This window comes from Hetaerina americana, unplaced genomic scaffold (genome assembly GCF_022747635.1).
Source record: "Hetaerina americana unplaced genomic scaffold, ioHetAmer1.1.p SCAF_95, whole genome shotgun sequence".
Lineage (NCBI taxonomy): Eukaryota > Metazoa > Arthropoda > Insecta > Odonata > Calopterygidae > Hetaerina > Hetaerina americana.
Window position 1 is genome coordinate 1,076,782 of NW_027287594.1, and position 144,179 is coordinate 1,220,960.

The 144,179-nt window shown below is 38.3% G+C and overlaps 1 protein-coding gene across 2 annotated transcripts; it reads right to left on the reverse strand.

The window, feature by feature from the left end:
* Positions 1–35,701: 35,701 nt before the first annotated feature.
* Positions 35,702–73,669, reverse strand: LOC139699863 (uncharacterized). Of its 2 annotated transcripts, XM_071598288.1 has the most exons (8): positions 73,298–73,669; positions 53,428–53,865; positions 47,540–47,642; positions 44,613–44,861; positions 43,589–43,931; positions 40,847–41,064; positions 38,927–39,113; positions 35,702–36,355 (listed from the first exon to the last, which is right to left on the reverse strand). In XM_071598288.1, exons 2-7 carry the CDS (start codon positions 53,825–53,827, stop codon positions 38,930–38,932), a joined length of 1,497 nt encoding a protein of 498 aa, XP_071454389.1. In that variant the 5' UTR covers positions 53,828–53,865; positions 73,298–73,669; the 3' UTR covers positions 35,702–36,355; positions 38,927–38,929. The 2 variants fall into 2 exon arrangements, with proteins under 2 accessions (XP_071454389.1, XP_071454390.1); XM_071598289.1 differs by lacking the exon at positions 38,927–39,113.
* Between the last annotated feature and the right edge of the window lie 70,510 nt (positions 73,670–144,179).

Genomic DNA, 144,179 nt, shown 5'->3' on the forward strand with positions numbered 1-144,179 from the left:
ACCGTAAACCCCGCTTATTCCTAGCCAACATGACACGCGCAGTAAAATCGATAACTTCTTCGCGCACGATAGGCGCGAAGTTTCACTCAAGTGAGGAGAGGGAATAATGGGAATTTTAGCGTTCGTTTGTAAGAAAAATCCCGATTTAAGTTCCTGAAATATTTAAGACGAAAGTATTAACTTGAATTTTTTACATGGTCTTGGAGTTTATCCCAAATGCTCTAGAAATAAGCACGACACCTAGTGATAGATATTCATATAATATCTAGTTTATGCGTTGTTTTGTGGTATGTTACAGAAGGAGCATAACGATTTTAAGAAAGACTAATAACATTTTATCTGAATGCATACTTTTATATACGAAAAATATGGAACAGGTATATAATAAATAAATTAAACGTTTTATTTATCAATATTAAAAAATAAATTCCGCTGTATAGCAATATTTTCTTCTATGAAAAGAGTACATATTTCGGAAAAATGCGGAATGATAAACATAAATACTTCTAAAACATCTTCATATTTGTTTTTCAAACTCCATCATCTCCCCAAATATCTCGGAAGCATATAATCAGGGTTTTGGTACATTTTTCCTAGCCATTTTAAATGTTAACGGCGCCCAAATAAAATTTTAGGATCGGTTGTGTACTTGAACTCGTCTCTGTATCGACGAAATACTGCAAGTACCTACTACCTAAATCTACATACATGGCATCCCAGCAAACAACCGCTAGGGTGTGTGGCAGGTGATGATTCAATACCAAGCATGCAACATGAAAAGTTGCTGTTCTAACTGTTAGTTAATGTAAACTAATTTAAATAATGTAGATCATTATAACTAATTCATAACTGATTCATGCAGTATGGTGCTTAAGTTTGATAAGCCTACTCTGCGCAGAAGAGAGTAGTAGCTTGTGAATAATAATTGCGTTAGGCAAAGAGGCTTTCACCTGGAGGAGAGAATTGATAACAGGGACGTTGACTAATGATGTTAAGAAAAGGATCGTTAAAACTTTGATATGGAGCGCGAGCTAGAATATGGAGACTTTTGAAATACGTGGGTGTAGTGAATGATGGAGAAGATTCCAAAGAAACTGCGGGAGATGCCGCAACAGTAACTTTTAACAGAGTCATCCACTAATGTGCAATTCAATGCAACAATTTCAGAATGTAAAAATCATTCGCCTTGACCGAGATTCAAACCCGGATCCCTCAATGTATCCTAGTTCCGGGTATAATACATTGAGGAATCCGGGTTCGAATCCCGGTCAAGGTGAATGATTTTTACTCTCTGAAATTGTTGCATTGCGATGGAGAAGATGACGTTAAGAGAACGGGAAACAAATGAGTAATTGCTGGGTAGGGTGGGGAAGGAGAGGAGATTGTTGGAAGAAGTCATAAGGAGACAGAAAAAATGGATGCAAAGTATATTGATTGGCTGTGGGATGTTGAAGACTCTTATAGAGAGGGGAGAATGTTAGGAAAACGAGGGAGGGGTAGTAATTGTATAGGCATTATGGACGGAATGAAGGGAAGAAGGAAGTGAGTATGAGGAATTGATGAAGAGTTTAATGTAGTGTCAAATTTCAAGTTGTGTCTTGTTGGGCGAGGTTGAGAAGTGTCGTGGTCTTAAGTCTGTGCCCATCTAAAATCTACCTCAGTTGGTGGAATAACTATGGTAATAATAATAATTGTTGCGTTACTGAGCTGATAATCATATGCCAAATTGACAATTTAGTGACTTCGATCAACTCACTCTATCGGCAGTTATACACTGCATACCCAAACCCTATACACTGAACGGTGCATAAAATATTTTACCAAAACTTTTATATCTACCTCTTAATCAAAATATAATAATTTTGCGACCTTCGAACTTCAACCAAATTAGCGATGGTGGATGTTGCACATGGCTTCTATGCCATCAATATGTTTATCTGTTTTTTAATCTTCGAGGGTTATTAATCCGAGCATTGGTTTGTAGCAGTTTCTCAATCTATTACCCTGTTCATTTTGCCAATCTCTTCATTACCTCACTCCTCCTTCACATTTTCCATAGCCTCTTTCTCGAAGTTAATCCTTCGACCTTTCTCTATGCCTCTTTCCTTTCATGTTTCCTTCAATTATTGCCTTCAGTTAAAATATCATGCCTTAGGATGTGTATACAATCTCCCTGTTCTCCTCTTAATTCAACTTCATACGATTCTCCCCTCACCAACTTTACTCTTTCATTTAACACTCTTGTCTATCGATTTTATTTTCGATATTCTTATTGGTAGAACCACATATCCACCATCTTACAGCATTTTATACTCTCCACTGTTCATTATCTTCCAGTCTCACATTAGTAGATATCTTTTTTTGAATTCATTGAAATGAAAAAAATGGAGAATCAGCTTTAAGAAATGGCTACCCCAAACTAGGGTAAAATCCACGAAAAAACGTGCGTAGAGCGATTTTTCTTATTTCTTTTGACTTTGGACAAAGAAAAAGGACTCTTTCTCTGGGACTTATTGAGAAAACCTTGAGTAGAATAATTTTGAGATTTCACCCAATATACAATGGACATGCGAGATAGAAATAATATTACGAAAGCATTTTCGCATTCGTGGCGGCAATGATCCCAAACGTTTTATTATTCCAGCAGATATAAAAAAGCATATTGGGATGCCGACTCTCAGAGGATTAATTTTTGAAAAGACTAAGAAAATCGGAAATTCTTCAAAATCTTCTTACACACGCAAATCTGCCCATTTAGTGAAAAATAATCGTTATTCCGTCGTGTCGTAATAAAGGCACCTGATCGCAGCTTAACTTTAACAGCTCACAATTGACTCTGGATGAACCGATACCTTTTGAGTTCTGGTGGAATTAAGGACCGCAAACAACTATGAAGGCGATGGACCAAATAATTTATAGAATATAATGTGAGATCTTCAACAAAGAGGAAACTATAATCCTTGTTTATGTGGAAGAGAGGAACTGATGGCGGATACCACAATTCGAGGGATGAAACTAGACCAAGTGGAATGAATACTTCATCTAGCTGGGTAGCAGCGTATATATAGCATGTGATGGAAGAAGTTCGACCGAGATCAAGAGAAGAATAGCTAGTGATAAAAAGGTGTCCATGAAGAAGAGGGAAATACTACGTTCAAAAAACACCTGAAGTAACAAACAGGGAAGTGGTTCGTCAAAAGGTCCTAAAGCTGAAAATCTATGGATCAGATACATGGAACATTGGAAAAACGGACCAGTGAAGAAGAGTGGAAGCCTCTGAAACGTGGTGCTGGCGAGTAGAATGCCTAAGATTAAATGGACAGACAAACTGGAAAAAAGAGAAATTACATAGAGGAGAAAGAAGAAGAAAGAGATCTGTGAAGAGAGAACTCTACAGCAAAGGAGAAGAACTAGAAATCGATTGGACCAACCTTGAGGGACAATGGATTAGTTAGAAGCTTAATAATAGTAGGAAATTAAATTGACGTGAAGATCCCGAAAATGATAGACGAAAGTACATGGAAGTAATCATGAAGGAGGCTATCTAAGGGATGAGAGGGCATTAAAACTTATTAGAGAAGATTGAATAAGAGCTGCAGTAAAACAAACATATATTTAAGGAGTCTATTATTTTTATATTTTCGTTCTAAATTACGCTTGTAATTAGATTAAGCTTGGCAAAACCGCGGCGTAAGCAAACAGAGTAATGTAACAGCACTATGGTATTCTGAAAATTACTACAATTTTTTCAAGTCCTCAACTTTTATTTTTTTAGTAATCTAATTTAACAGTACAATATAATTTCAGTCATTCTATTCGCTCTAATTCCAGTAAATTCTCCCTCTTGGTTGCGTAAATCTTGCAATAGAACCTAGGCATTAGATACCTAGCATAGTACCTATGTACCTAGGTCATGTAAAATATCTCATATTTAAACGCACGCCCTCAGATTTGGTCACAATGTCTGTCTGTAACTAATAAAATCAATAAAATCACTCGTGAAATAAAAATAACAAGTTCTATCTGAAGCTTTAGTGATCGAATAGTTTGCGATCGGTTTTGTTGAATAAACTGAAAGCTAACTCAGCCTGCTCACAACTCGTCTGGAGTGTAGTTATAATGTATTACTATTAAAAAATAATTTTTCGACGCAAAATGCTAAATGTCTTCATAAAAATGTTCTAAAGACATTACAGCATAAACTGATAGTGTCAAAAACTTAATCTATGTTGCCATCACTTTTAATTGGAGCTTCGAAAAAATGCCTTTTTGTAATAAAGTATACAAAAAATAAGGTCCTTAAAATAATTGTTGGTATTCTTGGTATTCTTTTAAAGTGCATTTAATGGTAAGAAAATGGTAATCTTTTTCCGTTCGTCATCAACTTATCATTCACTTCATTGATTTATAATTGGAAAAAATAAAACCATTAGCTACACCTCTCAACTATTATCTTAATCTATGACTAAGAATAGTTATACAAAATGATCAATCAGAATAGAACTTGCCAAAAAAAGTAGTAAGTAAATAACGAATTAAAGCAGCTGTACTTGAGAGGAGAGCCTTAGCAGCCAAGAGTTCTTAAAGGAGAAATTCATCGCGGAACTAAGAAGTATTCTCGAAACAATTGTAAATATTCTAAACTTTATCACAAATATTACTGACACCATTATCAATGATTTATTTTTCACTAAAATTTATGGAATATATGCAGCTGTAAGAAAAACTGTATCGAGAGAGTAACCTTTCAAAATGCTTCCTAATACTACAGAGCCTCATAAAACATACCACTTTTAAAGAGTACCCCTCGGTTTTAGAATTAACGCATTTCATTTAGTGTTCGCCCAACCGCTTCGATTTTATATATTAAATATATATATATGTAAATATATGTGCGTGTGTATATGGCGTCAGCCCAAATATATATATATACATATATTATATATATATATATATATACATATATATTCTGAAGATTCTGAAGACGACGGCCGAGCCGTCGAAACGTCAAAACAATATATGTGAGTGTCCTTTCCTTGTGTTTCTATGGTTTAAAAATCTACATCTGTGTTTATATATATATATATATATATATACACACACACATATATATATATATATATATATATATATATATATATATATATATACATATATACATATATATATACACACACACACATATATATATATATATATATATATATATATATATATATATATATATATATATATATATATAATATCTATATATAAAGGTTCTACTTATCAGGTGACAGCCGCAAAATTTTATAATTCCTTTCCCTGCACTTTAAAATCAACAACTTGCCTTAAAAATATATTTTTGCGTTTATTTTGTACGTACTAGCCGGTACATTCGGCTGCTCGTGTAAACACGATACCATATTTCCAACCGCTTTTAATCCAATAAGATGTCCCAAGATCCCAGATTAGGGCTCCACAATTCGCGACCTCACAAAGATTTTACAAAACCCTCAACTTCGTGGTCCAGACGTGCCCCGCAAACCTAGTGACTCCATCTGCACGTAGTTTTTGATCTCTGGCGTTGGGTCGTTAGGGTAATTAAAGAATCGACTCCTCAAGGATGCCTTGAGTAGTCGATTCCTTCCTTCTCCCCTCTCCCCCTGACCACCCCTCCCCTTCTTTGAATAAAACGACGACAAAAAATGTAGGGTGGTGTGGGAGGGGCGATAACAACGCCCCCGCCCGCCGCTGAAGTGGCTACAGTCGCCAGAAGACGCGCGCCGTTCGTCACGTTGTCATGACGAAATGACGGCCGCGTTTTTGTTGTCGGTCGCGGGTAGATTCTTTTTTGTTAAGTGACCCCAAACCCCCCCCCCCCCCCTTGCCCTCGGGTTATCTTGATTCCCTTAAGAAGCGATGAAGCGGAACTTAAAGAGGTCCTCTTCGTTGTTCTAAGACCCAAGTCATTTAAGAATGGAGGCAGGAAGGATGTGATACTGAAGTATTGTATACTGCAATGTGTGGTTTTAACAATATTTAGGGTCGAGTTAGACTAATCGCGGAAGCATAGCCGTGTTTTAAAATTCTGGGTCCATAATCCTACCTTGGCCTTTATCAACTTTGTATAAAACTGCGATATATCTAATTACATCTTTTACAAGATCTCTTTGTCTTTAAAAAAAGATCTTACACAATCAAATTCGTTTACTAAAAAGAAGGAATTTGACTGGAATTTTGAGGCCTATGTTAATATATAATTTGGAATTATCAAAAGTTAAGTAAAATATAGGGCTTCTCAGGGAAATTTCAATGAAACCCCCTCCAAACATAAATAAAAAATCTGAACTGAAAAGAACGCACTAGACTAGATCGACATTTTTAAAGACAGCATGCATAATACATGCGTTTACTTCGGAAGACCACATTACTAAATTCTGAGATGATAAAAATCTATGGCGTTTGCTTGTTTGCTCGTAAGCATAGATTGTTATGTATATTTGTATGTCGCCATGGACACAACCGTTTCAATTTAAAAAAAAGGCAATCTTTCGCGTGCTTATTCTTTCGTATGTTTATTGACTTTTTTCACCTGCACTCTGTTTTGAGTTTCTATGCTTTATGGTTACTTGATGATATTATTTCAGGATATTTTCTATGATTTTTTTTAAAGTGAAAGTAATTAAAAAATAAAATCGAGGTAGAAAATGAATCGAAATTTGCAAAACGTTGAACATTACGAGACAGTGCCGCTTATGACGAAGTAGGAATTAAGAAAACGGAGAAAAAAATTACAATTTATCGTTTGAGAGATGCTGAAGGACTGATGAAATTGCACTTGAGTCATAATAACCGAAGCAGAATACAAAATATGTATCGAGATCTATAAATTTTGGGATATGAGTGCGGACAAATGACTTTGCAATGCCTCGCATTTTTCCAAATGTATATCAGTTGATGGACAGTATTGTAGATATTTTCATATAAGGTAGGTGACCATAGAATACCACATTTCTTTCAGTACCTTACAAGCAAGGGTGTGTGGCAGGGACTGAATAAACACCAAACTAATTTTTACCCTAATATTATCGCGGTCGGACAATGTTATTCTCACCCGTTATCATTTGCGGGGAAAAATGACATCTTAAATCTGTCTGTTCTATACTTAATCTCTCTAATTTAATTGACATGATCTCTCCTACCGTAGATTGATGGGGGTAATAATGTATTTTCAACATCATCGCCTAAGAGACTCCCTTCCAATTAATGCAAGAGATTTATCTATAAATTAACCTTCGCTCAATTTAGTGATTCCAGGCCTAGATGGTCTAATATTTTGGATACGCTACTAAGCTTATCATAACAGCGTTTTACTAATCTAGCTCCTCTACGCTGCACGCGATCCGATTCGGCAATTAATCCAACTTCATGAGGATCCCATCCATAATAGCGGCATAGTCTAAATAAGACCTAACCAGCGAAAGATAACATTTCTCTTTGACCTTTTCGTCACAATCACCCAGAACTCTTCTGATAAATCTTAATTTTTTGTTACTTTTCCACATATTCCCCGTATGTGTTTCACCCAGGAGAGATCGTGACTTAGGGTAGCGCCTGCAGATATTTAATTGAGCCAACACATTCCATTTCGGTGTTCCCAATGCAGTAAGCGTTCGGGGGGGAATTACTCTTACGAGAAGAAAGTAAACTTCACGGGTATTCCAGAGGATATATGTAAAATTGGGAGCCTCTCGGATCAAGAAAAGAGACCAGACTTCTACTTAAAAGACATTTAGAAAGGTACTGGGAACATGAGTTTTCTTACGACGCAGAGTTTATCGTTAGGGCACCAAATTATGTTAGTATCGTGTTGGTTTTCGACCTCTTTGAATAAAATAGACTCCATCACTGACAGATTCAAGTACTCATTCTCCCCTCACACGATACGTATTCATGAATAAATCGAACCCATGCGCCCGAATCCATTAACTTAAAAGACTATCATTTAATTATTTAGTCAGACACATCAATTATTGCATGATGTATGTATGCGTTCAGTTGCTTTGGTAAAAGAGTAGATACATACACTTACTCACATAAACGCATGACTTACTTCTGCTTATAATTCTGATGCCCTAACACCCCCCGCCGCACGCCCTTGTGACAGCTAGCGGGGTAGTAGGTAGATTCATACATTTTAGAAATATTTCTTCCATATATGTAGAGTGTCTGGGTAATGGATAGGCGTTTTCAATGCATTTAAGATGACTTGAGGTTTTATTAAGTCTTATTGGAACCCAGCCAATCTACTTACTGGATTACTGTGGTGGTAAGTAAATGTGAAAATGCTCGCGAATGCAGACCATAATTGGAATTACAATGGAACAGCGGTAATGAAGATTCTCTCAATTTACGGCGCGTCGGCGTTTTTCATTTGTTTCCCGATAGAGCAACCGCGCAGCCCTACTGTCAATAAACAATCGCTTCGCTCAGAGCAGCTCCAAGAAACTTTTGTCGAACCGTTTCCCCAACGGAAGTGAGTTCTTATTCGCTCGAGAGAGTTTTCCTCAAAGATATATCGCCGCTACGCTTCCTGGAAAGGAAAGTTTCAGTTAATTTCGACGGAGAAGACACAAAGTTTGAGAAAAATGGAGAGTGATCCAACCATACATCAATGGTGACCTAATTTAGGTTCGTAAGTCCATTCCGGCGTTCAAGCCACGTCTGTGATACCAGCCATCTCCTTTAAATTCTGCACATTTTTTCATTAGTGAACAGAATTGAATATCTTGATTGAAAAAATAAGTTGACAATGATTATTATATTTAGTAGGATAGACCTACGCTAAGATAGGTTCATTGAGATGTTCATAACCTATTTATGCATAGAATTAAAACTAATGCAGGTAATAGAAAATGTAGGAGCAGTATATATATATAAAATATATATATATATATATATATATATATATATATATATATATATATATATATATATATATATATATATAATAGGACGACACAATAATAGAACACAAATAGAATAGCAAAATTTAAAAGGACGCTCACACGGTAAATTGTTCGAGCTTTCGGCCCTCTCAGAGGCCTTCTTCAAGTGAGTGAGACATATATATATATATATATATACACATACATATATACATACATATATATATATATATATACACATACATATATACATATATATATATATATATATATTTATATATATATATATATATATATATATATATATATATATTTATATTTATACATACAAAAAAAACATTTATTTGATCACTTATTGTCGTAATACTTCCATTTCCGTGGTATAATTTATGAAATAGGATTATACTGATGGCTTGCCGTGTAAGTTTATTCATCGTTGCTAAGGAAGTTGAGTTTGGGAAGAAAATAATAATTATAATTAATTGTAAGAATCGATCTTCAAATTATATTCTATATGCAGAAATTTAGTCCTGCAATATGTAACTTATTTGATTTAAAAATGAAAAATGATAATTTTGGGAATAAATGTGAACAAATCGCCTCAACTTTAAATTGACAAACACATCAACAATGGACAGACATATTCGAATCAAGGCGCCATTTTCACCTTCATGACAAAAAATTCGAAAATACTGAGACCAATGACAGATATCTTCAAAGGTAGCGAGCGTGGTTTGGCTAAATCTTTTGCATACGTTTTCCTGAATGCAGAAATATAACGTGAATATTAAATTATTGCAACAAATTAAAATTTCGCAGAATTTTTATTAATAATCAGTGCACTTGCTTAAATTTTTAAGCGTTATCATTAAGTGTCGTCATTGAGCAGTTTAATAAAATTCACTACAGCATCCGACAGATATAAGAATGTAAAAATTTCCCCCTCCCACATTGAAGAGATCACATCAGTCGGAGACATAACGTACGGAATATCACTCAATAAATACTTTAATTTTTGCTGACCAAAGACTCACTGCCACACGCCCACGTGGGAACTTTTAAGGGACAGACGCGAACGCAGATCATTATCAAACGTTAACCATCATAAAAATCATACCATAATCATAAACGTCATCATTCGCTTAAGATATATGTAGAGTCAATTTAAGGTGAAGTATCGAAAGACGTGTCGTGCTAATAATTAAATTGAAAATACAAAGTATTGAGAAATTAATTTTTTTATCATATTTAAAAAAATACTTATGATGTAATTTCACCAAGACAAACCTTCCACGGTGTACTTTTTTGAAACGCTAGCTCTCTTAACCTGGTATATATCCTCCCATTTTCAGTAATGTTTTTGAAAAATATTTTTCTTTAAGAACCCATGCTTGACACAACCCCCACTTAAGGAGAAGCTAAGGAGCGTAGAAACTAAAATTTAGAATGAATGGAGATGGCTGCGGTTATTCGACTTGACTGGAGAAAAACTTAAGTTATGCAGGTAATATGATAACTATTTGAATTAAAACACGGCAAGAGAAAGAGAGTATGTTATTTCGTAATGAGAAACAAATGTCTAGACTCTGTTCAAACTCTCCTTTCTCGGACAGCGTGATTGTAAGATAAAATTTCGCTCGGAGAAAATTAAATGGGCAATCAGCCAGCGGTCGGACGCATCGGCATTTCTCTTTTGCAGCCGTGATGCGTACAGAGCATTTTGAAGTGAAAAGAAGGTAGGGTCATTGTGCATGCCTTTTAAACAAATTAATATATAATGTCCATGCCAATCGATAATTAAAACGGAGATGGGTGCTAATTGGTATTTAGATAGATGAAGATAAAGAAGTAATTGGAAGTGTGGACGAAGGACGATACCAAGAAGGAGGGGGCAATTGATTGGACATATCCTGAGGCACGGTAGTTTACAGAGGGACGTAATTGAAGGCAGCAGAGGGAAGGATTGCAGGGGAAGGCCCAAGGATGAATTATGAACCAAAGCAGGAGATAGAATACGGCAGCTATAGGGTCTGTGAAGGAAAGGGGTAATTGACAGCTAACAGGATGTATGCAACTGGTTGTTTGGGGCGTGAATTTATGGAATTGATTCATTTTGTATTAAAAAACTATAACTTTATGATTCCAAAAAATTTCATGTCGACATAATGATGACGTTGAAAATCGAAATCCGGGTCGTGTCTACATTGAATACTGCGGAATAACAAATTTCTAGTTTTCCATCATAACAGGATGTAGATCGGACTGCTGACGTACGATTTTATTCAAATTGGGAGCACTTGAAGGTATTGAGGTATTTTTTTTTAAACAGGGATACACATTTTCACATTAGTGAGAGGGGAGCATTCATAGGATTGATACGAAGAGATGAAGTAGAAAAACTGATTACGAATTGAAGTAGTGTGCTCAATATAACAGTCATGAAATCTGTTGAAATAGAAAGAACCGCTGGGGCAACAAAAAAATAAAAATAAGCACGCAACCGAGGTGAATATTAAACATTGAAATGCATTATTATTTTGAAAATCTAAGGTAGGGTTAGATTTAAGGTCGATATTGGATGCACATAAACTTAACACCCCAACATTTCTCAACCTCGCCCAAGAAGACAAAACTTTAAATCCGATACTACATTAAACCCCTCTTCATCTCCTAATGCTTCCATCCTCACTTCATCCCATCCAACATCCCTATCCTATTCCTGCCCCTTCCTCAATTTCTTAATATTCTCCCCTCTATCACAGTCTTCAACACCTCACCGCCATTGAAAATGCTCTCTGAATCTATCTTTCCAGTCTCCTTTGGATTTCTCCCAACAATCGTCTTTCCTTCCTTCTTTCTGTGCCTAGTATTTCTTCGTTTGCTTTCCTTTCCCTACTTCACCTTTTCTATCCTTATCCACTCCCACCTTTCAAAAAACTTCAACCTACGCCTACCATCCTGCTCCAATGACCATGTTTCCGCGCCATACATAACTACGCTCCATATGAAAGCTTTCTCTGGTATTTTCTTAATATCCTTACTCAACATCCCTGTCATAAATCCCTTTCTCCTTGTGAAATTTTCTTCGTCTATCTCCTGATCAATTTTTTTGCCATCCTCTTTTAAATGTCAAATTAGGTTTTCTCTTCCTCGAAAACCTCCCAACTTTCGTTTCCCTTAAATTGATTCTCATCATCCCAAACCAATCAGAGTCAAGGAGCCCCAGTATTTATACGCGTAACTTCGAGCGCCATCTCTAAGAATTCCTCCGAGACTTGTGTCTAACTCACGCGAGAGGTTACCACACGCGATCCATCGCCATTCCTCGTAACGTTTCTCTCGCTAATTGGTTGAGAATAAGACGAAGGAAATATGCGTTGTCGGACCATTCCGGAATGATGGAAATGTCCCTCCGTTCCACTTTCCTTTTGACTTCGGCTCCAACAAGATATCATTTTTCTGTTAAAAAATCTCATCGAAACTATTGCTTTAAACTATTCACAAATATTGATGCTACTCCTGCATTCGGCTGAATAATATATAATCGTGGAATATTTAATCACTTCGGGGTAAATAAAAAACCATACTCATCGAAACTATTGCTTTAAACTATTCACAAATATTGATGCTACTTCTGCATTTGGCTGAATAATATAATATCGTGGAATATTTAATCACTTCGGGGGTAAATAAAAAACCATACCACCAAACAAAGATCGTCCTCAGCACTGAAGGACTCGTAATCAATGAATAATTAGGTCCAAGAATGTAATTAATGAAAAATTCAAAACAATTTTCATTACATGAGGGTTCTAAAGTATTTAATGCAACAAAGTACTAATGAAAATTTTCAATTCAATTTGCATCGTTTTCCAATAGAATTACTGTTGTAAGCTTTGGTGAATAATGACAGATAACAGGGAGAGTAAATAGACCTATAAAAAAATCGAAAGGCTATATTACACAGAAAATATGTTCAAAATTTACGGGTATTTAAATCAAAAAAGGAGAAAATTCTCCTGCCGGGCATTTTCACGTTATAGCAAAATTTCTGAATTTCTCATATTGGGTGCTGACGAATCACACATTGCAATCTCAATCCACATATTTTTAATAAACTATAGGTTTAGTGTAGGAAACCTGTCGCAATAAACTGAGAAATCATAACTGTATCGAAACACAATATCTCTTTACCCCAAATTGATTTACATATTACCCTGCCAAACACCGCTAGGGTGCGTGGCAGGGGGATGATTACAGACCACACTACTTTTCCCTCCTACCGCGGCCGGACAACTTTATTCTGATCCCATATCGTTCGTGGGAAAAATGATACCTTATATTTATCTCTTCTACACTTAATTTATCTAATTTAACTGACATAATATCTCATACTTTAGTACAATGAAGGTAATAATATCTTTTCAACATCACCGCTAAATAAACATTCTTATTTCCAATTTATGCAAGATATTTAATATGTAATTAAACCTTTGCTCAATTAAGTAATTACCAGCCTAGCTAGTCTAATATTTTGGATATGCTACGAAGTTTATCATAACAACGTTTTACAAATCCAGCTCCTCTACCCTGCACGCGATCCAATTCGGTAATTAATCCAACTTCGTGAGGATCCCATATACTTGCAGCACATTCTAAATGAGGCTTAACCAATAACATTTCTCTTTGACCTTTTCATCACAGTTACCCGGTGCTCTTTTAATATATCTTAGTTTTTAGTACTTCCTCATTTGTTTTCCTTTCCGTCCATTTCACCTTCTCCATTCTTCTCCGCACCCACATCTCGAAAGCCTCCAATCTACGTCTATCCTCCTGTTTCAATGACCACGTTTACTCGCCGTACAAAGCTACATGCATATATATATATATATATATATATATATATATATATATATATATATATATATGTACACACACATACATTTTTGTACTACCCTGCAAGCCACCGCTAGGGTGTGCGGCAGGGGGTGAATACATACCAGACTAATTTTGACCCCGATATTTTTATCCCTACCGCGGTCGGACTACGTTGTTCTGTTCCCTTATCGCTCGTGGAAAACATGACATCTTAAATCTCTCTGTTCTAAGCTAAATATCTATAATTTTATTAAAATGATCTCCCTTACCGTGGTACGATGGGGTAATAATGAAATGTCTGCATTATTAATATAGAGACATCCTTCCAACTTAAGCAAGAGATTTAATCTTTAATTTAATATCTTAGTCTTCAAAATTCTATCGCCAATAAAAATACTATGCATCCATCTTTCCTGCTTCCTTTGAATTTATCCCAACAGTCCCCGCTCCTTTCCTTTCACCAGGCCTCGCACTTCCTCGTGTTAGCTTTCCTTTCTGTCCACTTCTTCATCTTTTCCATCATCCCGCGCTCTCAGGAGCCTCCAAGTCTACTCCTATCGTCTAGCTTCATCGACCAAGTTTCCGAGCCTTATAAAATCACGCTCCACATCAAATTTTTCTAAGAATATAAACATTGACCAAGAATTTAAGAAAATCAATTTTTCTGCAATATCCTCAAATTTTTTTCAGCGATTAAGGTCGACCATATTCTATCCTCCCCGCTGTGGATCCTCCGTTGGCATCGACGGTTGTTTTGTCGGCGAAGTTGCCTATTGTGAGAGCGATAAAAAAATAAGGTCGACACGAATTATGGGCGCCCGCCTGTTTTTTTAAAGCCATCCCTCCAATCCCAGATCGTCGATTTTCCCTCCATTAACAGGACATCCAAGCTCCCATTAAATCAAATCAACCGAGGTCAGGAAGTCTCACAGCCGCAGTCCATGAGCAATACGTGCGTGTTTTCATCCACGGGAAAGCTAATCCATGTGCGTGCGTGTGCGCACCGTAGCGTAACAGCCGAAATGGAAAATAATCGAGTCTACGTCAATGCTTCATTCAAGGTAATCTGCCCGTAGTAAGGGATATTTCGGAGGGTAACTAACGACTATTATGATCTGTGTACATCGTGGACGTCCATTTTTAAAATTTTCGTTTTAACTTTTTTTAAATTTAAGTAAAAGTTGGCTTTAACCAAAATCCGACTGTAACTTTCAATATTTTCGCCATCTTTTACGTTCTATAACGTCTTCGGATTTTCCTCAGAGCAATTTCCTCGGACTCCAATCCGTAGAGGCTACAGCTAACCAGTACCGATACTTATTGTACGGACCCTGTATACTTCTAGCTTTTTGAGTTGTTTATTATGAGGTACTTTGTCGAAGGCTTTCTTAAAATCTAGAAAACCTCATTTTTCATGTATATCTAATTCGTGCTACCTCTGCTTTGCAGAAAAATCGCCCTCTTCCTAGATTTCTATTCGTTCCGTCAAAATTCTCACCCCATGACACCGCAGCTACGACGAACCAAAAGAAGGGGGAAAGATGCGGCTCGGCGCACATATATTACAGAGACACTGGTGACGTTTTTAGTGCCCCTCGTCGTCAGACCGGAACGCGTGACCTTGATGCTCTGAACGTGACCAGGACTCGGCGCTCGGAATGCTCGAATCTCGTCCGCAAGAGCTCGCGTGTCGCTGAGAATTCATCTCACTGCTCGATCGAGGGCACGATGAAGCACGTCGTTCATCGAAAGGGAGCAAGTATTAAACAATGACGCCGTCGCAAATCCGTTATTTATACGCCATTGTCCGGTTCGTGATATTGTTTGTTCGTGACCGTTGCCATGTTATGTTTTCGTTATTGTTGATGCCGCTATTGTCTTCCGTTTCATATGTCTCATTTAAAATATGCTGCTAGTATATGTGATCCTCATGAAGTTGGATTGATTGCCGAATTGGATCACTTACAGCGTAGAAGAGCTATATTTGTAAAGAAATTGTTATGAGAAACTGATTATTGTATCAAAATTATTCAATAAACTAGGATGGGAGTCATTCACGGAGTGACGGTTAAATTATAAATTAAATATATTGCATAAATTAAAAACGTCTCTTTAGCAATGATGTAGAAAATTTTTTATTAGGTCTACCGCGCTATGGTAGACGAGATCATGTAAATAAAAATTGGAAGATTAAGAGTAGAACAGATAGATTTAAGATTTCATTTTCCCACAAACGATAAGGCGTCAGAATAATGCTGTCCGAACACGCTAGGTGGGATAAAGTAATTCATGTCAAAATTAATGTGGTGAGTAATCACCTCCTGCCACACACCTTAGCGGTGGCTTGCAAAGTTCTATGTAATGTAATGGATCGTTAGGTGTTGTCGGAAGAATGTTTCAAATGTCTAGATGGAGTTCGCGACAATCCATGGAAGAGTCCATCGCACGTAAAACTTGCTCCTGGAGGAGAAGAGGAGAAATGAATGCTATTCCGAAGGATGCGACCGTTATCCGTCCTCCGTCGGTGCATTCGCCGGGCCAAGGCCGTTTCTCAGCGCGAAATACGACGCAGACTCGGGCGTAGACGGGAAATCAATTAGGTGGCCTCACCCGAAATTCCCATCTCCCTAGCCACTCCCTCACCCGACCTGTGCCAACTGCAATCTCCCAGACTCCTCATGCAAATTGCAAATGTTACTTACTCTCTCTACATCTCAAAAACCTTCACTATTCTCTCACTCTCAAAAACCACGTTTCTCATCGATATCCATGTGAAAACTGTCAAATTTTTCTTTTTACAGCGTTCAATGATCTTCTTTAAGCACATTTTCATTTGCCCACCCTATTATCCTCCCGATTTTTTAAATACTGCGCCCATTTTCCACCAATATACTGCCGAAATACTTGAATTTCTCCGCCTACCTGCTCTGGTTTTATTCGCTCCCATAATTTAAAAAGTGTTTTTAATGTTTTGAAAGAGACCATTCCTTTATAACCAAACTCTCTTAATTTCATATCACCGCCTCTCTGCCTCTGGATAGTTCCTATGCCCGCTTTGCCTTATTCGGATTTTCCCCCGGGAAACTTCCTCCCACCACATCAGGAGCTTAATTGTCCTCTCTATCCAACCTGTTTCATTCAATTCTTATCCAATGAACCACATCTCAAGAGACTCCAATCTACGCTCGTCCCTCGAAGACCAGCACCGCTAATCTCAATATTATTACAGTCCTTACTCAGCTTTTCGTTACGTCTTTACCTTCGGCTTATCTTTCATCCATTCCTTCCACTTTCCAAATGTCTCATTCGCCATTGTACGACCGAAATAGACGGGAGTAATTAATCGAAGCTCGTTTCCGTTTATGTGGAATGCGAACCGGAATGCAGATGGCAACTTTCTTACGGAAGAACGATGCACTCATTCTTTTTTTTTGGCAGGAATGACGGTCGCCATATCTCGGCAGAGGTCCAACCTCCGAAAGAGCGTTGGCGTGGAAACGTAAACTTACTCGGAGGGGAAGGATTCTGAGGACCACAAGGGCAATTTTATGAGTGATCGGGCGCCATGGGAACCTCAGGAATGAACGCCAAGCGAAAGACATTTTTGAAAGAAAAAAAGATTGAAAAAATGATTGCGGTTTATTGGCACCTCCGTGAAAGCAAGAATAAAAAGCGGCAACAGCATTTTTTGATAAATAACATAATAAGATGAAGGTCGAAAACAACATTAATGAACGACTTCATTCCAAGTTCCACTCATAATCCCACGAAAAATAAATCCATAATATCTCATCAAAAAATGAGAAGAAATACACCAATTCATATCTCAATGAGTTTATTGGAATTTGTTATTTCATTTTCACGCATTTATTTCGGTGTGACGTACAGAATAAATAAACTTATTGGTTATAATTTCCAAGGGTATTTGTTTTTGAGGAATAAGATAAATTTGTTAAATTCACAAAACATTCATCAACACGGTACCTCCAGTTTCATGAAATACGTGACATCTTCAAGTACCAATTAAGCCGAAAGGGGTACCAGAATTGCCACTTATTTGATGAAACTGGTAGTACCGTGTTAATAATTTTTTGTGTAGTTTAAAAAATTTATCTTATTCCCTTATCATCTTGCCACCAATAAAGCCACCCTCGGCACCAACATATGCGCATCAACAGTAGAAAAAACAGGGACATTTATTTTACTATCAATTTTTCATAATAATACTTTTTAGTCCTCTCTTATTCGGTATCAAATGTGCTTTTTTTTCAATGGCACTGCTATTTTTAGCCTCTCAGAGCTGTAATGAAGAGTAAAGTCCAAATATACATTTTAATTATAAAAGTCATGCGCGCGATTTATTTATTTCTCTGGGAAAAATAAATTTATTCATTGTATTTGTACAAATGCTAAAAATTCTTCAAAATACTCTGCCCCTGCATCAATACACTTGTGGAGACGCGTTTGCCACGGCTGGAAGGCACCCTGAAACTCCTCGACGTGAATCTCTCTCAGAAACGATGTAAAATGCTTTTGGTTGCTTTCCACGGTCTCACAATGCTTTCCCTTCAGCACTCTCTTCAATCGGGAAAACAAAAAGAAGTCGCGCGGAATCAAGTCGGGACTTTAAGTGGCCCGGGGACCACCGGGTCAGAAAGTTGGTAACGATGAAGAACATGTGGCAAGACTTTAAGCACAAGCTTCGCGCAAACCTTGCATATTTTCAGATCCTTGGTCACTATCCCATGTACCACAAATGTGGACGAGTTTAGGGTGTCACCAATTTGCTGGATGCTCAATTGACGATTGGAACGCAAAACTTTGCGCACACGGCTCACATTTTCGTCTTGCATATGTTTTTATGGACCGTTTTCTAATTTTAAGTACTACAATGTGATACGGGTGATGTAATGGGAGATATTCACTTCGAAGCGTAAATATCTTTTCACTTTTTAAAATAAATTCAGTTCAAAACAAGTTTCGGCTCCTCTGATCCATCATCAGGTTTATCGAACTTTCCTGGGCGTTCTTTGTCCAATATATTCCCTCGGAATGGGGTTGGGAGGGGGGGGGGGGGCGGAGGAAGGGGGGTGAAGTGCGAGGAGAAAGAAAAAAAGGAAGGAAAGTTAAAAATAAGAATTGGGGATGGAAGTGTTCCGGTGGTCTAGGTCGTCTGTAATGGAAGGAATAAACGAGAAAGAGTTGTTAATTTGGTAATATGTACCACATTTTTGGCCTCGTCGGTCCATCCCCAATGTTTTCCAAGCGTGTGGTCTTTCCCGTTTAATGGTTCGCACTCATCATGTCAGAATTTTTAAATTGTTGTTGTACTCTCAAACAAGGTGTTTTTTGTAATAGTTATGACGTCGGCGCCCTGTAAGCAGACGTCACAAATTTGAAAAACGTCCGCAATCGAGCCATCAAGTTCAAACCAAATATGCCCGATGTAACGCTGCCGTCACGCCTGATTTCAGGCCCTCCTGTTTGGTGGAAGGGAGGAGCCCTGTCTTTTACTTCGTTTTACACGCGCACTCTGAACTAATAAGAGAAGATGCGAAGAAAATATTTGTGAATATTTCACTGCGGAGTGTAAAGCTTCATGGATGTGAGACCACGTCTTTGACTCTAAGAGGAAGAGGATGAATGCGAAATTAGAGGCTCTGGCAATATTGGTGTAAAATAGAGAAATTATTGAACAGAGAGAGAGAGAGGCACACGCCGAGGTTTTAAAGCAGAGTGGAAGTTGTTGGCGAAAATCCAAAAAGGATATTGAAAGTTGATGATGGAGGGCGCCTTTAGAGATACAAGGTGTGATAAAAAAACCGGACTGATTTTATTCTGCGCAAACTGTTCAGCGAATCTAAACAAGACATAGTACGCCATCTAGCGACACATCTGACGACTAAAACGAGAGGTGTTGCGCTGGTTTACGTCGAGTGGTTACGCAGCAGCAGCGGTACGTGTCGTAACCTGTTCGTCGCCGCGTGCAACTGCAGCAATGAAGGAGCTAGGGGAACAGCAAGCAACAGCAATGATTCAGCAAGTCTTCGTTAATGAATCTTTGAGTCGAAGCCAGTGTTTTGAGTGGTACAGTCGTCTTAAATCGGGCAGAACCTCGACAGATGAAGATTCGCGAACCGGGGCGGCCCTCCACTTCGACAAACCCCAACCATGTCAAATTGGTGAACGAATTGGTGCGGGAAAATCGCTGTTTAACTGTTAGGGAGGTAGTCGAGGAAGTGAACATTAGTTTTGGATCCTGTCAGACAATTTTGATAGAAATTTTGATAAATAAAGCGCCGGCTCACTCGGCACTGATGGGGACAGAGGTTTTCGCCAGAACCGGAACTTCCGTGATCCCGCAGCCACCCTACTCTCCTGACGTGGCCTCATAAGGCTAATTTTGTTTCCAAAGTTCAAATCAACCTTGAAAGGGCACCGATTCGACTCTATTGGGGACATTAAAACTAATTGCACGGAGGACCTGAAGAGGATCCCTAAGGCGGCTTACCAGGCAGGGTTCGAGAGCTGGAAGAGACGTTGGCAACAGTGTGTCGTCAGCCAAGGCATGCACTTTGAGGGTGACAAGTTCGATTAAGATGTATCCGTCGAAATTAACAAGTTATTAAATCAGCACTGTCTATTTTTGATCACACCTTGTATGTTGATGAGGCCGTGATAGGAAATGATGAGCGTTGGAAAAGTGGGCAATAGAAGAAGGGAAATAGAGGACATTTTAGAGAGCATGAAGGCAAGCAGAAGGAACAAAGAAAGAAATAATGTTCGGTAAAGAAAGAGGAATAAGAAGAATTGGAAGAGTAATAATGAGAAGTAATTAGTCGTTTAGGACCGTCTCACTCCTGTCTTAAATGAGTGGAATACTTTGAATTAACTGTGATAATGTCATCTACGTTCAAGCCAATATTCCGCGATCCACCAAAAAGGGTTTGTCAGGGGGTGCAAGGTTTTGTATCAGGTGGAAAGGGTAAGCGATGGGGGAGAGGGAGGGGGTATTTGAGGGATGAAGGAAAGGGAATAGAAAGTATAGAAAGAAAGCGGCATTATTATCAGTTCTAATCCTAAAATAATGCAGCATAAATTCCCCTACTGTCTGTGGGAAGAACAAGTCATTGACTGTGCTTAGTTCTGGCGTCTATTTCTCAAATTGCATCTTCATGATCCAAAAATCCAACGGACGAATAATTGATGGGACCTCCGTGCTGAAACAAGCTGGTTTGACTTTATTTAATAAGTCCAACTTTGAATTAATTCGTCCTTGTTCTGCGTGTATAAACCGTGATTTTATACGTGTCTACACACAAGTAGTGTACTACGGGGTAGTGTTTCCTCGAGTGATAATCTTGCTTCGGTTGGATTGCTCTGCTGTTTCCGCCTCTCTGTTCCGGCTGCCAGTTTCCCTGTTGGCCAGGTGACAACAATCTGCCATCCGTTCAAGGGTGTCCTTCGTTAGTTAAGCGCCTTTAATCCTTTCTCCGGCCACTCGTAAACCGCCTTAATTTTAAAACCTTTTCCTTAATCATCTCATCCAATCACTACTCAGCCAATGTACTAAACATCCAGGGTGATAACGAGGGTTCATATAGATCACCCTTATTATAACTATTGGCTTTGGCTAAATACATATCTGCCTTATTCATTCACTGTGCCAACTTGAACGCATTCACATCAGAGCAGTCCGAGAATAGCAAAGCGTGAACAAGTTTCCTGTCCGCTGAAACGTGAAAGTGGGCTCCGACTCGTGATATATTTCTTGAAAGAGAAAGTGAAATAATGAATTACTCTGGCAGTAATTGTTCAAACTGTCGTTCATTACGTGGGACTGTGTGATATGAAAATATATCGATATGAATCCGATATTTTTCGTATTGACAAATGCTAATTTTAAAAATCTATATCCAGTTGGTATAAAATTATTGAGATGGCAATTTTGATAATGTTTTTCATGTGATCAAACATAGATGATGTAGATTTTGGAGTCATTATGATTATATGTACGAGAAAGACGATGTTAGCGACGAAAGATATCGCCGATGCGATCTATATGTTCTCAAAATGGTCGATAAAACTCGATGCTTTAGATATTACTCGTTATGCCAGAAAAATATGTCTATGTCGACTCATCACTGAAACTTATTTAACACCGGCTGTCTATATTGGAAAATAAATATCGGACAGTTCTTTTGGCTGATTTTTCTTCTGGATGTTTGTTTAAAAAAGGCTGCCTTCGTGATGATATTTTTCATATCAACTAGTTCGATATGAATCATTTTAGGGAATCCACAAATAAAAAGTGAAGTGATAATTTTTTATTTCTATGAATCATACCAGTTATGTAGCCTCTGGATGGACCCGAGCTATCAAACAATTCTCTCCTCTCTTCCAACAAAACACAACCCTACATCCTATACTACAACAAAATCTCTCTTTATCTCCGCATACTTCCTTGCTCCCTTCATTCCGTCCAACATCCCCATCCCTAATTCGTTTTCCTTACATTCTCCCCTCTCTACAACAGTCTTCAACATCCCACTGCCAATCAATATACTTTGCATTCATTTTTCCTGTCTTCTTATGACTTCTCCTAACAAGCCCCTCTCCTTCTCTCTCACCCTACCCAGCACTTCCTTATTTGTTTTCATTTCTGTACAATTCACCTTCTCAATCCGTCTCCAAACCCACATTTCAAAAGCCTCCAATCTACGCCTACCATCCTGTTTCAATGACCATATTTCCGCGCCGTAAATAACAACCATCCGTATCAAAGTTTTGACGAGCCTTTTCTTATCATCCTTACTCGACGTCCCTGTCATCAATTCACTTCTGCTTGTGAAAGCTTCTTTGCACAGTGCAATTCTTCTCCTCACGGCACTACTACTTTCACCATTATAGTCGAAAACATTTCCGAGATAAGTAAACTGTTCTACCTGCTCTAGTTTCTGCCCTCCTATTTTGATTTTAACTTAAGCCTTTCTTGTTCTGGAAAATTGCATTACCTTTGTTTTAGTTATATTGAATCTCATCCCATATCTGTCGAACTGAATTTTCAATTGAGCCAGATATTCTTGCGACCCTTCGGCTGACTGACAAACCAGAGCTTGGTCATCAGCAAGCCTAACTGATTTTAACAATTCCCTTACGAATTGGATTCCTACCTCCAGTTCTTCCCATACATCTTTAGTCATTTCCTCCACAAATACGTTGAACACAACCGGTGATAACGGTCGACCACGCCTTACTTCTTTTCCTAACACTGCACAATCCCACTCTCCTCAAACTGATTATCATTTAAGTAATCATTTGCCCTGCCCTCCTTTCTCTTGTTGGGTGATACTGAGAACCCCTTCAGCTGCGTGGAAAATCAAACATATTGTTCTGAATTCATCACAGTGGTCTGCATTTCCCTTTTTTTGAAATAGGAACTAAAACTGATTCGAAGATGTGTTCCGACTCATAAATATTAAGAATTAGTCCATCAAAATTCTTCCTCCCTCGTTTTCCCTTGAATCTTGCATGGGAATTTTGCCTATCTCCACAACTCTATTTGATTTAAATATCCTTAATGCTCTTTCTATATAGCTATCAAGTATGCCTGCCCCTAAAGTAAGTATCCCCATCTACATCATTATCTGTCGCCATGTACCCATCTACGTCTAAATCTGCCGGCCTAATATCCTTAACACCTCAATTATTTATTCCACGACCTTGCGATTGATAACATTGCTAGATACTATGTATGCTATGAAATCATTGCCACTTCCATATTTATTTAATATCGGAAATCGACACAGACAAATGAATTTCACCCAGTCCTACGTATTTGTGCATCTATGCCCGTGTCTCTTCATCGTTGCTATCCCTCTTCAACTCGTCTAAAATTCCTCTTCTCTGCCTCCCCTCCCCCACTCTCTCTCTCCCCCTCTCTACTAACATTTTCCCTCTCTGGGATATCGAAGCCCTATCAACGTCCCACGAATACCTTACAACATATCCTCCATCTGACTTATTCGATTTCCACACAACGACTGCACCCTCGCCGGGATAAGTAAGAAGCGAAACAACCATTAGACCATGGGAATAGATTTTTTCTCTCGTTTGAGTTTAATGTGATTTATTTTAATTGGGTTTAGTAATTGAAGGAGGGTTTATTGTTATTGGGGTGTTAGGCTGTGCTTTGTCATGTTAGACTATGAAATCTAGGGATGTGATGATTGTATCCATTCTATAATGTAGCCTAAATGATAGAATACCGTTTCTTAATGTTCAAGGTTAGTTGAGAGAATTCAGAAGGAAACAGAAAAAAATAGATGCAATTCAATCGATTAGCAATGGGATGTTGAAGACTGTGATAGAGGAGAGAATGTTAGGCAAACGAGGAAAGGGAAGAGGAATGGAATAGGGATGTTGGACGGGATGAAGGGAGGAAGGAAGTACTCAGAGATGAAGAGGGTTCCTATCCCTTTTCCTTATATATGTTTCTGTATATATGAGTATTTATTCGCCGTTTGGCGGGATTTCGTGTTTGAATGTATATATATATATATATATATATATATATATATATATATATATATATATATATATATATATATATAGTATGTATACATAAGAGACGCCTAATGTTATATTGAATGCTAGTTTAGCTTCTACGTAAATGCAGTGGTGGTCAGCCTGTTTACCTTTTTAAAAACCCAACCTAGTTGGCAGATTTACATTATTGATTAATAATTAAAAAATCTTTTCTGATAAGTTATTGCTCAAGTCAATTTTTAAAAAATATTACAACCCTACCAAAACTCCCTCAAAAACGTTCGTAGATTTCTCCGTGGAAAAATGTCTCATGAAAGCCACGAATGTATCAGTTCCATTTACCATAATGAGGCGGATGTTTAAGATGAAGTGTCCTCGATCTTTCTCACCTTTTGCCTCGCACACCAGTCAAAATTTGAAATGATGATTTGAATAAAAGAAGAAGGCATTATTCCATTCCTTTTTTCGAAAACGTTTTCCAATTTCTACCCCACTCAGCTTCTCTTTCCAGAACGCTTCTCACCCATTCCACTTCTTGCGCGTCACCCCTTCCTAAACTTACTTTGATCCCACTCAAGTATCCATTATTCGTACAGTCCTTCAGGAGTTAACATTCATTCTAACGATCTAACAAGAGTCATTGCCCAACCATGAAACTGAGTGACAACCAACGCCGTCTTCAAGAAGCGACGATACTTCTCTATGATCTACATCCAGCAGCTTCATCTTCAAGAAGTTTGCGTCATCCAGTACGCCAGTGTCGTCTTTCCTTCCTCCCTCCCTCCCTTCCTACTCACCCCCTCTCTTCCCTTTTCCCTTCTCTTCGCTCTTAAACCCGATCCTCCTTTTCCCACCTCCTTTTAATCTTGAATTTTCCATGGGCAAAACCATACAATTCACGTGAGGTTTTACCGCAAGTAATACTCTCATTTTATAAGTTACCGAAAAAAGTTACTAAATAATTAATTAACGATCAACTCCGGGCATAATCATATACTAAAAGTAGTGCCTTGTCGCAGCGCCTATCTATTCACTGCGTCTTCCTTCAGGCTAGCATGTGATCTTAAGTCCATCTCATGATCCATGTTCTTGAAGAAAGCGGCTCTGGGGCGTTCTCTTGGTTTCTTACCCTACAAATTTACCTTCAAATATGTTTTTAACAACTTGGTTATGCCTTAGAAAATGTCCGATTAATTTTGCTCTCATTCGTCCTATTGTTCTTAAGAGCGATCTCTTTTCTCAGTAGCAAAATAAATGTGAGACTGCTAATACTTGCTTCCCCAGGTAGCAAGTATTTCCAACCTGATCCAAGTTATCTATTTTTATCTCAGTTTTGACAATTTTTTCTCTCTTTCTCCGTTATCTCGGCCTTATTCGTGCCTATTTTTAATTTCAAATCTTCTAGGTCTCTGGATATTATTTTGAGCATCTTATTCATGTCCTTATCAGAGTGAGCAATCATTGCTATCGGATCATAAACAAAGCGGATACCGGTGAATTCTTCTTCCATTCACTACAGTACCTTCAGTCCTTTCTTTAATTTCTGCTTTTGCTTTATCGATCAATAAATTAATTTAACTCAAAGAGTCGCAATTTAAAAAACTCAACAATTTTTGTAAAAGATTCAACGTTTAAAACTCGTCATTAATTACCAATTCTGATGGACATGATGAAAAATCCCTATGTGGTTCAAGCTACGAACGAACCGGAGAATACGCGTGAAGCGTCGCATGGCGACATGTTCGTCTCTTCCGCTGACAATCAGATGCGGCTTTATCAATTTCCTTAAGAGTCTGAGAGGAGACCCGTTATCTCTTACCTCCCAGTTTACCGCCTTCGAAACCCCTTCAGCGGTCTCAAGACTTCTACACAACTCGTAGCCTCCGTGAGGAATATTGGTGAACCCGTAATACGTCAGTCAACTTTAGAGTTTTCTAAAAAGTATTATTTTTCGCTGCCATAGGTTGAGTGATTTTTAGTTGAGTAGGAAACGAGTTATTTCGATGGTTTTAGTTTGAAAATCTTAGGCGAATTTTTGACATGGGTATTTCCGGTCGCCATTTTGGAAAATTTCGAGTTTTTTTATTAGGTTAATCAAAAAAAAACGAAGCTGTGTTTGATAGAATTCAAAAGACGCATTGCTTATTTCTTTGGAGGAAGACCCTAAGGCGCAAAGTATTGAGAACAAACATTGGGTATAAATGTGAAAGTCAGTCAACCGGGAGTGCCTACGTAACCCCTCCTCTCTCTCTCTCTCTGTCGGGTGTGTAGCGAAATGTAAGACGTTTCAAGTGATAAAAGAAAAAAAGAAGGCAACAAACTGCACTCGGTGGGTGAAAGTGGGTGGCGTGCCAACTCAGGAATAGGTGCGAACTCGGCATGCAGCTGTGACTCACACCACCGAGTCCCTCCTCTTCCTTCTCCGAGGGGCGGCTGAAGAAGGGAGTGAGGGGAAGGGAGGTAACTTGAATGGGAAGGCGAATGTCACGGGATAATGTTGCTCTCTCTCGCAGCAGTCCGCGGCCCGATCAACCGTCACGACTGCGAAATTGCCGGCCGACGCCACTTTCTCGACCTTCCTCGCTATGCGGACGATGCGCCACCGCCATCTTTTGGCGTAATAGGAAATCTCCAACACACTCCACCGCCAAAAACCGCAAATCGATTGCCAAATTTAAACATGACCGCGACGTTGGTACGTGTGTATGTGTGTGTGTGTGTGTGTGTGTATATATATATATATATATATATATATATATATATATATATATATATAAATATATATTTAATATAAAAACCATAAATATAGTAATCAACCCGAAGGTCGGTTTGGTAGGTGATGGTAGAGTTCACCCAGTACTAAGCCCTACGGCATGTGAAATTCACACATCAGGGTAGGGGGGCCAGTGTCTTTCCCTGTGCCGGTTATGATTTCCCGGGAAAATCTGGTACCCAAAAAATCACATAGCTTGGGTGGAGCTGCAGGTGTCCAGAGACTTGACCGGGAAAACGAACCCGGGACCCTCCGGTCAGTAGCCCATCGCTCTACCCCCTGGACTACCGCGACCCATATATATACACTTACACACATACATACATACTTACACGAAAATCCGCCATATGGCGAACACATATTCATTCACATGGTAATATATACAAGGGAAAGATAAAAATATAAGGGAACACTAATAAAGGCCGAATACAAGAGAGTTGAATATCTTGTTATATTCGACAATGTTGAATAGAACAAGATATTTAAGTTAATAGAAACGCTGGGAATGGATAAAATGACAGGAGAATAATTACCCCCTTAACAGCAATCAGATAGTAACTATTCAATGAAAAAGGAAGGAAAATAGAAGTCACGATTAAAAAAACAGTCGGACAGGGATGCAAAAAATGTCTCCAGGTCTATTCAAAGTATATGTAGAAGAGGAAATATAAGAAGCGTAATAATTGGGCATCAAAGGAGTTAAGATGAATGGTGAAGAAATTAACCTGCTCCTGTTTGCAGATGACATCGCAATGATAGCAGAAATGCTAGAGGACCTGCAAGCAACTCTGAATACTGGAGTAGTGGTTTCCTTTATCCACCTGAACAGCAGTATATCCTGAGATGGAAAATTTTGGACCGACATCAAACGAAGAATAGCTGGAGAAATGGTGTTCGTGAAGAAGTAGCAAATGATATATATAAAGAATACCTCAGGTTGTAAGCAAGGAAGGAGTTCGTCCAGAAGTTCGTATGGAGCATGGCACTCAAAAGATTAGATACATGAAGCATTGGAAAAGTGGACTAACGACGAATAATGGAAACCTTCGAAACATTTCGCTGAAGAGGAGGCATAATGAGGAAGATTAAATGGACGGACAGAGTGGGGAACGAGGAAGTACTTACATATACTGAAGAGTAAGAAGAAGAAGGGTCATATGCAGAGAGATCTCAATGGACTAAAGAACGAAGAAATTGCCAATTTAGGATCGAGTGAAGTGCTGCAAACGTAAGTGACACTCAGGTATGGTGTAATTGTTTTTTGAAACGTACTACATCGTCACTTTACTCAGTTCTTCCACATGATACTTTTTATCTACATTTAAACGCAAGGGTTTTTGTGCACCAGCCACACATGCATATGCATACTAAAATAATCGTGAATTGAAAATGGCGTTCCTGAAACAAGCCATTCTTTTTATTTGGAATTCTATATATGTTGTCATGGATATACTTGGGAACAAATTTAACCAAGTAAAAAAATTCTAAATGGAGAAACAGCTGTTTTTATCCACAAGTACCAAAACAAAAGTACCGAATTTTTAGGAAGTTTTTCAAATTTAATTTCACATCCGTCGATGGTTAAAATATGTACGCTTAGAAAATGCCTTTTCTGGAACGCGCCATTTTGTTTATCCGGAACTTCTTTGTTTCTATTACTACTGTTGCTGTTACTATTGTTGCGCCATCAACTGAGACTTTTCTCTCACATGCGTTCATATATCTAGTCTGTCATATGTGAAGGATGAGCATTGCTAATTAATTCAATGGGCTGACCGGAAATTAGCTTACTCCGTATGTATCCTGCTGTGGTAGTGTACAGATTGTGGTCCTTCTGCTTTGCACACATTGCGAACTGTTAAAATGTGCGCTGCAATGGAAAATCCCGTGAATTGTTAAGTGCGATCTGTGATTAGGTTTTTACTGGCAAAAAACCACAAACCAATTGGAATTCATGGGCAACTTTGTGAAGTGTACGGATACGGGATAATGAGTGAAGATGGAGTGAAGCAGTGGTGGATTCAGTTTAAAAATTGCCTCATCATTGTTCATGACGAGGATAGCAGTGGTCAATCTAACTTTGTGACAGATGAACTGACGGTAAAAACAAACGAAAAAAAACGTCAAAATCGCTGATTTACGATTATGGATATCTCGCTAGGCGTGGCTTGCAACACATCGCTGCGACAGTGACGCAGAATTGCACGCTGGTTTAAAAAGTCGGTTAAAATGTAAGGATGCAGATTTCTTCAGAGACGACATTGAAAAGCTTGTGTATCATTATGATAAATGCCTCAATTTTAATGGTAACCCTGTTGACAAATAGTTTAAAATGTGCTTTTCAAATGTGTAAAATGAAATTTTGTCTTGCCGCTAGGTTCATATTTTATTTTAAAACATACAGCCCTCGCTGAGAACGTGTAGGATTTTTCATTGCAGCGCACATTTGAACACTTCACAGTGAACAAAGTAGAAGAACCACAATCTGCACATTACCCAACCAGGATGCGTACTGAGTGTAGGAACGTTTCGACACCAAGATGGTGGCTCTAGCCCTATTCACCGTCACGCTAGGCCGAAACGTAAGTTACTTTCTTGACATCCCTGGTAAATTAAGTATTAGTTTAGATATTTCGGAATAAACGCTCGTCACTGATCTCTGTTAGCTCATATACAGAAATATTCGTCCACATACACCACTTATGCATGTGTCTGCGTGTATCTTGCAAAAATGGTTGTACTTGGACGATCCATCCAATTATAATTGTAGTCTTTAAGTTAATTTAATAGTTTCGGTTTCTTATGGTCGATTTTGTTTTGATAGCGTGAATTGTATGAGGCAAGAGCGATTACTTGAATCTGGGTCTCTGACTGTGTCTATCTCTCTCCCTCTCTTACAATCATTCAAAATGGTCGAATCTACCGATATAATAATTGGTGCAATACTAATTCCTTTCGTGTAAAAAAAACTCAAGTACCATACAACTTTCTAACAGCTTTGGTCTTACCTGATCTCTTTGAGAAGTCAGAGGTTCCCAGCCTGATTCCTTCAGCACACTCGTCACGCTGGCTCCCTTCTCGATGCAATTTTTAACAAACCTAATGGATTTTTTCTCAATCTTATCCATTTATACTAATCAACATGTTCTCTAATATAACCCAGTTATTGTGGGTAAACCCATTATTTTAAAGTTTTTACAGTACAAAAATACTTATGATTATTATCTAGCAATCTACCAATCAAGAACAGTGACGTTACACTGGAAATTTTGAAACCTGTTTATTATCACGGGATTCAATTTCAAATTTGATTACATGCTGGTATCTTTGGCGAGCTATTATAAGTACGTATTATGTTTTAGTCTTATGTTGTAATAAGGCTTTGAGCACACACAATCTTAACACCCCTACGTTTCTTAGCCTCTCCCTATAAGACTACCCAACATCCTACTCGACAACAAAGTCCCTCTTCAACTCTGCATACTTCCTTCTTCCCTTCATTCCGTCCAACCTATCCCTATCCCCTATTCTCCTGCCCCTCCCCCGTCTGCTTAACATTTCCCCCCCTATGTATCAGTCTTCAACATCCCACTGCCAATCAATATGCTTTTCATCCATTTTTCTCCTGCCTCCTTTACATTTCTCCCGATTATCCCTTATCCTCCCCTCTCATCATACCCATCACTTCCTCATTTGTGTTCCTTTCTGCCAACTTCACCTTCTCCATCCTTCTCCTCACCCACATTTCAAAAGCTTCCAACCTACGCCTACCATCCTGCTTCAAATAACATGTTTCGGTATTTTTTCTTTAAACTTTATTAATTTATACCGCAATATGTGAGATTTAGTGCTATGATCAATTTAAAAAAAGAGGATAATTGAATATACCGTTGAATGGCGCACGCTTCCCTTTAAGCATTTGTAGGTGCCGTGCACGGCTTCACGGAAGAGAGATAAAAAATGGAGATATTATCTTCAGAAGTCTAAATTCCTGACAAAATACGTTCCTTTGTCGTCTCTAGGGGTGATTACCCTAGGCCTAATCGTTCTCCCGTATGCATTGCTGTTTGGCCCACAAATCAGGGTAAAGTGGCCCATCCTGTCATGCGGATGGCGCGGCAGGAGTTGAAAATGGTTAAACTCTTTTTCCGCATTCGGAAACAAATCGATCGCGAAGTGGATTTTCCCACGAAGGCGCCCCCCTCACGCCCCACCCCGGGTGGTTCTTCCGCGTGGCGGCGGCGGCAGCGGGATGGACCGTGCGCCCAGGGCTCCGAGATTGTTTGGGCGCTGCGAAATTTTGTGAATGTTTTTTTCTTTCTCTCTCTCTCTCCTTCCCCGTTATCGGCACCTGCAGCGCACCACCCCTCTCGCCCTCCGCCCCCACAATTCCGTGCATTTGACAGGGTGGTCGATACCCTTTGGGTGACTTCTAGCTCGCCATAGATATATTCTCAAATATGTAAGTGAATTTAAAAATGCTAATTTAATTCTCTAGTGCAAGCCATTTGAGAACAAATATTTGCTTGTCCTGCAACATGATTTTCTATTTACTTGTCCTTGAAGAATTATTAGCTCAAATTTGTTGATTACTGAAAAAAATCACGGTATTTTTCGAACATTGACCCAAATTAAAATCCTGGTAGATAATCTCAAAGGAATATGAAGATTTTTACAAATCTCCAGCCTGGGAAAAAAGTGAACATTTGGTTTAGAAATCTTCGCCAGGGTTCCATTACAGGGGCTGTGGCCAAAAGTACGATTTTAAAGACGAGTAACTTGATGAACGGGTATGTATCAATTTAAATAGGAGCTCAAATGTAATGCCAGATGGAATAAAATGAATAATGGGTGTTTCCAATGGTTAGCAGCTGAAAAAACCCACAATTAACAATAAATAGGCATGTTATTCTGAATTTGCAGAAACCGTGAGGTGGTTGCAGTTAGAAACAGTGCTGAAAAACATGATGGCAAGTATTATAAGAGTAAGGAGAGAGATTGAAATGTTTTGGAAAGACAAGTGTTGTCAGAATTTGAAAGAATAATGTGCTGTCTAAACACATTATTGAAAGAAAAAACCTAAATCAAGTAGGGTACACGAAAACCAAGTGCGATGATTTCGAATGTAAACTGTCATGAGGCAATTAAAAAGCAAAGCATCAAAGGGTAGAGGTAGCTCTTGGGAGGGCAAATGGGTTTGCGACACGTGGAAGAAACCTGATTGAGTAAAGAACGGTTTGCCAATGGTTGGCAGCGTGAGACATTGTGACGTACGGATATGAAACTTGGACAATGAAGAATGAGGAGCAGAGAAATCTGGTGGAATTTTGAAATGAGATTTTTGGAATAGAGTTGCGAAAGTTAAATGGACGGGTAGGGTGAGGGAGGTGTTGTGAGGAGGGAGAGGAGAGGAGCCCGCTTAGGAAGATAAGGGAGAGGAAAACATCTTAGTTGGGCCACCCGCTGCATGGGGATTGTTTACATGGGAGGGGAGAATGATGGGGGGAGAGTGGTGGAAGAAATAAACATGAAGAAAAGGAAAAAGATGCAAGGAGGAAAGACCCACAGGTCATAGGGAAGTAGTGACCGTCCAGTCGATATCTGCCACAGGACAAATTTTTAGAAGTAGAAGGAGAAATAGGCTTAGAAGAAGTATACTTACAAAAGAATAAGTATGAGATTAACAACAAAAACATATTGACCTAATAGTTGGAAAAAAGCCCAGCTGATTAAATTCAGAATAACCCCTGGTTCACATATAAAACAAAAGCTGACTAATAAACGACTCATTTCCTTACGATATGTACACTTGCTCCATTGCGAGTACATATGCACTTTTTTAATATACTGGTAAACAAAGATAAACGCACTTTTCAGTTTTTTAGGAAGATAATAAGCTTCATAAGTTCTGTTGTAACATAATATTGTCGTACAGAATGGTATTGGCAAAGATTCATTTATTTATCGTCTTTCAATGGGGCGAGGTTGAGACTTTACAGTCCCTTCTTCCACCTAACCCCTAAATGCGACATTTTAGGACAATTGTAAACATCCAAACCCTAGATAGAGGAAAACATACCTAGGTGAGAATCGAACCCACGGCCGCCCACGGGCCCGCGACTATTCGACCAACTTTACCTTTATGTAGGATAAATGACAAAAATGGAATGGAAGGAACTGGAAATAGGAATGAAAGTCGGTGGGGAATATGTGAATCAGTTAGGTTTGCTGATGACCAAGCTCTAGTTTTTCAGTCAGCCAAAGGGTTTCAAGCATTGCTGAGCGAATTGGAAATTCAGTGCCTGTAAAATCTGTAAATACAGGCAAATACCTGTAATACCTGCGGTTTTCTAGGAAGAGAAAGGCTAAGTTAAACGTTAACATAGGAGGTCACACACTATAGCAGGTGGGACAGTTTACGTACAGGAAGTATGTCCTGTATCTTGGAAGTGTTTTGGAACAAAATGGTCGAAGTAGTAGGGATAAAAGGAGAAGGATTGCACTAGGAAAAGAGGTTTTCACAAGGAGGAGGGAGTTGGTAACATGGACGTTAAGTATGTTAAGAAAAGACTCGTTAAAACTTTGATATGGAGCGTACTTACGTACGGCGCGGAAACACATTCACTGAAGCCGGATGATAGGCGTAGCGAAGCAGGTAGATTAGAGGCTTTTGTTAAATGTAGGTTTGGAGTAGGATGGAGAAGGTGAAGTGAAGAGATAGGAAAACAAATGAGGAAGTGCTAGGTGTGGTACGGGAGGAGTGGAGATTGTTGGGATAAATCATAAGGAGGCTGGAAAGGTGGATCCAGAGTGCTTTGACTGTTGAAGATAGTGATATACAGAGGGGAGAACGGTAGTAAAGCTAGGTAGAGAAAGAGGATGGAATGAAGGGAGGAAGGAAGAATGCGGAATTAAAGAATAGCTTATTGTTACGTGAGCTGTCAAGATACGAGCACTTTGCTAGGCAACGCTAAGATATGAAGCGGTGTTCAGTCTGTGTCCACCCAAAACGGTAGACTAGCTTTATAATAATATAAGCCCCATGTGACTGCCTTCCTTGTGTTTCCGTCATTTTCAACGGAGAGACTTCGTTTAATCTGAGCTCTGATTGGAGCTCCCCTCACAATCAGCTGCAATTCATGGGCAGATTTACGGTGGACGTTATGGTTAAAATTGCGTGTAAATTAACTGTGTTTCAGGTACCCTTATTTTACATTATCTACTGCGTCTTTTACAAACTTTGCTGGAATTAACACGCAACCACAATATCTTTCGTCCGATGACAATATCGGCTCGTCAAACGTTAATTTGTTACGCGGAAAGGAATAAATAATAAACTATTTCTGTGGCAGTCGTAAACAATTATATTGTATCGTATAATGCGTTGTGTTAATTTTCCCATACACTGTTTGCGTGATCGGCTGTAATTATTTGAATGCCAGGTACTTTGCCCCATGTGATTAAAACGAGCAATCCTCGTCATTCTTATTTTGAATTTGATCGTAAAAATTTCAATTACATTGGACGACTCTGTCGTTTTAGAGCGTGAAAACTCGATTTTGTTAATTCTCCAATTTGGGAATATTTATTTTTGAAGGGAATGTTTAGATTTCAATAGAATAAAGATTGTTTCGTTCTTGCAGAATAAATAAATAGAAGGAGGACATCTTTTTTGAGACACTAAAGCGAGCAGAAGCGAAAAGTTTGGAAAAAGTAATACTAGTTAAAGAGTCAATTCCGATCGAACTTTGAGGTACCTCAAGGATTTTTTAAAATTAATTCATTTAAACAAAAGTTGGAACTAAATGTTTGCATTGAAATCCACTATTAAAGACTCAAACAAAATAAAAACTTGATCATTAACCTCCGTTTTGATGTCAATTCTTAATTCATCTCCCCTTTCACCTGACATTTTTTTAAGCCTAAAATGTTATCCATTTATTGACTTTTTTTAAACGGCATGAAAAAATATAGAAGTTATCATGGGCAGTCTCCTTTCACCAAGTAACGGTATGACTTTCAGGCGCTAGGATTAAAGGGATTTTTCTTCAATTGTCAACCCCTGACAGAAATGGTGGACTCGCTGCCCTCCACATAATGGAGAATATCCTTAGTGGGAACAAGTGCGAAGTTTCTCCGAGTCCATAATGGGGAATTAGCACCCTTGAGGGGTGGGGAAAGGGATGATATGAGGCTCATTGCAACGCTCTATGACATAATGGGGCGAGGAGGGGAGGTTTGACCACCCATGACGTCCCTGCAGACCAGGGTCGGATGCAGGATTTATGTGAGGGGAAGTGTGGTCGCGACCCTGAGACATAAATAAAACCCTGTATTCGTGGTCAATAATTATTTTGCGTCATATACCATAGCTACATGTTTACAGTAAATATCACACAGCTTGTGTGAAGCTAAGGATGCCCAGACCCATCCCTGGGAATGAAACCCTGGCCCTCCAATCAGTAAACCCAACACTAAACCCCCAGGGCAATCATATACCCCTTTCTACCACTAAAAAGGAAATACAAAGCTATCATGACACCTTTTTTTTATTTTTTAAAAAAGGGTAATTTTACAGGAAAAACAACGAAGACTAACATTTAAATAAATTATAAAAAGGAGTCTGACACTCTCAGAAATCCCTTATGAAATATGCTTAAGCTAGTTAAAGCTTGGGTAAAATTCAGGAGCATAACTCAATATGTATTGCTATTAAATATTATTTTGGTGTTATAATGGCTACGAACGAATACACACATGTATAACTTTCTTGCAGGTCAACAAGTCAAGGGTATAACAATGGGATTCTAATACTGCATAAAGAATTGAAGAGGTTGGTTCCCTAATAGCACAAAACACTTGAGATCACATTGACACCGCTACATTTCACATAATGTGGCAAACATGAAAAAAAATAATAATACAAACATCAAATTTTTACCTGTGCTGCAGGCCAAATCTATTTACAGAGTAACATGCATGTAATTCATGATTTGGCTGGCTTACATCGAGCTCGTAAATACACAAGTACACCTGCAAGAGCACCATAATTTAATATAAATGTGGAATAGCTGATGACACACCCATTAATGCACTGCTTATGTGCAAAAACAAATTCTTTGGCTTCTTGTATGCTGTTAATGTGATTCCGTTCCCACATTGGCTTAAGATGACCTTCAACAGATTATTGGCTTCAGTTGGCCTTCATTATTTGAATATGGTGGATCTGGAATGAATATAGGAGATAACTTAATTATTTAATAATGTAATGTTATGCAAAATTGCACCTTATTCATTGCTTTTTATTTCCATATGTACTTATTGAGATTGTGAAGTGTTTATTAGCCATGGGTATAATTTCCTTCTAAGGTTTGTTGTAATTCTTGAAATGTAAAATTTCATGAAAGACATTCCTGTCTGCATTTGATCATAAAAGAATAAAAACCATTTTTTACCCCTGAGAGAATAGAGGGAAGATCTATGACAATCCATGGCATATAATATTTAAAAAACAACTGACCCTTTAAAAGTACAGAAAAACCTTCATGTTCAGGTTTCAGGGAAGCAAAGAATCCAATGATATATGCAGGAATGCACTTTCCGAGATTATCCTAATAAATAATATTTAATTTGCAATGAGAATTAGTTATTCATACTTAAGCTACACAGCTACCCATTTGTACACATATGTTATAGATATATTTCTCAAAAACAACATAAGAACATGTAATTCTTGGGGTTCTTTTCAATGATAGGAGATTTATTGGGAAATGGGGTTGCTTATTTGAATAATAAAGCATGCATTTTCAAAATGAGGCAATAATATTTTTTTTACTCTGAACACCGTAATCATGCATAAATATTTAAACACTTTGGTGAACATTCTAGTCTTAAATTGGCCACTTAGAGATGGACTATCTAGATTTAGCTAAAAGTGACATGATCTACGAATCTTCAATATGATACATAAAGAAATCACCAATAATCAAATGAAAATAGTGGATGATATTGTGAGAATTGAGACGGAAACCTTCTAGATTTAATCATGCTAAGCAATATCCAACTAAATTTAGTTGGAAATCTTCACAGTCTGTGAATATGGCATAATGTTTTACTTTCGGCTAGCTTTGAGCATGGATCATCCTAGATTCTAACAGTATCTGACTTAAATTCATGCAGAGTCCTGATATGTCAAGTGAGATCTAGCTGGATGACACAATTCCACTATGGCCCCCTGATCCCTCATGAAGATGACCCATCCTGCGGGATATTTGCATGATCCTACTAAATTCTTGCCAGATGCTACTAGTTACCTACTATGTCTGGCTGGATCTCAATAAAAGCTACTTTATATTAAAGCTGTAATTTTTATCCTGGCAGATGCTCCTGAATGAATGATGTATAAATAATATTTGTACTGTAAAAAATAAACTAATTAGGTCATGGTTTATTAGAGGGTGTTGAAACTTATCGAAGTCAGTACTTACATACACCTATTCAAAAGTTAAAGGAAATGTGTTCTCAATGAATGATTCAAACATTGAAAAATGTTGACTGAAGTACCTAAAATGGTGGAGGGTATTTAGGATTTTATGTGTATTATGAGGTGGAAGGTGTTGATAAAACTTAGCAAATTGATCTTCCCCTCTACTAAGGTTCCCTCTCCCAATCCTCACCACTCCGATCAGTAGACTCCCATGTATTTTGATCTTGCTTTGACTTACTAATTCTTCACTCAATCCTAGAGCAGAAATCTAATGAATTGTTCACGCAATACATGTTGTTACAAGGACAACATGTTCATACATGTTGTCCTTGTTTCCAAAGTCATAGGATCTTCAGAAAAAGATGATCTCGGGAAACCATTTAATGGAAAATCAGTGAAATGCTTCCTATTTCACATTAGCACCAAAGGACAAAACAAGGAACTAATCTTTCTGTTGCTATGAGGCATGATTTAAAATTAGTCATAATTAATCTATGTTTTGATATGGCAGAAATGATTTGGCTTAAAAAAATGTTAATAAATACATGTAATTCCCAAATTTAATAGGACCTAGAATCTTATGGCATATTATTTTGATGAAAAGCATATTTTTCATTAATTTATTTTTACTTTCTTATCATCAGACAATCAAATACTGAAATTCAATGTTTGCTGCTTGTCATGAATACTTTGTACAAGATTAATAGCCTGGAAATGATGTTTTGAAATTGCTTTTGGTTTTAAGTGGTCTTTTACCGCACCATTTAGGTCTAATCTGATCCTGAAGTAGTAAAATACAAGCAATGGAGTCTACTGATGTAAAGAATGCAAGATTTTATGAGTGGCTGTGTGTATAGATGCTTCCACGGGAGTGTTAAACACTAGAAGAACTGCACCCAAAACTTAGGTCCATCTGACTTTTTGTTTCTCTCTCTCTATTTCTTCTATAAATGATACTGAATCACATCTCCTAATTGATCTGGTTAATTGTATCCATAGTAACTTTGTGGAATTGCTTCATATCAAAATGAAATACACTATGTTATCCCACAGAAGAGCTTTATTGTACAATACAGCTCTTCTGTGGGTTTTACGTACAATAAAGCTCTTCTGTGGGATAACATAGTGTATTTCATTTTGATCTCCTAATTGAGTTTTAATAAATTTGGATTGACCCCTTATGTTGTGGACCCATATTTATTAAGTTGAAAAATGTTTCATGCCATTTAAATACAATCACTGTCCCGAGCTGACTGATCACTGAACAGTGTTAGCTCCATTCGTTATCAGTGTTTAAGATCTCCGACCCACCTCTCAAGCCATTGGCGTTGATGTGGTGTCCTCCTTCATCCTCAGGGAGGAAGTGCTCATGCCCCTGCGGCCAGTACCGAGTGTCCCGCCATTTGACCCTCCCCCACCACCCCTGTTGTGCTGCATCAGATTGAGGGGCGGCAGGTTAGGGTTCTCTATGCGGGTCGGAGAGGACACCTTTGGCCTCCTGAGGAAACAATCGCACTGGGATGTGAATCAAGCCCTCCATGCCACTGACCCCCGCATCATAACTCAAAGGAGAATACTAGCTCTAATACTCAGCGGATTCCTTCAAGAAACGCAAAGATATGCAGGAAATTCCTCGACAGTTACATTAGCGGAGTCATCTAATGATAATGCAGTTATTTGACAATGAGCGAATTGAATTTTCCTTTTTATTTGCTGTGAAAATTCCTGCAATTCAATTGAAATCAACAGATGTTTCTATTGAAGTGACTGTCTTCTTCTCTTCCACAGTTCTGTGATTTTGTCAAAGCAAAACCTTTGTCTTTGAATGTTACCTTTAATCTCATGGAATGTGGGACATTGTACCTATGCCACAATTAAAATCAAACCAAAAACATAATGCAATAATAACAAGCTGATGATTGGCTACTCTATAATTCTTTGGTATTTCCATTTGGTTCCAATGATGAATGAATTTTATAAACTCCTGGGATGTAAGGAAAATTCATGATGAAAAGTTTCGAGGAGAATTATTTCCAAGATTCAATACAAGGACTTGAAACAGTAAAACAAACCAAAGTTTGGAGTGAATGCTTCAGAACTTCGTTTTGAATCCTATGATGGAACTGGATGACATTGATAATGAAATCTGTAATTGACTTCCAATAAGATTAATGAAGAAATCTGGAGAGGATATGTGCTTGGGTAATTCTTCTAGAGAGTAAAATTGGATCAATTCCTGAGCAAAGTAATTTTTTCTGGGTCAGGCTATCAAGAGCCTCCTCATACAAGTATATACGCTCGCATTTTTGTTTGTGCCTCTGTATCTACGGCTACCTTTGACCTGATAACCCCTTAGTGTTGGTCAAAGACCAGAGGAATTATTACAGATCTCCATAACATGATACGATATCATTATTAGTGCAATAAATTAGGAAAATGCTATCACCATTCTTCAACTTTCAAGCTAAGATGTTTGATGGGATGGCCGTTTAACTGTCTTCCCATGCCAAGGAGAGAGAGCAAGTTCCTATATAATCCAGTCCTAATGCCAGTTCAAGTTCTCTTTCCACCCACATTCCACTTTGCATTGAAAAATCTACCTAAAACAGATTAGCCACCCCTATCCCTAAGAGCAAAAATGACTTCAGCTGACATTCACCTCTACTTATACCCACTACTTACTCATACTAAGAAAATAGAGACCATATGATTCATGTTACCACCAATAGCCATCAAAGATCGTTTCAACATCCAATCATGTTTTGCTATACAGGGAGAAAATTCAAATTTTCTGATGATGGAACGACAGACTCCAGAAAGCCAGTGGAACCAATCAGAAATGAACTGCAGCACAGGATGAAATTGCATCACTGGAAAACTATCGGCAGGAGTGATAGCATACTATTTAAATGTGTATGTGTTTCACTCTCAGGATATCCTTGCTAAAACATTCACAACAAACATGCATTTATGATTTATTTAATTTTTTGTTCATTTGTACAAATTAGAAAAAGGTCGCGATTAAAAATTGGGTACCATAACCGCAAATTAAAAAAATAACTCTGGAGCTTTACTGATAGCAATTTTAGCCTAAAATTTAATGGCTACACTATAAATAGGTTTCTACCGTGGTATTAAGTTGAAACCAGTCCCATTTTGATACTTTTACCTCTATGGGCATCAAAAACATGCAAATTAATGGCTGAAAATACAAAGTTTTCAATAATTTACCTTATATTTCTCCTATGTTCGAGATTTGGTGTGTGCGTTGGTGTTGGTTCAAGGTCACTGAGGGGATAGCTCTCGGATGGTTCCAGGGGAATGTCATCGGAGTCAATAAATCCAGAATTGTCAAAGCTCAGCTTTTGCTGATGGCCGATCATTCCTCCTCCCCCACCTCCAGGTTCATTTCTAACGGATGGGGCGGCATAAATAATTGTTGCATATTCCTGGAATGATAAGAGGAATGGTTTCAGGTTATTAATGATTTCAACACGCAATGATAGATGCAGAAAGTTAAGCCTAATACTACAACAATTTTTTAATTGCAACAATCTATGAATTGTGTAATGTTCGTACATTGGTTTCTTCAGCATTGATTAATTGATCTCTGCATACTTTCTCAATATTCACTATTATCATTGGCTTGAATAGACAGCAGTATCACTAGTAATTCTGCCAGTATTTTTTGCTTGAAAGAGTTCTGAGGATGATAGCAGGATTGCTAGTGACACTGTTGGTTATTCACGCCAATGTTCATTCATGGTAAAAACCTGGAAATCCAGGTTGTATTTCCAGGTTTTCCAGGTAGTACCTGTATGCAGAGATCAAACTGGATGATATTAGTTAAAGAAAAATGACCACAAGGTCATACTATTTGAGTGCATTCAGCCATGCAGAAAATTAAAATTTTGCCAGGAAAATTGATGCAAAACTTTTACAATTAAAAGGGAGAAAGATTAGCCTAAATGGTCCCAAGTATTCTCTCACTTGGGTTTGTGATACACAGTGGTGACCCTTGTAATTGACATGAAAATACATAATCTTTGAAGGACATTTACTTCCATTGCTGGAGCTCATCAATTACACCATAATGGTAAATTAAAGGCTAGAAAAAAAATGTATATACACTCTCTCTTCCCCTCCCGTTCATTCATGCAAATAGCAAGGGCAATTAAGCATCACACACCTGAAGTGCATAGGTAGGTGGTATCGATGTTAAGGCTAATATTTCCACCATTTAAATGCATTTTTTTAAAAAATTATTTTTTAGTAAAATCTCACTTTCTGCACTACTTTGCATTCCCAAAAAGTGTAACCTTGAAGTTATTTCTTTAACTTGATTAAATGGCTGTAGATATGCTCTTCCATTGATTTTTACTGTACTTATACATATATTTTTCTATATTAGAATTTTGAATGAAATATTTGTCAATAAATATTAATATACATTAACCCTTAAGAAAAAATGTTCTGCACAATTTACATCTAATTGTCATAATGGAGTTAGAGTCAATTGAAGCATAGATTCAACATAGAAGTGTATTTTGGCTAATAAAATTTGATTAGATAGGTATTCTAACAATATTTTGCCGATTTGTAAATCTTTTTCTTCAACAATGATCAGTGAAATCATTAAAAAACATGAAAATAAGAGTAAAGAAACCTAACAGAGCATGAATTAAAATGTGTCAAATTACTCTAGAAGATTGTTTTAAGGACAAGAAAATTGCTTTTCTAATGTGGTTGAAAATTTCATTTTTTAGAATATGATAGTGTATATAATCCAGGCCTATGGTTGAGTTGATGGTTGAGTCGGACACACCATGAGCTGTGAAAAAAATCAGGGGGAGAGTAGCTTACTCTTGTTATTCCACACTGCTACTGGAGCATACTGGATGATGGATGCAGAGAGCATATTGTTTGGCAGTGGTATGATGAAGACTGTGATAGAAGGGAGAATATTAGAGCCAGAAGAAGAGACGAGGCACATTGGCTTATTACACATTCAAACCCGAAGTCCCGCCAAACGGCAAACAAATACTCATTTACATATGTGACTCGTCTCTTTTTCTGACTATGCATGCCACGAAGCACACAGTTTTTCTCCTTTATGATGTTGTATGATTGCTATACTACTATCCTTTCTTCTTGTGTGTGTTGTCTATTTCTCCTTTGGTGGGTGAAACAGCTCCCTAACGCCATCTCTTGGCCAAAGAATCAGGGCACTTGGTTGCATAAAGCATCTCAGTGTAAATTATGTTTCCTGGATAGCTCAAGTGGTTAAGAGCCTCCGCCCGGCAAGTGGAAAGATCTGGAGTTCAAATCCCCGGTCTAGGAAATATTTTTGCATTCGTGATCTGCCTGAATCCGCCTTCCCCACTTCTCCTATGTTTGTCCTTTGTGTGTGTTCCTATCCCTTTTCCTCATATCTGTTTCTATGTAAATGAGTATTTGTTTGCCGTTTGGCGGGACTTCGTGTTTGAATGTGTGTGTGTGTATATATATATATATATATATATATATATATATATATATATATATATATATATATATATATATATATATATATGTATTAGTCTTGAAAGGGAGGAAAGAAGTATATAGAATTGAAAATGACAATTCATGTGCAAAATGTCATGTGATATGCCATAAACAAAAACATAAAATTTTGAATTCCAAAACATATATATTTGATTAACACACACATACATATATTTGATTTTGCCTCTGACAAAAGTAATCATTGCAGTGCTTATATCAGCTTGAGGTCATTGGAAAGTGCCTCATTTGCTATTAGGATGAAATGGTGGTGTATAATTAAATTCTCTATATAAATGTTGTACGCATTGTATATTATAAATACCTGTAAGGTAAGGATCAACTTAAAATTCAATGTGTTGTAATGTGTATCATTGCTTCCTAGGATCCACAGCAAAGAAATGAGTCTAGGAAGCAATCAAGGGAACTCACCGGGGACATATCTGTCTGGGTGTTGCGAAGGTCCTCTGTGGCCCCATAGAGGGGCCGAATTGAGCCGTTTATTGGTGCAGTCACAGGTGGCTCCGGCGACATCATTGGTGGTGCCGGGGGTGGTGGGTGGGAGGGTGGGGGAGGTGGAATGCCAATGGGGTGGTGTATGTGGTGGTTGTTTGGCATGTAGCCTTGCATCATCCGACCTTGCGGCTGCATCATCTGGACACCGTGTGGCGGTTGGCTACGCATCAGGTTGGGAATTGGCGGGAGCACAGGGGTCCCACGATCCACGGCAAAGTGTGCAGCCGTGCCCCTGGGCGTGAGGGCAGCCCACAGAACGCTGGGAAATGTGCAGAGAAATAAAAGTTAATTATCATTGTTACTCCTGGTGTTCTTAGTAAGAGTTTAATGAGTATGACTGAAAAAAAAGCTGTTAAGGCAAGTGATGTGAACCCTTAAAAGAAGATTTGATCAGATTTATATGATAAAATCAGATTTGTTACTAATGTCTAAGTTAAGTATACTCTCACATTAACCGATCATAGGTTTAATGAGACGTTATAAAACAGGGCCCTTAGGTCCTTAACTAATGAAAATATCCATTTAAATAAGATATAAAATTTAAATATTCTAATGTTATAGAAGGTTAAAAAATGCCAATTTCCTTTATAAATATAATGACATTGCTAATGTTCTCAGGGTTATCTCCAAGAGCTATTGCATAGGTCCACCTTAATGTTCAGCATTTTGTGAATGTATGAGTATTATTTACATTTGGTGAGATGAGTCCACATATTCAATGAAAATAAATTATTATAGAATGAAGGCAAAGCATTAACTTCCAAAATTAGATGCAAGTGCATCAATGCTCAATACCCAATCCTCGCAATGGTGGTTGCAACCTCTTTCCTCTGACTATTCCTACCAGTGGGCCTTACTAATGTACATATAAGACTTAATCGAACAAGTTTATTGTTCTGTAATAACCTTCACCATCCCATGAATATGGTTGCCAACATACCGGCTTGTTCCGTGGTGCCCATTAGGATACATGATGGGTTCGCAGGATGACATTCCGCTACCCCTGCCAATGGTAGCTCCGATTGGTGCTCCCTGGCCACATCCTCCCATCATGTTGCACCCCCCTCCACCCACCATCCCAATCCCTCCGCTGCACATCATGGCCTTTGACTTGGAGCCAGTAGACGTCGAAGAAGAGGTTGTTGAGGAAGACCCATCGATCGGAATGGACCCTTTGGTGTTCCGTTCACTTTGTAGATTTCAAGAAGTAGAGAAACATTAGACAAATAGACATTAGGCACACAAAGGACTTTTGCACAGTAATATCTATTGAGATATAGGTTCCTGGAATTCTTCCAATGCGTAAAAACACTTATTTTTTATATATTATTTTATATTATTAATATTTTTTGCATAAAAAAGTTCTGTTGATTAATCATTTTGAAAACAGCTGAGATTTAGCTCTGGTTTACAGAGTGACAAGAAAAATTCAGTTCATGGAAATCAATCATATCTTATGAAATAGTCATATCTAAACGAAGACATAAGGAATCGTTTTGGTTATGGACACATTGTTTAAAAGTACTAAAATTCAAGAGCATCAACCAGCTAGTCACCCACAACAACTCCATCTCAACACAGGAGAAATTCAGACTAACATAAGGATATGTGCAGAGAAAAGTTCAGAGCTCACATCTCCTAGCCTCCAGTCCTTTGAGAATATGGGGTAAATTGATGGCAACAATGATTTAGTGTCAAAAAAAGTTGAAAAAAATCAGCCCAGAAACTTCCATATCAAATGCTAACGACGGCAAGAGAAATACCTTTGGCCTCAAAAAAGAATCAAGTGTGCCCATATATGCATTTCTAGGTTATATTCATGAATAATACCTTTATAAACAAAAGAAAGGAGTAAATCTTTTCTGCTTAGGTACAAATGTTTCTCACAGTGGAATACGCTAGAAGGACATTAAAAACAGCATAGAATTGGCGAATTGGTTTTATATTGGAAGAAACAAATATTAATAAGGCACCAACTGCTCTCACACAGATATAAAGACATTGTGGATTAAGAGTTATCCATGGGGATAGTTTCTTTTTTCTTCTACAGCTGCTTAAGATGAATGAAAAAAGCACAGAAAGGAAGATTTAGAAGCTATGGAAATGAAATGCTACAGAAACCTTGTAATTAAAAAACGATAGACAGAGTAACAGTTGCAGAAGTTCTCTGAAGGTGGGTGAGGTACTAAAACTTACTAAATAGGTGACAGATGAAGAAATGAAAGTTGGGAATAGTTACAGAGGAAAGCTAAAAGGATGACCGATGACTTTAATCAAGTGGTGATAGATATTGGTGCAAGTTGCTACAAAGCAATGCAGATATTGGGGAGGTTAACAGGATATAGTAGATTGGATAGATTATGCAAATTAGACTTCGGATCAATATTCATTTACATGATTATACTAAATGTTGATAGAGAAATTCATATGAAATACATGACTTTGAAAAATTGATGTTATAATTTAGAGTCTAATAGTTAATAATAAAAGGACAAGAAGACTTCAATTGGAATCACCTTATTTGAGTAAAATTTTTATCTTACTAGACTGAGACCAGGCATTACCTTCTAATGTTATGAATTAGCATGATCTACTGTTATAGCTTCTTCCTTTTGAGTTAAATGGTGCACAACTTTTGCGCTGTAGATTGAAAATACCAACTTGAATTTCATTCTCAATTCTTGAGTCCAAGAATCTGTATTATGCAAGATATATGTGTACTTGAATGAATTCGGAGAAATTTTCATTTGAATCAAAAATAATTACATACATGTGGAGTGTCATGAAAAAAGTAACTGGTTATTAAAAAAGTTGGCTAGAAAACTGCATTTATGAATGAATAAAATCACCTGATGCTATATGAAAACTGTAAAAAATGCAAATCCTTCTCAAATGTCCAATCAAATTCACGTGAAAACCTTTAAATGTGTACACAGTTTGAAAAAATATGTGAAAAACAGATGAATACATAGGTGCTGACAGATGCTGAAATGGAACCCATATCATTAATTATAAGATAATTTTCCAATGAAAGAAGATGCTTCAGATATCAGAACCATTTTGGATTGACTACAATGTCAGATATATAATACATCACCCCTACAAGGATAGGTAACAATCATGCAAATGAAAAATGCATGGAAATTCAAAACCAAAATGAATGAAGGAATGAGACAAGGATGCAATCTCTCGCCAGCACTGTTCAATGCATTATTGGAAGAGGCAATAACACAAGAGGCACAAGAAATGTGCATTGAAGGAGTGGAATTGAATGGGGAAGAAATTAAAATGTTCAGAGATGATATTGAAATAGTAGCAGGAATACAAGAAGAACTTCAAGGAAGTCCAAAAACGATGGACCAAGTATTTATAGTATAGTAAATTAAGATGATCTAAGTCTTCCGGGATTTACTCCGCATTGGTCCATATTTCTGGGACAACAGTTTTGCCGGTGTTGCAGTTGGCATCTTCAGGTCAGAAATATGGAGTAAACCTCAGAAGACATATCATCAATATCTGCACACTGCGGAAGCCTTCACAAGGAATATAAGGAATATAATTTGATAATCAACAAGAAGTAAACTAAAATCCTTGGTCTTGGAAGAGAGAAGTTAAAGGCAGATATTACTAATCAAGGAGTGAAACTAGAACAACTGAATAGAGAAGAATGGAGGGTTGCAATAAATGAATTTTAGAATTGAAATACTCATGATAGCAAATTTGAATTCTGGAGCAGTTTACCAACTTACTTTAAAACAAACCATTTCATAACACTGCTAAAAGGAAAGGCGGGAAGTTTGTATGCAGCTTCACAGAGAATTACTACTTAGCGAAGCAAAATTCTGTCCCTCATATATATTAACTTACTCTCTGCACTTGAGTATCAGCAATGCCAGTAGAGCTCCAATTAGAAGCATCCCTATACATGATGAGATCAATATGAGGAACCAGGTGTCATCTATCACTGGACCTGGAAAAAAAAGTGAGAAAATCGAGTAGTGTATTTATATGGATAAAACTAAGCGGCTCTTGATAGAAATGTAAATTTTGTTGAATATTGATGGGTCAAGAGATTTGAAAATATTATTTAACCCTTTAATGCCCATGTCAGGTTGAGATCTTCAAAAGAGAAAATGAGATCGATATTTGCTATCCCACATTTTGGCATTTCATGAGTTAATGCAGAAAACACTATTATATTTAACACGTTGATATTTAAATACAAGGTTAATGTATTTTAAAAGTTAGAGGCATTGATAATGTTGTTTGAATTTCCTACAAAAACTACAAATACATAATTGGTCCTTTTTTGCATTTGTATTTTTGTGTTAAATCTCTTAATCAATGTTTTTATGTATTTGTATCATCCTCAAAGAGCATTCAGTTTCGAAGATATATATACATACAAATAAATATAAACACACACACACACATATAATATATAATATATATATATATATATATATATATATATATATATATATATATATATATATATATATATATATATATGTATATATGTATATATGTATGTATATATATATATGTATACACATACATATAAATTGTCTTCATAGTATACAGATACTAGTTATTTATATACATACATACACACACACACACACACATATATATACAGGAATATATCCAGTATAGTATAGATATGGTAGTCCAGGGGTAGAGCCTTGGACTGCTAACCAGAGGGCTCGGGTTCGATTCCCGGGCAAGCCTATATGGGCACCTGAAGCTCAGCTATGTGATTTTTTTGGGCACCAGATCTTCCTGGGAAACCATAAACGGTGCAGGGAAAGGAACTGGCCCCCCTACCCTGATGTGTGAATTTCACATGCCGTCAGGATTAGCCCTGGGTGAGCTCTACCATTACCTACCAAACCGACCTTCGGGTTGATATATCTAGACTCTACAACTGTATGGAGTGTGCTTCAACAATAGGTAAGCTACAGAAATCCATTTCCAAATTATTATATAACTTTTTTCAAACGCAAGAACCTCAAGGACTTAATTATGTAGACCCTAGCACTTCTCATTTGTTTGCATATTTTTTTATTAGTGATCCAGCGATGATTTTGAATTGTGCGTGTAAACAAGCACTTTTGCTCAAACACACATTTAAATCAAGTGTGCATTTACGCTGTGCTGTCATGAGGCCCAAGCAATATTTCTGTCTTTCTTTCAAAATGAATTTGATTAAGTTCCACAAAAACAAGTATTTACCATTAAAAAAACAATAATAGAATATTAAAGTGATAGCAAAATTTGGCTAATAACATGGCACGATATAATAATATTCTCTTTCATGTTGATGACACTTTTAATTTTAAAAGCGAAGCCAAATATCATACTACCGATACGCAGGAAAGGAATACGTATCCCTCCAAGTATGCAACATGCAAATCATCAATGCATTCATGTAGTCTAACTTCGTTTTATCCGGCGAACTGGGATTCCAAAAGCTGCTCTCAGGATCATTTCACATACATCATTTTCACCTTTCATGTGTCATAATCCGCTGACCATTCCTCTTGCTCGAAAACTTCTCGGCCTGATACAGAGAAGGCGTTCTAATCAGCAAAAAATTGATGGTTCCTGAATAGTTAGACGTGTCATTAGTTCGCAAGACAAGTTCCAAATTGTTCTCTCATGTCGTTTGTTTACACTTATTGTTGTAGTAGACGTACTTCGTGTTTTTTATTGAATGGAAAAACTTGAATTTCCTGCTACCATGAAATCCTTCATTTTGGATTGATTAACCCCTAAGAAAATTCATCAGAAGTTTTCAAAAGTGTACGGGGACTCTGCTCCTTCAATAGCAAACTTTAAAAAGTGGGCAGCTGATATTTAAACGTGGTCGCAGATCGTTCTAAGATGACCCATGAGAAGGACGGCCAAAAAAATTGTGTTGAAGTCAATGGAGATTACAGAGAAAAATGAAATAATTTTTTAACTGAAAATCGCACTCTTTCATTGTCATTTCGAGAACTTTTCATCTTATCCTCGTATGTGAGCAGGTTAGAAGGATAATGAATGAATTGAGAGAGATAGAAGAGAGTGGATAGGCCGAAGAGTGTGAAGCAATATAAGAATGTTATCGCGACATCACATAGGGAATTACTATGACACCAAAATACAAGGTTTGCATATATGTACAAAGTATCAATAGCAATATTATTCTGACGTGTGCGTTAAGTGCTCAATCCAAACTGTCGGTTAAATGCGTGCATGATCGCAGATCGTATTGGTATTGATAAGATGAGAGTGTGCACACCTTTATCCTTGATAATTTGGCGATACGAAAGATCTACGCTAAACTCGTCTTCCCAAAGGTCTTTCGACGGACAACCAAGAGCAGAGTCGAGTGTCTGTTTGCGAAGACCTGTAACGGCATCACGACGATTCCCCAACCCCATTACAGCCTCGAATTGACACCAGAAGACTATTTTCAATTCCTAAAAGTGAAATACTCTCTTAAAGAACACCACCATGGGACCCTTAGTGCCGTAAAAGAAGCTTGCACTTGTACCCTTTAGAGTACCCTAATCCGAAATCCGCCGACCAGGGAGCCTTAGAGTTGTAGAAAATGCACTGATTGTGCGTGTCGTAGCTCAAGGGACGTACTTTGAAGAATTTAGAGGTATTGTGTAATGATATCTGAAATAAATCTATTTTTCCGAAACATTTTCCGATACTTTTTATACAAACCATGTATATCTGTATATTCGACCACAGAGAGAGACATAGATAGACATCGTCACGGACACAGATTCAAGCACTCAGTCTTCCTTCACATAGTACACGCAATCATTAAAATATCGAACGCAATCACTCGGATATCTCCGCCCAGAGAAGCATTTAATTTTTTAGTCAATTCTTGCATGGTATACAAGGCACGCATTTTCGTATGTGTATAAGGGGTTTTGTATATGAGCCAACAAATAAATCGCGTAGTATCAGGCATGATGAGGTGGAATTTGAACATAATAACGATACAAATCTGTTTCGATTGACTACATCTTCTTAAGGTACTCATCTTGAGCTAATAGATATTCAAGTGCACATAGGACCTATTAGTTGTGCAGGGTACCGGTACCCTAACACTCCCTGCCACACGCCCTTGTGGCGGCTTGCGAGGTATTATGCAGTTTATAGATGTGAATAAATCTGATAGAGGCGAAATAGGTATAACTGCCAGGAGAGGACGGTAAGGACGTAATCAGTGAAAAGGAGTAGCTTTCCTTTCGTAACTTAGTCCCAGGGTTTTAGTGACAATGCCCACCCCGAAAGGGTGCGTTACGCATAATTACAATTTATGAACAAGTCATGAACTCCTAGCGTCCCTATTTCCTACTGTACCCCGGTCTACAGTCATCTGAGAGGGATCTGCGGGAGTTGGCGTAGAGGGTGGAGGAAAAGGGGGAGGCAGTTTCCCAGGGCGATCCAGGGACCCCAAGATCGAGAAGGGAGCGGGGAGAAGAGGGGGAAGTCCTGTAGCGGAGGGGAGTGGTGATGGCGGGGACTCCAGCTCTTTCCCCACGGGCGTCGTCGCTTTTGGGAGAGGGGCCCGACCCTGATGGGGGAGAGGGAGATAGGGGCGTTTCCTGGGGTTCCCTTCATGCGAACTGCTTCGGAAATTCTAGGATTGACGCATCGGAGAAGTAAGATTCAAATGAGATAAATATTCAGAACGCTTTTATTTTTTCCGTATTAAGCACTGAAATGTATATCATAAAATCTTAGAGGGCGAACCCTTTTACAGTTAAATCGGTACATGTTCTGAGGATGTGGTGAAGAAGGCTGAAGATGAAGAGAAATATTTTTACGCTAACGATCAGAAGACTGCGCTGCTCAGTCAGCGTTGAATATCCTCTGTCGTAAATGGATTTTCGGAAGATATCGATGGAGGGCTATAGATGCAGAGCGTTTCTGTATGGAGCAGAAAGGTCGGACGATGGGCTGAGAGAAGGAATTACACATTTGCAGTGGGTAAATGAAGTAGCATGGAGGGAGGAAATTGAATGAATAGAGTGATCAATGAAGAGAGGTTTTAGATCGTTGGAGAGAGGAGGGAAGGTAATCAGAGATGGAAAAATACGACGGGAGGGCATAACCAGAGGGGAGGCGGCAAGTAGTAGGAGAACAAGAGGAACGGTATTGGACGAGCAGAGAAGACCACGGGATGGGTGGGGAAGTTTGAAAAAGGAAGCTTCGGCAAGAAGACCACAGAGGACGCCAGGAGGACTTGTCAGAAGACAAGAGTACTTCATGCGAATGATTGTCATTCATCGCATTTATTTATTAATTTAAACATTGCTCTCTATCATCATCCTACATTCCTTACTCATCCTAGCGTAATTATCTCATTCTTCAAATCATTCTATTTCAATCACTACAGATTTCTACGCGACACATCGACTTTTCGTTATTAACCTGATTTTAATTTTCTCTATATTTTCATTATTAACCATGGATGTATTAATTATGAATGTATCGTATATATTAGGGTGGCCCTTATTTTACAACTTCCTAAAAGTTTAGCGGCCACCCGCCTTTCTTGTTTTAATCAATAAAAAACGATATGTGCAAAAATTTAGCTCAATCGAATAACTGCGAGACGGCCCTAATCTACCATGTACTTTTGAAATTTTCGCTCAGAAGGTCACATTTTCACATAATTTTTTAAAGTTATTTTATTTTCTGGAAGATTTGATTTGTCACTTGTTATTTCGTCAGTAATTAATAATCAATTAGTAAAGGAAATTAATGCGAATCGGAGTATAACATACCCTTTTTTTTCATAGCATGTGATTTTCTGATACTAAGTAAATATAAAAAAATCACTAAATATTAGCCGTATGAATTATGTCATGTGGTTATTCATTAAAGATATTTTTATATTATTATTTATATGTGCTTCGTTTATTTATTTTGAACCAAGTATGATAATTGATTCTTTTAATAATCGTTTCAGAACTGTTTGTGCTGCTGGTATAAGGTGCATTGACTTGAAAAATGAAGTGTTCTTCCTGGAATTGTAAAATGGCATCAACTTCTTCAGGTCGTTCGGCATACAAGTTAAGAAAAGATTTTCATGACATTCTTGTTGACTAGATTTCCAATCAAATCATTGAAGCCAAACTTCCTTCAAACAGACAAGTTTTAAGCGTATTTTTCTACAATCTAAGAGTTGTAAATATTACAACGAAAGAAAGTGCAGCATTGGTGATTCAAGAAGTTTGTGTTTTTTGGCAAAAAGCACGAATTCCTACCAGAAGAACTGATCACTGCATTGATAATTTAGTTAAATTCTAAACTCGTAAATGCTCACTGCATTCATTTTTCCTGTCTTCTTATAATTTCTCCCAGCAATCCTCTCTCCTCCCCCACCTCACTTAGTACTTCTTCATTTATTTCCTTTCGGTCCACTCCAACTTCTCCATCCTTCTCCACACCTTCTCTTGCGAAAGCCTCTTTGCCTAACGGTTTTCTTCTCCTTATGTCCCTACTACTTTGACCATTTAGGCCCAAAACACTTGCGAGATACGTTAACTGTTCCACCTACTCCAGTTTTTTCCCTCTTTTGTAATATTAACCTTAGACTTTCTCATTCTGTAAAACCGCATAACATTTGTTTTATTTACTGTAGGATAAATAAATGAAATCGAAATTTGATTACTCGACAAAATATAAAGTGGAGATTGGGTTGTTTCCTCCGAGGGGTGTGTGACCAAGGGACTGACCTTGCCGGGGCAGCTCCACGTACTCGACCCCTCCTCCTCCGGACGTCCAGTCGCACAGCAGGCTACACTGCGTCGTATCGTTACCCAGCACCGAGGCTACAAGCTCCTCGAGGTCATTGGCGGTGCCCTGGCGCGACCACCCACCGGCGAGCAGGTGACCGTCGGCGGCGCTTCCGTTGGCGGCGACGGAGGGCGAGTTGGTGGGGTTGGCGGCGGCGGGGGAGCGCTGCAGGAAGGAGGGCAGCGGGGGCGGTGGGATGGCCAGGATGAAGTCCGGCGGGGGGCCCGCCGACAGCTCGCCGCACTCGGTGCAGAAGGAGGAGGGGCGGGAGGGGGGCGTGAAGGAAGGGGCGGAGCCGTTTGCCGCGCCGGGGAACAAGAGAAGGCTGTAGCCCGCCATCCTCTCGGGCGCCTCCCTTCCGACGGAGCCTGGACACCCTGGAACGACATACGGACGCGTTGTCCCATTTCAAACAAAGGGCAAGTTCGTTGAAAGGGAAGTCATTTCAAATCAATCCTAATTGCTTTCCAGTCAAAGTTGATGAACTATCAAGGTGGTCTCAATGCTCTTCCAGTGGTTACGGAGTCTGGAGATTATATAAATGTACAAGTACATAGAATGAGGAGTGGGCTCACCTTGAGACATAAATGTATGAGCTGGAAACATAATAGATGGAAAGAAAACTAAAGGGAAAATCCTGTAAAAGGAAGACCAAGAGACGACTGAAAACAGTACAAATTTATAAGTGCGTCGAAATGTACTGATTAATTTTGCGAATCTGAATTAATATTCGTTATTACTGATTTGATAAACATGTTTTCCCTCATTTACAGTTACAGTAATGCACTATTTAGCCATTTTTTGCCTGGCTGGCCAATACATTCGTTTTCTCAAATATCAGGACAAATCTGAGTTCATATTTGCTATTTGTGACCCAAAAAATGTAGTTACACCAAGTTTCATCCCAATCGCAACGTTTTTTCTTAAGTTTTCCAGACTCCTGATACCTCCAAACCACTGTGCGTCGTTTGGAACAAGATCAAGTGCGACGTAGAGCAGCTAGGTTTGTAAAAAGTTGTAATAAACACGGTATAAATGTCACGACACTATTGGAAGAGTTAGGATGGGAGCCTCTAGTTGACCATAGGTTGAAATACATGTTAGATTGACTGCGTAAATTTGAGGCAGGTTACTTTTCTGAGCATGTTAAAGACATATTACAGGCTCCGACTTACTATGGTGCATCATATGACAAACGTAAAATCAGGGAGATAGATTGTAGAACAGATATTTTAAAATGTCGTTTTTTCCTCCTACCATTATAAAGCAAAATAGGCATGACAGAAATCGCGTAGAAGATAATTAGAATTGGCAGTTTATCTATTTTGTCCAATTTCTGCATGTTCTTGCCTGAATGGTATTTTTTTAATGGGCCAATGTTTTTTAACAATTCTACAGAATGATTTGATTTGTTATTAAATATTGTTGTATGCAAGTAGTTTCTTTCGTATTATTAACATTTTTGGAGCGCATGATCAAACTAATATTTGTGGTGACCTAACCTCCCCGCCACGCGCCCTTGTGGAGGCTTACAGGGTATTGTGTAGATGAAGAAACAGAGAAGCTATCAGGAAGGGGGTTAAGAAGGAATTACAACAATTTATAGAGAATAATGTAGGCCTGCTCCAATATAAACCAATCTTAAGATCGAAATACTGACGATGATGACGAAGTCTGGCTCTGTACAATCTCTTCCAAAAGTCTATGGTCAATCACTGGCGTACCGAGACTTGGGGAAAGTTAAAAACATACGTTATGTCGGCAATCAGTGGCTTGGCTCTACCTCAGAGCGACGTAAGCCCAAGGATCTGTTTAGCCAGCGAATGCCAACAGAAGGATCACATTCATCTTTCTCCAATCCTTAGCTTACGTCTGTGGCTTGACTACAGATTTTTGGAAATGGCAATACCTAAGTTCTCTCACACCTAATAATTAATCTAAATTTATAATAGCTTCAATGATCATAAAAAACTTAATTGACCAAGGTGGTAGTGTTATACTATCTTTTATTACTGCAAAGTTGGTGACATTTGGATAAACATTATTTAGATAGGGGGCCTTAATACACTCATCTCAAATTCTCAGGGCACTGCCAGAGAGCGATAAAAAAGTTTCCATTATGACTTACTGTTGAACAGTTGTGGAATTTATTCAATTTAGCAGAAAACTAAATTTCGCTGAAACATTTAATTTCTACCGTTTGACTTTAGAATTAATTATCTTCGTAGCATATACTTTGACTTTAATAATATATTTTTAAATTATTTGATTCCATTTGCAAATCTTCATTTACTTTTGATTTTGATGCATTATTCAAATGCTGCATTAAAAAACAAAAGGTAAACCCATTAATCCATTACAAATTCAAATAAAAGCTACAATATAATTTATTAATCTAACGCATATGGAGCATCAATGTTAAAAAATGGCAGATATGAATAGGATCAAATTATTTTCATGTCTGAAATTAAAAAAAAATATTGCATTTATCATTGAAAGTGCGGAAAAATGCTGTATAATTTCAAATTAAACTACAACTCATAAAATGAAATCAGTAAAGCACGGGTGCGTCCGGTGAATATTTCTTTAAAATTGAATTTTCGCAAAATATTTCCAGGGACTAATCGGGTACACAACCCACTCCAGGGAAGGTAAATTTAATTTTGAAAAATAATCACATTGGCAGAAATTAAAATTATTCTAACGATGGAATTTTACAAAACAGGCAAAAATGAAGTAACGCATAAAAATGAAGTAACACATCCGCAACAATCCAATTAAAACCGGGACGAATCGTAGTGGAAAGTAATGAATACTATTTCAAGAACATTTATGGTACATTGACCACTCAAAATGTTTTCATTCGTCGAAGACGACGCGTAAGTCCTTCAAAAAGTCCGAGGTGTGTCCAACCCATCTTGTTTTATCCAAGACTGTATCCTGGATATGACTTCGCGAAATGCTGTCCTTTTAACATCTCATTTATTCAGTTTGCTGACTTTCAAAGTTGCATTTTCATCAGGTCGTACAAAATTACGAGCCATGGTTGTGTAATCTGATGATTAATGCTTAATCTTTGGGAGCGCATCATGCATGGAACAGATTAAGTTAACAGTACCAAACATGCACACGATACGGTAGGATGTGCTATTCCAGGCAATCCAGAATTCTAATGACGATTTATTTATATCGTTTATTATATCGATTATTAATGACATATTGTTTATCGAAACGTTATCCTCTCGTTTATTGAATCTTCCCGTCGGTGATAATGGGGGATTGAAAGTTAATCTCGTGCCGTCGAGGAGCCAATTCGTCCGGGGTGTGGAGGAGAAGGGTGGGAAGAGCATTTATTATGTACGTATATGTATATCGAGGAGCAGACCTCAACTAACTTGCACGCTGATTTTCGTTGCCGACGCTATGGGGGTCGGGGGGTGAGCAGATATAAGAGGGTGAAGAGGGAGGGAAGTGGGTGGTGGACCCATTCCACCCCCCTCTGGCACCCTGAGGGGGGGGGGGGACCACTTCAATAGATCCCACGCGGAAGCATATGTGTACATATATACACACATAGTCTGCAAGTGCATACATAGGCGTTCCGTATCGGAACGAAGGGTGACAAGGGGAGAGAATTTAGGGATAACAGAAGGTTGGACCGAGAAGGGGTTCTTTGTGAGGGTACAACCCTGTACGCATCCTCCCATTCCATTTAAAGGATGGGTAAGGGGGGAGTGGTGATGTTTTGGGGTGTGTACGCATGCCCCGAGGGTAAGTTGGGTGAATCACTCAGAATGCAATAGTAGCCATGACTCACATTCCCAACAACGGGACGCGAAAGTTTGAAACACCCCAGTGACTCTTTTTTTCAAAAAATACGAGGCTTTTCCGTAAAATGAGGTCTCCGATTTATTTTCTCGTAGAAAAATAAGTTTATTGGCAATATATTGTATATTGATGGAATGGCTGAACTTTCGACTATTTTTCGATGTAATCAGCGTTGCGATCGATGAAGATTCGCAGGCACTGTGATATTTTTCGTATACCCTTTTCATAAAACTCTCCCGTTGCGTCTCGCAGGTGGCGCACGTCTTTCAACTCTTATTTTCCCTTGTTATTTTTTAATTGCTGTTGGAATGAATTCAAATTGATCATGGCTAATGTAGTGGACTTTCATTCGACGAACTTCTCCCGAGGAGAGCGGAGGATTTCTTCGGAAAAAGCAGCATAATCCGACTTTGCTGCCATTCAAAGATTCTCAGAGGTGCAAGTCCGGTCTTGGGATCGCCACAAGCGACCCATTAACAGTCTTGATCTCCCATCAGCCCTTCCGCCAATGAAGAAGCCGAGGAAATGCTGATACTGTCGATCCACAGAGCCGCCATGAGAGATCGAAGACGACACCAATACGTCTTAGAAGACGGAAACCGTCTGGGAAGACAGCAGGGAAGCCTCAGCATAGAGAGAGGACGTTGCAAAGTATGGTGTTTAATTTGAGCCAACAAGATTAAAGTAATGAGTAATACTTTCAACTTCACCTTCTTCAAGTAGAGTAACCTCCTATGCACTTACACACCTGTGCTAGCGATGTACTGCGGACATTATTACATAAGTAATATTTATCTTATCACCAGAAGGATACCGGTTAGTATAGACTTTTAGTGGATCCAAAGAACAAGCTCTCCCACAATTCTGACCCCAGCCTTATTTTCAAGTTTTCGATTCTAGGGTTTGTCGGCAGTATTTCCTGTTCTTCAGACATCACGGCCTTCTTCTGAGGGCTCCGTACCAGGAACTGTCGGTAGCTGTTGTGATTTGGTCGATATACCGAAATAGTTAGCAGTAGTCTGCCGGCTTAGGGTAGGCTTTCAATGGACCCTGGTACTACTGTGCTCCTAATCCTTAAGTAACATGAGTCAAAATATCCTCAAACCCCATAATAAATACGACAAGAACTCACTCTTCAGCTCATCATACTTTCTGTCTCCCCTTAAATCCATCCAAAATACCTATTCTCCCTCCCTCCACCACCCTCGATGTCCCAGAATCCTCCACTCTATTACGTCACAGTCATTAAATGAAGAAGGCACTGTTTTTTTCCACGGTTCTTTATTTTGGTACTACTAGTGTCCACGCTTAGGCGTCAACACCTGATGGCATTGTGTCCTTCATTTAATGAAGATGAAATTCCACAAAGTTGAGCAAGAAACCGTCGAATGCATGTCACCGTCTATAGCATCCCATTGCCTCTCAGTATATCTACAGCATCCAGTTACCCTAACTTCTTCGAATGTCTCCTAACAATCGACTCTCTTCCCCTACCATACCTTAGTAATCTTTCTTTGTTTCCCTTTCTTAATTTATTTTTTATCATTTATTCATCAGATGTTTTGGTCTCTGCAACAGTCTGCAATACATAGCATACATTACTAGGAGGACGCATTGAAATCAAGCATAGAATAATTTAACTATCTCAAAAAATGTTTTCGAGCAACATGGTCAAAGTAGTAGGGACGTAAGAAGAAGAATTTCACTAGGTAAAGAAGCTTTCACGAGGAGGAGGGAATTGATAATGGGGACGTTTAGTAAGGGTGTTAAAAAAAGGCTCTTTAAAACCTTGATATGGAGCGTGGTTACGCACTGCGCGGAAACATGGTCACTGAAGCAGGATTATATGGGTAGATTGGAGCCTTTTGAAATGTGGATGTGAAGAAGAATGAAGAAGGTAAAGTGGACAGAAAGGAAAAAAATGGTGTGGTAGAATATAAGAGAGAGGTTGTTTTGTTGGGATAAACCCTACAGTCTTCGTGCATCCAAAACCTAACTTAAACAGTAGAATACCAATACTAATGGTAATAATGCTTATCATAGACTTTTTCTCTTCTCCACACTTCTTGTAATATGCATTCCGGAAATTTGTGTGATTCTTGTAAATTATTGCTGCAGAATACTTGTACAGCTTGCATTATATGCCCGTGGATTACAATCAATGCCATTGATCTGTCTCTCATTTTCACTAGTTTCTCAGTACCTTCAAATTTTCTTCTGTGAAATATGCACAATGTCGTAAGTTTGGCGAAGTCAAGTGAAAGACATGCTTAGCAGCGTGATGCCAAAAAGCAAAACTATTGTAAGCATTGAAGCTGCAATTTCAACAGAGGAATGGTGTTCTCTCATTCGCTTTCTGAATTGTTGAGAGGAGGAACATTTGAATCCATCAATGAATGAAAGTTGGTGGTTCATTTCTGACACTCCAACAAGTTTACACGTGACACCTATGCAGTTCTTAAACAGTATTCTAATTCTTTAAGAGACTCCCCTTGATAAGGTCAGGGACACCATGCCTTGATAACAGCGACCTTTTTGGCAGTTAAAGCCATAGCTTCTCTGGAGGTATATTCAACTTTCAAAGTACTTGAATATTTCCATTCCACGCCATGGACAGTACATATGGAATTAGTATATATGAAAATCTTTTGTATTCAAGAAATAATGAGTTTAAAGATTTTTTTGTCTCTGCACAGTAGGATGGATGATTATGAACTTGACATACCGAGAGAAGCAACTCAAGAGGTTGGCGAAGACATTATGTGAAACACTCAGGGGGTCTGTGCTCAAATAAATAAGACTTTGTACTTTGCCCTTATTTCAATCATTGGGGCAAGGAATATTCACAGGATCAAGAAGATATATATATATATATATATATATATATATATATATATATATATATATATATATATATATATATAGGACAGATTGGATGATTGCTTTATATATGTTTATGTGTGTATATATATATATATATATATATATATATATATATATATATATATATATATACATATATAAAGCAATCATCCAATCTGTCCTGTGTCATTGGTTGGAAAAATGTTCCTGCACCCAAAAAAAATAGAAAAAATAATGAAAAACTTTAATGAGAAAAATTGCAATATGGATATTAAAATAGAATTTGTTTGCACTCGTACTCATGTCCCTTAAATTTTAGTAAAACAAGGTGAGTTTTTGTTTAGATCACATGATGTACATATTTCATCATCATCAGTATTTCAACGCTAAGATTGGTTGACTGTAGTCCTCAAGTTCTCTATTCGGTGTTAATACCCTCAAACCCCGATAGGTTCTCTGATTTGCGCCCTCCTTGATTTGCCCTATGTACTTGTCTCTTCGTATTCTTTGGCGGAATATTCACTTTATTCTACTTCACTTCTTTTATGTTTACATCTAATATTTTGTACCTCAAAGCGTGTTCAATCAATCTATGGTTATTCTAATTTGTCGTAGAGTTCTCTCCATATGGTCCTCTTTTTACTCTTCTATGTAGTTACTTCCTCGTTCCTCACTTCTGCCCACCCATTTCACCTTCTGCACCATTCTCTTCTTCAGCACCATATTTCGAAAGCTTCTCTTATTCTTCGCTGTTCCTCTTTTCCAATGTTCCATGTTTCTGATCCGTAGAGTGTCATGCTCCATACGAACGTTTTGACGAACTGTTTGCAACCTCAGACTCCTCGAGCATAGTAACTGTCGCTTCTTCTTCTTCTTGAATGCCTTCTTACCTAACTCATCAAACCTTGGCTGTCATGATTGCCAACTAACAGGACAGTGGAACACCATTTTGATATTCTAGTGCACTTTCAAGGATGTCACTTGATTCTCCAATGTATTTAGGAGAGTTCATCCTAAAAGAACACTCCTTTGACGGTGACATACAAACTGAAGACAAAAATAAGTTCACCATACTGTGGATTATTGTGTAAAAAGAACATGTTCCTCTGAAAAGAATTGTCGAAGCCTTTGGGTCTCAAATAGCTCAGGCAATAATTATCACTCAGGATAATAAAGTATCGAATCCTTATTATTTAGATCGACTTTAATAGAAGTAATCAACAAGTATTCACTAATAATATTCGTAAATTTTACCTAAAATGTCGGAATTAATAAAAATAAAATTTGCTAGCAACCGAAAATAATCCTTTACTCCAATCGTATAACCATGACTGATGCCACGATATATACCAGGAATTCAATGATTACCATACCCAAGGCCACCTGAGGTCTCGTATAACTACCCAGGCAACAATTATCATTCAGCTTAATAGGGTATCGAATCCTCATTATTTAGCTCGAGTTTAATAGAATAAATCAATAAATATTTCAGATATATTGGTTTTTACCGCAATCCTTCATCCCTCTCTATCATTCCTCTCTATTTTTATTTTACCATTCCCTCTCACCTCCCGATAAAATATTCTCTGTTTCATTCTTCCTTATCGATTTGTTTCCTATTTTTGTTTGTCTATTTCTCTTCCTTTTGCGGTATCTTCCCTTCGATTTTCAAAACCTTCCACTATCACGGTCCTCAGTAATCCATTGTACCTAAAGGTGGGTCCAATCTCCATCTATATTTCTCCTTCTTTGACTTTAAGAGTTCTTTTCACAGATGATCCTCTCTCCTCTTCTGGAGATATAGTTCCTCATTCCTCCCTGGGTCCATCTATTAATCAAGAAATTCAACATCACTCACTCTCCGTCTGAGTCGATCGGATCGAGGCATCGCTAGATGGGGGGGGGGGCGTCATCCGGGGTGTCCTCGACGGCGCGACCCTTCGCTTCGTCTCAGCGGGGAGAGGGGAGTGGAAGGGGAAGGGTCTACCCCCCCCCCCCCACTGCAGGGGGTATTGCACGGGTGCTTGCGTGCCTCGCTGGTTGTGCACCACTCCCGTCGATGGATCGGTTAACCCGAGCGTGTGACGAAGAGAGGAGATAGGGGGAGGGGAGGGAGGCGAGGGGTGATGGACGGATATCCATCCAAGTGTGAACGGCAGGAGCGGAGGGGGGTGAGAATAACCCCAGGAGAGAATGGGGGCAAAGTGAAGGAGAGAACCCTGTCCCTGATCAGTGCACTAGGGAGAGAGCATAGACAGAATGCCTTTGCCGAAAACAATGCCAGCTATTTTTTGCATTAAGATCCCTCTAGACTTCCAAATTCCTTAAACATAAATTATTGGCCGTCATTAAGTTAGAGTTTTCTCGTCGGAAATGCGCACAGGTTTCCCTTGAAAAAGAAAATAAGACCATATTTTAAGACGCTAATTGATAAAATCCTATTTTAAATCTTCACGTAAGAAAATGGTGAAGACGATACATTACTACGAAGAAACAGCAATTTTCAAGGGGCGATACTATGAGAAAAATATTTTATTTTATCATAGAAATTTTAAATTTCGTCTTATGTCCTCTAGCAAGCAGAATCGACGTCTCCAAGTGTATGAAAACTTAACGTAAAATATTAACAAGTACTCGTTCAAGGGAAATTATTACATGTTTTCCATGTACTTCCGAATTAGATGTGAATAATTTACAAAGCTCTGGCCCTAAGCTAAAGAAAAAATAAGGAAAGGGGGGTTTTATGTTTTTTTAATAACTTACCGATTTAAAATTGTGAGATTAAAGCCCAAGTCAAGTGATTGAGGCAGTCAATTGCTGAAGATGTAGATTTCCCGCTGCGCAAAAAATCATTTTACACATATTCACCTCAAGTACAATTCTGAGCGACGCAAACCTGTCTCAAACCTTCTCTCGGAAAGTTGTCTGTAAATATTTTTAATAATATGCGGAAATTGCTCTAGACAGGGAAAAGAAAGAGACGTGGGGAGGGATGGGGAGTGTGGGACTGACAAAGGCCATACAGGGGCAACGCGTGCGTTCGATCAATAGATCCTAGTCCTTGGTTTGGCAGTTCAACCTCTGCTCTTTCATTTGGCGCAAGTATTTGCTCGTTACACTCCCATGAGGATATCTATTCCGCAATGATTGTCTTCCTTCAATCACGGCCTCCATAGCTCAACATACACAACAGTATTTACGCCTACATCGAATTTTTCAAATTTCTTGGGATAATTGTCCAGAAACTCTCTCTCTTATCCTCTACCATGCTTAACAGTTATTCTCTCGTTTCGCTTCCTATCTGTCCATTTTATTTTATCGATTTTTTCTCGAAATACACATCCCGAAGGCCTCCATTAATCTCTCAATCTTGTTCCTCAAAGACCAGGTTTCGGAGCCGTGCAAACGCCACGCTCTGCGTTAAAGTCTTCATCAATCTACAGGGCGCGCCGCTCCAGGCGCGCCCAGCACCGCTCTGACGGGCTGCGATTGGAGGGGGGTATGTTGGCAAGCGACGCTGAAAAAGGCAGTCGGCTCTGAGCTGTGGTGTAGTGAGGAGCTCTGTTAACGCGAACCTCCACGCTTCGACCAACGTCACGGAACGCGATGCCGAAGTTTTTGGAGCAGCGTTATTCCATCAAATTTGCGGTAAAGCTTGGGAAATCGTCTACCGAAACTGTCGGTATGATTAACCAGGCTTACGGGGAGTCAGCCATGTCCAGAAACATGATCTTTCGGTGGCACAAGATGTTCGTGGAGGGCAGAGAAGAGGTCGACGACGAGTCTTCGAGAGGTTCCCGATGATGCCTTCGCGGGAGCGTTCCAGGAATGGGATCGCCGCTGGAACAAGTGTATCGACTCACAAGGGTCCTATTTTGAGGAATATTAGCTTAAGATATGTAAAAGTGTAATAAATTTTTTTTCCTGAGCTCAGTACACTTATTTTCCGGACGAACCCTGTATGCTTTACTCTCTCAGTGTCTACCATACAAGTCTATCATGATCGTGCCGACCCCGGTGGCGGCGGGGTAACGTCCTCGTCTGTCATTCCAAGGGTCGCGGGTTCGATTCCCGCCTACGTGAGTTTTCCTCCATCTAGGGCTTGGGTGTTTGTAAATGAGACCATTGTTATCGTCGTTAATAGTTCGATGTAAAGGCCAAAATGTGCTTTTTTGCGGACTAATACTGAATAAATAAATAAATAAAATCATCTTATTTTATCGTCTATTATCATTGCTTGTAATTTCGAAGGTGAAATGGATGGAATGGTAAACAAACGATGGAGTACTAGGGGAGGAGGAGGGGAATGGAGGCTCCGTTAATTGAAAAAAAGAGAAGGGCTTAGAGTTGAATGAATACATGCATTATTTTGATTGAACACGGCTTTTGGTTTAGTGCAGGATAATAACTCTTAACCGCCCTCAATCCTAACCCCACAAAATGAAGAAATAAAATCATCAGAAAAGCTGGTGTATGGTAATACCCTAATGTATTTCACTTCGCGTAAATGAGGATAGACTAAATTAAAATTTCCACATTTAATTAAACACAAAAGTCAGTGGCGTGTCGCGGTGGCCTAGCCTCTCTATACAATTCTGCTTCCTTGAGGCTAGCATGTGATCTGAAGTCCATCTCATGCTCCAAGTTCTTGAAGAAAGCGGCTCTGGGGCATCCTCTTGGTTTCTTACCCTACAAATTTCACTTCAAATATGTTCTTAACAACTTGGTTATGCCTTAGTAAATGTTCGATTAATTTTGCTCTCCTTGGTCCTATTGTTCTTAAGAGCGATCTCTTTTCTTTCATTTCTGCCAACGCAAATATCATTACTTCTTCTTTCTACCCAGCTTGCTTTTGTTAGTTTCCTCCAAGTCCACATTTCCACTACCTCAAACGCTTTTCTTTCCGCTTTCCTGATTGTCCATGTCTCACATCCATATAGCAATACACTCCAAACGAACTTTTTTCTAACTCCTACTGACATATGCTTATATGGTTACTGACTGGTGGATTCTTTTTGTTTTGAAACGCTTGTTTTGCCAAGGCTATTCTTATCTTAATCTCAGTCTCACATGCAGTTTTGTTGTTAATGACACTCCCTATTTAGGAAAACTGTTCAACCTGATCCAAGGTAGTGTCGTCCATTTTAATGTCAGTGTTGACGATAACTTTTCTAATACCATTGCCATTCCACTAGAATTTTTATTTTGCACGACCATATTCTCGTTGTAAGGCAACATCATCAGATGACGGTGATATCAGCAGATGAAGTTGCCATGCAACGAGCCCATGGTCGTGCAAAATAAAAATTCTAGTGGTTTCTTGCAAAGTTAGTTTTCCCTCATTAACGCATATTAAAATATGAAAGACTTCCGCCAAGTTAAGCCTGAGACAGTCTTGTATTCCACTATGCATGGGGAACGTGAAGGCAACATATAAGAATGAGAAAATTCAGGCCGTAGAAAATTGATCGCTGGGAAAATGTTAGCAGGGGTGCGTGTTTGGTCACCATGGAAACAAAAGGCACATGCGGCCTAGTATCCCAAATTGGTCTGCATCGGAAGTGATATTGCAAATACAATCATTTGTAGGGCATGGATAAGCCAGGAAAGTTTCATAATATATATCAAGTACATTTAAACTTATTGCATAGGGTAATTATTCATCCATCACCGTTCACGACGTACATGATACGGTTCAAATCACTTCGCCCCCCCCTCTGGATGATGACAGGGTATACCCGGAATATCCTGAACCTCCACTGACAGCTACAATACCAAGGGTAAGGATTTCCGTTCGGGATGCGCTGGAATATCGTTTAGGATACGAGATCGTATCTGGATTATCTACAGTCTATGGATATGTCAACGAATATCTCTAGTACCAGTATGACCACGGTGGCGTCGGGGTAATGCCCTCGTCTGCCAACCCAAAGGTCGCGGGGCCTAGGTGGTTTTTCTCTCACCTAGGGCTTGAGTGTATGTACTTACCAATTAGTTGTGTTCAAAGTCTGATGTAAAGGCCGAAGTGCTGTTTTCGGACTAATGCAAAATAAATAAATGAATCATAGTGTAAAGACTCACCATAAAAATTTCTTGAAAACGCAAACCATTCTTGATGTCAAGAATTTAATATCACGTCCAGTAATTCATATATTTTGTTAATAATATGTTACATAACTACATGTTGCCTTAATGTCGACAGAAAAGAACTTTAACGATTTATTTGAACAGTGTGCAGAAAAAAATGTCAACAAAAACATGAAAACAGTACAAAATTATAGCATTATAATGGCTGCTACTAATTATAACATTATAATGGCTGCCACTGTTCCTTTCTAAAGCCGTGCATGTAAATGTTCCGCGACCAATTTGATGCGCTAGACACCGTCTTGCTTCGGAGAGGCCTTTATTATTAGTATTACATAGTAACCCATGTCTCATTCGAACAGCGTTATCCTGATCCCTAATCGTTCATGGGGAAAATTACATCTTAAATCTACATGCTTTATATGTGATCTCTGCAATTTCAATGGCATGGTCTCTCACCTACCGTAGTACGATTTGGGCTAATGATACATATTCAACATCATTGCTAAAGAGACATTATCCCAAATTATGCAAGATTTTTAATCTGTAATTTAACCTTCGCTCAATTTAATGATTCCCAGCCTAGCTTCTCTAATATTTTGGATACGCCACTAAGTTTATCATAAAAACGTTTTACAAATCTAGCTCCTCTACGATGCATGCGATCCAATTCGGCAATCAATCCAACTTCATAAGGATCCCATTTATTGTATTAGCATATTCTAAATGAGGCCTCACCAGCGAAAGATAACATTTCTATCCGACATTTTCAACACATTTATTCAGTGCTCTTTTAATAAATCCTAATTTTATTGTTAGTTTGTCCATATATAGTATTTCTCGTATGTGTTTCATCCAAGAGAGGTCATGAGTGGGGGTAACGGCTAAGTAATTAATCGAGCCTACACATTCCATTTCGGCGCTCCCGATGCAGTGGGTGGTCGGGAGTAAATTACTCTTTTTCCAAAAATGTATGACAACGCACTTTTTTAACTTTGATTCTAATTCCTAAATCTCGCATCAGCGTTGTATAGCATTAAGGTCATCTCATAAAGCAGATGTGTCCTCAGGATCACGAATATCTCGGTAAACTACAGCATCGTCGGCAATGCCCTCGTATAAATAAAAAGTAAAAATAAACGTATCTTACTAGTGACTACGGAGTCAATGCCGTTAACATAAATGCAGGAATAAAAGAGGACCTATAACACTTCCCTGGGGAACACCTGAAGTGAAATCCATTGCAGTATAGGTAACTCCATCTATAACTACTCTTTGTACCCGAATATTGAAAAAGTCTTTAATCCAACCCCGGATATTTTTAACTATGCCAAGGGCTCTTTGAGTAGTTTACTCATAGTTGACTTTGTATTTTGAACATTTTTTTAAATATATAAAAAACGTAGCCAAAATGATAACTTTCATTTCTAGAAAAAGAATAATAGGTACAGACGTGAATGCAGGTTTATTTTTTATATTCGAACCGCGACGACAATAATTGCTGTGCCTGATATTCCATCTTAAGATGCTAGAAATGAGAAGCGGCAGACTTTGTATTTTAAAGTTTTACCATTAAACTCAATTTAAACTCTCGGTAAAATACCCTGAGTATGAATCTACGTCACTAATCTCACTGCTTACAATATAAATATAAATAACACGTTTCAAAGAATTACACAGACGCCATCTCTTAGCCTGCATCCTGCAGAATGTGAGCATTAATTACCCCAAGATGAATTGCAGGAATTAAATATTCTCTGAAGAATCCATTCCAAATAATATTTTGGTAAAATATTACTATATTCTCTCACTAACTGTAGCTGACAATGAGCGGAGGGGTAGATCAAAATTATAAGTATGGGTAATGATAAATTTGGTCAACCTCAATGTAAAAATCCATGCGGTGCAAATCCCTGAACAATATTATTTCGCACGGAATAGTACCGTGGAGCAGAGAAAAGGAATTGCCTACCCCTTAACCCTGCCGATGTGGAAAATTCACCCGTCGCAAATTTGCTTCGGAGTGAACTCTACTCTTAGATCACAAGTAAAATATTAGGGGTTGATTTATAGGACGGTGGTGGAGGTAAATTCTTAACTTCTTTGAGTTGGAGATATCAAAAGTAGTTTTCCAGTACTCGATGCCAATATTACTGCGATTCTTTCGACCATGATTTTTTTCACTTTGGCAAGTTGTGCTTTTGATGAGTGCTTAAGCGTCAAAAATATGTATTTATTCTGGGCATTCTTATATCTCTTAGTTTTAGATTTTAAATGAAAACCATCAATAGTTCTAGGAGAAATAAATCAAAATACCCCTCTTGGCAGTGTTACATACATACATGAGAGAAACTGCATCCTGCAAGCCACCATTAGGGTGTGTAGCAGGGGGTGTTTACACACCAAACTACTTTTGACTCAAAAAACTTCCCCCCTAAGCGTGTTTGGACAAAATTATTATGATTCCTTATCGTTCGTGGGAAAAAATGCAATTTTAAAACTCTTTTTATTCTACATTTAATCTTTCTAATTTTTTTTACGTGATCTCTCCTAACGTAGTCCTATGGGGCTAATAATACATGTTCAACATCATTTACATTACATTACATTCTAAGTTGAAGGTATTATTTGCCTACCAGCGAGGCTATTCATTTATTTCGAAAGAATGCATCTATATCCATCTCAACCAACCACAAACTCGCTCTAATTAATGCGTCAATGTTTGAAGTTTGTTTCGTCAACGATCGGCTGGTGCATTGTTATTTACCAGAGTCTTCAGATTATGGGTTAAGATTATGGTTGTCCCAGAAGATTTTTGCATAACAGTGGGGTTCTATTTAAAGCTCTCAGACGTAAACTCATCTTTCCTCTGACTTCAATTTCTTATACGACCCTACCTCTTCGTGTTATCCGAAATACCAAACCCCTTACTCACTCCCCCCAGCTTAAACAACATTCTCCCTTCCATCAATCAACCCTTGTGGTTTGCAAATTCCTTTCAATGTCACACGCATCCACTGTTATTTACCTTCTTCGAATTTCTCTCTATCTCTCCCTTCTTTACTCAAAGTAACTTCCTCCAGCCACCTTCGTATTATCATAGTGTTAAGTTTTTAATACTTTGGTATTCCTCTCTATCCAAATTATTTTCTCAATTGCCATTCAGCCGAACATATTCACTCATCCACTCTCCTCCTTGTGTCACAAGTAAATGCTTGGCGTATTTCAGCGTAACATTATATATATATATATATATATATATATATATATATACATGTATATACATACATATATATACATATATATATACATATATACATATATATCATACATATATAAATATAAATAAATAAATAAATAAATAAATATATATATATATATATATAATCAAACGAGGCTGTCTAGAAGGTTAACTCAGTTTTAGTGTAGCGTGAGAAGTAGTGGAGAGAGCCAAATGGTCGCTGTACTGTAAATGCACGGAAACGCGATTGAATAGTTATGCTTTGTGCTTCTCTCGGCGAGGAACTTCAAGATGCCTTCATCGGTTGGCTGCGATATCATGCGGCAGAATTTTATACTGAAGGAATTCTTAAACTACGAGGGTCATCCAGAAAGTAGTACCCGTTCGTGAAATAAAGACACAAAAGTAAATATTAACAAACATAAAAAATTTTATTTGAAAGAGGATACTTTAAACTACTTCTCAACATAATCTCCAAGCAAATTAAGGCATTTGTCATAACGTGTGACAAGTTTCTGTATTCCTGCTGCATAGTCCTTCGCCGCCAGCTCATTGAGATACGCGAGGGACCCATCTTGCACAAATTTTTGCATAATGCAGATGGTGTTTAACAATTTCATGAACAATTGTTCGAGAAACATTGGGAAAATGCTCACAGATGTCATCAATTGTGACGCGCCGATCGTTCCTCACGAATTCGTCAACTGAGCTCACCAGTTGGTCTGTAATGACAGACGGTCTCCCCGAACGCTCATCGTCGTGTGTGTTCCCCCTCCCCATGTTGAAGTTGCGACACCACCGCCGAACAGACGACTCGTCCATTACATTGTCTCCATACACCTCCTTTAATTGGCGATGAATATCACATGGGCGAACGTTTCTTGCATTGAGGAATTTAATCACTGCCCTCACTTCACAACTGGCGGCGTTCTCAATTTTTTTAAACATTGTAAACAATCACAGAAACAACACAGGCAATGCTAGCGTCACGCAACTTGGCTCAGAGAAGGCAGACAAGCCACTGAAGCTATCTGACCTCGTCCAGCGGCTACTCGCGTCGTCAGCACTTCATGCGGCACGAACGGGTACTACTTTCCGGATGACCCTCGTAGTTCAGAGATATGGCAAACGTTTAAATCTGTTTGACTATATATATGTATATATATATATATATATATATCGTCATATATATATATATATATCGTCAAACAGATTTAAACGTTTATCATATCTCTGAACTAGTTTAAGAATTCCTTCAGTATAAAATTCTGCCGCATGATATCGCAGCCAACCGATGAAGGCATCTTGAAGTTCCTCGCCGAGAGAAGCACAAAGCATAACTATTCAGTCGCGTTTCCGTGCAACGGAGTGCTAGAAATCTGTGGAAAGCTTTTAGAAATTGCAAAGCGCCGGTTCTCATGAACTTATCCTCAATTTTCCGGCGTAGTTCATTGTTCATCATATATATATATATATATATATATATATATATATATATATATATATATATATATATATATATATATATATATATATATATATATATATATATATATATATAATTCATTTATTTAGCCCAACTAACTTTAATTCTACTATTTTAAATATACGAATACTAATTTTTCATTGCGTCGTTAAAACGCTTAAATCAAATCGTCGTCCCACGGTGACGATCGCGCATCGCACCGTCGTTGAAATTTCAGGCGGTCGGCCATTTGAAGTTCCTTCTGAAGGCGTTCAACAAGCATAGGTGTTATTTCGGGGGGTGGGAATGGGTCGGAGGGGGTGGACTCCCAGGACACGCGTGTGCGCAGGCTGCCCCCTGCACGCACCCTTTGCACCGTAGGCACGCAGAATGGTCCTGCCCCCTCCCTTCCAGACCACCCGTCGTATGCCTCCCCACCTTATCCCTAAAGAAACCTCAAAAGAGAGCTGGAATCACGGGGAGACGGGAACCCGACACAACCGGAAGCGTGGTGAACGCCCAAACCCACATCACGGGAATTACGACACTATTCCGAACCAAGATCGAATAATTAACGTGGAAATATGCATGAGGACACTACACCCACACGCGATAAACTTAGTGGCGTATCCAAAATATTAGAGGATCTAGGCTGGGATTAACTCAATGGAGCGAAGATTAAATTAGAGATTGAATCTCTTTGATATATTGGAGCAATGATTTTGAGAAGATATTATTGCCCTCATCACACTACGATAGACGAGATCATATCAATAAAATTAGAGAGATTAAGTGTAGAACAGATAGATTTAAGATTTAAATTTTTCCACGGCCGATAAGTGAGCAGAATATCTGTACGTGACCGCGCTATGAGGGGAAAAGTATTTCGAGTTTAATTAGTATGCTGTGTAATCACCGCCTGCCACGCATCCTAGCAGTGTCTTGCAGGGTACATATACGCATAAATGAATGCTAGTCGCATATGGGTCTAAAATCAATAGAATTCTTTCAAAAACCTTTTTTATATTCACTTTGTGACAAAAACAGCCTCCTATGCGAATTTAACGAACAGGATTATGGATATATAGGCTAATATTAGTACATGTATGCGATACACGAAACAACTGAGGTATTAGAGCGCGTATTAGACTGAAAGAGCATTTGTCCGCGCAGCGCTAGTCACCATGGCACGCAGGACCAAGGAGATGGAAATGGTTCGGAATACTACACTTAGGGCTTGATGAAGAATCGTGGAGAAATAGTTGACCCCAGGGTTTCAGAAATGAGAGGACGATCTATTATTTTGAAATTATAAAAAATGTGAATATTTTAAATAAAGAATTTAAAAAATATAAATAAATACAGGAGAGCCTAGATAAGGAGAAGTGAACACACTGAAAAACGATAAATTTCTTAGCTTTGCCCGACAAAAACCAAGACTGACACGAAACACTACGATAGATATGAATAGAGAAACAGAAAAATAAATAAAGAGAGGGCACGTATGAAGCTGGAATTGAAAAGAGAAATTAATGGACAGAAAGGAATTGTAGGGAAAATTCGATCATTTAATTAATTTTAAAAATTCACGGTAATATAACTAGAAACATTTTAAAACGCAAAATGAGGGAAAAATAGCAGGATGGGAAATTGCTATTAATGAAAAAAACTGCCCCTGGTTTCACGAAATAACTCCAACACCGTAATGAATGAACACGTTTCTATACAGAATATAAAAATGAAAATGTAACATCCACATAGAAATAACCAGATAGGAATATAGAATTAAAAAAATACGATCCATTGTTTTTGCACAAAAAATAGACGGTGTAATTGTTTTGAAAAAACATCAGCAAGACATGCACACAATGTAATCGTTGAAAGATCTAGGAGAGAAAATAGCTGTCACTTATTTCATAAACAAAATAAACCTCAGCATGGTTGTTGCGACTTCTTTAAAAAGTACAAAATGGAGACGAAAACACTAAGAAAGGTGTGTGCAATAGGAAAGAAATCAGACCGTTATTTTGCAACCTAAATCAACGGCATTATTACTAGAGATAGTCCGTTAAAAATCATTGAAAACGGACTATCAAGTAAGCAACGACCACGCAGGGCTTCAGAATAGATGAAAAAGAAAAATATTTTAAAGGATCAAATAAAGTAAGATTAAATGGATGAGCAGAGGTAATTTGAAATAAGAAAAATGCAGTTTGCCAGCCCAGTAAGAATGGACGAAGGCTAGGAGGGGTTGAAAGGAGTCAAAGGATATCCATCGATTGTAATAGGGGATGAAACTGTTATTAGCAGGGCACCACGCACTCACCTCAAGGGGAGGTTGCCAATTCCCTCCCTCCTGACCCCTTCGCCGCCACTAAAAGCTGCTAAGACGAGTAAAACTCCCGCTTTTTCCTCCCCGTTGTGGTTGAAAAACGTTTAATTTCACCCTTCTCCAAGAACACCTTCACACGATCACAAACACAGACGCACAGACGGAAACACAGGAGAGATATAACGAGGTTCCCGCATTGCCTCTCCTCCTACGGGAGAAGGAGATTGATAGGAAAATAGAGAGAGAGAGAGGAAGAGAGGGAAAGCGAGGAATAATACAGGAAAACACGGAGGAGGGAAGGAAAACACTCAGCCAACCGTGTCTGCGGAGAGACGCGGATTTCGTTCACCCTGGTTTGTTTGTCGATAGTCGTGTCTGCAGGCCGGGGCGGTTCGCTTTTCGCCCGCCAGAGGGTGTTGGCGCGCGCGGCGGACATGTTTCCCTTACCGGCCATGATCGACTATGAGAATTAACGACGCACGACGACACCATGGGCAGAGGACGTAACATGGACACAAAATAAACGCTGTTGTCGTCACTTGGTGGGTTTTAAAGATCTTCGTAGACCGTCTTCAGGGGCCGGAAAGGAATTTAATTGTTAAAATTCCTCAAACGCACTCATAGGTGGTAAGGACCTCTGTTCATTGCTGAATCGGAATGAACTGTGTTTACGTGCCATAGAATTATTACAATCGCAATATTGTTATTTCTAAATTGTTAATTATTTGCGATGGGTTTGTTTTGGTGCGGAGGATTGTTGGCACCATTGTTTGGCATTTTCATTCCGTATAGAGTCTAATTTTACAGTTCTTATTAAGGTACAACAACAATTTAGTTCCTTATGATTAAAAATATATCGTATCCCTTGTGCTGTATCTGTTTTTGTCATAAATGGCGGAATCGGTAGGGCTAAATCAATAAATGTTTACAGATTTTAAACAGTTAAATTCCTTTCACCATCCTGTATGAAAATATGCATGGACGATGTAGCGGCAGCTGACGATGACACAGGGTTTTTCAATCCCCTGCCAATCATCTGCCTCCCCTGTAGTAGTGGCGGGTGTATGTAAAAAAAAGCTTAAGAAACCCCTCATTATTTGCGGTTCTTCATCCTTCAACCAATGTCGTCACAGAATCATCCAAATAAAACCTCGGCAAGCCCACAGTAGTTACCCTTCCCAACTTCCCATAATCCTTAGCTCCATAACCCCTCCTCCTCTCCTCTCACACGTTCCCCTACTCCCTAGTACCCCTGCCGCTCAGGGTGCGTGGCGGTGGTAGGGGGTGGGATTCAGGGTGGAGGAAACAACTTAGAGCTACCAACCCAACGGAAACGTGGTACTCCTTGCATACACATGCTACCATGATATCCACCCCCAGGGTGTATTTAAGGGTATACTGGGATGCACCAGGCATTGGATATCAAAATAAAATGCTAGTTATGAATGGGAGAGTTAAATAATTCAAATGATGGAGAGGAAATTGTGAACAGTCTACATATATTTCAGTATTTAAGTTTAAAATAGTGACCCAAGCGTGCGATTAAAAGCCGTTATCAAGGGTGTAAACAAAAGAAGAGTTAGATACCGAAAACTGGTTTAAACGTATTGTGTTTTAAATCAAATTCTGGGTAGCACGATCGCTTTTTGTAATTTTAAAATGAAAAAGAGCTAAAATACTGATTGAAAACATTGAACAACCTAGTATTTAAAAATTGTTTTCTTCACTTCTTCGTTTGTAGTTATTCTGAAACCTTAATGTGTATTCCGAAGGAAAATAATAAATTTTACCAGATAACTTAAACTTGTAAATTTAAAGCAAAATGGCGTGCGATTGACTAAATTCCTAAAAATTAGGATCCTTCTCAAAGCTATGCTCTTTAGCGTATGGTTTGGTAACGTACAGGTATTTCAGAATTTTATTTAGATTATAATTTACATAACTTGGCAAGGATTAACTCATTTCCGTTCTGTTTATTCTATAATGTACTTAGTTTTAATTAATTGTTAATCGGTTTTGACGTTTTTTGATATGGGAAGAAAAATTGTAGCAACAGTGAGAAAATAAATACGAGAAGCGCTGACAATACGCCGCTACGTAAGATGAATGGGCATAAAACGGATAGACGTAGAAATTAATTGAAGTCCTAGAAGTTTGGATGGCGGATGGCTTCCTATATATTGGAACATCGACAACAGGAAGATAACTTGCATTGTGGAGTTCGATAGTTGTGTGAAGTACTTGATAGTTTTAAATTGAAGACGGAGATCTTCAAACCTGGAAATCATTCCGGGTGTAAGAGGGTCCGGGATCCATTCCCGGCGTTGGAAGTATTCATCAGATGCATCCCGATTCCTTCTTATGGGTGCCAATGTTGAAAGAGTGCCTCGAGTACATTATGCCGTCCGTCGGACAGGACGTTATGATTGCGTGACCCTTAGGCGTCTTTCGTTATAAAAAGTAGACCTAACCCAGGCACTGGCTTTTAACCCCACCCCCCAATCCCTGAATATCCTACTTCTAGCAAGTTACCCATCTGTTCTTAATGATGAAAAGATCACCTTCCCTAATAGTTACAACTAATTACTATAATCAATGCCAGGTACTACTAGCTAACTACCAGAATCGCGATACTGTAACATCCATTGTTTTTTTATAACTGCACCCATTGGTAAATTTCGCGAACTGACTTTGAGTATATCAGCCTAAGTATTTCAATCCTAAGATTGATTAATACACGACTCCCCATTCTTCTGTATTCAGTGATACGTAATTTCCTCTCTCACCCCCTTACACGAGCTTCTGGTAGATTCTCTGTTTCAACCCCTTCTTGATTAGTTTCCCTTGTTCTTGTCTCTTGAACTTCCTTTACGGGATCTTTCCCATATATAATGCTTTTAAATAATCCGTTAATTTTGATGAAGTTTTCTCGGGTCTTCCACCGAGTCAGGGGTTCCATATTGGCCGGAGATGCTCGACTCGTATATCGTTCTCAGGGTAGATCAGTGCCACTTACAGTTTCAGTTCAGTTTGAAAGGTTTTTATTTCCGTTAAGGTGGACAAGATACAAGAGATATATAAAATATAATGGAAAACTTAATAAAAACAATACGGAAACCCCGTTTTAGGATTAACTCCTCTTCGGGGGGGGGGGGGGGGAAATAATATTGGAAAGGGTAGCGGTTGCGGAAAAACCTTTGTTTTCTTTTTGGCGGGAGTGGTATGGGCCCGGCATTCACCCATGGCCGGAGGGAAACCGAGTGCCACTCTGCACTTGGCCGTCTTATATACATGAACTCTCGGGTCATGTGACTCGTGATTGGTCTGTGGAGGAGGAGCCTCCTGGTTGGTCATCGTGGTGTTGTGTTGTGTTCCTTCTTTTACTAACCTCCATCAGCACCGGTTTCCATGCGTTGCTGAGGGAATAGCTGGAGTCCCTGTTGAAATTCACAAGTCACCGGACCCGTGGTGGGCTCATGTATATAAAGATGGCCAAATGCAGAGTGGCACTCATCTATCCTGAGGACGATGCATGAGTTGAGCATCGAAACGTCGGCCAATATGGAACCCCTGACCCGGTGGAAGACCCGAGAGAACTTCTTCAAGCAATTATGCCGAGAAAACACCAGATCTTAATACATGAATTGCTTCAAAGGGGGTCTATTCTTTACCCTGATCCACCTTTCCAATTAACCATACCTGTCATCCGTCGAGTGCCATGGTCCATAAGAAGGTTTTATACGAATAGCTTCCTGGTTTGCTACTTCCGCTGTTCTTTCAGCAATGAAGATAGATCTTCTTCTTCATGAACACTGTCTTAGCTCGAGATATTCTTCGCTTGATATCGGTCGAAATTCTTCCACCCTAATTTATGCTGCTACCGAGGTAGATGAAGGATTCAATCAACTTTCTTCAGATTCACTCCTCGAATTTTTAATATCTGTCTTCAGCTTCTCTCTACCACACACATACAAGGAATTTAGTTTCCTTCTTGTTGGATGCTCTCATACTATTTTCTCATAGTTCGATACTTGGTCCGGAGCATTCTATTATTATTTGCTTGGAGATATTTCCAGTACCACAGATAGATAAATTCTCTAGATTGTAACAGTTTTGGCTGTTACTCCTCAACTACCATTTCTGATTTTCCTTCAACGACTCAAGAGACGGATGTCACTCAACATAAGAAGGCTGCTCATAAAATAAAGTCCGTTATGCTATTTAAAATACACTGGAATAGATGCAGAAGATTGATTATTTAAAACTCAAAACTACTTATCCCTACTATTTTATACATATTTGCCAAACAAATTCAAACATTTTTCATAACTATAAACTTATTTTCAAATCCCATAAATTTCTGCCACCTGTGATAGCAGCTGATGACAGCATCTTGGAGTTCTTCGTCTAGACGAGCACAAAAAATGAAGTAGCCTTACTTTTCAGTCGTGTTTCCATGCAACAGAGTCGTAGAAATCTATGGAAAGCTTTCTAAACATTTTAGGCATCGTAAAACGCTGGTTTTCAGGAACTTTTTCGTCAATTTTTAGGTGCAGGTAGTTCATTGTTCATCACAGACGGGCGGCCACTTCTGTCATCATCGTGGACATGTATGTTCACTATTAAACGCACGAAAACACTGACGCGCACAAATCTTGTCATTCACCACATTTTTTCAGTTCGGAACACACATTTCCCGATGAATGTCAGCAGCTTTGGAGTTTTTTTTATCAATAAAAACCTTAAAACCGAACAGACTTTACATTTGGCGGGAATTTCGATTGTATTGTTCATTTTGACTCGCTATGGTAAGCAAACGACAAGCGGCGTGACCTTCCAATCATTGTAGGTAGAGGCGTACTGACCTATTGTGTGCGTCAATATAGTGACCGTTTGGCCCCCTCCAATACTTCTCACGCTACACAAAAACGGAGGAAATTTTCTAGACAGCCCTCGCATTACGGCAATGAACTAAATATTTTAATGCCATTGTTCATTCAGAATTTTTAAAGGTTTCGAGTAAATTTGCATTTTGTTCGCGTTATCATACGAATATAGAACTCATCAGTTCGCAGATGACAACGCAGCAGTGCAAAAGACGCGAAATAACCTTAGAAGCATCTGCGAAAGCAAAAAGAAAGCCTTGCACCTTCTTACATACTTTACTTCCAAACCAGAGTGGAATCAAACTGAATTTGGCTCTCGGGAATAGGATAAGACCACTTTGATCGGTTTAACACCGTATTCTACAAGTTCCTCCCCACCCTCCCACCCTTGGTTGTCGCTAATCCTGTCACAATGAGAAAAGTCAGAGAATAATTCAGGTAGAGGGTGCAGATGCGTGTCGAGGAACAGGAAAGGGTTCTCGGGGTGGAAGGAAATTCAAGTGACTTGGCACCTCTCTGAAGAAGGGTGTGGTGGGGGGGGGGGAAGGAGGACTCCAAAATAAATCAATACTATGAAAATCCGTTGAATTTCAAAAGAGGACCTATTGCCATTGGATTATTTCACCCTTGTCACGTGGCCATGAGCAGAAATGACATCCGTCTCTTGAGTCTTTGTTAGGAAAATCAGGAAGGGAAGTGGAAAACCAAACGTAAAAAGAACTAATTACATAATAGAGAATTCACCTAACTGCTTTGCTGAAAACATCGGAAAGCAAATAATTCTGAATGCTAATTGACCAATTAGTGTGTAGATTATAGCATAACAGCATCAACAAGAAGAACACTAAAATCCTTGTCGGTTAGGGAGAGTGTGGCTGAAAGTAGATATCAAAATTCGGGAGGTTAAATGAAGCAAGTGAAATGAATCCTACGTCTATCTGAGCAGTAGTGTAAATAACTTTTGATGGAAGAAATCCGACCGATGTCAAGCGAACAATACATCTCAAGCTAAGAATGTGTTTACAAAGGAGAAGATGAGACAGCTATGTTGAAAGAACACCTAAAGTTCCAATTATGGAAGCAGTTCCTATAGAGCATGGCGCTCTATGGATCAGAAAGGTGGAATATTGGAAAAGTGAAACAGAGTGAAGAATGGGAGAGGTCTTTGAAACGTAGTGCTGAAGAAGATTAAAAGGAAAGACAAAATGAGGAACAAGGAAGTAGTATGTGGAAGAATAGGAAGAGGGAAGAGGACTGCCTGTGGAGAGAGAACTCTACGGCAAAGAAGGAGAACTATAAATGAGTTGGACACACCTTGAGGCATAAATGGATTAGTTGGAAGCACATAATAATAGAAGGGAAGAAAATTGAAGGGAAGATCTTGAAAAAGGAAGGCGAAGAGAAAAGTCAGCATTGGAAACACATTAAGAAGGACGTAATAAAACAGAGAAGCTATCAGGGAAAAAGAGAATCACAATACTAAATAGAGAAGAATGGAGAGGGACTCAAATAGCATCAATCTTAGCATTAAAGTAGTTTTTACACCCGTTATCAGTTAGATTCCATATTACCAATAATAATTGTTGCTATCCCAATGCCCTAGGTTCGTAAAATGTTTTCTGCTGTCATTTTGTATCGGTGTCTTACTTTTACTTCATTTTTCAAAAAAGTCAAGTGACTTGTTCCGACTCATTCTTGATTTCATCTGCTATCAGGAAGTTATAATTTGCATCAAATTTTTCATACAAACGCACTAAACGTTCAGTAATAATTTCATAATTTAAAGGTTACCTAAAATGTAATATGTAAACATGTTCATATATATTTCCAGTAATCAACCCGAATGTCGGTTTAGTAGGTGATGGCAGAGTTCACCTAGGGTAGGGGGGCCAGTTGCTTTCCCTGTGCCGGTTATGGTTTCCCAGGAAGATCTGGTACCCGAAAAATCACATAGCTTGGGTTATATATGTATATATAAATTATATGTGAAAGTCTCACAGATGTGAATAATAATGTATACATATATATACATGCATGTAAATGTATATATAATATGTGCAGGTATGCGTGTATGATTATACTATATACATATATAAATATCTTCGAAATGGAACTCTCTTCGGCGACGCACAAATATATAAAAACACAGATGTAGATTTTTAGACTATAGAGACACAAAGAAAGGACACTCACAATATGTTATTTTACGTTTCGACGGCTCGGCTGTCGTCATCAGAAGATTCTGAAGACGACAGCCGAGCCGTCTAAACGTAAAATAACATATTGTGAGTGTCCTTTCTTTGTGTCTCTATAGTCTAAAAATCTACAGCTGTGTTTATATATATATATATATATATATATATATATATATATATATATATATATATATATATATTTATATATATATGTATACAAATTAAAGAAAGGTGTAGGTACTGGGCTAGGTGTAGGCGCCCAATAACTATATCTTATACGAGGGTCATCCGGAAAGTAGTACCCGTTCGTGAAATAAAGACACAAAAGTAAATATTAACAAACATAAAAAATTTTATTTGAAAGAGGATACTTTAAACTACTTCTCAACATAATCTCCAAGCAAATTAAGGCATTTGTCATAACGTGTGACAAGTTTCTGTATTCCTGCTGCATAGTCCTTCGCCGCCAGCTCATTGAGATACGCGAGGGACCCATCTTGCACAAATTTTTGCATAATGCAGATGGTGTTTAACAATTTCATGAACAATTGTTCGAGAAACATTGGGAAAATGCTCACAGATGTCATCAATTGTGACGCGCCGATCGTTCCTCACGAATTCGTCAACTGAGCTCACCAGTTGGTCTGTAATGACAGACGGTCTCCCCGAACGCTCATCGTCGTGTGTGTTCCCCCTCCCCATGTTGAAGTTGCGACACCACCGCCGAACAGACGACTCGTCCATTACATTGTCTCCATACACCTCCTTTAATTGGCGATGAATATCACATGGGCGAACGTTTCTTGCATTGAGGAATTTAATCACTGCCCTCACTTCACAACTGGCGGCGTTCTCAATTTTTTTAAACATTGTAAACAATCACAGAAACAACACAGGCAATGCTAGCGTCACGCAACTTGGCTCAGAGAAGGCAGACAAGCCACTGAAGCTATCTGACCTCGTCCAGCGGCTACTCGCGTCGTCAGCACTTCATGCGGCACGAACGGGTACTACTTTCCGGATGACCCTCGTTTATGTCAGGTTAATTTTCGCCTGCTCGCCCTACATTTTATCCTCCGTCACTTTTTCATTCTTCCTACCTGCCTTCATCTGCCGTCCAAACAAGAAAGGCTGCTCTTTTTATTCCTCTCCTTCACTTGCCAAACATTCACCCTCCCAACTCACATTTACGTATCACACTTCCTAATTTATACCCTGTATCCAAATTTACCTTCCACGGATTTCCCCTAGCAACTTCACTCTTTTTTTTAACCGTATTTCAGCGAAACGTCATCATTATGTTCCACTCTTTACAGATTATTTTTCCCGTTATTCTCCATGACAATATCTCAAGATATTCTAATCCGCGCTCATCCTAATGCCTCGAAAATCGGACTTTTGAGAGATATCGTGCCACACTCCACATTAATTATTTGCAATCTGCCACCATTCGACATCAAGAGAATATTTATGCCGGAAAAGTTATGATTGATGTATTGATGGAAAAATAAGTGAAATTTCAGAAAAATCCTTCGGAGCTTTGTCGCAGTGTTTCAGCGGGGTGAAAATGATATTTTTCGCCTGATATTCCAGGAGAAGCGTATTATTGGCGAGTGAAAGAGAGCTGGATCGAAGCCACACCAGCCGTTGCCGAAGGTCAAAAAAAAAGAAGAAAAAAAAACCATATCCTCCAAATATTCAATTATTCGCAATCTGTTGGTCTTGAGAAGCCTTTGGTTTCGGGCACCCCGTCGGGAGATGACCCGCAGAGCCTTCTACTTGAAGACGCCGGGTGGGAAGAAAAATAGGTAAGAGGAGAAGGTTGGAGGAGATTGGGAGGAGGGGGATGAAGGGGAGGGTCGTTCCTCTTTGGATAAGGGAGTCCTCGGAGGGTTTTGCCAGTGGATCGCGCGAAAGGAACTCGACTCCGATCGGAATTCACTGGGCTTCTTATATTACAGACGTGATTTTCCCTTTCGAAGGGTTTTTTTAGGGAAATGGTGAGGAGAAAGAGGTGGACGCACATTCGAAAAGGGACAATTTTTGCTCGGAAGGGTCAGAGGTCAAAGGTTCTCTCGGCGATCCCAAGGAGGTACCTGAATCTGAGATGATCCTGTTCGTCATTGGGATTTTGTTATACCAATGTGTATTTGACAACGCTCTAGTTGAAAGGTGTTGTGTTTTCTGTTTACTTACTGTACCTCAATTGTTAATTTGAAATTGACTGTGTGACAGTAATGGAGTTTAATCATTTTCTTCGAGAGGTTTGTGCGGAATCCGAGCTATAGAATTCAAAACTTATAGGCAGAGATGGTCTAACTGGAAAATTGACTATATTGTCTTTTCACGACGGTGTTGGTAAATGTATCCAGGACCCCGAGTTTTCGGATTTATTTGGCGGCAGACGCGGGAGTGTTTTATATACGCTGTGATACCCGATAGAATAGCATGTACGTTGTTGAATGGCATTAAAGAATGTATCCGTTCAAGGACGTTGACAATACGTATCTGACTGTTGGGACAGCTACAACAATATTTCTCACATTCAAGGACACAATTACATAATGCATTTGACTGCAGGCACGCTGGTAGGGTTGTCGAAGTACACCTACTGGAGAACACTGTCGAATACTGTCGAAAGGCTGTTGGACCCTCGCAAAATGAAGAAACGAGGCGAAATGTGGGACGTGAAAGGGTCCTTCTAGGTCCTTCATATCATCGTGAATTAAATGTAGAGCCAAATGATATTCTGGAAAAGATTTATTTGAGCCATTAATGCTGGACATTACTCTGTTAGATCCTCCGTGATTTAGTTCACAGTTTTGAGTCCCTGTGCTAAAATATAGAGAATTTCAACAACAAACAAATGGCGTCCGCTTCCTGAACAAGACCCAATCAGCATCCGCATCAAAGGAGATGGAAGATTTGTGTGGTGGTTGAGGTCCCAGCTCCAGGGGCAAGTCTGCACTTATATTTTACTCAACAAGCAGCCGTGGGCTTGTGTCAGAGGGTGTCTGGTGATCGGTCTTCATCAGCATAATAGTTGACTGTTGGCATTCGGCATTGTTAAATTTTAAGTTGTTGCCACACGTGATGTTTCCTATTGTATCGGTTGCAAACTGTATCAGAGAAAATGGATTGATATTGGACAATATTCGCCAGTCGGAAAAAGTATAATGGTTTTAAAGTAGCCTGGTAAGTAATCAACCCCTACCACACACCCTAGCGATGCCTTGCGGTGTACTTATTTAACAGTAATAACAAATAATACCAAGATGGAGGGTGGACCTGTCCTGTCCGTAATTCATAAATCTATGTTACGTTAATTGATGCTGAGAAAAGGCTCGTTAAAACTTTGATATGTGGCGTGGTTTTCTACGGCGCGGAAACATGGTCGTCGAGGAAAAATGATAGGCATAAATTGGAGGCTTTTGAAATGTGATTTAGAGGTCATAGGTCAAAATATATCTCTGATTTGGAATTAGAATTTCTGCATTAGAGTATATCAATTGTTGCGATTCAATATGGAGAATTAGTTTTACTCGATTTAATGGCTTCCATTTTTGAGATAAATCATGTCAATCCATTAATATACTTTGCATTATTTAAATGTTATGAAATAAAAATAATGCTACATTATTACATAAAATGAAGTAATATTAATATAATAATAAGTAATCAATCATTGGGTTACGTATTTAGTATTATTCTCAATAGTTGATATATTATATTTTTTAAACATTGCTTCTGTAATTTGCTTTTTCAGGTAAAAAAAGGGCAGTAAAAATGATTAACAATCGTTTTCCCCCTTTCTCGTTACAAATATATACTATGCATCTAAGCACAAATAGTATATATATATATATATATATATATATATATATATATATATATATATATATAATATCAACCCGAAGGTCGGTTTAGTAGGTGATGGTAGAGTTCACCCAGTACTAAGCCCGACGGCGTGTGAAATTCACACATCATGATAGGGGGGCCAGTTCCTTTCCCTGTGCTGGTTATGGTTACCCAGGAAGATCTGCTACCCGAAAAACACATAGCTTGGGTGGAGCTGCAGGTGCCCAGAGAAACTTGCCCGGGAATCGAACCCGGGCCCTCCGGTCAGTTGTCCAACGCTCTATCCCCTGAACTACCGCGACCCATATATATATTTTTTTTATACGCACACATATACACACACACATATATATCAAATTAGGTATTCGATTCGCGCAGTAAAACGGAATAAATACATTTGAAATCAAGGCACATCTTTCATTTCCGTTATTAAATGAGGCAACGCCTACCTCGAAATCGAGAAATAAGGGAAAAGAAATTTTCTCCTCCCAATTTTGGCGGGAGAAAACATTCGTTTGCCCGTATTCTTCACTTTGATAAGTTGGTGGGACTGTCTCCCCCATCCACCGCACTCGGCAACTCCCGGTGTAAATACAAGTATATAGAGAAAGAGAGTGCCTGAAGGGGGAGGTGAGGGCGACGCAACAATTGCGACGCGCATGCCCGCCAAATCAAAGACTCCCTCGCCGCCACAGCTCTATTGATTTCCCCCGCGAGAGGGCGAGGTGATGCCGGCAAAGACCGAGGTTGGCGCTGCTGCAAGAGGCGGACGGGGGGAGGGGTGCGATATCAGATTAATCAGTGAAGTGGAAATGGCAAGGGATGGAGGGAGCTCTTAGGGTGCTTATTGCGAAAATATTGTCGATATCATTACTGGTTTTCTCCATTGAAGGCTGATTTTGGATGGAAACAGTACACAAAAGTACAGCTCATTTCATTGCCTCTCCTAACAAAACAGAACCCGGCATCCTCCAGTTCAAAAAACCCATTTAAAAAATCCGCATACCTCTTTTTTCCCTTCATTCCGTCCAACATTCCTATCGTATTCCTGCCCCCTCCTCGTTTGCCTAACATTCTCCCCTCTATCACAATATTCAACATCCCACAGCCGATCAATATGCCTTGCATACATCTCCCTCCTGTCTGCTTATGATCTCTCCTAACAATCCCCTCTCCTTCCCTTTCACCATGCCTAGGACTTTCTCTTTCGCTTTTCCTTTCTGCCTACTTTACCTTCATCCTTCTCCACACCCACGTCTCACTAAAGCCTGCAATTTACGCCTATCATCCAGCTTCAATGAACATGTTTCCGCGCCGTACATAACCACGGTCCATGTCAAAATTTTGACGATCCTTTTCCTAAGATCTATATTCAACTTAATCTTAAGGGTCCCGCGACGTCTTTCTGACGAAGGTTCCATGCTGTTTCCAGGAATTTCCAAAACGCAGGTTGGTTTGTTGGGCAACGGTTTCGCCCCCAGTACCGGAGACATCTTCAGGTCCAAGTGATCTTTGTTGTTCAGTTCAGTTTAAAAGGTTTATATTGCCGTAAAAATGGCAAGATACAAGAGATGTACAAAATTTAATGGAAAACTTAATGAAAACAATACGGAAACCCCGTTTTAGGATTAACTCCTCTTCGGGGTGGGAAAAAAACATAGGAAAGGCTACGAAAGTGGGTAGCAGTTGCGGAAAATTGTTGAATTTTGGCCGATATAATATAGGAGACGCTGGCTGTCCCGGAGCGCTCTGATTGGTTGTTCCTTGGCGGTATGGAGTTACCATTTCCCACGTCGAAGTCATTATGTAGATGTCACGTCCTCACGGTTGAAATCATTTGGATTTTTTATTATTTCTGCCGCTTCTCTCATGAGTCTCGGGAATTAGCGTTTCTAGTTTTCTTCAGCGCTGATATCAGGTATCGTTTCTCCGAGGGAAGCGATTTGGCGTCTGAGATGCTGCGGGCTCGTTGAACTTTTATATTGACTGGTGAGCTCTTCTGGGCGGGATAGTGGTGTTTTGTTCGGAAGTTAGGAATCGCTTGAAACAGTTTTCACGTTAGAGGAAAACTGCGACGTCTATAAGAAGATGTGAAGCGTCAATTTCGACCCTAAAGCGTGCGCTTGACCTCAGAGCGAGAACGTTCAAGTCGCAGCCCTCGAGAATAATAAACCCTTTTGAGGCTTTCGGAGACCTCATTTTCCTTCGCCCATTCATTCGCTCCGGGCAAGACAAGTCGAGGTTCGGAAGGTATTCGCCACAAAGAGAATGTCCCCGGCCCCCTCTCCCATCCTTGGGCACTTCTCCCCATAGGCACCACCACCCTTGGGCACCACCCATTCAACTCACTGGGGACTGGCAATAAACCCAGTTGTTCTGAAATGTTCAATGAAGCGAAAGAAATTCAAAGGGAGTTTTATCTATAGAAAGTATCAATAACTGCGCCCTTCGCCTTCGTTTTCCCATTGAAACTCCTTAAAAATGGTATATTTTACTTGGTGTTTTGTGAAATACGTTGTGATGTCTGCAGTGAAAAAATACACTTTACAAATTTTATGTAGTTCTCGAGAAAGAGAAAGGTTAAGACGTTAAAATAAGGGGGGCGTAAAAAATAGAGCAGATGGAACATTTTACGTATCTCGGGAGTGTTTTTGGACCATAACGGTCATAGTAGTAGGGATATAAGAAGAAGAATTGGACTAGGCAAAGAGACTTTTACAATGAGGATGGAACAGATGACAGGGACGTAAAGTAAGGATATTAAGAAAAGACTCGTAAAAAGTTTGATACGAAGTGTAGCTATGTATGGCGCGGAAACGTGGTCATTGAAGCAGGAGGATAGACGTAGATTGGAGGCTTTTGAAATGTGGTTGTGTAGGAGGATGGAGAAAGTGAAATGGACAGAAAGGAAAACAAATGAGGAGGTGCTCCAGTAGAATATATATTCTCCAAATATCCTCCACCACTTATTGCGCCATCTTAAATTGCCACCTGGCAACGCCCTAGCCTCTTCCGCCGTACTGAAAAACATATCCAAAATCTTCCTCTTTGCCGAACATATTTTCTCCATTCTTCTCAATGCCCACATCTAATACAAGGAAAAGTACTCTGACTCCTGGTATGGTAACTAAAGATTCAATTAAATACCAGTAAAATATATAGTGTAGCTCTGCATGGATCAGAAACCAGGTTTTTGCGACAAGATTTCATGACATCTTGTCACAAAACCGGGTTTCTGATCCATATGGGGTGTGCATTGAAGACTTTTTAGGGAGGATTTTTTAGCTTTTAGGTGACGATTAGAAAGAGGAAAATGATTGGGACGGAGAGGAGACGAAAAAGGCGAGAAAGTTGCCAGGTGATAGTCAAAGAAAGCAGAAAATAATGGGTAGAAGAAATAGCAAGATATTTGAGGTCTTGATGAGAAGAAGAATGCTGGATAAGTTGGGAAGAGGAAGGTAAGAAAATATAAGAGTTTCCTGGACAGCATGAAGGAAGTTTGAATTTACGATGAAATGAAGGTGGAGGTATATCATGGGAATCAGAAGGACCACGCGAATACGTTGTGTGTATTGCAGGTCTTCAAAGAACCGGCGGTGCAATAACAGTTCGCCAATTTTCAACGTGAAATGTCCCTATGGCTCCTCCCCCTCCCACAATAAGCGGGTAACTCAAAAGCTACAGTTGAGCAATTTCCTGGAGTTCTATTGGACTCTCTTTTCATTATTGATATCCTATGAATAGCGCGGAACCACACTTGATTGTCATGTGGAAAACACTGAGGTGATTACGATTTTAGTCTGTTCTAATGGTTAACAGACCGCTGCTGTGAAATGTTTGAACTCCGAGTTCTACTTCTTTTCCGAGGTGCTTTCAATTTTAGAGGGTACGTTTGGAGTGGCGAATCTGCGTATTTTCTCTGGATCTGTTGTTTTTGTGTGTTACCCGACAAGCCTTCTACTTATATGGCTTAGGGCCATCATTATTTTTAGGTGTGCAGTTTCAATGGAAATAATCATCATATTTAAGCCGTCGCAGAGATTTGATTGAAGTTATTCGGGCTTCTAATCCGATACGACGGGTTTGATTGGACGTAATGGCTTTAGGTACAACTTCAACATCAGATTCAGCAGCGCATTATAGGTAATTCAATGGGATTGGACGTTATTTCTAGTGAGCTTCATTGTTTTGCACAAATGTGGTGCAGAATATTAATCAAAGGTACGTTTGTAGAAGAAATAATTATTTGGTTGAGATATAGCACGTAGTTAATTAATTGGATGGGATCAAAAATTGTTTTTAGAAATACGACGAGCTAAAAAAATACGGTTACCCTATGATTTTGTCATTTCAATGTTTGGGAAAAAATTTGCTTGCGAGTATTCAAGTATTATGCAGCGTCGTTATATACGGCGCGGAAACATGATCATTGAAGCAGGATGATAGGCGTAGATCGGAGGCTATTTAGATATGTGGGTTTAGATAAGGATAGAGAAGGTGAAGTGGATAGAGAGGAAAACAAAAGAGAAAGTGTTGGGTATGGTGATAGAAAATATAGATGCTAATTATATTGATTGGCAATGAAAAATGTTGAAGATGGTGATAGAGGGGAAAATTTGGGTAAGCGAGGAAGGGGCAGGAATAGGATAGTGATGTTAGACCGGATGAAGGGAGGAAGGTAGGAAATTCATATGCAGAATTGAAGAGGGAGTTAATGCAGTGTGTTTTGTTATAATTAGGGTTTCCAAATTCCCGACATTTTTTAAACTTCGGGAATTGAGAACGGGATATCGCATTTCCCTAGAATTCTCAAGAATTCCCGAAATAATCTTTTTAAATTTAATTTTCATTTATCAACTTTAATAATGACTGTAATAGTAGGTGCCAACAAACAGAAAAGCCGTAGAGAAGATGGGGAAACCAGGTTACTGGCCCCGGTGCAGTATTTCAGAGTTTTCTATAAGACACTCCTATATGCAATAGGTCAACGGAAAAATTGAGTAGATTAAATTATTTAAAAAAAATAAGAGGTAAAGTCATCTTAGGGTGAACTAACCAAGGAAATCTATGGTAGTTCACCTCTGGATGACTTTGTAGTCAGATCCTTGGTTGTGAAAATAAATATTTCTCTGTGTAAATACAAACTTTTTTCTATTCTCATATATCAAATGTGCTCGAATTAAAAGGGCTAAAATTAGCTGATCATGTGATATCTGATTGTGGTGTCGCGCATACGTGTCTTGTCGAGTTTAATATTGTAACTTTAGACAGCAATAAATAGGAAAAATGGCTAAGAGATACGTGATGAGTAGTACGTTTATTTCCCATTGTGGATGTTGCTCGGTTCAAGAAGTCGATTTCCCGGCTAACTTTTCTCGGGATTCGGGAACGGGAAAGAGAAAACAATTCCCGAGAAGGGCGGGAAGGAATTCCCGCCCGCAAACCCTAAACAGAATGTGTCTTGTTGGGCGAGCCTATGAAATATAGGTGTGTACAGTATTTGTCCAAAACCTACCTTCAACGATAGACTAGTATTACAAATAATAATTGTTTCAACTCAATTTGATATTACAGTGCCTATAAAAAGAACAGGCTACTTCTCTGTTTCCTATTCAGCGCCGATTTACTTCATCAATTGATAATTGTCGAAAACTGCATGAAATTAATATAAATATTCAGGCTAAACATTGTGAATTCGTAAAAACATTTTAGATTCCAACAAATTGTACTGCTATTTTATCAGGTTTCATCATACAAATGGAGTCCAGTTACAAAACCTGTTTGGCACTTGTGCCTTAAGTTGTTGAATATGAGATAAACCTCGGTCGTACCTCAAAATAATTGTTTAAATCTAAAATATTTTTCAGAATTTCTACGATAATATTGGAGATCAGGTTAGTGCGATGGTTTGTGTGCTAGTTTCCCTCCCCTTGGAGGTCCCGGGTTCGGATTCCTGTGATGGCTTAATTTTCCTGGGATATCCCAATCCCTTCTTTGAGATGCTACATGGAGAAATCACCTAAAGTGGAATACACCGTCCGTCAAATGGGATGCCAAATTGTGTGTCCCCAATGGTGCTTTTCGTTTTTTAGAGAAGGGTGACTCTTGATTTCTCTCCACCTTCCCCTCCCCCATTCCCTGGACATCTTACTTTTGCTAAAATAACTCCCACCTAACTCTAATGGCGGATACGTCCTCAACTGTCCATAACAATCACTACCACTGCTGAAAGAAACATGAAGGCCATTGCCTAATAGCGCTATTGCCACCGTATCTTTCAAAATTCTTAGATTAAATTTCGAATTACGGCTGGAAAGGTTAGCGCGGAAATGAAAAACTGAGATGCGTCTTGACCCGGAGCCAGAGATGAATTTACTTTGCGGATGAAAGTATTAAATCTTCAATCAAAATGTGGCTTCTATTTAAGCGTTGATATTATTTATCCGTGCGTTCAAATCAATGCATACGTGAATGCCCAAACGATTTTGTGTACAAAAACACAGGGCATAAAGTATTTGAGCCGGAATCTAATAACATATCGAATAGGGAATGACCCCTCGACCTTATTACGCTGTTAATACGTGCGTTTTTCAAGCATTACGGAGAAAAGTATGACGCAAGCTGTGCCCTACCCCATACCAAGCCATCCTTCTGGTTGATTGGTGCGGCCTCCAGGAACTTATTCGCGCACATTTGAAAAAGATGCGAAATAATTCGGTTCTTTAATTTTTTTTAGAGTGAATTTGAACATATCTTTCTCTTCAGCAATGGTCCAGGAATGCCGCGAAACCTTAACGGACGTTTCATTAGGGAAACCATGGTAACCTTATCAGAATACTCCCGCACCTATCTCCCCTATCTCTCTCCTTCCCTCAATTTCACTTCCCCCTCGTCTACTCAATAACTCCTCCAACTTCTGCCCATTACTATACTCCGCTAAAAGCCCTTCTCCTTTCGGGTGGGAGTGGGAGAGACCACTTTTATGAGAAAAACTTTCTGTCTCCTCATTACCAAGAGAACGCTCCTTTGAGGGAGAGTGGTGGGAAAGGGTGGGGAAGAGAGGAAGGTTTAGAGGGAGTAAGAGAGATGAGGAAGAGAAGAATAACTTATTTATTTATGGGACGGATATCCCCCGGAAGTGCAATCTCATGAGTGATTGGTTTCAGATTGAACATCACTAAATTTCGTGCATTCGTCTAAAAAGACAGTACCTGATTCCCGACAATACACATTAAAACCTTAGCCCTACCTTTTACTCGTTTGTCTAACATTTTCCCATATATATATATATATATATATATATATATATATATATATATATATATATATATATATATATATTCTATATATATATTCTATATATATACTATATATATACTATATATATATACATACATATATATAAATATAATATATATGTATATATATACACATATATATATGTATATATATATACATACATATATATAAATATAATATATATGTATATATATACACATATATATATGTATATATATATGTATAGATATATGTGTATATATATATGTATATATATTTCATTTATATATCATTTATATTTATATATCATCTATGGTAATTAACTGGTTAAGGTGTTTTGGGCGGACACAAGCTACCAACGGTATAGCGAAAATCCCCTTGTCCCTAGGTAACATAACCTGGCATCCACCATAACGATAAGCACCTCTTCAATTCCGCAGCCCTCCATTCTTCTCCATTCATTTTAATCATTCTCTCTCACCCCCTGAGAGCTTCTCTCCTCGTAAGTTCTTATTAATATGTTTCGTATGTACCTGTCTCTTGGCCTAACTTAAAAGAATCTTTCCTTCAATTAACTTCCCTTCTATTATTATGTCTTTAATTAGTCAATTTATGCCTCAAGGTGTGTCCCTTCTCCATCTAGTTCTTCTTCTTTGCCGTAGGGTGCTATCCTTATGGTCCTCTCCCCTTTTCTAGCTCATGTATACATACTTACTCAATCCTCCCTAAGTCTGTGAGTTTAATATTCAGTATTCTCTTCTTCAGCACCACGTTTCGGAGGCTTCTTCTATAATTTGTATTTTCCACTTTTCCAATGTTTCACATATTCGATCCTTAAGAGTGCCACACTCCATACAAACGTTTTGATGAACTGCTTCCTTCTTTGCGACCTCAGGTATCCTTCGGAAAGTGTAGTCGTGTGTTCTTCTTCATGAACGCCTCCTTCCCTTGAGATACTATATATTCTTCGCTTGATGTTGGTGAAACTTCCATCCTAATTATACTGCTACCCTGGTTGATGAAGAATACCACTATTTCCAGTTTTAATTCTAAATTGATGTCGGTTTTTCTTATCCACACACGAAGATTTCAGTTTTATTCTTTTGACGGTCACGCGTATTATATTTCCGATATTCTTGGTCAAGAGGATTCAGAGTTACTCGCAGATCCTCTCGTGTTAATGCAACTATTGCGATGTCATCTCCGAACTTGAAAATGCTAATGTGTTCGTCATTCATCTCCACCCCTTTGATGACCAACTCTAACGCTTCTTTTATTTGTTTTTCTGGATATACATCGAATAGTTCTAGCAAGAGGTTGTATCCTTGGTTCATTTTGGTTTCTTTTTTTCCTCCCGTTTTTCATTTACGTAATTGTCACCTGATTGTGGTGATGGACTATTACTCTGCTAACGTTGTCCATTCAAAACGCTTCAAGTTGTTTGAAACGATTTCTAGATGAAAAAAATGTCTTAAATATTAATTTTTAAATACCTAATAGAATTCACATTCATAAATTGTGGATCAGTTAACATAATTAAAGATTTAAAAATAATAACTAAGAAACGATTTTTTTTCATACACTGTGGTTATAAATGTGGATCTTATTACGAACGTAGAGTTCCTCCACTTTTGGCATTTTTGAGTCTCGTAATTAGGGGTTAAATTTTATGTTTTCATATCATATGATATCACACTTTTATTTCAATAGTTTTAAATACAAGTAAACTTATCATTTTTAAGCCCTCTTACTTTATGAGTTCTTAGCCATTCTGGTCGTTTATAGAACGATATTAAAATAAATGTTCATAATATAAAACAACAGTAATCGACCCAAAGGTTGGTTTGATATGTATGAGTAGATCCCACTTAATACTAAACCCTATATGGCTTTGTGAATTCAGACTTCAACAGGGTATTAATAAGGGTGGTGGGGACCGGTTCCTTATTCCCGCCATCACCTGTGGTTTCCCAGGGACGGAGAGAATAAGGAGGAGTTGGGGAGGGGGAGGAGAGAAAGACTTCTCCAAAAGTTTCCCGCCAACTAAGTTTCAATCCTCACGAGAGGAATAATTCTCTTGTTTTCCCCGTCGCTAGGCACCACCGACGACGCCGTCAACAAACACCCCTCCCCACCGTTTCAATCCATCGCCCTGCCAATCCGAAACCCTATTACTCCTACGTCTCCTCTCTTCTCGCTCGTGGACGAAACTTCTATCCCTTTCCTCCGAGAGAACCCTTATCCTATCCTGTTCGCTCCTTTATCTGGGTGACGCTATTCCCCTTCCCTAAGCTTCTCCCAACTGAAACAGCCGTGATTGCAAGTGTGCGGAGTAGGAAGATAGCATGAGTACCCTAGGGTTTATCGTAATTCGCTTGGATCCCTTCAAGGTTTTGAGAGAAAGCAAGGGTATATGACTCCCCATTTCTCCCTTCTTCCCTAAAAAAATCATCCAATAAAAAACAAAAGAAACGAACAAAAAATTCGATGCAAAACTATGCCTTTCCATTATCGTAAACTTCCACCCATTCTTAATGTAAAAAAATACAAAAAATATCGGGAGGATTCGCGTGTTATTAATTTTTTAAGATGAAAATGACGCAAATTGAACAAAAAAATCTTGGAAGGCTAAAAGAAGGGAGTTTTCTCAAAAGGAAAGGGATCTCGAAAACGCAGTGCCGGAGGAATAAACTCATCAAGGAGTGAAGTTCCCGCAACTCGAATAGTTTCTCTTTTTGAAACTTTTCAGGGCAAAGTTTAAAGTTCCACTTTCGCAACTCGAGGTGTGTAATCAACGCCTTCCCTCCATTTTCTTCTTCGTCTCCGAAATTTCGGACAATTCCCTGCGGGGCTACTCACACTTTAACCCTAGAATAGGAGCGTGGTTGAGAACTAGAATAAAACTATGAGATCTATACACATATCGGAAACTAGGCTCGGTCTGCATGAAAAACTCTAGTGGTAAGTTCAAATTTTTAAAAATATTTCTACATAGAGAGAAAAAATAAATCTTAAATCTATCCGTTCTATACTTAAATCTCCCTAATTTTACTGGGCATGATCTCTCCTACCGTATTTCTCTGGGGCTAGTAACACATTTCCAACCTTCCTTTCAATCCTTCCAATTCTAATGCAAGAGATTTTATCGGTAATTTAAATTTCGCTCAATTGAGTGATTTCTAATCTAGCTCCTCTAATAATATTGATGCACTTCTAAATTTATCATACCGACGTTTTGCAAATCAAACTCCGATCGCACGGGATCCAGTTCTGAACTAAGATCAACTTCATGAGGATCTTCAATTTACTGGCAGCGTATTCCAAATGATGACTCGTTACTAGCGAAAGATAACATTTCTCTCGCATAATAAATATGACGAATATTTTCATTTCACTCAAAACTGTATTTCAATCATCTTCAAATATAATTGAATCATCAAGTGTTGCGTTTTTCAAAGCTAGAAGTTAGTTTACGAGCCTCTTTTTACAAGGAAACACATGCGAAGGAGTCTCCTGATGGAAATAATTGGTGGAGCACTTGTAACCTGTCTTAATTGCATAGTACACTAATTTTAAAGTTTAATAAAACTATTAAATATGCATTGAGAGGAGAAATCGACTTGTAATTTTGAGAAGACTGTTTTCAAAACAACTGAATTTCTAAATAAACATCAACAGTCATTGTTGCTCCTTAGCGACCGCTGTTCCAATCCTTCAATAGGTGGCATTGGCTGCTATTACAATTCCAAGTCCTCCGTACGGCTACCAAAGAACCATTACAGTGATATTACGAAACCTTGGGAGTACTAGTACTACACCATTAATATTACTCAAATCTTGGGAGTTTTCGCGGTGCACATGTGGAGGATTCTGATATACTATCGAGGTCACTCTATATATTGCTCGTACTAAAACCGATAGGTGGCTGAGTCGAAAAAATCGATAAATAACAGACTTTTAATTGTCTATATGGGATATATTGCATCTTTAAGTGTCCAATTACCGGAGTAGTTTCGATTACAGCTAAGCATTTTCAACTATTCTCATCTCATAAATACAAAAGAGTACGTATATTTTCAAAGCCAACTCCCTGAACCGAATATAATTCATTCTCTGACCTTGAATTGAAATGGCGCCGAAGCCCTTTACCATTGAATTATTAAAGAGGATCGTTTATCTTAGCGGTCGATTCAATTGGGGAAATGAGGATGCGCTCCGTTTTCAACATGGCTCGGACGCGCAATTTACCGAAACCTTTATTGGAGCGAGGAAAAGGGAAAAATTAATGCTTGCGGCCGGCTATTTTGGGGAATTGAGGCTAAGAAGTACCGAAATTTATGACACCGAGTTGGAAGTGTAAATACTCGAAGAGAAAATTGAGAGGTATTTTTTTTTTAAATGAAGGAGGAATGGATGCGTGTTCGAAGGGCTGGGATGGTCAATTTGGCTGAGGACCAAAACGAAAAAATAATTTCAGCGATGGAGGCCTTTTTTCAGAATTCGAAGAGATATATATTTATGTGTGTGGATGTAAATAAATATATACATATGTGTGTATATATACGTGTGTGTGTGTGTGTGTATATATATATATATATATATATATATATATATATATATATATATATATATATATATATATATATACACACACATTCAAACACGAAAACCCGCAACATGGGGAAGAAATATTCATTCACATGGAAATAGATACAAGGAAAAAGGGATAGGAACAAACATAAAAGACATTAACACGTATGTGTGTGTGTGTATATATATATATATATATATATATATATATATATACATACATACATATACTATATATATATATATAACGCGAAAGAAAGAGGCACAATAAAGCAAGCACATCTGGGGCACCCATTCAGCGTGGGCTTCGCTGCCAGGACCTCCCCGGCCGCCGCTTGCCTAAGTGGCCAGCGCTTTTTCCCCCTGAGATGTATTGGGCGTGCGCGCCAAAATTATGAGACAATTTCTAAGGGCACACATTCTTTTTTTATTTTCAATAGAAGAATTTTCCCGGAATGTCTTGCCGCAGAAACGAAATTTTCGCAGTTCCCACGGGTGGTGGTGTTTTAAAAAAAAGAGATATATTTGCCTAATCCTGCACGTGACAAGCTTTCCTCTGGGTGATAAATTTCCTTGATGTTTATCGCGGTGGAGAATTAGCCGGCCAATCGGAAATTCGCAGTCTCTAAACCGATTCAGCAAACTGATTAATGTATTATTATGGTTGATTGTAAGGTATCCACGGCACGAAATTACCATATCGTATCAATATTAATGTAACAATATTTAATTTATATTGTATAATAAATTTTGCTGAGTTGAGTTAGATTCCTTTTGATAAAGGATATCAAGAAATGGTTCGTTTAAACTTTGACATGGCGTGTTGTTATTACGGCGCGGAAACGTGGTCATTGAAGCAGGATAATAGACGTAGATTTGGAAGCTTTTGAAATGTGGATGAGGCGAAGGATGGAGAAGTTCAGGTAAACTGAAAGGAAAAGTAATTAAGAAGTTCGAGGTACTGGGGGAAGAGAGGGAATTGTTGGGAGAAATCAAAAATAGTTAGGAAGTAAAAGATGCAGAGAGCAAAGATAAGTTGGAAAATGAAATATATAGAGGAAAAAATTTAGGCATGGGATGAAGGGGCAGGAGGAATATGATGGTGATGTTGGATAGAATGAAGGGAGGAAGGAAGTATGTGGAAATTAGTAGAGGGAAAGTTGGATGTTAGGTAGTTCTTTGTCAAGAGAGGCAAATGCATTTATCGTCCGTCAGATATGTCCTACCAAAACCTACCTTAAATAGTAGACTACCAAATAATACAGGTGCGTGGTAGCCTCAAGGGTAGAGCATACGGATATTTACAAAATTCTTTTTTTGGGGGATAAATCGAATATATTTGTTCAACTTGAACCATGTTTTCTGCCGAGGAATTTTATATTTTTACTTAATTTTTCCAAGAGATATTATAAAAAGTTTTTCCCAATGCTGAATATTTCCTTCAATTTTGTTTACTGAAGGTAAGTATTTGCTAGCAATTTTTATTGTTAAATCAGGTGACCTTGGGAATATTAATCATTGAATTTCTGGTATATATCGTGGAATCAACCGTGGTTATACGAATAAAGCAAAGGATTATTTTCGGTCGGTATGAAATTTTATTTTTATTAATTCCGAGAATTTTAAGTGAAATTTATATTTTTAATCAATACTTGTTCATTAATTCTATTGAACTCGAGCTAAAGAATAAGAATTTGATACTCTATGACCCTGGATGATAATTATAGCCTGGGTAGAAGTAGTTAAGATCTTGAAGCCCAAAGGCTTCGGCAGTGTTTTTTCTTTTCAGAGGGACATGCTCTTTTTACATGATAATCCACGGTATGGTGAACTTATTTTTGTCTTCAGTTTATATGCCATCATCAAAGGAGTGTTCTTTTAGGATGGACTCTCCTAAATACATTGAAGAATCAAGTGACATTCTTGAAAGTGCACTAGCTTATCAAAATGGTGTTCCACTGTACTATTAGTTGGCAATCACTACAGCCAAGGTTTGATGAGTGTCCCAAAATTAGCAGCGTGATGCCAGAAAGCAAAAATAGTGTAAGCATTGAAGCTGCATTTTCAACAGATGAACAGCGTTCTCTCATTTGCTTTCTGTGTAGTTAAAAGGAGGAACATTTGAATCCATCAATGAATGAGAGTTGGTGATTCATTTCTGACCCTCCAACAAGTTCACATGTGAGGACTGGGCAGTTTTTAACAGTAATCTAATTCTTTAAGAGAATTCTCTTGACCAGGTCAGGTACACCAAGCTTCGATACGAGTGACCTTTGTAGCAGCTAAAGCTTCTCTGGATGTATAGTCAACTTTCAAAGTACTTGGATATTTCTATTACACACCATGGACAGTTCATATGGAAGTTATATCACTGAGAATCTTTTGTATTCAAGAAATAATGAGGTCAATGATTTTTTAACTATTCCCAGTGGGATGGAAACATGGATGATTATGAACTTGACATACCAAGGGGAGAGGCAACTCAAGAGATTAGTGAAGACATGATGCGAAACAATCCAGTGGTCTGTGCTCAAAAAGGTAACACTTTGTACTTTTCCCTCTTTTCAATAATTAGGGTAAGAAATATTCATAGCAACATCAAGAACATATATATATATATATATATATATATATATATATATATATATATATATATATATATTAGGGTAAGTATATAGTAGGGTATATATATATATATATATATATATATATATATATATATATATATATATATATATATATATATATATATATATATATATATATATATATATATATATATATATATATATATACATACACACACACACACACGAGTCATCCGGAAAGTAGTACCCGTTCGTGCCGCATGAAGTGCTGACGACGCGAGTAGCCGCTGGACGAGGTCAGATAGCTTCCGTGGCTTGTCTGCCTTCTCTGAGCCAAGTTGCGTGACGCTAGCATTGCCTGTGTTGTTTCTGTGATTGTTTACAATGTTTAAAAAAATTGAGAACGCCGCCAGTTGTGAAGTGAGGGCAGTGATTAAATTCCTCAATGCAAGAAACGTTCGCCCATGTGATATTCATCGCCAATTAAAGGAGGTGTATGGAGACAATGTAATGGACGAGTCGTCTGTTCGGCGGTGGTGTCGCAACTTCAACATGGGGAGGGGGAACACACACGACGATGAGCGTTCGGGGAGACCGTCTGTCATTACAGACCAACTGGTGAGCTCAGTTGACGAATTCGTGAGGAACGATCGGCGCGTCACAATTGATGACATCTGTGAGCATTTTCCCAATGTTTCTCGAACAATTGTTCATGAAATTGTTAAACACCATCTGCATTATGCAAAAATTTGTGCAAGATGGGTCCCTCGCGTATCTCAATGAGCTGGCGGCGAAGGACTATGCAGCAGGAATACAGAAACTTGTCACACGTTATGACAAATGCCTTAATTTGCTTGGAGATTATGTTGAGAAGTAGTTTAAAGTATCCTCTTTCAAATAAAATTTTTTATGTTTGTTAATATTTACTTTTGTGTCTTTATTTCACGAACGGGTACTACTTTCCGGATGACCCTCGTATATATGTATATATATATGTATATATATATATATATATATATATATATATACCTCCCCGGACTACAACCTTGACGTGGTGGAAAGGCTAGTGCATTTCGATGATCCCTAGAGCTGTGCTGGCGGGAGCAATAATAATTGCTCCTGGTAGGATCACCCATGCCAGATAGGTCGAAGGTTAGTTGCCAGACAAAAGGTAGTCCATGCAGTGTCTGTTCCTCAGTGAGGCGGCTGCAATGGCGTCTGACCCCAGTGGGGCAGCCATTGAGTGATGGTATCACGTTAAAAACACTATTGAGGAAGGCAACGGGAAACCACCTCAATTATCATTCCCAAGATTTATATGATGGGCAATACAATATATATAAAAAATGTATATATGTGTATATATATATATATATATATATATATATATATATATATATATATATATATATATATATATATATAGCTGGTCGCGGTAGTCCAGTGGGTAGTGTTGGACTGCTGACCGAAGGATCCCGAGTTCGATTCCCGGGTAACGGCCCTCTGGGCACCTGCAGCTCCACCCAAGCTATGTGATTTTTCGGGTACCAGATCTTCCTGGGAAACCATAACCGGCACAGGGAAAGGAACTGGCCCCCCTACCCTGATGTGTGAATTTTCACACGCCGTATAGGGCTTAGTACTGGGTGAACTCTACCATCACCTACTAAACCAACCTTCGGGTTGATTACTGTGTTTATGGTTTATATATATATATATATATATATATATATATATATATATATATATATATATATATATATATATATATATATAAACAATCATCCAACCTGTCTTGTGTCATTGGTTGGAAAAATGGTCCTGCACACAAAAAAAAATAAAAAATAAGGAAAAACTTTAATGAGAAAAATTACGATTAGGATATTAGAATAGAATGTGTTTGCACTCGGACTAATGTTCCTTGAATTTAAGTGCAACAGGGTGAGGTTTTGTAAATATTACAAATTGTGCATATTTCATTTTCATCAATATTTTAATTCTTAAAGATTACTTGACTACATCCCTCCAGTTCTCTATTCTTAACTTTTGTATTTAAGTAATAATGAGGTTAAATTATTTTTAAGTTTCAATTTTTTAATTTGAATCTCCATAGTACTAAGTGTTGATATTTGAGGTCGAAGTGTATCTCATATGTAAGTTGGAGATGGTCTAAAATAGTTTAATTTGTATGAGTATATCCTTTGCTTGGATTGTTGAAGGTGGATTTGAAATTAAATTATTGCATCAGGTTGATTGATTTTTAAGCTCTTAAGTGTGCAGACTTCGCTCATTGCTCTCAGAATATATATTATATTAAAAGGAACAATTATTGCATAAGAATGTACCAAAAAAACTATGAAATATATGAAATAAATAAGCATAATTCCATGGCAAACCTTGTGCTAATCCATTGAATCCAATGCATGTCATTGATCCATCAGAAACCTTTTACAAATCCTTTCACAAAACCACAACTATAAAGTCATATGACCAGGGTTTCAATGCATTAGCATTGTTGACAGTCACTGTCAGGATATGCTTTAGACACACTTTGAAATTTTAATGTGAGAGCTAAATTACTTGCTATTAATTTAAAAAAATAATTGCTATTAAAGCGATTTTTCCAAACGTCTTTGAAATTGCGACAACACCTGGGATTTTAATAAGAACATTTTACATGTGACCAGCAGCCAACTAGAGGTTGATGATAAAAAAAAAACAAGAAAATTTTAAAAAATTGGTGACACTCAAGTGACTGCAAATCGATCAGAACTTGTATCTAGACCTTTTCACTAATTATATGTTATATATAAATCAATATAATTGTTTTTATAAGAGCCACATTAAAATAATTAAATTTAACTTTTTGAATTATTACGGGCGATTAAGGCAAAGACTAATAAGGGATTGAAAATGACATTTATTCCTGAAATAATGAACAAATTGAATAACTTTGGGTTTAACTAATTACAAAGATGATGGATAAATGTAAATGCCAAGAGTTCATTTAGACATAGTAGAGATCAAATTTTATTTTATAAGTAAGAAGACACTTTATAGTGCATATTGTTTTTTCAAACATATGTTTTTGAATGTTTCATTGCTGAGGATTCCAGCTAGAAATACTGATGTGAGAGGATTGCTTATTCTAACGATTATAAAACTAGTAAGTACTTGGAAGACCAGGTTTTCCTCATAAAATGGAGCTTTTTTTTAGCTAACTATCCAAAAATTTGTATTGGGTCGTGTTATTTCTAAATAAAGCAATTATTAATCAGAGAATCCTTTACTTACATCATTATACGTATAAAAAAATATAAATGGAAAACAAAGCAGAGCTCAGTTTTTTTGTTACAGCTTTTAAACATAATTTTATTTTAATAAATTTATCATAAAAGTTATTATTGGAAAAGAGACTGAGGACAGTAATTTTTAAGGAAATTATAATTTCTGATTCAAAACTGCACAGTGCAGGAAAATGCCCCTCTCCTCTTTATTTATCTTTTAAAAAATGTAAAGCAAATTCCATCATTTAGTATTTTTAAAGTGTATCATCAAATAAGTATGCTATCTCTATTAAAATTGTTATTCTGTCATTTTGGGAAGATTTGGATGGGCACAGACTAAACAATAGATCATTTCTATTACTCTCCTAACAAAACACAACCTCTCACCCCAAATATTATGATAGACCTTTCTTCAACTCCACATATTTACTGCCTTTCTCCCTTCTCCCATCCAACATATCTACCCTATTCCATCCATCCCCTTTCCCACTTGCCTACCATTCTCACTCAATATATATGTATTACAGTCTTCAATATCTCATCGCTGATCAGAATGTTCTCTGCATCCATTACTTCCTAATTTTTTTCATTTCTCCCAAAATTCCTCTCCCCTCCCCTTTCACCATTCCCAGCACCTCCTCATTTGTTTTCATTTCCCTCCATTTCAACTTTTCCATCCTTTTCTATATCCATATTTCAAATGACTCTAAATCTATGCCTCTCATATTGTTACATTCTCCCCATGTTTCTGTGCTGTACAAAGATTTCACAAACCTGTTCTTAACATCCCTGTCATCCCAGCTCCTCTATTTATATATGAATATAAGTAAAAACTCTGGTTAAAAACTTGAATAAATATAGAAACATAAAGAAAGGACACCCACGAATATGGTCGACATTTTGACGGTTAACCTTTAATCCTCAGAATCTGGTTGCGAGGATGAAAGCTTATTTCCATCAACTACATGGAGGAGTCTCAACTTCAGTTTTGAGCTTCATCTAACACTGCCATATACTCATATGATATGGGAAATATTACCTTAAAGTAATAGATTTCCAGGAGCAATAACCCTGGCCAGCTGCTGGTAATCAGGGGTGCCAGGTCAAGCTACACACCTGCTGAACTTCCTGATGGAAAATAACACAAGAGTATTTAGCTCTTAATCCATCAACCATTTCATATATCATACCAATTTTCACTAGGTCAAGGAAACTGAAACATATGAAACAGAAATTATTTCGTTCCAGAAACCCTCTTAGGCGATATTGCCTCTTTAGTTGGCTAAATACCACAGTCTTCAAGCAATACTACATAACACTGTTCCTTATTATAAGAGCAAATCTTATATGAATTTTCTGAACCAATACTGACATAATTCCATTGAATGAGCATGGTTAGGTTGAACTTGACTGCATGTTATGAGCGATTGTCATACATTCATTATGAATAATGATAGAAATAGCATAAACACATTAACTGCATGTGTTTTTTTGCAATTTGGAATAAATGGTGTCACTTTTCATGAGACTTTTATGAGAACTAACTCCATTCACACACAAATGACAGGTTGGATTATAAAAGTACATTCATCAAATTATTCTGGAATTCATTAAGGGCTCCAGGAATAACCTGACTGAGTTGAACTGAAAAAAATATCATTAAAAATATGTTATTAATGAAATTTAAATGTCCAGGAATCTTGGCCTTTCCTCAATTTAGAGTCCTTCTTTATTTTCATTTAATGACCTGAACAGATAAATAATGAAAATTGCTTGATCGAAATTCAAACTTTATCAATACTTTGTACTATATTTTTTTCCGATATTATTATCCATTTTTCTTCCAATGCAGCTCTCAAAGACTTGATTTCACAATCATTTCCTGATATCCGACCCTAGCAAAACAAATGCACCTAAATATAGCCGTATATTCTATAATATACTAAACAGAAAATCTAAAATGTGATTTTTCAGTAAAGCATAAAAATGGTATAATGAATTAGGTAGCATCCATCTTATATGTGCATACTCCTAATATTATTCTCCAGGAAAATATACCCAGACCAAGTATTGGCTTGTTTGTACATACATGCTGGCCTGGAAAAAAATATCAATAACAATGCCTATCCTGATGTGTGCGTGAAGTGTTGAATTCAGACCATTGGTTAAATGTGCGCATGATCACAGATGATATTGGCGTTGATAAGATGACAGTGCACACACCATTATCACTGAACATTTGGCGATGCAAAAGATCTACGCTAAACTCGTCCTGAAGGTCTTGACGAACGACCAAGAGCAGTGTCGAGCGTCTGCTTGCGAAGACCCTCTGCAAATGCATTGCGATAATTCCCCAACCCCCTTACAACCCTGTATTGGCACCAGCAGACTATTTCCTTTCCCAGAAGTGAAATCCACAATCCCTCATAGGACACCATCATGGGACCCTAAGTGCCGTCAAAGAAGCTTCAACTCAAGTTCAAGAAGCATACTCTTAAGGACCTTCCGAAATCCACCTAACATGGAGCCTTCAATTTTTGGAAAAGCCAGGGGTAAAATTGTGTCGACTATCATGTGGTTAAAGAAATCTATTTTTAAGAAACTTTACTCATTATATTTTATACAAACTATGCTATGTAGTATAAATAATTGAAGAGCATACAGAAATCATATAATAACTCTTTGAAACTGCTTAATATTATCATTTTCAAAAATGGTATTTTCATTATTTTCTTCAATTATTCTAAATTATAGTGAATTGAAATCAGTTGCAATTGACAAGTAACAAAGGATCATTGTGAGTTTTGAGTGTGAAATGTTTTATTTTAGAATTTTGTTATATTTCATACTTTATCATTCATGCTTCCTGAATAAACAAATAATGACTTTCCATGATAGATGATGTGATATTCATCCCTCCTCACATCTATTTTGGTTTAGCAGCTCATGGGAAAAGAAGACAATCGGAATGAACAGCATCAGAACAACACAGAAGTAATTTCTTGTACTAGGTGTAAATGTTAAACAAATTATGCTATTTTGTGGATTTATATATTGCTTGCACTGTGACAAAATGCTATCAACTCATAACATGGTAACCTAACTGGGAACCATACTTGTAGATGACCACCCTTCATTCAAGCATACATCAGTATGTAGTTTTAGTAGATTATTCCCTAGAAAATGTTATGCTGTAACGAAATTTAGCTGACAATTAAAAAAACCCTATGAGGAAAAGCAAATTGTCTTCTTTCATCATGAAGGATTTCTGCCATTTTACGCCTGAAACTTTGGTAAACATTAATTTGTTTTTTCAATTTTTATCATTAGACCAAAAGATCTCCAGAGCCTACCATAAAAAATAAACACTGCCATGTGAATTTAGTACAAATTAAAGAAAAGATACTAAAGAGGAAGAATAATATTGAATAGTGAACAAATAAAAAAATATAAGTATAAGAGTTATAATTAAATTTGTAATGTCACACCTAAAATTTTCAATTCAACACTGGAGTGGACAAGAGGAGAGAAAGCACAGCGAAACCTTAGATAAGTACAACCTGCCAACCCCTAGTGGTCTTAGTTTATGATATGATACTTGTAGATAACCTACTGTTTATGGGAGAATATTCATTGCAAAAAATTAATACCATTATTTTTCTTATAAACCTCACCTAAAAAGATACAACCTGACCACCCAAACTACAACTGACCCTTATTCAATTCCAATCCATTATTCCTTTCATTACATTCAACATGCCTAAACTTCCTCTCTTGCTTAATGCTCGCCCCTCTATGCATCAAAGTCTTAAACAACCCATTGCCAATCAATTTGCTTTTCATATCCATCTTTCCTACCTCTTTATGACTTCTCCCAACAATTCTCTTATCTCATTCCCTTTCACCATACCTAGTACTTCCTCATTTGTGTCCCTATCTGTCCACTTCACCATCTCCATCCTTCTCCACACCCAAATTTGAAAAGCCTCCAATCTATGCCTATCTAAAAATATGAGATAAAGTTGGCTTTGGTGAAGAGTTAGGAAACACTAATTAAAGTAATTGTAATTAAAATTGAAGTAGATTATTCAGCATGCTCCATATTTTTAAAAGCAAGATTTTATATATTTATGATATTTGACAAGCTGTGACAGTAAGAAAACTTCTATTAGTTATAATGGTGAGCCATTAAAAAAAAGCAAAAATGATTCTCTAACCTTTATTCCAACATTGGAAGTACGATATCATTCTAAATTTTAAATTAACTCAATTGATTTAGATACTTAAATGAACCTCCAGGAGTCAATTTTATACTGAGGGAACAGATCTGTTAAAAGGTAGCTGACAGATATTACTTTATATTTTTCTATCTGAATCAAAGATAGCTTCATAAAGACATTTTGATGAGTGTAACTGGTTATCACTCATGCAATAGATAGACACTGAAAATTAATTTAAAAAATAAATAGGAAACATACTATCCATTTCCTTAGTGATGCATGATAGAAAATTTACCTAATACATTATTATATTAGTTAACATTGTGAAAAGAGGCACTAGGTCAATAAATAAAATAAAACATGATCTTTGGAAAGTAAACATACATTTTATTAAAATATTATATCAAGATTAAACAAAACATATATATTGTTAAAATAATATATATATGCTATCAATTTAGCAATTGCTGATAAAAGATTTATTCAATGAAAGATGTTAAATAAATTCAAATAGTCTACAGTCTTAATGTGATGGAATGGTTTAGACATTCTATTGAACCACGTAACTGCATTGGTTGGTGTGAGAATGAGTGAATGTAGCTAATGCCATAGCCAACAATTTTAGAGAGAACAGATACAAAAAGCTAGATGAACGTAAATCCCCATTCAACAGTTGTGTATCGCAGGAAGGTGACTACAAAAGCATCTTACTACTGAAGTAGGGATGTCATTTTAATGCCATAATGCCATATACTGCCAACTGAATGGCATATGCATTTTCTTAGAACAAAATTATGATGGACCAAATGAAAACAATAATGAATCAGGGCAAACACAAGATTCAGCAAAAATGCACCTATTTTTCGCCCAGCGGTGGAAAGAGCAATGCTTCTGTGCCCATGAATATCACAACTACAACATACTCCCTCTTATATTGGCTTGGACTTCTGGTCATTTAATGAATGCAATGGTTAATCAGAAAGTATTCAAAATATGATTTCAGGGCTATAAATTGAATAAAAAGTATTCAATGCATTTTTTTCATCTTTACTTTAAAGTGGAAAGAAGAAGTAATCATTGATTGTTAATTGAAACTATCAAAAACTCTGGATATTTACTCATTAATCAATACTGAGATACATTATTTATTCTCTGGAGAAACGAAAACTGTAAAAAGTGTCAGACTTTTAAAGGTAGAGCATATGAGAAGAATTATACAAAACTATAATAAGGAATTAAGGAGGCCAGGGAAGTCAGAGAAGATGATAGGAAAAATGATGAATATATTCAATGATTTGTTGGGTTGGTATTTACTGAAGATGGATGTACATCAGGCAATGACATCAATCATTCACAATCAGACCACTTATGTACTTGTTATGTGAACATGGAATTAATGGTTAAAAAATAATTTATCTTGGAAAGGAGGTGAAATATTACTTGAAAGCTGAGCAAGAGGGCTGAAGTAATAGAAAATATGAATAGAGATAGAAAATGTGCATGAAATATTATCTGAAGAGATGAAATATCTAATGAATGGGAAGTCAATCATGTTTTCACTGCCAAAAGCTGTCATGGGAAGGAAGAAGGGTCATACACGAAGAAATACAAAAGTTATAAATACATTGAAAAAATAATATGAAGTATATTTGGAAGAAAACACATAATAGTGATATGGAATTGAAAAAAAGGTGTGGTTATCAGATGATTATTAGTCTGCTAGAGGGTGTACAAGGAAATGAAGTCATTATTGAACACAAGAGGAAATAAATCATCTGGACTAAATTTGTAAATTCAGACATTAATGAAAACATTGCTGTAGGCATTGATATGGACTGTAAAATAAGGGCAGATCAGTCTGGTAGGATGTTGTACAGAGGGCCATAATACCTGATGCATCTCCATACTATATATTTTAGGGATGATTTGGACCCTTCTCTTACAATTTCCATTTTTTTGGTGATCAATTACACTGAACTTTGATGAAAACTGGCTATCGAAGGATTAATATGCGATTAGAATAGAGGCATTTGAGATGTGGATATGGAGAAAATAAGCCACATAAAGATTTGCAACAACAAGTATCAGTTACAATACAGATAATTCATATATGGTTTTTGAGGGAAGCAAGTCATTAGGAATTACATATTTGAGAGTTACTCTCTCAATGGATTCTTGTCAGGGAAACTGTAAATGAAGATTATAATGAACTGAATACATTCAACCACTTTATGTTTTCTTGTTCATATTTTTGTCCGTTAAATTCAGAAAGATTGCATGAATTGTTGATTAAAGTCAATGAAGTAATTTGCATTAACCATTTGTAGGTTGTAGTATGTCTCAGAAACTCTTAAATGTTGAAATAGTATCAGATAATTGGATTATTTGAGTAACACCTTCCTGTTCAGGCATCCTCCCTCCCTCTTACTTTAATTCATCTCATTATTGCATAATTTCTAAAATCATTCATGGTTTTAGAGATACTGTTATTTGTATACCAGAGATATTAATTCTGGCCATTCATGTAGCTTTGCAAATTATTCCTCTCTTCATGGAATTGTAGTAAATGGGCTTCTCCAACAAAATAATGATTGGTCGCCATTCCCTGCGCTCTAAAGAGTTTGGCTGCTATCAAATTAGGAAAAGGGATAGTAATTATTATTGGTATTCTACCATTTTAGGTACGGTTTTGATTGGATACAGGCTGTATAATGCTAAGACAATGCTTCCTTGACTCTCCCAACAAAACACAACCCAACATCAAGCCTATTATCTTTCTTTAACAACCATGTTTCTGCCTCATAGAAAGCCATGGTCCATATAAAAATTTTCACTAGTATTTTCTTGACATTCTAATTCCCTCACACCCCTATCACCAACTCCATCCTCCTTGTAAATACTTCTTTGCCTAATGTAATTCTTTTCCTTAGTTCCTTCTATCTTGTCCAGTTTGGTCCAACAAAGTTTTGATATAGGTTCTGTTAGGAAACTGTTCTATGCTTGAATTTAATGTGCCCTTCTTTTAATGTATGCAATGAATGAGTGCTCCAATCATAGGCATCTCCATTAGCATCTAATTGGTACATTTGCAAGGAACCTTGTCCTGTGTGAATGAGAGAAACATGACAGATAAATGTTGAAGAATTCAAGTTGGTAGCAGGAGCGAATAATGAGGAAGTCTCGACGAGAATCAAAGAGAGACCAGATTTACAGAGTGTGATGAAAAGGAAGGGGGATGTTTGGAACACCTGCTCTACCTAAACATATCAAAATCACCAGTGATTGGTATTGAAAAGAAAATGAAGGATGATGGCTGTATTATTTTTTAAATTATATATTCGTTTGAGATATACTTTAAGATACTGTAGACTGGGGGTTAAATGGTTTTTAAAAGTAAGCAATCTTTCTTGAAGAAACTCTTGAATGAACCAGTTAAAAAATGCACACACCATTGAGCTAAATCCAATGAACAGTATTCACACACTAGAATGAAAAGTTTAAGAGCTCAATGCCCTAATAAATATCCAATGAGACAAGAGATCCGTCCTCCCCGACCACTACACAAGGAGTAATAAGTAAATAAAGCAGATGGGACTAAAGGCAAGAGGGTATGTGGATTGCCAGGTGCAAAAAAAGATGAAGTTGCCACTCCTATGCAAAGTTCAGGATACAAATATGGGATTTGCACAAAATAGATTTGCTTGAAACTTTACTCAAATATTTGTCATCATCATAAGGCAGTTATTTCTAAATAAACTGGCTCTATTGAAATGTAATGAAATAATTGACTTTGTAATTCCACACACTTTATTTAAAAACACACGACCCAGGTTTCGACGTTGAACGTCATCATCAGGTGGTCCTCATAGAAGCACGCTGGCTATATACTACCTTGATCAAAAAGTTCCCGGAATAACCACCGTGTGGCGCTCCCATCGTTCCGATTTGAGTTCTGTTTTTTTTGTTAAATTGGTACATCTGTTGTTGATATTCCCTTTAAATCTTATTGTCATAACTTGACATTTGCAAAAGTTACGTAGCCAAGAGTACATCTATCTCTGTGTGTGTTGGCGATTTTTTTACAATTGCAGAAATGGATTTAAATTTGCAACAACGAACTTGTATTAAATTTTGCGTAAAAAACGGATTTAGTGGCGCACGGACGTTGGAAATGTTGGAAAAGTGTTTCGGCAACGATTCTCTAAAAAAAACGGTCGTTTACCAGTGGCACGAGCGGTTCAGAAGTGGTCGTGAGTCAATCGTAGATGATGAACGCAGTGGCAGACCATCGACATCGAAAGTCGGTGAAAAAATTGATAAAGTAAAAGAAATGTTGGTCAATAACCGCAAATTAACCATCAGAGAAATAGCGGAGGACTTGAACATTGCCTATGGATCCGCCCAAGACATTGTGGTTAATGATTTGGGTTTCCGTCGTGTAGCGGCAAAGTTGGTGCCAAAAGACCTCAATTTCATGCAAAAAAGAGACCGTGTTGACGTCGCAAAAGACATGATTTGCGAGGCTGAATCCGATCCCACATTCATCAAAAGGATCATTACTGGAGACGAGACGTGGGTTTATGAGTACGACACGCAATCCAGACATCAGGCAAGTGAATGGCGTTCACCAAATGAGCCGAGACCAAAAAAACCACGTCGTTTTCAGTCAAAAAAGAAGGCAATGCTGACGGTTTTCATGGATTACAACGGTGTAGTGCATCATGAATTTTTGCCAGAAGGCCAGACAGTAAACAAAGAGTATTATTTGGGCGTTATGAGACGTTTGCGTGAAGCAATTCGCCGAAAGAGACCAGAAATGTGGGCAGAAAACTCGTGGATTTTGCACCATGATAACGCACCGTCGCACAGTGCTATCATTATTCGTAATTTTTTGACGAAAAATGCAACAAATACCATCCAACAGCCACCGAATTCACCTGATTTGGCTCCCTGTGACTTCTTTCTGTTCAATCGAGTTAAAAAACCATTACGGGGAACGCGTTTTAGCAGCCGAGAGGAAGTAATGGAAAAATCGCAGGAAGCACTGATGGACATACCGAAAACCGACCGTAACTTTTGCAAATGTCAAGTTATGACACTAAGATTTAAAGGGAATATCAACAACAGATGTACCAATTTAACAAAAAAAACAGAACTCAAATCGGAACGATGGGAGCGCCACACGGTGGTTATTCCGGGAACTTTTTGATCAAGGTAGTATACCTTCTGATCATAGGAGGGGGGGGTTGGTCAGAGAGGGAGGTCGGAGGGGTAAAAAAGGTTACAATGTAGCTGGGAAGAAAAGAGAATTACATTTTTGATTTAGAAGAGTGGTAGGTCTAGGAGTGGGGAGTGGGAGGGATACAAAATTTCGTTGGCAAGATCATCTTTCCAACGGACACATTTCAAAATTTCTAACTGCTCCAAAGCATCGAGCCTTTGACCTTTTTCTTCAAAATGAATAATTTTTGTCACAAAGTCACTTTTGTGATCACTTTCGATGAGGTGTTTTGCAAAGAGGGATGTTATGTTCTTATTTTTTACACATGTTTGGTGTTCTTTAATCCTTTCTTTAAATTTCCGTCCTGTTTGTCCAATATACTTTGTGCTACAATCCGAGCACTTTAACTCATACACTCCACTCCTCTCGTTTTCGGGGACTTTGTCTTTAGTGTGAGAGATCAGGTTCTTAAGGCATGAACGACTGTAAAAGGCATATTTAATTTTTTCTTTAGGTAAACTTTTAATTACTTTTTGAGAAATAGTCCCAAGATATAGTATTCTCCGCCATTTGGCAGTGGGATCTTTTACATGTTCGGGGTTGTAAATGTGGCTTAAGGCTATTTTTGTAAGTTTATTCCGGTAAAGTTTATTTATTAGATCTTCTGAATACCCATTGTTTACTGCTAACGTTTTAATTACATTAAGTTCCTTATTTACATTGAATTTTGACATAGGGATAGCGGTCAAACGGTGGATCATTGCATGAAATGCCGAAAGCTTTTGGGTGAAGCAATGCCTTGAAGAGGAATTAATTAATTGGTCTGTATACATTTCTTTCCTAAAAATGGAATACTGTAACCCATCTTTGTCTTTAGAAATGGATAGGTCGAGGAAATTCAGGGAACCTTTTTCCTCTTTTTCACACGTGAATTGTACATTAGAATTGATAGAATTTAGATGTGCTAGAAACTGATCTAGTTGCCTATCAGAACCTGTGTATATATAGCCAGCGTGCTTCTATGAGGACCACCTGATGATGACGTTCAACGTCGAAACCTGGGTCGTGTGTTTTTAAATAAAGTGTGTGGAATTACAAAGTCAATTATTTCATTACATTTCAATATGTTATGCAAATTCCACAAAGTTACGCCTGAGACAACAAATTTTTTTAAACTGGCTCTAATTAAAGCAGGTACATGAATATTACTTTTGAATCTTAAATATTTCTGTTAGGAAATAAGATGGACGTGAAAGAAGACAAATCCTCGACTTTTTAAACATAGTGAGTGAAGAGAGGAAGTTAGTGGAAAGAATCCAAAGAAAGCAGAGAAAGTGGAAGAAGAAAATATTGAGAAGTATGTTAACGAGGCCATGATATAGAAAGGCATTAAACCAGGAAGTAAAGAGGAAGGATGAGAGGGGAATGATTTAGAGCGTAGATCAATTGCAGGCAGCCTTTATCAAATTATTAATATAATATGATTAATAATTATTGAAAAATTAAGAGAGAATAAATATTGGGTAATGAGAGAGGGAGTACTGCCACTTTGATGTAAATAACCATTGTGGATGGTCCTTACAATACCTATAGATGGAACACCAGAAATGGAGTACATCTGTGAAGTAAATTTCTGGTCAGTCTTCCAGAATTGAAAAAAATTGAAATTTGCATTTTCACAGTTGTACTCACACAAAAATCAGTTTAATTATGATTTTAAATGCAAAAGCTTTAACTATTTTATCGTTAATGGAATGGCATACCAAAGAGCAGACTGCAAAAATTTGAGCAATTTAGCCTGCTGAAGTACATGTCAGCTTGTCAGGTTAAGTAATTAGGTGAAATAATTTATTCCAACACACCTACAAATTGCTCATGAAAAAAATGGCTTGTGAAATACAGATAGATGTAATTTCAACAATTGTCCTTTCAAAAAGTTTAAACATTCATTAACAAATTTCATTCTAGGCAATAGCTGAAATGTTTGGAAGATAGCTAATATCATTTACACGAAAGAAAAGTAATAGGTAGACACAAAATATTTCGAAAGATAGAAAGAAAAAAAATTTTAGAGGCAGAGGTGGAAAAAATGAATTCAATGATTTTTGGAAATGGGTGAAAATGGCAAACCAAAGGAGAGGACAATAGGAGAATGGAGTTGGGATTTAAAAGGGTTGCAAGTGTTCTTGGATGAATTTGAGATTATTGGTGTGGGTTCGTGAGGAATTAGGGAAGCTGGAATGAAAGCAAGTCGGAAGCAGTCGATGGTGATGACAGATATGGGCTAGCTGAGATAGAGTGTGAATTATATTGTAATAGCAGTGAGAATTTGGAAGAATGGTAACAATACAGGCGTATATGTCACATATATCTAATATAAATCTCAAAGTTTCAGGGGCATATTACTCCTTGTTAATCTCTGTCAGTTGTTCAAAACATGTTTTTACATTTTAATTGCATCATGTTATTGGAAAAATGCAAATAGTTCATTCCATTTCCATAAAAGGACGGATACTTGGAAGATAGTATAAAAGATAATATAAAAAATAGCATAAAAAATAAATACTGTCAGATGAGACAGAAAAATTGTAGGGCTATTATTCTTTTGGATATTCCATACATAGTTTATTGTTCATCTGTGCATTTTTTGGAAATATAATTATAGGTAATCTACCTTTTAAGACATGTTTCAAATTAACACAAGCCACCAAATGGCATGGGGACAATTCTTTTGTCTCTCCTAACAAAACATAATCCAGCATCCTACTCAACATTCAACAAGTCCCTCTTCATCTCCATATATTACCATCCTCCCTTCATTCCACCCAATATCCCTATCCTATTCCTGCCCCTTCCTCGTTTTCCTAACATTCTCCCTTCAATTACAGTCATCAATATCCCACTGCTGATTAATATACTTTGCATCCATCTTTTCTGCCTTTTTTTCGTTTCTCACAACAATCCCCTCTCCTCTTCCCCCACTTTTTCTTTTGTTTTCCTTTCTTTTTGTGCAGGATTATCGACTTGTATTGAAAAGCTGGTTATACGATACGATAAGTGCCTTAATATTGATGGGAATTATGTAGAAAAGTGGTTTAAAATACATGCTTTCATTTAAAAATAAAATTATTAAAGAAAAGTCTACTTGTTATTTATTTTTATTCCAAAACGGTACTTACTTTAAAAATACGACTCGTAATTATAAATAACGGCGTAAAAACCGCTATTAAGTGTGAGGCTAAATATTTGAGATTGATATAATTAAAAAATATATTAAGTTTTGATAATTCTAATAATATATGTGATTTTTCATTAACTTTAAGCATTCCACATCTTAAAGGATTGTTTCGAAATCCTCCTGACGACTGTTATTTTCTAAGCATACTGAGACCCTCCTCACTCTTTCCCCCGTCACTATTTCCTTCCTCATCCTTCCGTCACTTCTGCCTGTGTTCATTTCCAGGCTCTAGAAAGCCTATTCCCTTCATTGCTCTACTTCCCCACTCACCCAACACCCTCCCTGCTATATCACGACCTTATCAACAGCACCCCACTCTACCTCGCAATACATCGTATATCCTCCTTCCACTCTTTCTGCCTTATTCGGATTTTCCCCATCAACGTCCTCTTTTCGTCCACCCTGTTTAAAACTTCATCGTCTGTCTCCCACTCTCCATCCAACTTATTATCTCCACTCTTCCCCAAGCACACACACACACACACATCTAAAAAGCCTCCGAACTCTTGCCCATGCTTTGAGGCAAGAGGATGTGATGGCGGTTATGTTATTCAATTTGAAAATTTAACCGCTCCTTGAGGGTTTTCACGTGTTCCCCTTCATTTCGGGCGAATGTCAGCTCAAAGCCACTCCTGTATTAAAAGATAACAGGATGAAATAATAAAGATAATATCTAACAAGATTATGGTTGTTTCTAAACGGCCAAAACTTCACGGTCTTAAAGAAAATTAAGTAATTGAAGCCAGTGGAAACATATTCATCAGCCACAACGGGTATTTAGGAAGTACATTAAGAAAAACCCTTCCCTGAAACACGCCATCTTGTTTATTTGGAATTTTATATTTGTTGATGTCGTTTCCATGGATATAAACTTGGAAAAATTGTAAACAAGTAAAAAAAAGGTTCAACTAATGGAAAAACAGCTCTAATTCCATAAATGACACAAAGAAACCGAATTTTTGGTAAGTATTTATAAGTTTGATTTCATATACCTGAATAAATTAAATATGCATCCGGAGAAAATGCCTTTTATGAAACACTCCATCTTGTTTATTTGGAACTCTGTGCTAGTTACTACGGTTGCCATCAACTGAGAATTTTTTCTCGCGTGCGTTAAATATAGATGGTATGTGATGTGCATATGAAAAACCTGCAAAAACTACTGGAAAGTAAACGTAAGTAGAGTAATTAAATGGCGCGGGACCTCCTATAATTTAATCAATGAAAGTATAAAAAGCCGCTTCTAATTTTTCAATATATGCATAAATTTCACCGTTGCTACGGCAGGGAAGAATTCTTATAGATGCGAATTGCAATTTTAAAAATACTTCTGTCATTTAGGTATATCAACAAGTCTCCCTCTTTACGTTATCCGAATTTTCAAATGATATTTCGTGCAACCCCATCAATCTTTCGATTCCGTTTCAAGAAACTGAAATAAATGCCAGTTACTTAAACTCATTACGAATCAAATGAAGCTCACTTCTTTATTTGTCAACTCTCGTCATTCGATAATAATTTTTCTAATTCATCGGTTTCATACACGAATTATCGGTAATTTTGCCCCGAGTAAAGATGTGAGGAAAATATTAGTTAAAGACTTTTAATGTGAAGCTCTATGCTTTATTTGATGTGCGACCTGGTCTTTGAGGAGACCGGAGGAAGATTTGGAGGCTTTCGAGATACGCGAGCATGGCGGAGGGTGGAGGAAAATAAGTTGGGCAGAGAATGGGGGAGACGAACGGCGAAGTTTCAAATAAGGTGGGCGAAGAGATGAATTAGCTCCAGGTTAAATATGAAGAAGACAGAGAAAGTAGATGATGGAGGAAATAATAAAAGTTAACAGTGGGATGTTGAAAATAAGACCGTGATATAAGAATGAGGAAGTTAGGTATTAAGCAGGGAAGTAGAGGAAGGGAAAGAGTGACCATTTTTAGAGCGTGGATGAAGGTATGCAGAAGTTAAGAAGAAATGGATTTTAAAAAACTAGGAAGTTCCCACGATACTTGGGGATAAATAGTCGCCAGGGACTGCCAAAAACCAATCTTTGAAATGTGTATAATACCTTGATATTAATACTAATTGATTGGTGGAGGAAAAGTTAAATGAATGACAAGAGAGCGCAATAAAAGTGAGACAGCTCTGGTTGTAATACGAAGGTGGAACGGTCCCTATCGAAGAAACTCGAAAATCGATGTTTCCACCGATGTATCGTTTCCTCGAATATTTCGGCGCGGACGTCAATGGAGATGAGGATTAGGAGGGGATGGAGGGTGGTGTTGGGGGTGGGGGTGTTGGAGGGGGATATAATCCCCCTGATGATATAAATAAAAAATATTCGAGAGTCGGTCATGCGCAGACGCACCCTCTGAAAGTGGTGTGGGGAAAAGAGGGACGGGGAGAAGGGGTTGCCTCCGACTCCCCGTCAATGTTCCGGCCTATGTCGGTGAAGGACGGCACTCCCTCCTGACCCCCCACCCCCGCCCCCTGGGGGTCGAACGACGGTGGATTGTGAATGAATGGGTGTGGTCGCCCTGCAGTGCCTCGAATAATCGCATGTCTTACACTCTGGGGATACGGTGGGGAGTAAACAAGGAGCCAGCGCGGCGCCTCTCGCGGGCGACAACATATGCGCTCACCTTTGGCGCCGGGGGTGAGACACGGGAATCGCCATTGGTTGGTCACCAAGAATCCGCACGAGTCCACTCTATTTCTCAATGTTTCAACTAAATCTCCGCGTGTAACATCGTAGCCATTGATCACGTGTGTGCCAGGTCCAGTTCCATTATAAAATGACTATCCAGAAAGAAACCTCCGTCATGCTTTAAAAAATACACTGGAATTGATGCAGAAAATTTATTATTTTCAACTCAAACCTGCACATCTTTACTTATTTTCTACATTTTTGCCAAGCACATTTTAATATTCAACCAATTCAAATTCTTAATTGAAGAATTCCTTCAGCGTAAAATTCTGCCGCCTGAGATCGCAGCCAACCGATGACGGCATCTTGAAGTTCCTCGTCTAGACGAGCACAAAACATGTAGTAGCCTAACTTTTCAGTCGTGTTTCCATGCAACAGAGTCGTAGATATCACTGTAAAACTTTCTAAAGGTTTCCGGTATCGTAAAAAACAGTTTTTACGAACTTTTTCAATAATTTTCAGGTACAACTATTTCATTGTTCACCATTGACGGTTGGCCACTTCCATCATCATCACGGACATTTGTGTTCACTCATAAACGAACGACAACACTGACACCAAAATCCTGTCACTCACATTTTGTCAGTATAGACCACAAATTTCCCGATTAATGTCAACAGCATTTAAAAAAATACGTATACAGCGATTGAAATGAACCAAAGTTGTGGATTTGATTGCCATTGAGAACTAGAGCCCTGGGATACCGCCCGGAGGACCAGGATTTGATTTCCGGTGACGCCTTAGGGTATATAAGATAACAGATTTTCCTAAAAAACCACGGGCGACAAAGGGACTAAGGATCTGGTCCTCTTATTACCCTGAATGAGTAAGTTTTTAACGTCACATAAGGTTAAGTTTTGGGTTGATAGCTGTTTTGATTTTGGAAATTATATATACACCCAGATTCTGCGGAAAGGAATTTGATGTATTTTACTAAGGGGGTTTCCTTAAACTTTCAATATATGAAGAGAAAAAAAATTGCTTTCTTTCGTGTTGGCCAGATGTTAATATTATCACAATTCACAAAACTTTCTCGAACGTCATCTGTGGTTTTTATCCATTAAATTGCCGGAATAGGAAGTGAACAGCGCAAATTATATATGATCCTTGCATAAAATCAATGTCACTTTAATAATACTTTAACAACCCCCTAAAAATTCTAGAAAGTTCAATAGGATGTGGTAAATAAACGTTGGGGTTGAACAGCGAGTGGAATATTGACCGCCACATTTATAGTTTTACCTTGTTTTTTTTATCAGAAGTCTACTGTTTAAGGTAGATTTCGAATCGACGCAGATTGAAGATAGGTACATTTCTTAGCCTATCTCAACAAGATGCAACCTGACAACTGACAACATAATAAATCCCTCTCCAACTTCCTTCCTCTCTTCATTCTGTCAAACATCCCTAACCCTTGTTCCCGCCACTTCCTCGCTTACCTAACATTCTCTCCTTTTTCACAGCCTTTAACATCCTATTGCCAATCAATATGCTCTCTCCTGTCTCCTTTGGATGAAAGAATCGGATAGACAAAATAAAAATCAAACTTATTTTTTATTTTCAGCGCACTAAAAATCGAAACGAAGATCTGTCGAAGATTTAACCCAGAGATTCCGAATTTGGATAAAAAAAGGAATTAAATTGGAATTCCTGAAATAGAATGAATCATGAAACATGATTTTTGAGGCAACGGGACGAACAGATATTTTTTTGGATGTTTTGGATTTATTTTCGATGGATTTACTGAGGCTTTCGAGATTTGGTTATGGAGGAGAATGGCAAAATAAGTTATGAAAAGGGATAAAGTAACACGAAGAATTGTTATTCTTGTGTGCTGGGAGAAGAATGAAGGTTCTCTTGGTGAAATCCTAAGAATGCAGAGGAAATGGATGTAGAGGGCAAGGAGAGATAATATGGGATAAGGGCGAAAAAAAAGAGACATTGATTGGGAAGCGAGGTTGAGGAAGATGTAGAGTACGCTTGATAGATGGCAAGAAGGACTGTAAATGGTAAGAATATCTGAGGAAATAACTGATGCACAAAAAGGAAGGTGGAAATAGAATACTAAGAATCCCCATTTGAGCCTATTAATTGCCACCTACAAAAAAGGGTAAAATATAAACTATTTTATTCGTAAATTTTTTTGCAAAAAAAAATTATTTTTCTTCTATTGGTATCTCACTGTGTAATGTACACGTGACAATAGTTTCATTTTTTTAAAATTAGAATTGGGCCAGCGGCCGCCGTTGCAGTTTTAAACGTTTTCATTTGGCCTTTGTCTGTTTCTGATAATGAAAAATGATTCCGATATTCCTGCACATGGTTTAACATTAAAAAGTCAAATTGGGCAAGACGAGCACCATAGGGAGAATGAGGGACACATTCAGCATCGTTTTTGGCAAGTTAATCGCGAATTCGCGATATCCACTGCCCAAAAAACGTTTCGTCAGCAACTTTTCTGTCACCAGCGTATTATGTGGCAAACAATGAAATTTACAAAATTTCTGACAGTAATTTTAAGGTTATTTGATGGCTTTCTCTCGCAATAGCAGAATTGGTGAAAATGTTTACTGCCGTAAGAGCAGTGACTGGAACTTCTTGTCCGCCTTCCTTTGAAATTGTCTCTTTAAGCATTTAACACTATCTTATAGCTGTGGTATAGGGTAGAAGAGACTCTCCATACACTTCCTGTAGCATTAAGTAGTCCTTTGTTGACGATTCAGTTAGGAGAAATCAAACATTCAAAGCAGCGTTACGTGTTACCTCCAGTAGACAGGCTTATAAGTGTAGCATTGCAACACTTACTGAAAAGCCTGCATTTCTAAAACCCACCAACTCTCCTAACCTAACACACACAGCCTACCAATCAAGCTAAAGTTGACATAACACCACTTGGTGGTAGTTTGAAAATGAAAGAGACAAATTATGGATACCTTCCCCATTAAAACACGCTTCTAATTGTTCAAAGTCTTAATTATACGATCTATTCAATGGTGGATTTCTTTAAACCCGACATTTATACGCCAGACCACGTGGTGTTTGAACTTAATTCGCAACAGTCGCCATTTTAGGACAGCATGAAACTACGTTCGCCATTGTCCCACTCCGGCCGCCACGCCATCACTCATTGTCAGAGGCCCGCTTAGTTCTTCCCGCGTCAAATAGTATGGGAGGGAAATCAATCTGGACGTGACGTGCTTCAGAGGAGAAGGGGGGAATGGGTTGGTGGGTGGGGGGGGGGGGTGGATGAGAGGGAGGGAGAACTAAGCTGACATTTCCTTTGAAGCACCGGAAAGACGAGTCTGTCTGAGGACGGTTGGCGAAAGATACGTAATATAATTATCGAGCTTCACGACGGGCGAAGCGTAATTGATCACGGTTGAGTGTACGCAAAAGGATGGAAAATATTCCGGTAGCACACCCGTACATAATGATGCCTTTCACGTCATCCCCTTTTGGGGTAGTCAGCGCCAAATAGAGCCTCAATAATTCAATTATTTCAGAAACTTTCTCCATTTTAATCTTCGTATCCTTCCATACTTCCCACTCCTTTCTTTCCTGTCTATTTCTTCTTTCGCCTCTCTCCGTCTCGTTCGCGTTCTTCTCTTCCTGAGACTTCCCGTGGTCCTTGTCTTTGAGTTTATTTCCAAAAACATCAATCTATTATTTCTTTGGTGTACGCTTTGTTTTATCTATCTCACTCTCTCTCTCTGACAAAATATACTTTCCCTCTCAACAAAAGAGTCGGATCAGCGAGCAGATATATTTATGATAAGGAGACCAGCGCAGAAAATTATTTTGTATTAAAAATCTAAATTTAAACAGAACTCCGAAAGACGCAGTTAGAAATTGCGACCGGAGTGGCTAGGACACCAGCCATACATGCAGACATATATATATATCTTCGGGTTGAATACTGTGTTTGTGGTATATATATACATACATATATACATACATATATATATATATATATATATATATATATATATATATATAGTATATATAAAATATCTTCGAAATGGAACGCTCTTCGGCGACACACAAATATATAAAAACACAGATGTAGATTTTTAGAATATAGAGACACAAAGAAAGGACACTCACAATTTGTTATTTTACGTTTCGACAGCACGGCTGTCGTCTTCAGAATCTGATTTTGATTCTGAAGACGACAGCCGTGCTGTCGAAACGTAAAATAACAAATTGTGAGTGTCCTTTCTTTGTGTCTCTATATTCTAAAAATCTACATCTGTGTTTTTATATATATATATATATTTATATATATATATATATATATATATATATATATATATATATATATATATATATATGTTTCCGTCGAAATATCAAGAAAATACGTGTGAGTCTTCTTTTTTTGTGTTTCCATATTGTGTGTTACTGTGTATTGTACTATATATATATATATATATATATATATATATATATATATATATATATATATATACTTATATATATATATACATATATCTTTTTTTTAAGGTAATCTACCGGTTAAGATAGGTTTTTGGATGGACACAACTACCAAACAAACATTTTATTATTCCTAACAAAACACAAAATCCATCATCCTACTCTATATCAGGTCCCTCGTCATCTCTGAGTACTTTCTTCCTCCCTTCATCCTGTCCAACATCCCTATCCTGTTCCTTCCCTTTCCTCTTTCACCCAACATTCTACCCTCTAACACAGTCTTCAACATCCCACTGCCGGTCAGCACCCCCTTCATCCACTTTTCCTGCCTCCATAGGATTGCTCCCAACAAACCCCTCTCTTCGCCCACCATACCAAGTACTTCCTCATTTGTTTTCTTCTCTGTCCATTTCACCTTCTCCATTCTTCTCCACACCCACATTTCAAAAGCCTCCAGTCTACGTCTATCTTCCTGTTTCAATGACCACGTTTCCGCGCCGTACATAGCTACGCTCCATACCAAAGTTTTTACGAGTCTTTTCTTAACATCCTTACTCAACGTCTTCGTCATCAACTCCCTCCTCCTAGTGAAAGCCTCTTTGCCTAGCGCAATTCTTCTCCTTACGTCCTTACTACTTTGACCGTGTTGGTCCAAAACACTACCGAGACACGTAAACTGTTCTACCTGCTCTAGTTTTTGCCCTCCTATTTTAATGTTTAACTTAGCCTTTTTCTTTCTAGAAAATCGCATAACCTTTGTTTTATTAATATTGATTCTCATCCCATACCTGTCGCACTGAATTTCCAATTCACTCAGCAATGCTTGCAACCCCTTGGCTGACTGACAAACTAAAGCTTGGTCATCAGCAAACCTAACTGATTTTACGAATTCTCCGCCCACTTTCATTCCTACCTCCAGTTCTTCCCATGCCTCTTTGATCATTACCTCTGCATACAGGTTGAACAGCAACGGTGATAATGGGCAACCCAACCTTACACCCCTTCCTAACACTGCCCATGCTGACTCCCCGTTTCTCACCCGCACCTGAGCAGTCTGAGACATGTACAGGTTGCGGATTAGCCTCCTTTCCCTCTAATCTATTCCTATTTTCTGCAATATACTCATTAGTTTTTCCCAATTCACTCTATCAAACGCTTTTTCAAAATCTACGAAACAGGCAAATACCTCCTGGTTGTGTTCTATATTCCTCTCGATTAATAATCTCATTACTGCAATGGCATCACGCGTACCTCTCCCCTTCCTAAACCCAAACTGATCATCCCCTAAGTAATCATTTGCCCTACTCTCTATCCTTTTGTTTATGATCCTGAGAACAACTTTAGCTGCGAGGGATATCAAACTAATTGTCCTATAGTCCTCAGTGGCCTTTACCTTTTTCGGAATAGGAACTAAAACTGATCTCACAAAGTCTTCCGGCCAGATTCCCTCCTCATAAATACTACGGATCAGCCCATATAGCCTCTTCCTCCCACCTTTTCCTAAGCACTTTCAAAGTTCCACGGGAATGTTATCTACCCCCACGGGCTTATTTAGTTTCATCTCCCTTAACGCCCTTTCTATCTCATTGTCTAGTATGCCTGGACCTAAGCTGTCTTCCTCTACGTCATTTTCTTTTTCAATGTCTAACTTTGTTGGTCTGAGTTCTTTACTCTACAGTTCTTCTATATACTCCTTCCATCTCTCTTGGATCTTTCCTGCGTCAACTATTACCTTACCCGCCTTATCTCTAACTGTTAGCATAGCTCGTCCTTTCTTACTTCCCGATAACCATTTAACTTTGCTGTACAGCGCACCGATTTCACCCTTCCTCTGCAGACTTTCCATATCCTCGCACTGCGTCTTCCACCATGCTTCCTTTGCTTTATTTGTCCCGCCTCAATTTATTGTTCAATTCCTTGTACTTCATTTTGCCTAATTCTGTATTTATATTCTTCCATTTTCACCGCTCATCCATCTTTGTAATCATCTCATTTGTGATCCATGGTTTCCTAGTCCTTTTAGCGTTAACGGTGCCAATAGTGTCTTCTGCCGCTTTAGACAACCCTTTCTTGATAATTTCCCATTTTTCTTCGATAGTACTAAGTCCTTTACCATCCTCCATTATTTTCTCTACCGCCTGTTTGTATTCCTTCCTTTTCAACCCATTTAATGCTTCTACATTCCATTTTCTAACTCGCCGCCCCTGCCTTATCTTTTTGAAACGTACGCTACATTTCATAACAACTAAATTGTGGTCTGAGTCCGCATCCGCTCCCGGGAAGCTGTGGGAATTTATCACACTGTTCCTAAACCTGTGTCTAACCAGGATATAATCTAGCTGATATCTTCCTGAGTCACCTGGCATTTTCCATGTATACCTGCGTCTTTTGTGGTGTCTAAACCAAGTGTTGGTGATGACTAACCCCTGTCTCCTGCAGAACTCAACTGCTTTCTCCCCGCGGTCATTCCTCGTGCCTAAACCGTAGTCCCCCACCTCATCACCATCTCTTCCTTCGCCTACCGTCGCATTCCAATCCCCCATAACTATCAAATGTTTCCCTGCAGGAACACACGCGATCGTGTCCTCTAACTGATCATATATCCTATCGACCTCTTCTTCCTTATGGTTGCTCGGTGGCATGTATACCTGTATAAAAACTAAGTTCTTCGGTTCTGCTTTTATCTCCACTAGTAGTATTCTATCCGTTACCTGCTCTATGTTGACTACGCTTCTCCCTACCTCTTCATTTAATACTATGGCAACCCCTCGTTGGCTCTCGTCCCCGCCGCTGTATATTATTCTATACTTATCACTCCAGTAATCCCCGCTATCTTTCCATCTCACCTCGCATAGACCTAAAATATCTATATTTCCCCTTTCCATCTCTCGCTTAACATTCTCCAATTTCCCTGTCCTCATCATTGTCCTAACATTCCACGTTCCTATTCTAACTAATGTGGTCTTCTTCTCCTGCGTCTTCTGTCCTGATGCTGCTGGTTTTCCCTTGCAAGGGTTTCGTGGGATGACGACCGCGGAAGCCTTGCCTCCCCCGCTGCCGGGCACGACACACGGCCGATTGGGCCGAGCCCCGTGGTTGCCAGGACTCAAAATATCTGTATAGTCCATCATATTTTTCTTGGGAATGATAATTGAGGTGGTTTCCCGTTGCCATCCTCAATAGTGTTTTTAACGTGACACCATCACTTACTGGCCGTCCCACTGGGGTCAGACGCCATTGCAGCCGCCTCACTGAGGAACAGGCGCTGCGTGGACTACCTTTCGTCTGGCTCCTAACCTTCGATCTATCTGGCATGGGTGACCCTACCAGGAGCAATTTTTATTACTCCCGCCAGCACAGCTCTAGGGGTCATCGGAACGCACAAGCCCTTCCACCACTCGTGAATAGAAGCTTGGAAATGATAAGTTAACCAAGCAAACCCGAGTCACACTCGAGCAAAAAAGACCGCGGGATACCAACACTCCACTAGCAAGGTTTAAATTAGTTAAAATGTAACAAGAAATACACTTAGTTACAAGAAACCGACGCGGATTCCGAATGCTTGAAATTTCGTAGGTGATATCAAGGACACTGAAAAAATCAAGAAGCCGCGGAGAAGGGGAAACAAAAAACACAAGAAAATTAATTATGACTGAAGAGATAACCCATATTTCACTGTTATCTCTGATCGAGGGACATTTATCCAAGGGGATTTGAAGGTAGAAGAAGCTTGGCAGAAGGAATAAAACAATAAGGATAAGATATGGAAAGAAAGGGTAGGTTTAAGGAGGGAGGTATAAGGTATGGAAACTAATCTATAAAAACGTCGTATCGATTTCAACCTCTTTTTTTTCAACAGAATGAAGACGAAAAACGTCAAATCCGATACATTTTTTTATTGAAATTGGGTAATAATTCCTCATTTATCACTCATCGATTGGTTTGCATGAAGAAATTTGATTCGTACCATTTTTTTTATTTTTCGAAGGAATTGTTCAAAGAATTTGCACCAAAGCCCATTTATCAGAGCGATGTGGTGTTTTTTAAGAGAAGGTAAAAAGAGAAACCACATTAGAAATATACTAAGCATGACACTAGCATTAAAAATGACGCTTTTTTGAGTACCCCAGTGTTTTTATAAACCAAAATGACAATAAAAAAGTAAGCTGGAATTCTTAATGTGCGTGAGCGTGCGTGTTAATACTAGAAAAACCATTTAAAAAGTCATTTTGAATGAAATAATTATTTCAGTATAATTTATACGCATATTTTAACGTAACATAATGACATTAGGCATAAAACAGCGAATGGGAAAGTGGTTATTAAAAAATCGAAGTAATCCAATCATATTTAGTTAATGAATAACATAAAGTTTATCAGATAATAATACCAACGCGATTTTAAACGAAATAAGAAATGGAAATGGAGAATATGCAAAATAAATGGCGGAGAAATGAATGTCTGAAAGGAATCAACTTCCTTTCGCATTATCTGAGCGAAATGCCACTTAAATGACAACTGCAGTCACTTGCCCGTATTTTCTCCTTCACTTTGGTCTTTCAACCTGTAGAATGGTTATGAAATACCCAATACCATCAATTGATTCAAAATTAGACCGGCTGGAAAGCATTGGTGGAGATGTTTTCATAATTTTCGCCAGAATCCTAATGACAGTAAAAATCTCCGAGTCAGAAACGGGATTGATACCATTACGAATCATTACCACATATTTATGCATCGCCTGCAGGTTTAAATGAGGATGTGAGGGCATGAAAACAAACGCAACGCGTAATAAGATACTGCGTGGGTTAGATCACATTCCAGGTAACACGTTTAAGACAGTAATGACGTGATTATCTTGTACTATAGTAGGAGGCCTAAAGGATAGATTTTGGATAAATGGATAGGTTTTGGCACGACTAAATATTTTGCCGTTTCAGATATATATATATATATATATATATATATATATATATATATATATATATAGATATATATATATATATATAATGGGCTAACACAATATAACACAAATAGAATAGAATAACAACATTTAAAAGGACACTCACACGGTAAATTGTTCGAGCTTTCGGCCCTCTCAGAGGCCTTCTTCAAGAGAGACTGAAAATATGCTGTTGCTGTGGAGAGGGGAAAGAGGTATGGGCGGGGAGGGAGGTGTGGAGGGAATGCTGGGAGGGAAATTAAATATGGCGGTTAAGGGTGGGAATTTTGAAAGAACGGAAAGCTAATATTTAGGCGGATTCACGAGTTCTCACACACACACACACACACACACACACATATATATATATATATACATAATATATAATATTTGGACGGCACAATAGAACACATATAAAACAGTAACACTTGAAAGGAAACTCACATTGTAAATTGTTTAAGCTTTTGGCATTCTCCGAGGCCTACTTCTTCAAGTAAGTCTGAAAAATTTCCGATGAGGCGTTAATTAGGATTTACAGGGTATACCTGTATATATATATATATATATATATATATATATATATATATATATATATATATATATATATATATATATATAGAGAGAGAGAGAGAGAAGGAGAGAGAAATTTTATATATATCCATACATACATATATATATAATACAATACATATATATATATACATATATATATATATACATATATATATATATATACTTATATACAATTCGAATTTGCCATGCACTACACATTTAAGATAACCGAGAGACTATGAGATCAGGCAGAGGTCAAGGATAAAAAGTTTACTTTGAATCTTAGGGGACGGGTGACGAGATTTTAGTTCGTGATGGAAATGAAAAACGCTCGAAGCTCTCCTGATCGTTGTTTATTGATTCACTCAGCGATGGTCGTGACATTTGGCGGACGAAATTTTCACGTTGCCCTTAATCCGATTTGAATTTTCAATTGGCAAAAGTCTCGGAGGGACGCTTTGAGTGAAAAAAAAATCGAAACAAAACGAATCCGAGTTGAAGGGATTAGTAGAAACTTTTTGATGCCCGATGAATGGAATGGCCCGACGGAAAATCTTCCGAGTATCTTTTTTTCTGTAGATCCGTGCCTTCGTTTTTCCATCGTATCGCCTCTTACCAGATTAAAAAAGTGAACTTAAATGGAAATAATAATTTGCATACTTAATTTGACGTGAACATTTCTTTGACGCTGTCCTTGCCATATATTCATGCATTTACACAAGATTTACGAAAAATTAAAATTATCACATACGTGGGGGTAATACAAGAAATATCCGGTGAAGCGCATGAGGTAAGCAAGCAAAAGAAAATGTTAAAAAACCAACATATAGTGCATTAAATATGTCTCCAAATCATTATATAAACAAGATATACGATTTTTCTGATTAAAATTTTGAATAAGATGCTGAGATACCTGGCTAGATGTCTTCTCTAAGCAAATCACAGAGTTGTTTTTTTTTAATTACTTCTATCTGTATTTAATGTTCAGTGCATGAGAATAACAAAGTGTGTCTCATTCAGAAATCAATGAAGTTTTTTTTAAATGCTGATATTTCATAATGATGCAATAATTCACCAATTTTTTCCTAGGAAGTTTCTGGTTCCCGAAAAGTCACACGGTGCCAATGAATAGAACCCGGGCCCCCCGGGTCAGTAGTTCAATACTCTACCTTGGGATATTCACGCCTCATATTATATATATATATATATATATATATATATATATATATATATATATATATATATATATATATATATATATATATAATGGGCTGACACAACATAACACAAATAGAAAAGAATAGACACATATAAAAGAACACTTACACGGTAAATTGTTCGAGCTTTCGGCCCTCTCAGGGGCCTTCTTCAAGAGAGACTGAAAATATGCTGTGGATCAGGAGAGGGGAAAGAGTTATGGGCGTGGAGGGGAGGTGTGGAGGGGAGGTGTGGAGGGAATGCTGGGAGGGAAATTAAATATGGCGGTTAAGGGTGGGAATTTTGAAGGAACGGAAGGATAGTATGTAGGCGGATTCACGAGTTCTCACCTCTATGTTGGTAGCTGAATCAGGTAGGGATTCTAGGATGCTGAGGGAAAAACACTGGTCGAATGAAAGGTTGTGGGAATTGGCGTGTGAAGGGATAGGAAGAGAAGAGAGTGAGGCAGAATTACAGGAGTACCGGTGATTATTCATTCGGATGGATAAGGGGGTAATGCATTCACCTATGTAGAAGGAAGTGCAATGTTTGCATGATAAAAGATAAATAATATTTTTTGAGAGGCAATTAGCGTGGGAACGAGGTGGGGGGGCTATGAGGGGATGTAGGGAGAGGGGAGTAGGCATAATAAGAGGACAGGTTTTACATCGGGGGCGGTTGCAAGTTGGGGAAATATTGGGAAATTTGTCACGGGGGGGCGCCAAAGGGTTGGTGGATCTCAGAAGGTTTTTGAGATTGGCGGGTCGTCTGTATGCGATAGATGGGCATTGGGGTAGTAAGGATGAGGTCGCGTCATTGTCATGTAAAATTGGAAACAGTTCTTTAAGGAGGGTTTTCAGTCTGTGTGATCCGGGGTAATAGGTGGTGCAAAGGTTGAGTCCTGCGTCAGATGTGGGCTAGTTATTGTGTGGTGTGTGTGGTCGGGTGGAACGGTGGATTTTATTTCGTAGCAACTTTTCTGGGTAACCGCGTTTGAGGAGTGCAAGGTGTAGATTGGCAAGGTATTTGTTGAGAGTGGCTGTGGTGTTGCAAATTCGGTGTCCGCGGATAGAGAGAGAGTTAGGAATCGAGCGTTTCGTGTGTTGAGGATGACAGCTTGTGTGGTGTAGGTATTGCTGATGGTTAGTGGCTTTGATGTGTACTGAAGTAGTGAATTTGTTGTTTTGAAGTGAGATGTCTGTGTCAAGAAAGGTGATGGTGGAGTCTGAAATGGAAGAGGTGAATTTAACCGTGAAAGATGAATTTAAGGTGGATAAGAAGTTGTTGAGAAGTTGGCTAAGTTAAACATTAAAATAGGAGGGCAAAAACTAGAGCAGGTAGAACAGTTTACGTATCTCGGTAGTGTTTTGGACCAAAACGGTCAAAGTAGTAGGGATGTAAGGAGAAGAATTTTGCTAGGCAAAGAGGCTTTCACAAGAGATGGTGTGGAGAAGGACAGAGAAGGTTAGGTGGACCGAAAGGAAAACAAATGAACAAGATCTGGGTACGGTGGAGGTGGAGAGGATATTGTTGGGAGAAATCATAAGGAGACAGAATGAATGAGAAGGCATTAGAATCACGATTGGATGTTAAATACTGTGATACATGTATACATAGGAGAGAGTGTTAGGAAAACGAGGAAGGGGCGGACATAGCATAGGGTTGTTGAACTAAAGGGATGAAGGCAGTATACGGAGATGAAGAGGGACTTCTCTTTAGAGTAGAATGTTTGGTTGTGTTTTAATGGGAGAGGAAATATATTTATTTTGTCGTTGGGTCCATCGAAAACCTACCTCAACCGTTAGATTAGTTATTATAACAATATTTTTACCTTAGCATGCATAATCTTGGCCATACTTGTGGTGTCCGACCCAACATAATAAAGTGTGATGGTTCCCGTTTATTATTAACGGTTTTCCAAAAAAACGGGAATGTTTTCTCTGTATTCTGTTTAATTCAGAAAAAGTATAAGATGCAAACAAGTAGGGCTCTTTTATAAAGCCTCTAATGGTATATTTCGCAGCTCCAGACGCGACCTGGAATTGTAGAAGTTCGCAGTCTACAAGATATAGTGATAACATCAAGCACAAGTCGTTTACATGAGAAAATTAATAACCTAACTCTTAACAATAGACGTCTGTAGACAATAATGATAGCCTACATCATATAAACGACAATATAAAATTGTTATACCACCAATAATATGATATTCCGTTGCCCAGGAGTCCTTCGATTATCTAGATTGTTAGGTGAACACGTAAAAGTACATAACAAAGATATCCTAATGAACTGACTGCCCGTTAACTTAACTGCATCGATGAAAATTGAGCCCCGACGCGCCTGCCTAAGTGAAGTTCAACTCTGCCTTTCACACGTTAATCGCGCAGCTTTCTGGAGAATTTTTCCGAGAATAGTTAATTCACGCATGCGCAGGAGATGGCCTTTGCCAGGCACGCCAATTTTTTTACTTGAACCGCCAAGAGAGAAAATTAATGGCTTAAGTTGAGGAAACTTTTAAAGTTCTAGGAAGCGTGTTATAAGGAAAGTCATTTCTAGAAATTCTTTAAGGAAAAATTGAAAAGAAGGACCAATCATGGTTTAAGGTAAACGAAGATATTTCAGGGATATGTTCGATCTTTTAAGATACGTGACTTTTGAATTGGTTTGGTTCATTCGATTGACCTAGATTTGATTTTTGTCAATTTCTGTAGCACAGTAATATGCGGATTCTATATATATATATATATATATATATATATATATATATATATATATATATACATATATATATAATAAATTGGACAGCAACAAACAATATGGAAACACATAAAATATCACTCACACACACTCGTTATTTCTTGATCATTTCGACGGAACTCTGCTCCGTCTTCATCGGAAGATATATATATATATATATATATATATATATATATATATATATATATATATATATATATATGTATATATATATATAGTTGGTTTCATTGCCCGATTGGATCGTGAGTAGCGTAGAGGAGGTATATATTTGCAAAACCTTGTTATGGTAAACTGAGTGGTTTATCAAAGTTATTAGAGGAGCTAGGCTGGGAATCACTCACGGAGTGAAGGTTAAAAATTACAGATTCAATTTCTAGCATGACTTGGAAGGATGTCTTTCTAGCGATGATTAACATTGAAAATGTGCCATTAGATCCACCATACTAGGATAGGAGAGATTAAGTGTAGAATTGATGGATTTTAAGATGTTATATCTATCACGAACGATTAGGAATCAGAATAAATGTCCAACCGCGTTAGGTGGGGGTAAATTAATTTTCTTCTCTCATTATGAGTAGCCCAGTATATTGATGTTATCTCATCCAGCCTTAGTAATTATTTTTTTAATATGAAAAACTCCTATCGTGTGCGTGGAGAAGTGTATCTAACTTGATGTCGTAGTGAATGTACCTGCATTTATACGTCATTAGGCCTGTTCTGCATGATCTACGTCATTAGGATTGTTTTACAAATATATTGCCATTAAAAAATAAGAGAACCTTCATTTTTGATGTTTCATGCCTGATCTGTGATGACCTTCTGACACACGCACCCTATCGGTGGCTTTCAGGGTACCATGTAGACAGATAGCGGAGATCTAGTAGCGAGCCATCATCATGTGCGTCACCATATCTCTCTTCGGACTACAGAGGAAAGATAGCGTCACATGGGTCCGCCCACCTGCAGCTTAGGGGTTATTTAATCGGCGAACGGACTATAGATAAATCCAAGCGCATTTTTCTTTAAAAATATCGGAATCTAATATACGAAAAAAAATATCGTATTTTCGGTATGGGTCATTATGAAGAAGAGCGTGCATTTTTTTATTTTTGGTTTTCCACACACTCCTCTGTTTTTTTCCGGTTACCCTGCCAGGGTTTTCTGAAAGGGAATGATTCCAAGAGTTGATAGTTTACGACACACGAAGGTGATATGATTCGGATATGGTACTACATAGAGCAAACTGTATGCAGTTGGCACCTTTTACGAAAATATACGATATGCACTTAATATGGTGAATGAAATAAATCAGTTCCCTCCATCTCCCACCATCTACAACCCTCGTTCATCCCTTATTGCCACCTACGCTCATCAGAGACCCCCTACCTCGGGGGTGGTCTGTTTGAAATGGGTGGGGGTTCAACTTTATGCAGAACTAGGATCGATTTCTCCAAAAGACATTTTTTTATTTTCTATTCTCAACACTCCCCGAAAGAAATATCACGAAAAAGTAATATATTTTTCACGAATATTGCTCCTCAGGATTGCTCGTTCCGACGCTAAGAACCTCAAGAACCTCCTCCTTCCCTCTCAACATCCTTCCCTCTCAACATCCTTCCGCCCCTTTTAAGATCCTTTTCTATTCCATTTTGATTCAAACGGCTCAGTTGACGTCGTTTATTTTCCGTTCAGCGATTCTTAAAATCACGGGATTTTTCATGTAATCTGTGGAACCGCGGGAAAAAAAATATGAACTCACAATGGGATCCTGGCGATAAACAAATGACATATGTTGTTAGATGATTGAACGATTATCGTTAATCAAAATAGAATCGACTAACTACATAATATTTAAGTTTTGGCTCGTAAAATATTTTGGAAATTTAGCGAAATCAGGTGTCCAACAAAGGAACTGTCTCGATAGGGACCGCTTTACATCGATTGTTATATTTGAATTAAAGACTCTACTTGAAAAATTCACGTAAGATAATATTCTTGTATCTTTTGCTGTCACTTAAAGTGCAACGAGTCCAACTTATCGGGGAAGATTTCTCTCACCCTGTACCCACCTGGCAAAGCACTGCAACTTGATGTTTTATTTGGAGCCGACTGTGGGAACGTGAGATTACGTCACATCGTTAGTTTTCGAAATTGATTTCGATGATCTATTTGAATGCTTCCATCTTTTTGCTGTGACGTATCGTAAATTGTTTACTCTCCTTTGTCGTCGGTTGCCGTAAAATGTTTTCATTGTTCGCGAGGATATTGTGATTTCTACTCAATCGAGGCGCTGCATTACGAGCCACGCTCACTAGCGATTGAAGAACTTTAGGACCCGTTATTTCGTCAAATGTATTTCTACTATTAAAGATTTATAAATAACCCTAATGTATCCTTCAATGTATACCCAGTGGTCATAAAGCTTATGATATTGACTAATTATTGGTATAGTAATAATACGTTTCCTATTCACAGAGCCCTGTGGATAGATATATGTTGTATATAAAAATAGGGAAGTCTCATTAGTATTAATGTTACCGTAGAAAAGCTACGTAGCACATGGCAAGTATAAGCCTTCATTTGATTCTTCAAGGGTATCAATGGAAAATAAGTGATTCATAACACTAGACTAAAGAGAAAGATAAAATCCTCATTTAGTACATATTTAAGAATAACTTGAATTTTTGCCGGAGACTTTGCATGTTTTATCTTGTTGAAAGTCAGAATCAAACTCTTACCTCAAAAGTTATACTTTCAAACTCAAGTTCATATATTATTGTTGCCATACATTCTGTGAATCAAATTCCTTAAGGATTATGATTTGTGGCAAAGCTTATTTATAGGGTTCACAACCTCATGGAAAGTCTAGAAAGTTTGCATTCAAGTTCCACACTTCATAACGGACGCGGTCATCTATTTAGTCAGGGATATTTATTAGAGGGAGTGGAGCGGGACGAGATCACAGGAAAGGCTTTACTCTACAGCGGAGGTTCTGTTCCAGGCGAAGTAACTATAGCACTGGTGCTACAAATTATTATTATCACTATGCATCATCCGTCTTTCCTGTCGTGTGCGTATTTATCACAACAAACCTCTCTCCTCCGCTTACACTTTAACTAGCACTTCCTCGTTTGTTTTTCTTTCTCTTCACTTCACCTTCTCCATCCTTCTCCACATTTAACAAAAGCCTCCAATCTTCGTCTATCCTCCGGCTTCAATGAAAATGTTTCCGCGCCGCACATAATTACGTTCCCCTGTGCTAGGTACGAGGTTCGTATAAGGAATATCGGAAACAATTTTACTTGACCTGACTGTACGTCGCAGCGTGCTCGCACCCCGCTGACTGGGTGGTGGAGGGAGGGTCTGACCATTCAACACATCCCAAGCGCCAATCGCCTGCGAGCGTTCGCTCAGGCTGGATCATGTTTTCAGTGGGTTCCTGTCGAGTGACTTGGTGCAAGCGGAAAATGCAGCGAACTATTAATTAGCGGTAGACCATCGAATTTTGTGTTGACCAGGGGAAATCGGTTACGGAGATATTGGGCATGATTTGCCAAGTGTTCAAAGATGAAAGCATGTCACAAACTGCAGTTTTTAAGTGACATAAGCTCTTCAAAGATGGCCGAGAGCGTGTGGAGGTCACCTGTTGACGTCAAGAACCGATGTGCAAGGTGTGAGAGATTAGCTGAATTCAAACCGTCAGTTAAGTGTGCGCATTATCGCCAATCCAATTCGAATTGATGACAGTTCACATCATTATCACTTTCAAAATTTGGCGACGCAAAAGATCCGCGATAAACTTGTCCCAAAGGTCTTGAGGGAAGACCAAGAGCCGAGTGGGTAGTCTGTTCTTGGTCTTCCGTCCTGCAGAGGAAAGGGACGTTTATGTATTAAGATCGTGGTTCTAGTCCCACCCACCGTCACGCTAGACCGAAACATATGACACTTTCTTGACAGCCGTCGTATATTAAACTGAAGGCTATCTTCAGAGTCAACTTGTATCTTTGAGATACTGGCGAGAATATAATCATAGGGTAATAGTTAATGCTGTTTACTTCACTAATATCTTCATAATTGCTACATTTTCATGCATATACTATATTCCGATAGGGTTACTCATTGCACTTTATGCTAGTCGGGCAATGTATTCAGGAACATCCCTTGCGAGAGAAATCCCTTGCGTTCCGTCCGGAGGGGGTCGCACAGTTTGGGAAGAGAGGGGGTGCTGCCCCCGTCGTGGTTGGCATCCGAGGCACACCACACTCCCCTCATGTCCCACAAGGCACTACTCCTACCTCCCACCTCTTTGCCATCCGCCGGCGAGGCTGTGTGCGTGCGTGTTTCGGAAGGTCAAAGTTCAAACCCCGAGGCGGGTCACCCTACCTTCATTTCCCTCCTCCTCCTCCTCTTTCTTCATCCCACCCCATCCATTCTTCCCCCCTTGTCCACCCACCGAAAATAAATCTCTATCCTCCGCTGCGGACCCGAAAAAATTTTTTTTCACGTATACACATAGAAAAAAACCAGCCCTCTTTCACGTGTCGGCACGATTTTTGCATATCTTGCTCCAACCCCTTTCCCATACCCCACTCCTTCCTCTTCCCTCCCTCCCCCACATCCCTGCACGGCATTCTACAACCCACCCCACCAAGGAATTATTCAGCTGAGAGGGGGTTGGAATGTGTGCATAGCTCCCTCTCCCCTCGCTGACGTAGAGCGACGTACTTCAAGGCTCGCGATAAATTCGGAACAAAACGGAGCGATTGTTGAAACATTGTTAAATCATTGTTTAAACATTGTTGGACCATTGTTATTTGCGCATCAAACGAGTATTATTTATAAATCCGACGACTGGGTGTTTCAAGAAAGCAAGTACTGAGGGAATGCCGACCGGAGGGCACGGGTTCGATCCCAAGTGACGCTTTGGATATCACCCACACATTCTCCAATAAAGATTCAACATATGGGGCACCAGAGAGTCATCCGGTGTCCATCATTCAAGCACTGCTTTTTGAGCGAAATATACACGCCGTCTATGAAGGTTTGGTTTCGGGGCAAAGGTGGTCCAGTGTGCAGAGCTTTAAACTAGTGACTAATTAGGATTTCCCACTCAGAGCGCAACCCAATCTGACAATCTTAGGGAACAAGCGGTTGCTGGAAAACCGAGAATGTTGGGCCAAGATAAGGAACTACCCCAGCCCTAAATAATGGGCAGTTTAGTTGCGGATCTCACCCGACATAACAGCATTACGTGAGTCCTCTACACTCTTATTAATCAAAAAAACCTCAGGTAAATGTGTTGCCTTTATTAATGCTCGTCTAGTATTTTAATATAAGCTTTGGATGAACAAAGACTGAACACCGTCGCATTCCTCAGTCTAGATTAATGAGTCAAAACCCAGCATCCTACACTACAACAAACCCCTCTTCATCTCTGTATACTTCATTACTCCCTTCATTCCGTCCAACATCCCTATCCTATTCTTGCCCCTTCCTCATTGGCCTTACATTCTCCCTTCTATCACAGTCTTCTACATTTTACTGCCAATGAAAATGCTTTTCATCCATATTTCCCGCCTCCATAGGATTCCCACCTTTTCCATCCTTCTTTCCACCCACATTTCAAAAGCCTCCAATTTACGCCTATCTTCCTGGAAACCGGCACAGGGAGAGGAACTGACCCCCCTTATCACCCTGATGATGTGTATTTCACGCGCCATATTAGGGCTTATAGCACTGGGGGAACTCAACTATCTATCACCTACCAAACCGACTTTCGGGTCGATTACTGTGTTTATAAGGTTTTCATGATAACCATGATGCCATTCAAAAAGAATATTAAATTAAAATTATTTCATCCCTATTTGGTAGCCTATCGTTTAAGGTAGGTTTGGATATTGTATGGAAAACGATAAATTTCTTTACTTCTCCTATCAAAATTAAAGCCATCATACCAATCCATAATTAGCCCCCTCTTCAATTCGGTATACTTCCTTCCTCCCTTCACTCCGTCCAACGTCCCTATCCTATTCCTTCCTCGCTTTCCAAACGTTATACCCTATTAATACTATCACAAGCCGTCGACACCCCATTCCCAATCTTCCCTGCTTCCTTTGGATCACTTCCTCGTTTGTTTTTCTCTCTCTCCACTTCATCTTTCCCATTCTCCTCCTCAACACCCACATCTCTCAAAAGCCTCCCCATCTATGCCCTAATCCATCTCGTTTCTAACGACCATGTTTCCACTACAAAGTCACATTTCATAATTCAAAGTTTTCACAAATGCAATCCTGTATTTTCTCAACATTCTTAATCAACGTCATTAATTCATTCTTCAACGTCATTTCTTCTTTTTATGTCCCGACTACATTGAACTTTCTGGGCTCGCAACACTTTTAAGAGAAGTAAACTGTCAATAAATATTTTACTTGATTGATATGCGAGGGTCGTCTGAAAAGTTTCCTGTCTCAGAAAAGTTCAGGAATAATGCCTTCTATCTTTGTTAGGTCGGAAACTTTTCCAGACCATCCTCGTAAAATACAATTCACACTATTGTAAAAATAACTCTGGGAAGTCTGAATTTGTCTGTGTTTCAACTTTTTATTATAAATAGAGCACTTCATGGACGGAAAGGTTGTTTTTTTGTGATGGCCATATGAACCTAATTCCTTTGACTGAGGGCTTCTGAAAAATTTCTCATCAAAATTAAAATTCGAACTATTTTTTTCTTATCACTCCTTTGTCATTCCAGGACCTCAAAAAGTCTCCGAACTGGGTCATTCTCATTCTTGTTCCGTGAAATGCTGCCCTCTGTATTTGAATCTCGATTGATCTTTCCTTCACTTACAGCAACGCACATCCCGTTCATCGGTTGCGTCCCTTTCGGAAATCCTTCTTCTGTTCTTCTCTATAACACAACACATTTCCAGATATCCTGTCATCTCGCCGATTGCACTTCACTCAGCTGATGAAGCAAGAAATCCCCTCGAATCACTCCAAATCATACGTTAATGCAAGAATTATTCCTTTTGCCGAGCCTCTACATATGCCCGTTAATTCAGTTATACGGTGATCTATATTCGTCCAGGCATCTCGCATCGATCCAGTGGAGCATTCACCAATTCTCACCAACTACTTTCTTTGATATGCAGGACCTACTGAAGTCTTACCAACTCCCAAGTCCAAATAAAATTTGAGAAATTAGATGCAGAACAGATAAGATTTAAGATTTCAATTTTTCTACGAAGGACAAGGGATCAGAATTACGTTGTAAGACCGCCCTATGGATGGGAATAGTATTTTGGGTGAAAATTAGTCTGGTGTGTATTCACCCCCTGCCACACACCATAGTGGCGGGTTGAAGGGTACTAAAAAAATACTAATACTAAATTATAAAATAAAAATATCCAGTATCCTTTCATGGGGTTTAAAAGCATAACGACATTTTATGGTTAGTAATGCATGCTTCGATTCAATTCAGTCCACGTTTTTCAAAGAGCATTACGTATTAGGATTGTTTCCCAGGCCAAACTGCCTACATTTACGTTGTCCTCTGTATTGTAAACTTCAGCCTAAAATGATCCATCGCTTATTTCTGTAAACATTTTTTTAATTCATGAAAGCCAGTATTTAGCCACCATCATTAACCACTTAAAAGCTCCATATTTTCTTTTCCCTTTATGCATACAGATAGAGTACTTAAGAGTTTTCAGTGCCTCATGACACAATGAAGAAATGTCTCTGCTTGAAGCTGCTTTTTCTTAGGCATCTGCACATTCACAATGTCTTAAGAACCTTTTTTTATAGATTTAGCTACACATTTGCCTGATACTTAATAGCAAGATGGAAGGGGTCAGAAGAAGTGGTAGACAAAGGAAGAGATGGCTACAGGATGTGGAGGATGATTTGAAGGCAATGGGAGTTACAAGATGGAATGAAAAAGCAAGAACAAGAAGTGAATGGAGGCATATCATAGAGGAAGGCCCACACCAAGCCGTAGAGCTGCAGATGATGAACACACCTGCCTTGCTATGTAAACCATATTTGGGAGGTGGCTGCAGAAGAATGCGATTTCCATTACCAAAGGTGAGTGTCTTCGTGATATTTTGTATTCCTGATGGCCCTAAATTTCATAATGAATGATTATCAGTCATAACAGGGACATCGATGTTTAAAAAGTGAAAAAAGTTGAAACTATTTTTTTCCCTTTTCATCGCTTGAAAATATTTTTGAGTTATACAGAATTTCATTTAGCAGTTTATACAGTCTTCCTTTAAGCACATGAGAAATTAATATATATATACTACCTTGATCAAAAAGTTCCCGGAATAACCACCGTGTGGCGCTCCCATCGTTCCGATTTGAGTTCTGTTTTTTTTGTTAAATTGGTACATCTGTTGTTGATATTCCCTTTAAATCTTAGTGTCATAACTTGACATTTGCAAAAGTTACGTAGCCAAGAGTACATCTATCTCTGTGTGTGTTGGCGATTTTTTACAATTTCAGAAATGGATTTAAATTTGCAACAACGAACTTGTATTAAATTTTGCGTAAAAAACGGATTTAGTGGCGCACGGACGTTGGAAATGTTGGAAAAGTGTTTCGGCAACGATTCTCTAAAAAAAACGGTCGTTTACCAGTGGCACGAGCGGTTCAGAAGTGGTCGTGAGTCAATCGAAGATGATGAACGCAGTGGCAGACCATCGACATCGAAAGTCGGTGAAAAAATTGATAAAGTAAAAGAAATGTTGGTCAATAACCGCAAATTAACCATCAGAGAAATAGCGGAGGACTTGAACATTGCCTATGGATCCGCCCAAGACATTGTGGTTAATGATTTGGGTTTCCGTCGTGTAGCAGCAAAGTTGGTGCCAAAAGACCTCAATTTCATGCAAAAAAGAGACCGTGTTGACGTCGCAAAAGACATGATTTGCGAGGCTGAATCCGATCCCACATTCATCAAAAGGATCATTACTGGAGACGAGACGTGGGTTTATGAGTACGACACGCAATCCAGACATCAGGCAAGTGAATGGCGTTAACCAAATGAGCCGAGACCAAAAAAACCACGTCGTTTTCAGTCAAAAAAGAAGGCAATGCTGACGGTTTTCATGGATTACAACGGTGTAGTACATCATGAATTTTTGCCAGAAGGCCAGACAGTAAACAAAGAGTATTATTTGGGCGTTATGAGACGTTTGCGTGAAGCAATTCGCCGAAAGAGACCAGAAATGTGGGCAGAAAACTCGTGGATTTTGCACCATGATAACGCACCGTCGCACAGTGCTATCATTATTCGTAATTTTTTGACGAAAAATGCAACAAATACCATCCAACAGCCACCGAATTCACCTGATTTGGCTCCCTGTGACTTCTTTCTGTTCAATCGAGTTAAAAAACCATTACGGGGAACGCGTTTTAGCAGCCGAGAGGAAGTAATGGAAAAATCGCAGGAAGCACTGATGGACATACCGAAAACCGAATATAAAAAATGTTTCGAGGATTGGATCAAGCGCTGGCATAAGTGTGTTGCAGTCGATGGGGATTACTTTGAAGGGGACAATATAGATTTAGATGAATAAACTTGTATTTTTAATTTTCTGAATAAATTCCGGGAAATTTTTGATCAAGGTAGTATATATATACACACACATATATATTTAAATGTATGTATGTATATATATATATACATATATATACATATGTATGTATATATATATACATATATATACATATGTATGTATGTATATATATATATATATACATATATATATACATATGTATGTATGTGTATATATATATATATATACATATACATATACATACATATATCTATTTCAATTTCGAGATTATTTAAACCTAGAAAAAAATAGAAATGGACACTTTACCTTTTCGGATTTACAAATAGTTTCACTTCAGCGAGATAACTATCAATTTGAACGGGTCCTACAAATTCTACAATTATTGTAATAATACCACTGGTTTCTTCCTTTTCCACTTCAACAGGTACATTACAGATAAAATTGCATAATTAAAAGTTACAACTTAATAAGGTAAATGTTGCTCCAGAAATCGAACAATCTAGAAGCCGATGTTGCCAGTAAATTACCTCTGTACGGAGTTCAAAAAGCATGTTCTTTTTGACGGAATGCACAAGTGAATCACACGAAGCAAAGTCGGAAACATTTCAACTAATTCGGAATTTGATCGTCAATTTTTTTACTTTGCATTAATTTTATCACGCAGGTACTCAGTACATCTCGTTTCCAGGCTATTCTTTTCTATATGCATTCCAGTCAGAATATACTGATTAGAATACCCATCATCATGATCAGTATTTAAATTGTATGGCAGGTTAATACTGCTAACAATATTCTTCTTTGTGCTATATTAATTACCTCACACCCCCTGATAGTATCTCGGTTCATACCCACGTCTTAATTTGTCCTATTCTCATTGATATCCTGGTCTTCCTTTGCGGGATTTTCTCTTAATTTTTGTTTCCTTCTACTATTACTATGTTTCTGACTAATCCATTTTGCCTCAATCTGTGCGTCCATTCGTAGTTCTTCTTTACCGTAGTGGTCCTTTTTCCTCTTCTTAATCTTCTACATGCTACTTACTTGTTCTTTACTTCGTTTGTCCATTTAATCTTCTTAAGAATTATCCTTTTCAGCACCACGTTTCGGAGGCTTCTTCTAATTTTTGCATTGTCTACTTTTCCAATGTTCCACGTATCTGATCCGTGGAGTGCAATCATGCTCAATACAAACATTAGATTATGGTTCTCGTAGAAAGTTTCTAGTATTTTTTTTTACTTTTCCATCAAGTTTAGGATATTTTCTTATTTATATTTATTTATATTTTGCGATAGATATTTGGTACCTTTTTCAACACTTGCGTGTGTTTAACCATCGCGGCAAACTATCTGCAATTTTCATCAGTGGAAGAGCGATTTCCCGAGCTGCAATCTTCAATTCACATTTACTACCTATCGGCATGCCATTGAGAGTACTACCTAAGCTATTGGACGCCTATCTTATAAATTAAAACAAACAAAAAACTTCTTTGATCTATCTCGGTGTTGACGCGTGAACCCATATATTAATCTCGATTGCCATGGCAGCGCGGTGCTCAAATGACAGATGTCGAATCCCAGAATGGACGAGGAGTACGCGCGAAAGACTGGCGGACATTAAAAATGTCGAACCCCGGCCAAAATCCCTTGGAATGCACATAGGGGAACATCCCCTTTCTCCTCCATCCCCCCGAAATAGGCCTCGACCAGTTGAGAGAGAAGGAGAGGAGGGGTGGTGGTAAATTTCCAAAATAAGGTCACGGGGTCAACTCTGGTGCGGCAACTGAAAACCCCCAATTTGGGCGAGACGACGGCGCTCTGGCCCACAGGGTACACGGGGGGAAAGGGGGGATCTGATTCCATCGGTGGCTGGATGGAAAACTATCCATCTTTCTCCAGGATAGGGGCACAGGAGGTCGGGGTTGGAAAAGGTGACAGGACAGTCATCGCCTAGTCCTATGCCGGACACAACCGAAAGGTCAAGGGTCACGGCACGCGGCGGAGAGTAGTTCCGAAGTGGTTTTTATCCATACATTATTTTATTCAAAGGGACCGTGGCGTTAATTGGGGGATCTGGTGCATTCGCGTTGAGTCCAGACAGGCGCGCTCACGTCAGAATTCAAGGCGAACGAAGATGACAATGATGCCGTACGAGAACATCGAACAAAAACCGCTTTCCTCAGATTATTTGTATCGTCTTAATAATGCGATAAGGTCCTCGGCTGAATGAGAATAAATAGAGGGGGATGAGATTGGCCAATGTTTGCGACTAACAATCAACAAGAAGCAATGACGTTATTGTTCGCCAAAAATCACGTCGACAGAGAGCAAATATTGGCCAACAATCACGTCGCGTGGCAACACCCATTGGCCGTCGGTAACCCATCTGCCTCATCTCGTTCTTATTTGTACCCTCCGTGAAAAAATATCCCTCGTTGCTCAAGCGACTCTGAAAAAATCCCGATTAGCCACCATTGGCTAGTCATGAGGATTTCAACAGGGCAATCAATGGGGAAGTTTTTTACGCAGCGCCGGTGACCGTAGAGTCGGGATCCCTCTGGTGTTGTCTCTTCACAGACTTATGGTGCCTTTCGTCTATATGCTAGTCATGGCTGTCGTTTGGAGAGAGGGGGGAGGGGTAATAGAAGGTGTTAAGGAGAAAGTGGACACAGGGGTGGATTCATAGGGCATATTGGCATAACTGGAATGTTGAAGACAGTGATATACTATAAGGATGAGTAAGCTAAGACAGGGTTGCGGAAAAGGGAATAGGGATGTTGGACGAAACAAAGTGAGGATAGAAGAACGTCTATTTAAACTGTTAGAGGTTATTTTATTGTAAAGTTTTAGGGTATATATTTAGCGTTGCCCTGTGTGTATGTGAGAGTCTTTTTTTAACAGAATCAACAGTTAAATGCAATACTCAATACAACCATTTCAAAGTGCAAAAAAATGATTTTCCATGGCCGGGATTCAAACTCGGATCAATGCAAATAATTTTTACACTTTCAAATTGTTCAATTTCCCATAAAAAAAGGCTAAAACAGGATTAGTGGACGACTGTAAATTTGTATTTTTCCCATTATTATTTTTTTTATTATTCCCTCCAAAAACTCTAAAACTAATCGAAGCTTAGGACTTTTTTTAACCAAGGTTTAAGTTGATCATAAAATATATATCACAAGCATAAGTTAATCTATACTTTTCCAATGGATTAAAAAAAAATTCTTTCGTTTTTTAAGCATTTAAATTACGTTCAAATTACGTAACAGGCAACAAAAATATTTTTATGCGTGTATCCTTATAATATCTTACAGAGCGAGCACAAAATATAACAAATTGTCCAGATCGCAGG

Bases quoted from the DNA above. Each gene is read 5' to 3' on its own strand.
- LOC139699863 (XM_071598288.1), bottom strand. From the start codon at position 53,827: ATGGCGGGCTACAGCCTTCTCTTGTTCCCCGGCGCGGCAAACGGCTCC. The intron at 43,932-44,612 runs GTATGTTGGCAA...CACATTTCCCAG, and splicing joins GGGCACCACGGAACAAGCCG to CGTTCTGTGGGCTGCCCTCA. The intron at 39,114-40,846 runs GTAAATTATTGA...TTGTTTCCTCAG, and splicing joins GAACATAGGAGAAATATAAG to GAGGCCAAAGGTGTCCTCTC.